The following is a 144,179-nucleotide window of genomic DNA, read 5'->3' as shown; positions in this document are numbered from 1 at the left end:
GTGCCAAAGGAGAGCTGCACCATATGGTGGAGAAGTGCAGTGGAGAAAAGGTGTCAGCTGATGACTAAGAATTACTTTTTAATTCTGTCTCCAGGCAAAACAGAGGGGAGGGTGCAATCCTCTGTCTTCATTTTTACCCATTCTGCAATTGGGATCTCTTGTTTCCATCCTTCAAAAGCATCCAGGGAGGTGGAGGACAGATTAGCACGTGCAGCTGCTGGCTGCTTGAGTTCATTAGAAAATGCATGTGCCGTAACCCACAGCGATTTGCCCATGGAATGGCATCGCTTAAAATGTTGCAGAGTTGATAGAAATCAAAATGATGTTGACTCCGAGTTTGTTTTTAACACTGATACCTAATTTAAATAAATACCAGATGGGACAGAGGCAGTTTGTCTAGGCAATTACATGATCCCCACTTGCACAATGCTGTACTGAGGCTTCAGTAAAGATATGCATGGAAGCATCCAACAGCTGGGATGCTTCTATAGCAAGGAGAAGCAAGGCAATACAGCCAGAGTGGGAACAAGGAGAGAAAGGTGGTTCACCCCATGCCTGGGATTTTGGTACAGCCTGGAGAAGCTTTTGAATATCTAGGAATAATTAAAATGAATGCAAGGAATATGTATGTAAAATTAATGCTTGGCTGAAAGTTACACTTAAATGTGAAATTGAAAGTAGTTTTGCAAACAGCCCAGGAAGTGGCTGGGAACTTCTGATGTCTTTATTTTATAGCAGTAGAAATGGAAAAGGGAGTTCAACATAAATTGAGAAAGGACATTTAATTAGTAAAAATTCGACTAGTAACAAATCAGTTCAACTAATGTCTTTTAGATTTCTTACTTGGAGACATCAACTATCACAGAAATTTCATTAAACATGATTAGTTGAATTATTTTGTCCTTAGTGAAGAGTGATAGTTGAATTATTTTGTCTTTAGTGAAGAGTGCTAATTAACTTGGCTATGCTAAATATGCATCTGACTATCATTCTGAAATCCCTACAGATCCCAATTATTCTTAAAGTCTAAGGTGTAGAACTTGCTGTTACAATCCTTTTTTTAGAGCAAAGATTTTTTTCAGGGGTACCATTGATTTCAAAGGTGAGTAATTTTTTTTCTTCTGAAAAAAGGGAGGCAATTTTTGATCAAAATCTAAGGTGAGATTATGAGGGCTCTGAAAATAACCTTGATGTGTGTATCTTGTTCCTAGCCATGGATTCTGCCTATGAATTGAAGCCAAATGAAAATCTGCAAAGGGGAATGGTTAACTGCTTACCCATTGTAGCAGCTTCAAATATGTAATCAGTTTGCATATAAGAATAGTATTAGTTACACTTGAAGGTAAAAAGGAACGATATATATCAGACCCTCTTAAGCGTACATCAGGCCTTAATTTGGGGCCATTGTCTTGTAATCACAATGGAGTGAAGATGATCCTCCAAAATCATTTTAAAACCCTGCATGCATGCCCTTTCTGCAACCTGGAGCTCATGATCTCCCTGACTATTGACTGGATCTATGACTCTTGAAGACTGAGCCGAGAGAGAGGAAAAAGAAAGAGCTTTCTCTGAAAAGTTTTTATTTTAAGCATCTCTTTGGTTTTACTGCCTAGAAAACTTTTACTAGAACAAGCCTTTTTGCATTCACATGAATGGGCTAATGATGCTATTGGGTTATCTGTTGTACAGTTCCTTTTCTTGGCTTTTTGCCAGGTATAATTATAAAGTAGATTCAATTCCTTGATGTAAGAATGAAGTTAAGGTAAGCTAATTAAAAATGAAGTCACTATAGGTGTCCAAAGGTGCTTCATAGTTTTGCTTGGGTTTTTATTATTCAAATCTCCCCATGTCAGGATATGTTTCTTTCTAATCCTTGACCCTGTCAGCTAATCAAACAAAAGCATGCCTGTCTTCTAATTAACAAAATAATTTCCCTTGTGGATACAGATGTTCCTGTAAATCTAAGATAAACATCAGTGCAATTAAAGTGCAGTTCAAGTTTCTGAAATTTACTTTGGAACACCAAAATGCCATAGTATTAAGTGTTTGAGGAACTGTTACTCCATCAAATGATTCATGGGTGGGTTTTTTTTTGTAGCAATAAAAAGGAGCATTTTAAACAAATTTTAGTATCAATAATCAAGATAGTGCTTTGGCCACATTGTGGCCAGGAAATACTCTCTGTCCTCAAAATGAGATAATTATAAGCTGAAAAATACAGGATGAGTCTGATTTTTGTCAATGATCTATCACTAGAGCCTCTTAAAGTTGCAATAATACAAGGGACATGAAAAGCAAAAAGGATATAAGTGCCTTGACTTACAACAGTAATGAGTACAACAGTTTGCTGGAGTAGCTGTAAATCAAATGTACTGTAGCTATAAAAAGCCCATAAGACATTTGGATGTGATCCTGGGCTGCTTCCGCGATATAAAAGCTGTGCATACAAATGAGAAGTCATCCATATTGCATTGTGGGGAGGACTGCATTATTGAAACTGGAAAGATGCTAATAGAAAGTTGGTTTTGGAAAACTACTGAAGCTGAGCTTCATTGTGTTGGTGCCAATATAGGGCAATTACATTTGGGACAACATCAATATCAGTTAGATAAAGGAAATGTAATAAGGAAGGAATATGTGATCATTAGGAATATAAATTAAATTCAGTTCTGCAGATTAGAGGACTGTATATTTTAATTTCATTTTAGCCTAATTTCTTCCCCCCAGCCCTCACCATCACCACAACACATACCCCCCTCCTCTTCCCCTTTATTTATTTCACTTTATGCCTTATTACTTTTAAGCTTTTTTTTCTTGGTGTAGACGTTCAAAAATCAGTGCACCATGTATAACATAGGGCTGAAAATGAAAGAAGAGGGACAGGATGGCTGGAAGCTCATCTTAAAAATTGTCTTAGGAAAGATATTCCTATAGATTAAGGTCATGTATGGGGACCTGTAGGACATGCATTCAGTTCTGATCCTGTTGTGTCTTGTTCTCCACCTGTAAAAGCAAAAAACCTTTCCTCTTCCCTGATTCCTACATGTGCCTTTGAAGTCTTTAATAATTTTTAAATGGGGTCTGGTTTTCACAGTACAGTTCACTTAATCAGCATTCTGATTGCATTTGGAGTCTAGGTGTTAGTTCCAGTGTTTGTCTTATTGTGACAGCATTTAGTATTACCACTTGTTAAGGTAACATTAATGGATTTCCTCAACCGAGCGTTACACTGGGTTAAGGCTGGTACTGCATGTGCGCGGTCTTGTCTCAGGTAATCTGTTCCATAGTGGCTGTAGGCTAAATCTAGTGGGAAAAACCTGTGAATAGGAGCATGGTGACTTGGATTCTACCCTTGGGTGTGACCCGGCAGGCTGGCTCCCTGGTGATGTGCCTCAGTTTCTCAGTGTATGTGTGCAGAGCTCTTGTGAGACCATGACATTTATGACACATCTTCAGACCTGGAAGAAGATTTCTTATGAGCATGATGAATTGATAGGAGCTGCCTTATTTCCAAGAGACCAGTTAACTGTCATAGGTGTTCAAGTAAGTTTTTATTTTCTTTTTGTTCTTTAACAAAACCCGAACAAATCCATGAAGAAAAGGAGGCACTAAGCAAAAGTGGAAGTTTGAATGTAGGTGTCAGGAGTTTGACTTAAATGTGCTATACATCACAAATCCATAAATCTCAAGAGACTGTTGCCATTGTATTAAACTGCACAAGTACACATAACCAACCACTTATGGACTTTGGAAATTTAGAGAATGGGTGGTAGTACTGCATCACTATCAACACAAGACTGAATGTTGGATTGCATGTAGCAATGTGCTGCTCTGGAGTACATCTGTGTTTGTGAATAGCTTGGGCAGTGGGCCATAGAGTAGATTTCTAACACAAATATGTAGGCACTTTACTGTAAACCAGCATAGCTGAAAGGGGTTAATTGTGAGGGGACAATGGTAGTCTTTCACCTTATGCACTGGGTTTATCTTCACTGCACCTTTGTACTGCTGAGGCAAACGTTTGGAGGCTGCAGTCTTGTTCTTTTCCTCTCTGTGCTTCTTCCCATAGCAGGCAATATTCATGCAGAGTTTTGGTGTGTCTTGTCATATAACGGCCATTTTTCTTACCTCAGGGACTGGAGGGGAATTTGCCTTTAGATCCATCTGTTCATAAACCAGTGGGGATCTATTGGTCATTCAAGATTTGTGTGAGTAAATGAGTTCACACAAATGCAGTATTTCCTGCAGCACCTGTTTGCTGTTGGTACCTGTTGGCCAGAGTGGGGATCACTTCTTTGTACTGTTTCTACTATCCTTGCAGTACTCCAAGGCAGGTTAGGTTATTTTTGACTCTGTTTTATTCCGATCTGATTTTAGAAGTTGACTTGAAGCTGGAAATTCACACTATCCATCCCACCCCTAGCTGATTATTTTTTTCAATGCAGACAACTAAAACAGCCATTTAAAATTGCTGTGATTGAATGTTCAATTCAGTGATTAGTATGTTAAAAAGTAATTGTTGGAACACATTCCTGTTATTTCAGGTAATGTGAGTCTAATTTGATTTAACCATTAAGCCTTCCTTTTCCTGATGTGCTGGCTTCTGAATCTTTTTCTCACATTTGGAAAATGCCAATAGACAGAAGCTTGCACTTTAGAGTGGGACATGTGAAAATATCAGGTGTAGCATGTAGGTGATAAATCCTTTGGGTTCCTTAACAGCTTTATTGATTTTTGTCTGGTGATATTTCTGTCAGGAGAGAGATCTAATCCAATCTTAAGTACTGTTACATATAGCCCTAGCAAAAATAATCAGAAACTCCTTATCTGTATTAAGTGTATTTATGTACTCTGCTATGCAGTTTGGGTACTGTTCTCTTCATAATGTTTGAGTGCTGAAATACCACTCTGTTCCCCAGAAGCTGAGAGAACGTTATTGGTGTGTTTATTTGTTCTTTCCACATACATGGCATTTAGAGTGATTAATGGGAGCCATGTGCGTTAACCCCCTGAAAACACTAATTCCCAGATGACTGGAACATCCCAGAACTGACATCAGAGGGCCAAGCCTCTCCCATAAGCTTATTTAATAGACATTCCCATTGATCTCCTCTATTTGGTGGAGGCAAAAAAGAGCTGAGATCAGGCCATCACAAAAGTGCATAGAAGCATCCCAGGGTAGGTAAACTCCCCGAATTGTGTCATAAAGTTTCAGGAGCCCTCATCAGACTTTAACTTTCTAATACTGGCTCCAGCTTGTCTGGGCTGGCAGGTAGCAGCAGGGGTTTCTTCTACTTCTTGTTCTCCTCTAACATTGGTGGTTTTATTCCTCCATCGTATGTTGTTTGATCCTGATGGATGCAGAGCAAATCCCATCAGTGTGATTTGCTCCCACAGCATGGAGCAGTTTATCTTTTCCTTGTGAACCCAGTCAGTGATGGCAGGTATGCAGGGCACAACAGAGGGCCTGTGGGGCAACACTGTAGTATGGGTAAGGAGCTTACCATGCTTGATGCTGAGTAAAAGCTGGCAGAGCTGAGTTCTGGAAGGCAATGCAATGCTAATATCAAGTTCATAAATCCCATTCTATCTACCATACATTTTTTTGCTCATTATTAGTTGAGAGTAGCTGATTGGTTCTTAGACTGAATCAGAGCTTGTCTAATTCTATGTTGTATCTCACAGAATGCTTTCTTCCATCTGGGTATTCTTTAACAGAAAGTACAGGCTTATCTTTTTCTCTCAAATTTCATTTGTATTATTTACTACTTGAAATAGCGCTAGTCTCCTGGGCCTCCTTATTTTCATGCTAGAGCTTGTTGGCAAGGATGGGTACCTGTCATGACTTAACACACACATCAAAATGAAATGCAATGGGAACTTTGCCATTTGTCAGTACCAGAAACTATTGAACACGGAGTCATTCTCCTGTGCAGTTAAAAGGAAGGGAAAGCTCTCATCTGCTAGAGTACCTAAAAGAAAGTATTATTAAAAATGTTGAAGCTTCATCCTTCTTGCTGTGGCTTCTGAAGCTGGCTGGAATGCAAGCTGGCCCAGTCTCAGCAGTGCTATCGGATACTCGCAGAGGGATCATGGCATGTGCTTGATGTGCACCCACAACACGTTAGCTTGTGCAGTAGAGCTGTTCTTGTGTGCGCTTTGGTTGGGATTCTGCTCAATGAGTCTGACTCCTCCAGACTGAACCTTCAGTGTATGCAAGCAAAAATACCCCAAGAAAATAAGGCAGCAGCAGTAGAGCTGCTTTAGAGGGCATTACACGGCCTTTCCAATAAAACACCAGGCATAACTGGGGGGAATCTTTTGAGCTGTTACATATAAACTCTTTTATAAGGGTTCTGTTTGAAATGGTGATTGTAAGGAGGAGAAACAAAAATGGTATTGGGATTAAGTGAGTACTGTATAACCTGCAGAAACTGCAGTCTTGTGAGCAAGTACAAGTAATGTGTCCAAATCCTGAATAATGGAGCAACTGTACTACAAAGAGGAAAATCTACAATCTCAGCAGGGAAAATTGAGAAAGGAGGGAGAGAAGGGTACTGTTTATCCTAGATAATAAGCCATTTAGGGGAATAAACATAGAATTGGTCTTCAGAGAGGCCTGTTACATAAAGAAACAGTAGAAAAGTACAAAAATAAGCATTAATATAACTGATATGCATACACAGTGAGCAAATATCCATGCCAAGAAAATGTTAATCTGCTATCTGAATGTCCATTTTTGCAGTGAGCTGAATGTTGATGATATCAACATTAAATCTAGGGAAGCATGTTAGATGAATTGCATTGTTTTCTTCTTTAACCAATTTATGTGAAACCTGCTAATGACAGGGGATGGTTCTCCCTGAGATGCTGTTGGTAAAGCAAAAGAAGTACCATAATTATTCTGTGTAAGTGGCTTGAAGCTTTGGATTCGCAGCCCTTATCCTTCTCTCTGATGTGCGCAGGATACAATGAGCTGTTTGTCACTTAAACCTTGGATAGCAAGGCTGAGGGCATTTGAGGCAGGCACATTCAGTCAGAACTTCCTATGCTTTACATAAAATCCCTGGGTGAATTTCTGGACATCACACTGAATGTTTGTCAAAGATGATCTGTCACTATGGTACTTGTGTGGCCCCTGGTACTGTAAAAGTGGCTCCTGTTGTGTTTAATCTTCCCAAGGCTGTAAAGAAGTGTTATGTTAGTGATGGTCTGCAATGTCCCTTGAGCTTCCCATTCTACAAATGAACCTGGTTATCGCAATTCTAAGCAGTGCAGTGCCTGATGTCGGGCACAGCTCTAGACCCTTTGACACCCGGTTTGCCTGAGCAGGATGGAGGGAGCTGCCCTGGGGTGATGCACAGCATGTCGAAAGAACTCGGCATTTTTGGTGCCGAACCACTGAGCAGTGTGCCCAAAGTGTGACCCGGAGGTGGAATACTGATACACTGGTCATGATAGAGAAAGGCAGAGTATTTCTGAGAGGAAGGGAGCCTTGATTTTACCCAATACCTGGGTAAGCACCCAGTTTCAAGCCTACTGGAGAATGAAGCAAGGTTGTTGGTGTGCTAGCTGTTTGCAGAGCTGAGGTTGTTTTTGCTGAAATACAGAGCCCTCTTCTGTTAGCTGGCACTAATACAAGAGATTATACCATTGCATCAACAGCTGGATGGAATCACATTCACAAACACTGAGAAGTCATCTGTTATCAGGCAATGATGCACGTAGACCCTCATGCATGGCACTAACAGTTCTATTACTTACCCATTAGTTCCTCCAGGAATCTAACCCTTTTCCTCAGTATTCAATTCTAATGTTTTTGGTGTTAGTGTTTGTTTTGCAAGAAGCTCAAACTGTGCCTATACCTTTTATGATTTGAATTGTTAATGTGAACATTTGAGCTCATTATAACTCTGAAATGTTTCCTTTGTTACCAGTAACTGACAAACCTGCACACACTGCTCAAAAAGCAGTAAGTGCTATTTCTAGGATTGTATTTTGTTCACTGCTGTGCACAACAATATGCTCTTGGCTTCGCTAATGAAGTTTTTCTTTAATGAACACAATTAGAGCTAGGCAAACAATGCAAAAATATTTTTCCATGAATATTCATCCAGAGTCTTAAATTAATTCCCTTCAATTGTGTTTGCACCCATTCATTGTCCTTTTTTAGTGGCATTTTCCAAGATTCAATCTTTGTTGCTCACGTAATGAGGGTGCAAATTAAGTTTCAGCTCAGGGGTTACCTTTCTAATGTTGTCTGACTTGTTATTTCCTACTGGTACTTGCATTTCTGCAAGAACACCTGGGTAGGGAGGTAGTGTTGGACAAGAAATGTGCATCTGGTCACTGTAACAATGACTTTAGAGCTGAGACCTAGGCAACATGGAGACAAAACCAGGATCGTGTGGAGGAGAAGAGCTGTTGAAGGCAGAGTTTCTGTGAAGGTGCTGGGGTTTTATTTGTTTCCTTTCTTATTCTGGTCTTTTAACAGCCAGTTCAGGAACTTCAGGCACTGTTGCTCCTAACAGAACCCTTATCAATGTACATATACACACAGTACATTGAGATACAGTACTTCAGATTTAAGTAGCAAAATGGGATTTTAAACTTATGGGAAATGCCGCTGAATAATGCTAGACAGCAAAGAAAGCACAGGGTGAATGATCTGGTTTTAGATGTTTTCCTGAAAAGCAGCAGCAATTAAATCAATTATAAACTCTTTGCTAAATTCTAATTACATTTAGCAGTGCGGAAGAGCACAGAGCCTCTGCTGAGAATTGCGTGGGGCTTATGGAACCTTTCATGCGCACAAGCACTGGTGCAGACATCTCCTCCGGGAGCATCTGAAGTCTCAAATCATGTCAAGGCTGCTTGGTGGTCCATGTGAAGCCTCCATTCAGCCTGTGCTGGGTGAGGATCTGTCTGCATCAGGGAAGAGCCAGCTGCTATAGCTGTTGTTACTGCTCAGATTCTAAAGGAATCTCCGGATGAGGTAGGTATTACCCAGAAGCTCTAGGAGTGCTTCTTTTTTGCCCCTTCACTCCCCTCCTCAAAGCACAAATCACAACTTCAGTGTTAAATTTCCGTGAAATTTTGGGGGAGAAATTATTTGCTTTTAAATTCTTCCTCCCTAATTTCCCGAGACTTTCCTGTACCTGAAGTTGATCATAGGCTGCTCAGAGGCTTCCTGATGAGGAGGAGTCTAAACTCACTTCATGCCCATAAAAAAATCAGTGGTTATGTAGGAAAATGAATGGATAGAGTAATCAAGTTAGGGAAGGAAGTTTCCTGGCCAGTTTTGCCAGCATGTTTCATAAAGGCAGTTTAAAAAAGCAAAACTTATCAAATATGTCCAAGGCAAGTGGTCACTGGTTAATGCCCAAATCAGTTCCATTTTTGGAGTTTGAGGGGTTGGGATAGAGAGGAATAATGAAAGATAAATATGAAGACCAAAGCCATAAATAGAGCTGTTATCTTGAGGGCTTTAGGAATTAAAGCTTAAAGCCAACCAGCTGATGTATAAGCCAGGTGTGTGAAAGCAGATTATTATGCATTTCATAGAGAAATCTCCTACAAGGTCACTTCAAGTTCTAAACCATTTGGGTTTATTCATTCCTGTGTAGCTTCTTCCAGTCCCCATGTCTGGAAACAGTAAGTGTGACATGTGATGAGCATCTTTTGTTTGCCCAGTGTGGTAACTGGACAGTAATAGAAGAGCCTCTGTGGAGCAAAGCTTGAGAGAGTTTCAGTTTTCAAGGTAAACAGCTGCAGCAATCCTCTTACTGCAGAGAAATTATTAAAATGGAAAAGCCCTGAAGTCTTCCAAGGGCACCGCTTAATGTCCTCGTATTTGGTTGTGGTTAAAGTAGCCACATTGCTGTTGTTCATTATCTATCTATGTGGAAGCCCTGTACCTAAATCAAAAGGGCTGTTGTAATCACTTTGAAACGTTACTTAGATTGCAACCTTGGCACAAGCCCATGTAATATTAAAAGCTGCCACACTGTGCTCTCTGCTCCATGAACTGATTGCTGAGCAGCACCTGAAATCTGCTCAAGGTATAACAATTATGGGGGTGTACATTGTGTGTGATGTCAGGGTGGGAAAGGTGGCACAGGCAAGTGTGGCTAATTTCCTATTTGCTCATACAGAGCAAGTATTTTTGCTACGGTCTCCAGGAGAGGAGGCGGTGTCAATGCAGCTGGAGAGGGCCTGTTGGAGATGGCAAGAGGGGTGATGTGGAAGAGGGAGAAGTGCTGTCTACACCTGTGGGCCTGAATGTAACTGAGCACTTAAGCATGTGTTTTGGTTCATTCCTATTCAAGAGATGGTTTTAAGAATGCAAATGATGCCACCTTGAAATGCAATGGATATGCAGTTAAAGCTGCTCCCTAGGAAAGGCCAGCTGGCAGCACTGCCAGGGTGCTGTCTCCTGTCCCTCCTGAGAGACCCCCTGTCTGTGACTCCTCTTTAGGCTGCTAGAAACCATTGAGGAGCTCAAATCTCCCTTGTTCCTTCTTCGTCTCACTGCCTCAGAACTGGTTGCTAAAATCCTTCCAGTTTTGCCTAGTTAATGTTGCAAAGCTGGTATCTGCAGACATAAGAACAGTCATTACCTTCAGTAGTGCTTGTAGAGATCTATTTTTTTAGTGGGCAGGGTGGTGTGTACTTTTGTGCAAGGATAAGGCATGAGGGTTCCCCTTTGACAAAAGCCTGCAACTTTGTGCATCAAAAAGTCTCTGGGGTTGATAAAAAATGCTTTCTTTAAAAGTTTTCCAGCTTCCTCTGTGTTAATTCTGACTGTTTCTCACTGGCTCTTTGTATGTCAGTGTCAACAGTATATGCTTTACAAGGGCCTTTTCCTCATGCGTTTCCAAGGTCCAGGTTGAAGACTTAGAATTAGAGTCACTTGATGTAAAATACTGAGTATTTACATCATGTGTATCTTTATTGCACTTTGATTCCTATGTAAGAACTTTTGTACTAGGCAGCCTCTCTACGTAGTGTCAGCTCATTGTCAGAGAGCTAATATTGAAGCCTCTTGTTGAGGCAGTTCAGTAATAAAAGAGGGGAAAAACAGAAGTGGTTGACAAAATGCACTCAAGTAGAAAGGGGTTTCCTTGAGCTTTTCTCTTAAAGAGAAACTCCAGCAAGCTCCCTGCTAATCAGCAGCAGCTTGGAATTATGTTCCAGGAAGAAAATTACTTTTTAGAGGGTCCTTGTTGCCATAATGGAAAAATTTTTTAAGAAACAGACACGCGTAGGCTTGTTTTCATAAGGGAAATATGTATTCGTCTTTGGTAAACTGCAAGGGTTTGTATTACGTTAATTATAAAAACAATAGGATGAGATTGTTGGTGCTGTAATTCTCTGCTCCTTGAAGAAGGACTTCCAAGATTCATGCTTGTTCATATGCTTTGCTGTAGCAGGATCTGAGGCTGATGATGATGGGGCACTATTGAAAAGCTCCTCTTAACCCTTTCCAGCTTTTAAACTATTGTCTAAATCTCGGAAGGATGTAGTCAGGGTGATAGGTAACTTGTCTGTCTAGACCAAACAGTGTCCATTTCTATGTCTGCCAAAGACCAGAACCGAAGCCAGGAATTAATTGGTGAACAATTCCAGTAAGCAGCCAAGCTGGGAAGTCTGTAACCTGTTCCTGGATGGAGTGCAAGACCCAGCTGCAGCTGCAGACGGTTCTCCTTCTTTCCCATCTGCCTTCTGATGGGTTCATGCAGTCACTAGCATGGATTTATCCAAATACTGTTAGCACACTCCCCCCCCCCCCCCATTATGTACTGTTCTTTATTCATCATTGTAGGTCTGCAGATGTGTATCAGTGTTGCAGAGGTGCACTGGTAGCTGCCTAATTAGCCATTAGTGTTCACAGGTTTTAGTTTTTGTAGTTTTACCTCATGTCAGAAACCACAGGCAAGGTTCTTCAGGATGAACTGGTTCAGAGCCTTCACTAAGGGTCACATTCTGCTGTTCTGTTCCCAGAGTGAAACTGGTTTTAGTCTCTAATTAACGTACAAGGATTTACTGGAAAGCTGGTTTTGTAACATTCATATGAAGTCACTGGAAGATGCCGCAGACAGGTTCTGCCACCAAAAAGCATTCTTATTCCAGCTAATTATTTTTTAATGATACTATTAGTAATTGGAACTCACTGTACACAGCATACTTCAGATAAAGATCTCATCAAGTTTTACATAATACAAATGTGAAGCCTCATAGCACATTTAAGTTAGGGTGAGTGGATTTCTTTCATAGCTGTTTTATACGCAAGTCACACCCAGGCTAATGCATTAGTTCCAAATCAAACTCCATCAGAGCCACAAGTTTGATCTTAAAGGTCACTTGGCTCCTTGTCCTGATGGCTGTTTGCTGATTTACTTCATCATTTAGTTCCATTCCCTCAAAGTGGTGTTCATCATCATCTCACAAGCACTTTGAGGCACCAGTTTAGCTCTGTGTGAGAAGTCACTGCTTGATATCTCCCTGCTCTAGCACCAGCCAATTTGACCCTGATTAAGCAACCCCAGACAGGGAAGGAATGCTTTGCATGTAGTCTGCCAATGATTAATATATACAACTTCACTCAGAAGCAAACAAGAAGCAAATGAATCATGATCTTGCAAGTTGTTAAGCTGCTGGAAGAATAGAAGGAAGCAGAGGCAGTGTAATGTGTCTTTAAACTTCACGTCTCTGCTCTGAGAGTCAAGTGGCTCAGACCAGCAAAGGGTGGGAGTGCCTTCTCCCACAAATGCCTGCAATTGTTCATAAATATCTCTGCCCCAGCAATAAATCATCCCTGCATGCTCCAGAGCAGCAGCCTTTATCCTGGCAGCTAGGAAAACCTGTCCCACATACATTCATTCAAAACACACTCATTCAACACACTCATTCAAAAGGGGTTTGGGCTGCAGCTCTGGAAGTCTTTTGCCTGTGTTTCAAATTAGCCTTTGCATTTTTTAAGAAGGAAAAGCACGAGCATTAAAGGCTCTGTGTCACCCCGTGCTCATGGCATTCATGATGAGAGTTTGTTAGAAAAGCTGAGTTTTGTGGGGTTTGGAGGAGATAAGACTTGATTCGGATTGAGGACAGGAGACGTGACTCCTGAAAAGCTTTCTGGCTTTTCTACAGGATAAGAAACTCAACCTGAGCACAGGAGGAGGACTTGTGCAAAGGCTTATTTATAAATCTGTGGACAAGAAGATCCTTCATTTATTACAGCAGGGTTAGTCTGGAAAGCAAGGAGCTGCCATGTGCTGCTCTGTGCTTCCTTTGGGAGGGGAAAGGCCCACAGCTCTGCTCCTTTCTTCAGAAATACTCTGACCTTCTCTTCCACATCATCTTCTTATGCACATCTATGCCAAGATAGAAGTTGCAATGCATGACATTGCTATTGCCCCTTCCATTTAAATGAGCTGTGCTTAGGATCCTGTCCAATTCTTGGAATTTAACTTTCTACTTCTATTTTGTGGTCAGATTGGCCACAAAGCAAGTGGTTCTCTAGCAATATTTTATTTAGGTGAAGGCATATTCTTCACTGCCATTTTTAGGATATTTTCAGTGTTAGTGCATGCAGGAGCAAATGTCTTAATCACTGTACAGGTGCTTCAGCTTCAGTGCTTTTTTTTATCCTTCAGTCATGCACAGGCACTTGTGTATACTCAAAGGGAAGATATGTAAGCTTTGGGGGTTTTGCTTTTGTGCTCACAGGAAAATGAGATTCATTGGTCATTAATTAGTTAATTGGATTAATTAGTCATTCAGAAAAGTGAATCAATCCATTGTAAAGCTATAGCTGCAGTAGGTGGTTTTCCTTGGTTGTTTTGTACCTCTCTGCGCTTGAAAGGCAGGGGATTTCTGCAGTATGTCGTTTTACTTCTTTTCAACTTTGATATTAACAAGAACAAAGCAAAACACAGTAAGGAAGCATATCAGTGAGTCCCAAACCAGCCTGGTGCTGGTCAGAAAGTGTGCTGAAAGGCAAACATGAACTCTGCTCCTTAGGAGAGGGGTAAATTCTGCTCCTTCAGCTTAGTAACTGAAATGAGAAGTGTTTTATGGTTGGCAAGAATTAGTTTTTTCCTCTTCCCCTTTTCAAGCTGGAAACAAGGGTTTAGAGCTCGTTGCTGCTTAGCCAGAAAAATAAACCCAGTGGAACAACCGGTGCAAATGATCATGGTCCCTCTGTATGTCTGACTGGTGAAGGGACTGGATGCAGTGTGGCTAGCATGTGACAGATAGCCTCTCAGAAACTGTTTGTGTTGGGGTTCTTGCTGCTTTACTGTATATTGTCAGGTGAGTAGGTGGCAAGGCATGGTACCCATCATTGATTCTTTAGTGGTTACTAAGTCACTTAAGTGTGGTTTCTGTTCCGTAGCATTAGTCTGCGATGGTCATTTTTTAAGTGCTCTTCTAATTGCGTGGCCTGCTGTACAAGCCTGTTATCTACCGGGTACCAGACCTGAGATGCTCTTGTCTGTGTTGTCTGTTGAGCAGTCATGCTAGGTGCCAGGTCAGATAATGGGAGGAGATCAGAGTTATTCACAGTTCTGAAGTGATACAAGATGACTTCATGGTGCTGCTAACTGATCTATGCTGCTGGAGTCTTTTGCCAGTCAGACATCTCAAAGCATTTTCTGTGTTGTCTGATTTGATTTCTTCCTAAGGTAACTGGATTTTTTACATTTGTCCTTACCGCTTGCTTAGTATGGATCAAGAGAAAACCTCTTAAGAAATAACGTATTTCATAACTTCTTATGTTCTCTTTGTATTTCTTGTTTTAACTCTTTGCTGCCCATTCCTTGAGGACTGAGCTGACAGATGCTCTGCCTTTTGTGGCTATAGCTGGATCTTACACTGAGTTTGAGCCAGCAGTTTTTGGAAGTCAGTGGTGCTTTAGCAGTCTTAATGGCTGTGTGCCCTTTTGGGGCACTGTTCTCTGCTTCCAGCTCACATAGGAGGCTCAGCTGCCCTTTTTGTGTGAGCAACCCTTCCCTCACCCTTGGTATGCTGATGTGTTCACAGCCTTAATTTGGCTGTTTGGGGTCCTTTTTATAGTGATGAAAATCCTCCCCTGGCGGAAGGGGAAACCCAAACCAAATGCACACAAATCAACCACAAAATCCTACATAGCAATCTAAACTATTCGCTTCAGTCTTCACTGGAGCTGCTTTGGTGACCCTGGCAAGTTCATTCCTGTTTGCTTTCTCTATATGTTCAAGCAGTCAGGCTTTATTTGCATGAGCACCCATCAGAAGAGCTTTTGCAGTTGTGTAACCGACATAACTGTTGTAGAACACAGGACAGGGACGTTTTCCGAGACAGTAACATCTCTCTTCTCTGTTCATGCTCAGGTTCTTTCTTCTTGGCCGCATCCCATCTCTTCATATTTTAGTGACCCCATATCACACAATTTTTGCTCAGGAAATAACTTCTGCTGAAGGTATAAGAGAGTCTTGCTGCTGTGGATTGCCCTTTCCCCTCCTATAGCATGTGAATAACACCCCTAGAATAGAAGCTGCTCATAAGCTGTGGCGGCAGAATGGGGTCCCAGGGTTTAATCCAGGGACTCAGTGCACTTTTAAATAAAAGGCTTCTCTGTAGAAGGAAAAATGTTTCAAAAGTTTAATGCTTTGTAGAGATAAACTGTTCCTTTTGAAGTCATTGTTGTGTTGTTCAGGTACATCATCTCTGAAGAAATAATGCAGAATGCTTTTATGAGCATCCTGGTGCTGCCTGCAAGGGGAATATCTAATGCAGGCTGCATGTGATAATACTGAATTCAGAGTAGGGGCTTCCGTGAGGTTAGGGCTCACATCTGACTCTTTTTCCCCCACTGATTTTGTCCTCTGTGCACCTTTTTTCCCTCAGATTATCTTTATTTTATAGGAGGTCAGAGCAAACACAAAGCACCCTTTTGAGAGAAACGAGATACTCATCAAGGAATGATTTAAAGTAACAGCAGTAGTTCTGTGGGGAACTTGCAGCTGTGTGGGGTGCTGCTGGTCCTCCAGCATGTTAGAAAGGGTCCAGCACCTCCATTGCCTGGGATGTTGTGATGAAAAGAAAACAAATAGAAAAGCATTCCAAAGCATGAGAATGATAGCAAAGAACCTCCAATCACCTACAAGATGAAGTTATTTTAGGTCCGGTGCAATATTTACCATGAGCAACGCAGCTGTGCCACTTAAGAAATGTCTAAATAGAGGTATTTGAAGCAAAAGATAAATTACTTGCTCAGAAGAGAACAAATGGAGACATTTAAAGCTTATTCAAATGTTGTTATTTGTGCCCTGACATTTCCTTGAAATGCTCACCTGTATTTCTATATGTGTATATATATGTGTTCATGTACATATATGTTCTACCAAAGCTGCTGGCCTTGGCTCTGAGGTGTTTGTGCCACCCTGTGCAATGCTGAGTCCTCCTTCCCCTGAACTAACCTGAAAAGTATTGGGTACCATCGAGTCCTATCATTAGCTTTACTGTTTATTATTGTTGTCATTTGTATCCATCTGGGCCACAGTTTTGAATGTTGATAAGAAATCACTTTCATGCTTGTCAAACGACCAGATTGCTAATGCCGCAGATATGGCTGCACACCGGGAACTGGCCTGAATTCTGAGTCTCAGCTTGAGGCAAAATAAACTGGGAAGAGTTTTGGTTTTCTCTGTGCGTGGCTGTGGTCAGATGTTGCTGTTAGTGGTCTGCAGGCAAATGAGCAGCTTTCCAGTGGGGAAAACAAGCAGAGGATGGAATCAGACCAAGCCAGAGGAGTAAAACCTTTACTGAGGAGGTGCATCTTAAAGGTCTTATTTAAGACTGGGCAAGTTTCCCATGAATAATGGATGCTTTGTCTCGTTTTTCAAAGGCACCAATTCCTGGCAACCACAGAAATAAAGGAAAACATAATTTCATTTTCAAGCTGTGTTTTTCAGACTTTCAGGAAATTGAGAGCTTTTATATTTGATTGGGACTTAAGAACCGAAGATGATACAGGGTTTTTTTCTGGCCTATTTTGCCCTAAAAGTTCCCACAGACGTTAAACTTTGAAGGCTGTAGAGTTTCACTTTAAAAGCTAAATCAGTTTTAAGTTGTGGGGCATATAATAGCCCATGAAAATGCTAATGCTGTTTTTCTGCTGTTTAAATGCCAGCCAGCAAAAACTGAGCCAGAGACTTGTGGATCCCCACTGAGCAGCCCAGCTTTTTATTCCTTTTTTTTTTTTCCCTTGCTTTTGGCAAAGTACAACTTTCTCACTCGTTTGCTAAGGAGAAAATTGCTTTGAGGCATAAGCCCTAAGCAGAGGTCTTAATCTCATCCAAAGTAACAGCACAGTTTTAATTGCACATACTCTATAGTTTGCAAACACCTGTATCACGGCTGCCTTTTTGGGTTTCATCAATGAAAATGAATCCTTTTTTGCATTAGAAAAATGTACTGCGCTAGGAGATAATTGCAGAGCATTCCATATCTTCACATATGGGTGAATATAAATGGATCAGGTTCACAGAAGACTCTGAATTCCTAGTGTGGGGCTGCTAAACTGAAATTCACCGAGATGCACTCAACAATATTAGTTGGAAGTTTTGCCATACAAACTTCTGCACGTTGTTCTTTCATAAGGGTATGGCTTCCCTGTCAAGCACAGAATACAAGTAGAAACCTCAATATCAGATACAGCAGTAGGTAACTTAAATGTTTAATGTGCCCTTTGCATTTCTTCCAGTTGCCTGTCGGCAGCTGCAGGTGGCCATTCAGAGAGAGATCAGGACATGGTATAACAGGTTTGATCTGCTCTGAGGATCTGTGTGTGTGTGTGGTTTGAGCAGATAGGTCATAGCCAACCCACGTCATTGAAGAATGAGCCTGGGCTTCCTTTTTATCTCCATATAGATATATTCTTTTAAACTGTAACTTAAAAAGCAAATGTGATGGGACTTGACTACATTTTAGGCTGGTTTTGTTTTATTTTTTTCAAGGTACTCTAGGAAGGAATGTAAATAAAGCTACCTGAAGAAAAATGCAGGTATAAAAGGTACTAGGCTCATAATGACACTGTAAGATTCCAATGGTTCAAATTCCGTGTTCCCATTTCTTCTTTTATACCAATATTTTCTTTGATAGTTGTTTCCTGAAGCCTTGCAGCCAATGGAATCAGTTGATAGCTATTAGCAAGAAGGGAATAGAAGAGTGAGGCTTGGGAGAGCATCTGATTTTGTGTTATTAAAAGAGTCTTTTAAAAAGTAATAAGTAGGAGAGAGTGTTGCAACACTTCTACATACTTCTATATTTTTATACATCCTTAAGTCTGGCTTAATAATTCTTTGTTAGATATGTCAAATAAATGCAGTTCACAGAGACCCTCCATGTGATACCTGTATTTCCTTATCCTTCCTTGCCTCTCCTAATGGGTATCTTTTTAAGGCTTTAGAGCCTTTTCGTGTAGGAGACTGAGGCAGCACTGATGAATTGGGTCAATGTTTCTGTTGTATATTTGAAAGCCATACATGTATATTTAATATGTTCTAATATTTGATCTTTTTCATATATGGCTTAGCTGGATTACGTGATATAACTCTTATTTGATGCATGGCTCCACTAGAGCTCACACTAGATGCTAATCTGGGTTGAGATCCAGTTAATAATGCATACAGCTCTTTCTGTGAGTCATTTCTAAGAGTAACTTGGGGTGTTGAAAGGATCAGCCTACCTTCCTCTCTGAAGTAGGTTTTCTCTGAAATAACAAGTTGACACCATTTGAGACTCATTCCAAAAGCAGCCTCAGATTAGGTGCTCAGATCCAGCAACATGTTGGGGTAAACAACTGCCCTGAGAAAGCAGGGTAGATGTGAGAGTGTTGTAAAAGAGCAGTAGATTTAGTGGTGATTCCTGTTGCATCTTTATTACAGAAGTCCAGGTGCTGCTGGGACTCCGTTAGCCACTCACCATGGGGTGAGCTTGCTCTCTCTGACCCATGGGACACCCCCTTTGCTCTGGAGTTTAGATGCACAGTACAATAGCCACCACATCCCCCAGAAGAGGTTGAGAAGATCATGTTCCTTGTTCTTCTTCTGGCAGCTCAGGTGTGGCCCTGAAATGGCTTCTGCTTTTCTGCTGCCTAGGTGAGTGTGACAAGGAAAGGGTATTTTTCCACTCAAATACACAGGGTCTGCTCCCCATTCTGTTGCGGTGTTCTGCTCCTGGCATGACAGTGCTAATGAGAACAGCAGTTGACAATTAAACATTCAGGTACAAGCGATGTAATGAGGAGTATGGGTCAGCATTGCCTATTGTCATTTCCATCAGGTTAAATTGTGAGCCTCTCATCTAGTGCTGATCCTGAGTGTTAAGGGTGAGGCTGATGAGACCTCCTGAAGCAGCTGTTTGGTGATTCTGGCTGGGAGCACTCTCCCCACAAATAGCATCACGGTCAGTTTGTTAAATACATAGTGAGGGATTTAGAGGCTCAGGCTTGGGTATACATTTGCTGTTAAGAGGTTGTATCTAGTAGCTTCTCTTTTCTCAGAAAAGTAGTTCAGACAAGCCTTGGACCGTATGTAAGCACCTACCCTTCCCCTTTGATTTGGGAACACTCCGAGGAGTGGCACTGGTCAATAAGAATGCATTAAGTTCAGTTCCTCATGTAACACTTACTACTCCCCAAGCATTATTACAGCACCAGGGTGCTGGACAGGCTGTTGAATTGAATGTTGTCCTTTAGCTGTTCTCACTCAAGTAATCAAGCCTTAAGTGAGTATGTGCATCTGCCGGTATACATGCTGCAAAAAAACACCCATAAAACTGCGTTAAGAGGAGCACTCCCCTTCATTACAGGCTACAGTTTTTCATGGTTGCTATCAGGTTTTTGCTAAAACTTGAAAATTGATGTCTTGGAAATTGCCAGAAGTGGGCCTTGCTGCTCTGCCTTTTTCTCTTTCCAGATCATTCCTCGAATATTAGCCAAGTATTAAGTTGTTTAACAAGGTTGGCAATATAAATATATCCTTTATTCCCATGCAAACAGCCTTGAAAGAAAAAGGATGAGGCAGTGAGAGTTTATAGGAAGGCAGTGTCTCGTGTGTTAATCCCACTTTACTTCAAACTGCTTTATTGAAAAAGCAGTGAGCTTTTTATTTTATGACAAAGGCTGTGACTCGACAGTGTAATTGGTGCAAACCAGGCTGCCTGGACAAGCTTGATTTAGGTAAGGTCTAACTCTGGGAGGTAGATATGTTGCACTGTGCAGAAGCTGGTTTTTAAGAGGTTTTGGAAAAGTCTGGAAGTGAAAACTTTCTAAAAGCTATTGGTGAAGCTCTGGGTAATGCCAAGCATTCAAGACACAGAAACAACAGAAACCTCATCCTTTTCCTCTGGGTCTGATTTCCACATTTGAGACTTCCCAGCTGCCCTGGCTGCTCTAATACCTTTTGAGCCCTACTTCACTCTGAACTTCAATCTTGAATTGAATCTGTGTCACTCCTCATAGGAAGGGAAGAAAAAAATGCATAAGCATTAGCCACAGCCTTAGGAAATGCCACCTGGGGATGAAGCTTAAGTATTAATCTTTCAACAATTAAGTGGTGCTCATTCTCAGAACATACAGGTAGCCTTCCTGCAATCACTCTACCCAGTAGGCAATCTCTCTGCTTAATGTCTCTGCTTAATCATCTCTTGCTTCTATCTTTGCATTTTCCCAGCCACCTCCACAGTAACAAATCTGGTTCACCCCTAAAGCTATTCGTACAGCGGATTGAACAGATAATGCGCTAAACACTCCCTTTCCCTGCTCAAGGTGGAGGTACAGGAAGGCTGTTTGAACCACTGAATGCTTTTCCTCCTTTCCCTTCATGTGCATTTCTTCCTTTTGAGTGTCCTGTCATGTCCATCCCCCCCTCCCCCCCCCCCCAGTAGATTACTCCTGACTCCCTCTTCCCACTGCCTGCTATTTCTCTGAGGGGCAGTGAAATGCCTTTGCCCCCCTTTTGCAAAACCCCAGTTGCAATAAACAGCCAGCTCCATCCATCAGTGCTGCTGCTCCAAGAGCTAGTCCTGGCCTCCAAGGGGTCAGCATCATGACCTCTGTGCAGCAGCTGGTTCTGAGGCAGGGAAGGGCTGAGGAGCATGCAGGCAGAGGAAGGCGAGAGGAAAGGGCTGCTCCACAAAGCAGAAGCTTAGTACCTCCATCAGCTTACTCTGAGAGTGTAGCTGCACTTTTAACATATGTTTAACTACACGATCCACTGTGGTGTACAGATACCTGAGCTGGCTCTGATCGAGCTGCCTTCCTCATTTCATAAGTCCCAGATGCCATATAGCTCCATTAGCATGGCAATACACCCAAACTAATGAGTTTGGGTAAAGCTGATGCTGCTGTATTACCTTCCCTTCTGGTGATAGCTCATTTCCAGCTAGCTCAGATGTCTCTTAAGTGCTGTTTTGCATGATACAGATAAACCCTAAATAACCTGTGCAAGGCAAGCACAGAGTCCAGTAGCACACAGATAAATCTCTGTTTCCTGAGCTGTTCCTGATCACCAGACCAAGCCTGTTAATACAGCATTTTGTATAAAAGGTAGGTATATTGCTGTGCACAGCCATTGTACTACTTACTGTCCTGCCAAAGGTTTTGGAGGTTACTGATCTGAGCAGAAGGGAAACATCTCAGGAAATTCTGAAGTTGAAAGGAGATATTTATCTTGGTGTGCAGTCTGTCCATTTTAGTTGGAGGTTTTTTCTCCCCCCACTTACCAGATGTTGAGAGCATTCACTGTTGTTCCTTAACCAACTTGAAAGCCTCAGGTATTCAGTGCTTCTCTGAGCTGTAGATCTTGGAAGCCCCTTTGGAAATAGCAGCTACAATATGCTAACAATGACTGCATCACACAATACATTGAGATGAAAAGGAGATTGTTTCCTTGATCTCACTTCAGAAGACTGGCGTGTCTCTTGGCAGAACTCATTTGGATGTTGCTTTCTGTAATTAAAGAGTGTATCATCATGCATACAGGGCATGGTTGAAAGAAGGTCTCTGAGAGGCTCAATTAGAGCTGCATGGACAACCTTAGTTTTGGCATTTCCTAGTGTTCAAATGCTTGACTTGCAACTTCAATAGTGTTGACTCTTTAAAATTATTTACAAGCAGTCTCCTAAGGGAATTGATTTGCTTGTTTAACTTTGAGCTGCCATCCAGTAGCATGTAATTCTTGGTCACATGAAACATCACCAGGGTTGGACCCACTTGTCACTTGGATTGCTAACAGAGTAACAGTGGCTGTAGGTTGCCATTCTATGACTGGACCAGTGCTAATTTGAGATGGGCACTTAGTTGCTGGGTTTAACAGATGTTGACCATCAGGAACTTTGGCTTCCACTTTTGATGCTGGTTTACTCAAATTCCCTTCCCCTCCCTCCACCCCACCCCCACCCCCTTTTTTTTTTTGTGTTGCTTTGATTTTTGTATTATGAAAATGTCCATTATTCTAAGAACATTTTAATAGCAGGAGTTCTAGGAGTTACCAGATTCTGTCATTACGATACACTCTTCCTTTCAATGCTGGAAGAGCTATTTTCATCTATTCCCTAGTACCAGGCTTCACATTTAATTGTCTACCTGATCTGTTTGTGATTATTACTGCAATCAGCCCCCTTCCTTCTTGGACTAATTAATTAGAAGAGTCCTAATGATTTTCTTCTGGAAGCACAAAAATAACTTTGGGCAGGTAGAAAACCAGGGAAAAAGAGATTCCAGATCAAGATGTTTTCTATGCTCCCTTCATACTTTGTTCACACATCTACAACTTATATAGCAATTCTTTCTGTGAGTAATGCAGCATAACAGTTCAATGTGTAAGCACCTGTGTTTCCTCAGTAACAATATATATGTCTCAAAGCTGAAAATAGTCTGCAGCATTGTCTCTCTATTGCCTTAAATCAGAGATATTTGTCTATGCTGTGAAGATCCTGTTTCCTGTAATTTGGTGCTTGGTTAGCACAGTCCTATCTTGATGTCTCATGGTGACTGCTGCAAATATCATAGAATCATAGAATAGTTAGGGCTGGAAAGGACCTTAAGATCATCTAGTTCCAACCCCCTTGCCGTGGGCAGGGACACCTCACACTAAACCATGTCATCCAAGGCTTTGTCCAACCTCACCAATGCTTCCTAGATAAATGTGAACACGCAGCGTGATTGCAGGAAAAATACTATCATGGAAAGGGATTTAATAGCTTTATGCTGCACTGTTTCATCTAAATTCCTGAGTGGAGGGTAAAGAGGAAGGGTTGAGCTTGATCAGGACAACAAGCAAAAGACAGTAGAGGGGTCCAGGAGGTGCCCAGCTCCTCAGATAACTGAAGTCTGGAGTTTTGCTTATCTTTTCAGTTAGGGCTTTTTAGATTCCAGTGTAAGAACAATACAGAAAATAGCCTAAAACACACAGACCATCCTGTTCTCTTAATAGTTCAGTGTAAGGCAACATCTTGTATGTCATTCCCTTTTATCATGTGTAATCAATGTTACATTTAATGCAGCATGACTTTTGAAGTGATTAAGGACCTGGTGGGGACATTAACAATGTAAAACTTTATTTGCATTTACACTAATGATTTTATAATGAGAGTTTTACTATATTAATGAGGACTGCTGAGAGAAGAAGGGAAAAACAAATCTGAAACTCCCCTAATGTCTTGCTTTAATAGAGTACCCTCTGCTAGCACTTTTTTGGCATAGGTGCTTATTTGCATGTAGGAAAATATGGGCATTTGGAACTATTAATTACTGAGTGCTCAATGTATTTTGTGGTAATTATGATAATTAAATATTTTAGAAGGGTTTTATAGAAAATTATTTATTTATACAATTCAGAGGGAAAAGTTTTTCAATAGCTGCATTTGTATCATCACGGTACCACATCTCAGTAATAAAATATGGGATAAAAATGCCTGTGAGAGCAGCTTACCTTTAGGCAAATGTATCCAGAAATGCCATGAACTGCTTTTCCTGCTCCATGTTGTTTCAGTGAGTTACAGACCTTTTTAACTGGAACAGGATACTTGCAAAAGGAGAGCTGTTGAGTCCAAATACTGGCAGGACCTCCCAAGAACACGAATTAGCCTTGGATCTGAGTTCTGAAAAGCAACATCAGCTGCTTATTACTACTTCCAGATGTTGCCTGAAGGAGAAATTAAAAAGCAAACCAGAAAACCCCTTAGAAAATCAAATTGAATTGTTGGAACAGACTGCACTTGAAGCAAGTTTTGTCCTATACTCGGCAGTAATAACGTAAGAAATGAAGTAGCTCCACTCAACACTTTGATTTTTGCAGTGCAGCTCTGAGGCTGCCCTCATGTAAGTACTTATGCCAGCAGTTTGCTATATTTTCACACGGTAGTTTTTCCTAAGCTCTTCTCTAAAGTAGAGATCAAAATATGTCATCTTTCTTGTTGGTGCATCAAGTATAACCTTGGCATGAAAAGTGAAGATGTTGGTAAAACAGACAAGCCCACTGAGAATGTAGTAATAGACTTGATTATTTAAGGCAAAAGCATTGCTAAACCTATCCATATTGTTTTCATTCTATTTAATGGCTTCACCTAAACTCTCTTGCTTTGATTTCCCTCCAATGGACTAGCACAGGTACTACCAGCGAGTTGGTTTTCCTGTAATTTCTGCAAATGCTCTCTTATAGTAATTAGATTTCTTGGCAGTCAGCCCTTAAAGTCAGCTTGCTGTCAAGAGATTGAATTTCATTGCATCTTACTTTAACACAGGTGATGTGACCTGTATTAATTAGGATTGCTATGAATAGAGTTTGGGAAATTAAGGATGCAGTTAGGCATTGTGGGACCGTAAGGCTCCCTGAATAAGCAGAGGTTTGCAGCATGAATGTCTGGGACAGGAGCAGGTGAAAATACCGGATTCTTCCAGAACCCCTCAATCTTAAACAGCCAGAGCTCTACATTAAATAACTCTGGTGATGCTGCTGGAAAAGATGTTTCAGTGAGGGAGGCAAGTGACTTTGTAGGTGGAATTGTAGAAATGGACAAGCTGTTGACTGGGATCTGCAGTGGCAGAAAGCAGGAGCTGGAGGGGAGCCCGAAGACCAAATTCTTTTGAGGTCTTTTCCTAGCAGCATAAATCCTGATTAAAGTACAGTGGACTCTGAAAACTGTAGCACTGCTACAGCTATGACATATATGATTTATACCTCTGAATCAAGTATTCCTTAGGTATATCTTCCAAGGACTACTGAAGTGAAGTCAGAGATAACAGTTGAATTCAGAGGTGGTTTTATCAGGCTTTAGAGGACAAAAGAGACCCTCACAATCCAGCTGAATCTAAAGAAAATAATCCTGTTGGCTTCAGTGGGTGAGAATCCTCAGTTCTAGAGTTTTTTTTAGTTTGCCACATACAAAGCAATGATTTTAGGCAATTATCTATAGTTGCAGAAGTTACCTACAGCATGGTATCGCTATTGGACTGAATGAGTGGATCTCTGGAAAGGGTTCTGTTGTAATCAGTAGTTCCTTCTTATAGTATCATAGGATAGTTAGGCTGGAAAGGACCTTAAGATTAGTTGCAACCCCCCTGCCATGGTGAAGGCTGATTTTAATATGGGTACTGTAACGATACAGCAGCACGAAACAATTCCCTAAAAATGGGTTTAAGTAGTCTATTTCAAACTACGCTGATGCTGAACTTGCAGTACCCTCTAATTAAACTTTGTTTCAGACTGTTTCTCCAGTAATTTACTTCTTTACAAAAACCCTAAGTAGGAATCTTCTTGCACAAGTTACCAGAAATAGGTCACAATCTAAAATTTTAACTTTTCAGTTTAGTGAATGTAAACATTTATGGCCTTGGAAAATAAACGTTGTCATTTCCCATCTACAGCTCTGTATAAACAGAGCATTTAAGTGGAAATGCAAATGTTCTTTCTTCTGCGCTTCTGTGAACACCTGAAAGATATATAACAGTAAAGTGCATGTTTTTCAAAGGATTTCTTGAAATCAGTTTAAACTTCTCTGAAGATTCTAGCAGGAGGCAGCTGAAAAGAAATGAAGAAGAGTCGTGCCAAGGAAATTACATTACTGTCATTGTTAATTTGCTTTAAATGACTGTGAAAAGAAGTAGTCTATCCGCTGTTAAAATTTCCCATTGGCTTACAACCAAGTGGTGAATATTATGTTTTATAGACTCTGACATGAAGTCTGTGTTTAAATATTTATCTTTTGAACAGCTATGTTTACAGGTAAAACCTTCCTCCAACTTAAACTTTAGCAATAACGTGATCTATTCCTCTTCTGAAGCTGTCTCAGGTGAAAATACATTAGCAGGTCAGGTTTTATGCAGTTCTTCAGATCTCTCGCGTTATTTGTTCAAATGGAGGTCAGTACTTTAAAGATCAGGGTGAAAATGTCTGCAGTATACTACATTCACCCTTGCTTGCAAATCTGTTGGAGCAATTTGGACTTTACCATAGAACATCGCTCAGTATTGACAGTATTGCATATTAGCTTCACTGCTGGGTTTTGAATGAATAGAAGTCGTCGAGGTCTTATTGATGTCATGTGAATCTGCCAGCTTTCAAAGCCTTTTTCTAGTCCTCCCCATTGCTGCTGTTATGGTGTTCAGGCTGCCACTTCAAAGCTATCACTTTAAGTCTGCTGACAGCATGGATGGAGGGCAGGCCACAGCTGAAATGATCAAAATACATGGCTGTGCTTCTGGCTAAGAGATAATTAAGTCAATAAATTGAGCTTGGTTTTCTTCTCCATAATGCTTTTATTTTCTAAACTGCAAAATATGTGTGAGTTCCAAAATGAGCAACCAGAATGCCCTGTGGATCTTTGCTGAATAAGAGAGGAGTGCTTTCCCCCTTGTGCCATGTAAAGGAAACGTTGAAAAGTGTCTACTGTCATATAAAGGAGCCTTTAAATTTATTGTGTCTGTGATTGTGGTTCAGGGAACATGTTTGAGCAGGTATAAATTTTGTTGGAGAGTCAGTTGGGCCTCATAAAGATGCCACTAGGAAGCCTGCAACTCTTGAGTACTAAACTTGTTAGTGTTATAATATCAGGGGAAGATATAAATCTGTTTTATGCGGTGCATCTATCCCATGCACGAGTTTGTTTGCCACTGGATGCTGTTGTTACAATGTCAGTTGTAATGAAATCAGGAAAGATTAAGCAGGATAATGCCTGTTTTAAAAAGAGAATTCCTTACAACCACGTTCAAGAGAAGGACCAAAGTAGAGCCCTGTCAGTCTTGGGAGGTCTGGCAGGATGCAGGGTGGCAGCAGGGATGGTTTGAGCCAGACCTCTGCCAGTTGTGGCAGAGGATGGTGTAGGAAGATAGACTGAAGTCCTTCACATTTCCATGTCTGAGTCTTCAAGCGGCATTTACCATCTGGGTGTGAGCTACAATCACAGATCCTTAGCAGCAGCTGGGGGGCTATATTTAATATGCTCACCTGCATCAATGAAATCAAAATGCCTTTTTTGAATTAAGCTTCAAATACTGCTTTTGCATTCAAAGGCACTTTTCCTAATTGTGAATGTCTAAGGGCAAATACCCACAAGATTTCTTTTTGCATATTTTTTTGTTAAAGTGATTCATCCTTTCGGAACTGCAAAGTGATTTACAGTATCAGCATGTACCAATGAACCACTCTGAATGGCAAGCCCTTACTTTGCTCCAGGTTTTTCATCTCCACTGCTAGTGAAACAAATTGATCGATAGCAATTAGTCTTCTTAATGGCACAAATGGTAGCCTTATGCTGAATAGGTTCTGCAGGCTTTGTCTGATTGAATTTATTTGTGTCTTCCTAGGTTAATCAAGTATTTCAAAGAAAGGTGCTCAGAGAATACTAAATTCTTTTTGCCTATCAATATTCTGAACAGCCTTTTCTAGCTATCCAAATCCACTTGAGCTGATATACATGTATTATACAAGATATTTATTGCCCATTTTTTGTAAATGCAGTCTTCTTGCAATTAATAAAGCTCTTAGGAGATGCTTTTGCAGGGGGCAGTGTCCTTCCTAGAGATACCAAAGTCATTCCACAAAGGAATTTAACACTTTGGGAAAATACGGAAGAAAAAAACCTGAACTCCCTGGTGCTCAAAATTGCAATAAGTAGTGTTTCCTTTCATGTATTTTTAACTTTGGTACTTCTGAATTTCAGCCCAGTAATTACAAAGAGATCTCTCTAAATACATCATGTGTCTTGCTCCAATCTTGAACGTGTTATTTAACAATATCTTTGAATTGCAGAAGTATGCTAATATATGTTTCAAAATAAACAGTTTATTCAGTAACTTCCAAGGGGAGGGAAAAAAACCTCAAACCACAAACACTTGCTAGACAAGAGTTGTATGGAAGTGTTCCCTTGCTGACATCTTAGAAGTGTGACATTTTAAGGATTGCAAAGGTGAAATCTAAATGAAAGTCACTTTTGATTAGCGGTACATTTGCTGTGGTGGTGCAGGTAATTTCATAGAGGAAAAGCTGCACCTGTTTTATCCAGTGCAGAGGCTGGGAGAGGATTTCATACCACTAATAAGTTGTGAGGTGTGTGGTGAAGTTTGTCCTAATTGCAAGTGGCGCTTCTGCTCTTAATGGTCAGCTTCCTCAAATAAATTGCTGCCATGTAGAGATGTTCAGATTGTATTTTACATCCCAGGTGCTCTGGCCAGGTTTTACCAGAGCTGTAACCTGAAAAACACAGCTGCAATTTAAAACTCAATCCTGTGCTTAGCCCTTTTAGTTGTGCACAGAGAGTGTGAATGGGAACATGGCTGCAGGATGCTTAGGAGGATGCAGACAGAGGATGTTCCTGTTGTATCCTAGTGAACACAACCTAGCCTCCAGCTTGTACCGGACCCCCTTTATGGTGGGGGAGTCCTGCCTTCAGGGATGCATGTGGGATTGGTGATGACCTTGTATCGGTTTAAATTCTTAGTTGAGCATTAGCAGTTGAGTACCTCTCCCTGTGCCCTGTCATGGTAGTGACAGGAATTGACTCCAATCCCTCCAGCAGTGAGAGGTTAACTGCACCCACCCTCCCCTGAAAACATCCCTCCAGCACTTAATTACATAGGGAAATGTTCCAGCCAGGCAGGCCAGAGAGCTAAAGGTTTGCTTCCCATTTATCAGGGAGGGCACTGACACTCCATTCTTTACTCCTAATAAGTAAAAGTTAAGTAAGAAAATAATTTTATTAATCTCATTAAGGTTGCTTTGTTTTAACAAGCAATAAAAATTATAAATAATTAAACAACCAAGGAAGCCATGTGCTAGCGGGTTATTAATGCAGGCCTAGGGCACGTTGTAAGTCATGGAGGTGAAGGCAAATTGACTTTAATCAAAAGGCCTGCATAAATTACTTAGTCATTCCAAGCCCTTTTCTTTTTCTTGCTGTGATAATATCAACGGTTTTTGTTTAGCTTTGCTTCACCCCAGCAAACACAGATATTTTGGGGACAGAAAAAAAAGACCTAGAAAATCTGCAGCATAGATTTCAATTTAATCACATTTGCCGAGATTGAGGCTGTTGTAGTCCCCAGCCACAGCACGTGGCTTTCCAGCTTCAGTGTACAGAGAGTCAGGTTTTTGGAGCCCTCCCCAGTTCAGTCCCTGATTATGACTGACAAAGTTTTCATGATCAGTTAATGAAAATCACTTTGGATGAAGTGTGATGGGAGACTTCTGCCTGAATTTGTACAAACCGAAGAGCCAGGTTGCCTTGAAATTTGTGCCTTAAGGATTCATTTTCATTGCTTTACTGTTACTTCTTGGTGTTGGTCCTTCCTGAAGGTCTTCAGAACAGCTGAAATGCAGCCCTCGGAAGGTCAGTGGAAGGCTGGTGCAAAGCAAAAACCTCATTTAAACTCAGCATTGCAAGCTTAAACATTGCAAAGGCCTTGTCCTGTCATTGCACTGAGGGCTGAATTCCCTTCAGGATGAGAAATCCAGACTGTTAAACCAAAATGCTGACTTGGCCATGTGAAAATGTGTTCTTTCAAGCCTTGCATTAAGATACATAAATAGATTTTTATATTTTTTTAGGTAGCAGTATAGCATCAGCACTCAGGAACTGGGACCTTATTAGCACACGTGACTGAGTGCATATGAGTTGTGTGTTTGTGCAACAAATGTGTGGCTTTTGTGGAAAACTGTTCCTCCTTGTATGTGATGTGGTAATTCCTGTACATTCTGATGACTTGGATGGAATCAATCCAGAAATCTTTGAAGAATGGAATTTGCAGAGTAGTGATTTTTATTTTTTAAACATAGAACATGTTTATACAGCAGGTTAGTTGCTACTACTTTTCCTACACTATTTGAGATATATGTATTTAATATGCATCCTTCATATATATTTGGTGTCCTCAACATAAAAAGGACATGGAACTGTTGGAACAAGTCCAGAGGAGGGCCATGAAGATGATCAGGGGACTGGAGCACCTCCCATATGAAGATCGGCTGAAAAAGTTGAGACTGTCCAGCCTGGAGAAGAGAAGGCTGCGTGGAGACCTCATAGCAGCCTTGAGTATCTGAAGGGGGCGTATAGGGATGCTGGGGATGGACTCTTCATTAGGGACTGTAGTGATAGGACAAGGGGTAATGGGTTAAAACTTAAACAGGGGAAGTTTAGATTGGATATAAGGAGGAAATTTTTTACTGTGAGGGTGGTGAGGCACTGGAATGGGTTGCCCAGGGAGGTTGTGAATGCTCCATCCCTGGCAGTGTTCAAGACCAGGTTGGACGAGGCCTTGGGTGAGATGGTTTAGTGTGAGGTGTCGCTGCCCATGGCAGGGGGGTTGGAACTTGATGATCTTAAGGTCCTTTCCAACCCTGACTATTCTATGATTCTATGATTCTGATCCACTTGAAGAGCACAACAGGGAACTGGACAGGTTAGCTTTTGGTGCTGCAACCGTAATTCATTTGGAAAGAAAAGAAACATATGAAGACTTCAAACTCCTTAAAACTCAACTCCCATTGCAACAACCAGACTTGAAATTGTTGCCATAGCTTTTAAAGGGGAAGGCATACATCTTTCCAGATTATCTGTAGTCACTATGCCAGTGCTGTCACTACAGCTTGTAGGTACCAGTGGTGCCACCAGTGTTGTTCTCTGTACAGTGTTTGTCAGTGGATGGTGTATTTCCAAAAAGGTGCTGCTGCTTTGTTTTTTCCTCATAAAGCTGTTGCAGTGTTCATGAATCTGACAGCTAGATTTATTTTTAAATATCAGTTTAATTACATCTGAGAAACTTGAGGGAACCAAGGGGGAATGGCTTTCAGGAAATCATGTTTAGGTGAGCTTAGTATTCATAACTGAGGTCTCAGTACCTGCAGAGAAACATCTGGTCACTTCATTAAGGCACTTACACAATAAATTAGGTCTTTTGAATATCTAAATTCACTTACTGTCCTGGTCTTGTTAATTTTAACTTAGAAGACAAATTTGTGAGACCTTCCACTTCCTCTCTTCCTCCTTGCTCTCTTATAGCTGTCCCTGTCTTTTGGAGGCAGTGAAGCTCTCCAAGTTTCATTGTACCCAAGACTAAGTGGGAAGACTGTGGGGCTAAGGGAAGGTTACCTGTCTGAAACAGATACCTGCTACTGGCTGAGGGGGATGGAATAAGCAGAGACTGAGTACAACTAAAAAGAAGGGTAAAATAAAGAAGTGCAGTTGTAGCTAAAACAAAGTCCTATGAAATCAGCTACGAAGTTGTGGTGCATACACAGAAAACCTTTCCTTCCTGCAAGCATCACAATTACTTCTCTTTAGCTGGCTCCAGAAAGAATTGGTAAGGGCAGAAATGATGGAACACCCTTCAGGCTAAAATGTCTAGTTCAGATTTCTTACCAACTTTCATACCCTGATCTCTTACCAGCTGCATCCAGGTTCAGGTCAGAGATAGTGCAGAGGAGAACAATAATTTATCTGTCATCAAGACAGATGGAAACTCAGTGAAGCTGCTTAGAGAGAGCCAGAACAGCAGGTAATTATTCTGGAGCAAAGGTATAAATGTAGGAATGTTGAGAAAAGTTACCATGAATTATGATGCCCATAAAGAATTAAAGTATTTAAGCAATATATGATGATAGGCGGTGCATATCTGGATAAGTATAGATTGCCTCAGGTAATGCTGTAAAGTGTCTTGACAGCAGGTTCACATTTAGATTCTCCCAGGTCTTATACCTTTATCTATCAATCTCAAATGAGCCTTCCCAAAAAAGCATTGGCCAGAGTATCCTGGGAAGGAGCTTGAGACAACTGATGAGATCAGGGAATCTGCCACTCAGAACCTTCAGTGTTCTGCTTCTCTTATCAGCCTCAAATGTGATATACCCTTACACATAAAAAATGGATGTCATAATGTGCAGCTCTTGGACTACTTCAACCAGCCAAGCAAAAGTGCCAGTTCATTTTTGGTTAAGATGCTGCGTAATAGCTGAATGTATGTCATGGTTGCATCTTAAGGCTGTGTCTTGACCAAAAGTAAGCAGCAGGTTCCCATAGGCTGGGAATATGTGTGTTGGAGCTGCACTGCAGTTTCTAAGTACAGAATTAGGGAGGGGAAAGGGAGATACTATTTCTCTTGAATGTATTAGGTTAAATAAAGTGAGATTCCTTATGAGAAAGTGTCTTGAAGATGTATTTATCCAAAAGGAAGGACATGGAAGAGCATCTGCAAATACTACAGAAACGTGTTTAGGATCAAGGTTCTCTGCAAAAAGGAGTTTACTCAGCCTGTGCCTGATCCCTGACACTGGTTGCTCAGCCAGCAGTACTGACACGCATGCAGAATAGCAAGCAGGTGTCCATTTCCCATTGCAATTCCATGGGAACAAGAACCTGCTTGGGCTCTGAGCTTTCTTTGAAGACCCATATACCAAAACCTCACTCTGTTCATTTTCCTATTCTGAAATCTTACACTGTGCTACTGCTTCTAGACAAATTGCAGTTAACCGCAATGCAAATGAAAAAGCCTCCTCTCAGTGCTGTGCTAGTTTAATTGCTAAATGAAGACAAGCACCTGACAGAAATGTTAGCAACATGACTTGTACCAGATGCAGAGATGCTTATTCATTCAGATGAGGCGAGATTCGTGATTAACAGGAGCAGATTTGATGGTGTAGGCTGCTCAGGGTAACGTCTGTCTCAAAACATCTTTGCTGGAAAAACAAACCCTGCCCTTGACTGCTGCAGATCTTTAATGCAATCCAGTGAATTTACACAGAGAAGAGTCTGGATGCTTTGTCAGCTGGGTGAGTGTCACTTGACTCTCATATTCTGTGGCTGATTTGGGGTAGCTGTAGGACCATGTGGATAAGCAGGGCTTTTTCAGTAAGTATACGGTCATCAGGACTGAGCACTGTGGGTAAAAATCATTTCTTATTGATGGCTGCAAGTTATACACCAAGACAGGGACCTGTAGTCAGGACTCTGCACTTCAAAAGTGATACTGACATTGAACAGAGTGGTGCTTAAGCCAAAGTTTAGGCAGAAGTTAAGCAAAGCATAAATGTTAGTTTTTAGCTGGATATCAGTTCATGGTTCCAACATGTAAAGTACAATATTCTGGGAAAAACATTCATGGTTTTCCGAGTTTGACCTTTTCCATGCAACAACATTCTAAAGACAACAATGAATCACTTCACCCACTGGGGGAAAGCTCTTAGATCTGCTTTAGGAGGAGAACAAAATATAAGCATTAATACAGAAGTGTCACATGGCTCTTCTAGAGTTCCCTCCACATCACTGTAGTTGTCACAGCCTGATAATTTTGTTACCAGACAAGTTGGGAAGTGAATTGCATAAAGGTCCTCTTACTGACATTCTACAAAGCTTTTAAAACCCTCCCTACTTTAGACTGTAATAAAAACATCAATGATGATAGTTTTTGCAATGTCTGTGTATCTAAAATGGGGTGGACTGGACTATCCCATTTTCCTGAGTTTCTAAGAAATCTACATTCTCGTATGCATATTTTACAGCTATTTTGACAGCCAGTGCATAAACATACAGAATAAATACATCTATCAGCTAAAACTATCTCTAGACATTGTCATTTTCATTTAAGCTTGCTGATGATATACGCAATAATCACAGGAATGTATTTACTGAAAGCAATACAGGCTGCTGTGGTATATTACAATATTAAAAGCATAAATTCCTTCATGTGGGGAAAGGAGTGTAATATGCAAAAAAACATCAGGCAAGTGGGAAAAACTGTCACTAAATTTGGCAGTGAAAATGCTTCATGAGAAAGGTGGAGTATTCAGATTGATTTCCTGTATAGAGGGAACTCCAGGGGCAGTGTCATCTCTAGAACTGAGTCTTAGACAGTTTGTGCTCATTGCCTCTTTCTGAAGTTGTTATCTTATTAATTACTTCTTGTTGTATCAAGACTGCTTGGAAATGCTCACACCTACGGCTAACCTGTTACTAATGAACTAGTCAGTGCTACTACAGAAGATTCTGATATTCCCAATCTTGAGTATAAACAATTACTCTCTGAAAGGGTGTGATCGTATTTAATGCTGAGATTTCCTCTGAAGTTGAGGCTTTTAAGGAGCACAGTCGTGGCAGCAACATGGCAGAGCAGAAAACAGCTTTGTGCCAAGCACAGCAAGAACTCAGCTGGGGGAATAGCAAAGAAGTATAAATACAGTTTTCATCTTTTCAAGCTTAAGGAAGCAAATTGTTTGAGAAGACTTCCCAAAACAGAGTAAAGTAAGGAAAGCTGCATGGGATTCAAAGATCCTACGTTTGTTCTGACCAGATAGAGACTGGTTTAAATGTTGGCACATAAAAGCATAAATTAGTGTATAACACCCAGGAGACCAAGAAGTATTTTTCTGCCTCCAAACCATAGTTGTATTAACTCACTATAGTAAGTACAGCTGCTTTGTCAGTTATAAGGAATGTCTGTTATAAAAACCAGGAGTAATTTGCAGCAGTATCCCAGAGTATCCATCGGGTTCTTGTGCTCCCTTGTGTGCATGGGCCACTTTTAAAAAGGAGTGTGAACTCGTGAAGCAATTGCTGCTAAAAATCCCTTCCATCCTCAATGAAATATATTTTAATTCCCATCTTTTTAATGTTTATTCCTGTGCTATTTATAAGAACTTGTTTTGCAATCCCAGTGCTTTATTAACCATAATTACTCTGAAATGTGCATCATTGCCCTTTACGTGGGCTATATAATACACACAACAGAACATTGTGAGCTGTTTCTGCAGTGAAGCTGCATCAGGGAAGACTGGTGTGCTGTATGCAAACCAGAGAGCACAATGTTCCAATGGCTTTTTGTTCCCCTTGGTCTTGTTCCCAGCAGGATGGCCTAGATTTGGAGTATACATATTAACATTACCTACCAGACACAACACGATGAGTAAGAAATCCAGTGGTGTGTTTTAAATTGCTGCATACTAATAATGATTCCTTTAAAGACAAAATTGCAATCTTCCCTCTTTATTCTGGGAGAGGAGCACATGGCTGTGGCTTAATTATATTTATTTTTCAGAGTAGTTCATGTTCTCTACCCTTACAAGGCACTTATGCTCCCTTCAGATGAAAATATCTGTATATGAGAAATAGATTTTTAAAGCTGAAGAACTTTTGTTGCACGTAAAATAAGAATATTGTTTTAAGCTTCATCTATGGCTTTGGAGCTCTAGGCTGCACAGGGAGAGGTCAGCAAGTGCTTGTGTATCCTTTGCATCTGCCCTGCCACACCTCCTCCATCTCTATGGCCCTTTCCATGTATTCCAACCTTTACTATCTTAGTATCTGCTCTTTGGAGCCAAGAAAGAGAAATTAATTGTTGTAGCCAACAATTTACTTATAGCAACAGACTGGGATTTCTTTTTACTGCAGTAAATTATTGTTCTTTAAACCGATTAAGGTAAAAGGCTGGAAGTCCAGTGAAGACTAAGGTGAAAAAAGTATAAAGTTGTAGAATAATGCAGGTCAAATGGGGAAGAGAATAGTCAACAAGATTTGATTTGTGTATTTTAATATGCAAGACATTCCTGGAAGCATTCTGTGTGCATTGGAAGTGATCAGAATGACATTCAAACTGGCCAGTAACTGTGATAATGCAAGATATGAAAAAGGCATTTGATGTGAGGTAACCTTATGTCTGGCAGAACACCAGTATATTCCCTGGAACATCTGTCTATGACAAGAAGCTGCACACAAAACTGTGTGGCACTTTGTATGACAGAGTTGCATCTGAGGATTTTCCACCTCTCATATATTCAGCAGTTGACACACATGTAAAATCATCTTCAATGTGATTTTTAGATCTTAAGCATCTTAATGTAATTACTGTACCAGCTTCTGACACAATGATTTCTATAAAAGAATAAATCTCCTGCGTGCATGGGGGGGCACTAATATAATAGTTGATATTAAATGCAAAAACATATCAGTAAACTGAAAGCTTTAATTCTTCAATTGGATAGCACAATCTGTTATCCTAAATTAAATTTCCAAAGGAGTATTTTCTCAGATATTACATACTTCATAGGTGACAGGGACACCACCTAATTAGCTATTTATATGCAAGGCATAGCAGGAGATAATTAGAAACATGGATTATGCAAAGGCAATCAGACTGACAGAGGCCAAAAGAAGCTAACGTATTATATCAAATTTGTATATAAGCTTATACAGTTTATCATGTGTCATTTGGGTTGTATTACAGTAATACTTCATTTAATGTGTTGGTACACATATTACTGTAATTCGCTAATTTGTAAATTAAACATGTGCTCTCCTAAAAACAATATCTATTGGACCAATGAATCAGGCTGAAGGAAGAGGCTTAATTAAGTTACATATGTATTCTGCCCCACGGGAAATGCCCTACACATCTCTGATTGCATTTGTCTGTGTTCAAATATGGGCTTTATGGGTTACTGCTGTCCTCAGCACATCTTAACACATACTCAATATTTGTATTGCCAAAGCAATGGTGAATGCAGTGTGAAGTGCAAGGGTGGTTGTTGCTGAGCCAAGGAAAAAGAGGGTGACACTGGTTAATGTTCTTTCCTAGAGTGAGGTAGAGCATTCACATCATGTGTCTAAATTCAAGCATGTGGGAAGAGAAGGTCATTTGTTGTGTAAAGTACATAACTTTGATGTGTAGCATAGCTAGTCTGTGTAGCTTATGGGAGAAGTAGGCTCCTAAATTAGCTGCTCTGAATCCCTCCATGAAGGTGTTTAATTTTTTACCACTGACTGTATAGAAAGTCTAAGGGACTTGCTCAGCCAGGTAGTGTCGAAATGAATGACAGATTGACTGTCCTTCTCAGGTATGCAGATAGAGAAGTTTTCCCCAGTTTATGACCATCTCAGTCAAACAGATTTTATAATTTGAGAATTAAATATGTCAGGCCTGCACATATCCACATGTACCTATGCAATCACTACAAGTCTTTCTAAGCTTTTAAACAGTTGGCAGATTTGTTTCATGGGCAATTGACCAGTCAACAGTAGATCCCGGTACAGCTGCTGAAATCTAGATGATTCCCCTAGACCCTACAAGGTCTAAAAACTTTGTGTAGTCTGTTTTTACCACCTCTTGTTAAACATTCAGAAGAAATTATCTTTTTAGGGTGAAAGGAGGGTCAATTCTTTGAAAATGTAGGAGAATCATGTAACAAAAGCAAAGGATGCATGAAAGCAAGAGATGTGAGTAACTGTGTCACCCAGGAGACTGGTGGCTTTTCATCTGGGAGGAAAGAAGAATCTGTATTACGTTTTGTCCAAATGACACTTAAGGTAAGCAGTGAAGAACAGTGCATTTTGGGTTGATTCATATCCATTCCTGTTGTTCCTTTTCGTTTTCTTCTGGTACTGTAGTAAAGCATTTCGGGATTATTAGCACTAGATCTTGGGTAGCCATCAACAGCTGGTTTCTCCAAGAGAGCTGATGTGACCACGGAGGAGTCTAGATATGGCTGACATTGAAACTGCATTCGACAAGTTACTCAAATAAGGTTTCTTTCTCTTTATATCTGAATAGTTCTAATCTATAGTGACTCTGCATGCTATTTGTGAACTTGAGTGGGGTGCAGCAGAGGTTCTCCTTTATAGCTTGAAATTCCTCTGATAGCTCATACAGTGAAACAGCAGCAACACTCCAGCTGATGTCTCATGGGAGCTGGCAGTATGCAGCTTCTGACAGTGTGCTTCCAAAATATCATGGACTCCCCTTTTATTCATACTGTAAGCCCTGCCTTAAATAATTTTACTGACATATGCACCTTGGCATAACTGAATGCAGAATTTACCTCCTGGAACTTTAAATGCTTTCAATATTTATTCTTTGGTCTTTAATAGGAGGATATTTGTCATCTTAACTGGATTTCTGGATGAGAATCAATGGAACATTAGTTTTAATTACAATATATCAATGTCATACTGATACAATTTATATGTAATGAAATTAGTGTCGGTGATGTAGTGTACTGTCATCAGTAAATTCTTCATGATAACTATGAATATCAAAACCTGTTTTCTTTACATTATTTGCAGATTGATTCATCCAGTACAGTCTAATTAAACAGACACCATTTTAAAAGTGATTGCATATTAATGTTGGATGAGGTACGAATAGATTAGCCCACCCAGCTCTGAGAAAGGAACATCTATTGTAGCAAGTAATAGAGAGATCATGTGGTGTGGGAAAAGGATTAGATAGGGAAGCAAAATAGAGTTTTGGTTTTGCTACAAATACTACATTGTAGGTTATCTTTTTCAGAATCATTTGCATCTCAGCATCTTTATTTCTCAAGTTGTTTTATTCTTTGTGAAATTATATAAATAAAAGCTGCTATATAATAGATATTTGTTGCGTGTTTCACATCAGGTATGTTTTACTGGCTCAGGCCTACAGTCTTCAATAACTTCCAAGGTAAAGCTTGAGACATCAAGCTACCTGAATGTCTATGATTGCCCTCAGCTTATGTATCCTGAAATAAAACTATCTCAACTGATTTCACATCTCCAGATGATAGCAGAACTAAATGTCAGACAAATAGACTATTGGTAGCCACTGACAGACCGATAAAATAAAACTAATTAAAGGTCCAATAAGGCATTTATTTTTCTGTCTCACAGATGAGTGGCAATTATTTAATTGGCTAATGAAAAAAAAAATCAAGATTAATTGCTTGTATGAAATTAAGCAAACTGGTATTTGACTATGTTAAGAAAGTGTTTCTGAAGCCCATTCAGTGCTCACCTACAGCATCCCTTAAACTGACATCAGAGTCTAATTCTTATGCAGCAACAAAACTTAGGATTCACAGTAAAGGGTTCTTAAGAAGGTTACATACATGAAGCATCCCTCTGAACAAATATCAAATGACAACTGGGGTGTTTTGCTCTCAACCTGGAGCTACTGTGTGAAAACACTTCTTCTAATGAGATGAAGTCAGCATTTGTGTTATAGGATCAGGGCCTTACTTCATAAACATACCTGATTTTTTCTATCATTTCTTCAGTTGGTTTTCATTTTCTGTCCCTTACCTATCTTTAAAAGGAGGCAAAATAATTAAGGTGTGCACATGAATGTGAAGTAGTGCTTCAGTATTTGCAGTTGGGCATAAGTTACTGTCCATGACCTGCAGGAGGGTTTTCAAAGTTCTACCACACTCTCTGCACCCCAAATCCCCGTAGCCTATTTTCAGTGAGATCTGTTGTTAATTTATTTGCCTCTGAATCTTTTGTTCCAGTTTTCTGCTCTTGAAGGATAATTAATTTTGGTATGCTCTGTAAGAATACTTCTCTCTCCTCCATTAATAACATCCTCACTTGGATAGCTCAGAACATCCAAATCACTTTGGCAACAACAGATATGGAACAAGGCATTAGGATAGTCCATGTTTACTTCCTGACTCTTCCTGAGAGAAGTTTGCAGTTGTTCTTTGATGAAGAGTAGTGAACAGTAAACACTACTGAAATGAACTGTCTACATGAGAGCATCACCTTTCCCTTTATTTGATATGTTTTTATGATGTTTGGTTGAATATAATTATAGGGTTTCCTAAGAGAATCCTTACCTGCTTCTAAATGGAGCTGGAGAAATAGTCCTGTAGACAAAGATATCAGTGTGTGTCTGGAAGGGGAAGAGAACTGGGAAACAGAAAAATGCAAATGCTGTCACTAGGGATACTATGAGTAAGCGCGTGAGATTGCTGGCAGAGCTAGCTTTATGTGCGTTTTGTGGTAACTGAAAAACAGTTTTATAGTTTCTGACTTTGGTTCCTCAAAAAATGGAGACTGAGGAAGGTGTGTGTTAAGTTCCTCGAAGACAACTTCCTGCTGCAAGTAATAGAGGAACCGACAAGGAGAGGTGTCATGCTTGACCTCGTGCTCACCAACAGGGAAGGGTTCATTGGAAATGTCGTGCTCCAGGGCAGCCTTGGATGCAGCAACCACGAGATGGTCGAATTCGAGATCCTTAGGACAGTGAGAATAGCGTGCAGCAAGGTCAGTGCCCTGGACTTCAAGAGAGCAGACTTTGGCCTCTTCAGGAACCTGATTAGTAAGGTTCCATGGGATATAGCCCTAGAGGGCAGGGGGGCCCAAGACTCTTGGTTGATCTTAAGGTCCTATCCAACCCTAACTATTCTATGATTCTATAAATTCATGTTTGGAAAAGCTTGGTAACTGCAAGAAAGTCTGCAAAGTTTTCCAAGGAAAGTGGAAAAGGTGGCTCCTCCAAGTAGAAGCATGAAATCAGAATAGTTTGGATTGGCAGGGACCTTTAAAAGTCATCCAGGCCAACTTCTTCAGAGTTACAGCTTGAGGAGATTGAATAAAATGTTTTTGGGAAATGTAGCTCAACCACTCAAGGTTGTAAACAACATGAACCCATTTGATAAATGCTGCAATGAATATTTTCTGGTTTTTTTGCAGCACATGAAGCCCTCAGAAACAGCTCCAGCTTTGCCTTCTAAAGTCGTAAAAGAGAATCATAAAGAGCAACCATGAAAAATACTGATGTATGAATGATCTGTGGCCCTGCTTGCTCCTTGCTGCACGGTGTGAGAAATCCCATACAGAATGCTCCCTTGCTCCTGGTCCAGGACTGGTTCTAAGTCTGCTGATGCTGGAAATAAGTCTTGCTCGGAACTTTCTATTGCTTGGAATGGGCACTTGTCTGGCAATGGTGTTACTACTGCTGTCATCCAGACCAAATGAGGAAAAAGAGGTAAGAATTATGATGCTCACGCTTGTTACAAGCATTATTCTTTCACTTGTATATACAAAATGTCCTTTCTATTCCATTACATTCATCATGTTTAGATGTACTTTGTTATGGTCAATAATCTATTACTTTAGACGCCTGATTATTGAGAGCAAGGAGTGTTGGCATTTCTCATAGGCAAAAGGAATTTCCTGCTGTTTTTTTCCTTTTCTGCTTAGGTGAAATATTACAGCTTCATAGATGGTAAATTAAATGTCAAATGTAATTTGGCATCTAAACCATGAAGTCTATTTCTGTCCTAAGAGCAAACCTGACAGATGCTTTCATGTACTGGCTGTATAGGGAGCTATACAGGATAATAAATCACTTTTTAGTATGTCATCACAAATGGTTCAGCATAACTTCTTCATGAAAGCTGAGGATATCTATAAGTGCTTTAAAAATCTTTTCACACAGCTGGTAAACTCAAGTTCTGGAGTTCCTTCAATCAGCTTCAACATTTGGGGTTTTATTATTACTATTTTCTTATTTTTTTTCCCCTAAATCATGTAAACATGCCTGTAGTTGAGATGATTAAAGTGTGAGATGCTTGGTTCCTAAGGTGTTTGATCACAACATAATCATGAGAAACCCCCATAATTCCTATTTAAAAATAGAGCACCAGTAAGATTAGGTCCAATAGGAGAGCGAGAACTTATTTAAAAGGACCCCAGAAATCTCCACCTGAATCTGTAGGAAGAATAAAGCCTACCCAGAGGTTATTTTTAATCCACATCACAAAGTGCTGTGGATCTTTTTTATTAACATGGTTTCCATAAGGCTGTCATTGATGCATCTTCAGGTGCTGCATCACATCCTTGTGTGCATATGCACCTTAAAATGCCAAAAAAATGGTTATCAAATTAAGGGAAAAGCTCCAAAACACCCATAAACTGAAACCTTGGTGTTGTAAAACCAGTGCTGAAACAGAACCAGTATTCCTAATGAATAATGAGTCCTTCTTGAGGCAGATACACATTGGGATATAATTGACATATGGTTGGACTCTATAATCTGAAGTCTTTTCCAACCTAAATGGTCCTATGGTTCTATGACATAATGGTAGAAAATCAGGCACATGGTCATCTGGTGAATAGCTTGCTCACAAATACCTTAGCCATAACAACAAAGCAGCTCTTAAAGTGGTGTCTGTCAATGCAGAAGAATGTCAGTGGGTGTCCGAAAGATTGACATTCAGAATTGCAATAAAATCCACAGCCAACCAAAGTCATCATATCTGGGTAGATCATAACAGACTTCACTCATAGCAGCCTGGGTAATGTGCAGAGATCCTGAGCTATCGAATCGTCAGCAGAAATGATTTTTCTTTAGCTGGTGTTTATTTTGTCATTGTTTTCTCAGCCTCCTTAAATACATGTCAGCATTGACCATTAGAGAGATGAAAGAGCCTGAGATCAGTATCTGGCTGGAATGCTGCCTTCAGTCTTTCAGAAGAGATTAAATTTGTACGCCGGGGCGTTCATGCGGTAAATACGATGAAGGAGGAAAGCACAAAGTTTTATATAAAATTGATAGTATTTTCAGAACAGAAACATGGGAGTTAATGTATTGGATCAGTGCAGTGTCTATGTAGCACGTAGCTGTCACTGACAGGGCTTAAACCGCGGGCTTCAGAGGCAGCCCAAACAAAAGGCTCATGTAGTCTAAGGAACTCTAGGGGCAAATTTTCTCCCATCTTCAAAGATACAAAAAGCTCTAGAAACCTTCCCTGCAGCACAGGGGTTTATCTGCCTTCTAAAGCACTTTGAGATTTTTGTTTTGAACTCATAATTACAACCCAAATGATATATGTCTAATCTCTCTGTAACTCCTTGTAAGCTCTCAGACTCACAGATACACTGAGTCAAGAAATCCCACAGCCTGATTGTTCGGTTTTGCTATCAGTTTTGACAATGACATCTAGTGTTGCTGGGAAGAGGAATGTGAGCTCATTAGCTTTGTTCCCCCTCTGCAAAATGGTAGTAGTAGCACAGTTACCATAATAGTGTTCAGCAGAATATCCACATCCTCGATACATCAGCCACATCGATTCCTAAGCTGTGGATCCACCCAGAGGCTGAGGGAAGCAATGTGTCATTCCTGAATTTATGCATCAGGTCAATGGCAGCACTAGGAATACAGCCCTGCTCACCGAGGCTAATACGCTACCCATTAGACCTAATTCTCCGCCAGCCACTGCTAAGTGATAAACACCACAAAGTATGTAACTTATCCAGTAATATGCAGTAAAGCACTGTACTTTGTGGTTCTTTAATCTCTGTTTTTTATATTGCCTATGAAATCAGCAGAGGAGGAGTAAAAGGAGTGAACACAGTGCAGACATCTTGCTGATAGATTGCTAATAATCAAAATGTAACCTGTCAAACAAGGGACAGACAAGTCAGTATCTTTTTATTCTTGTTTCTTTCTAGCTGCCTAAAGGAGGCTGCGAGACTGAATTGCATAAAACACGTGCAGATTGATATTTCCTCTCAGCATATTTATATAAAAGGATGTTAAAACAAAAACCATCCCTGGGAAAACACTCTGTGTCCAAGACTATATTCACTTTCACTTTAACACATTCATTGTGACTCAGTGGATTACTCCAGCCTTGGCTACTGTAGTTGATTGATGACTCTCCTTATCCACCCAACAAGGATGTTGCATAAGAAGCAGTGTAAAATGGGAGAAGTTTTTGAAACATCAAAGTGGCATGAGAGAAAAATGTAGTCCGTGATTTGAAGACTGCTGCATCTGTTTAACTATCTGTATCTCTTCAAGAAGTGAAGGTTGCTAAGTGACCAGTATTACTTGTCCACTACCGAATCAAGTGAACTGTTTATCCCTACCTCTTTCTGCTACTGAGACCAGTTGGGTGTTGCATAAGTGGGTCCTGAATATGCTCATGTCTGCTAGTCACAATGTGCAGCCAAAAGTATGCTGTGCACATAACTTCAGCCAATAGTTTCCCCATAAATTTTCTTGGAGGTTGCTGTGAAATTCATGGCAAGTGGAGCTGGGTCTCATTATGCTAAACAGCCCTTCAACAAACACCTGAAGGCAAGCAAATAGCTCAGTGTGAGATATCAGTGTGGGGGCTAGAAAGTTCTGCATTTCCTTAATAGATGATCTGAGAAGTGGTATGATAATGTACTGTTACTAACCAGCAAAGGTTGTTTCCTAAAGTAATATTGAGATAAAATTCCATCCTATTCACGATAAACTCCATCCATATTATAAGCAGTAAGGAAAATGGCTACATTGAGAACTTTATATCTATATTCCAGTGTCACGGTATGCACTATAGGACTGCTTTGCATTGGCAGTCAAGTGCAGTAGCTAAATAAAGAAGGAATGAGGATAAAACTCTGCTCCTATCTGTGCCATGTGCAAATGACCTTGGAAATAGGAATACAACAGTGCTCGCCTTGGTAAAGTGCTTTGAAGAGTCTTGTAAAAGAGTGGAGAATTAATACTCCTATCCAGTTACATGCAAACACAGTTTTGCTTTATAAAACAGTAATAGAAGAGAATTATGTGCATATATTTTGATGGGGTGATAAGACATGGCTTCTTCTCACTAAAATATTCATGGTGAGGTGTACCTTTCCCATCAAGTGACTGTAAAAGCTGATGTAATGGAGTTCAAGATTTACTCTCTTCCTGAATAGTTTTGTACGAGGTTTTGCAGCTCATCAGGGGATTGTTTTTAAACTGCAGGTGCAGGTGTTTGCAATGCAAACCAGATCCTCGGCTGTTCAGAGATAGTATAAAGGTGGCTGTACGTGGAAGATCTTGTAGCAGTGGATCTGGGGAGAGAGTAAGGGTTGGGGTGAGCTGGGGATTCTGGAGAGGGATTAAGATTGGGTTGAATTTAGAGTTTGGAGTTGAAGGTAGCCCTAGGAGCAAGCAGATATTTTGACTGGTTCTGAGCTGGAATGAGCTTAGATATCGATTGCAAAATGTGGACTCTGGGCTAAAATTGAAGAAGTCACTAGAGGTAGGTCCTTGCGCAAGGATTGCTCAATGGTGATTTCCAGTTTCTTAATTAGCATTCTCCAAGATGTTTTCAAACACTTGGTAATCCTAAAGCATTTCAATCCTGGTTTGTTGAGGCATATGTAGGGTTATGCTGGAGTGCTTTAAATTAACAATTTCTCATAAGAAACTCCTGAATCTTCTTGAAGCTGTAGCCATGGCTCTGTTCTTGATTTTGGCCAACTGTTTCCATGCATGTTCTCTACCTTTAATGTTTTCTTCTAGTGTTTGTCTTACTCATTAACAGACTGCTTACCATTCACTTGAAGTGCTTATAAGGATGCTGGTATACGTGAATACCTTGTAATAAGATGTACAGCACAGTGAAATCTTTTGGCAAGGGTTTAAAGCAAGAATGGTGGGTTTATAATCTCTAATTCTGAAAAACAGTAGCAGAATCTGCTATATTCACCACAATAGGGGTTAAGCCCCTCTTCAGCATTAGAACAGCATTTGCTCCCCAAACTCACTCTGCTGCTGTGTGCCCAACGAAGTACCACACAGGGTGGATATATGTGGTTGAGAGTGCAATGTGATGAATAAAGAGAGCAAATCACAAGACTGCTTTTTTACCCTCCAGTTAATGAGCAGATAGGCCAACGTCTCTTCCAAAGGCACATTCATTATAATTCTAATTAGTAATATGTATAAAATTGATTTGCATACCTAAAGGAAGAAAAACTCCCTCTGAGAAATGCTAGAATTACCAGCTTAGGAAAAATAAAAGATGATTCTCTGAAGCAAATCTCATATTTTTCTGCTGCAATTAGCTGGGATTTTTTTAAGTTGTTTATTCTAAGCCTTTAAACATCTTTCAGCCAGCAGAAAGAGTCAACCATCTTTCAAAGTATGAATTGGCTGACTCTGTACCTGGAATCAAAACACAGCTGATTCCAAATCAGAAGGGTTTTAAGCTGCTTCTTAGATCCACCAAGTTGTTCTGAGGATGCAAATCCTTGAGCTGATATTATGTCAAGATAAACTGACAAAAAGCAAACCAATACACTTGTTCTGATCTTGTTTTACATCATGAAGCGTACAAGGACAGAAAATCTGTCATTTGGTGTGTCTGTGAAGTATCAAACATCTTTTCATGATTCATAAATAATGAATAGTAAAAGTATTTGTTAGAATTACATTGCAGGGAAAATCTCTGGCATTCACCTAATGTCTTGCATAATCAAGTGCTTTACGGACATTAATTAATTTCAATCAGTAGAACAGTGTTGAGATAAGTCTATTAAACAGCCTAGAGTGAATAGTTATAATATTGAAATCGTCAATACCAGTGTTTCAAATTGTGTTACAGGAATGATATACAAAATCAATGGCTATTAATAGCATTTACTGGACTGAGCAATGCTCTGAGTTCCAGTTCTATGTAAGTAAAACGTAGCACATAAAACAAGAGTGTTGTTATAGCTGTAGCTGTTTGTTTTGTGTTCAGTGAGATACGGAATGTTTAACATATGTTGAAACAAGTCATGTTTGTAATCCAACATGTATTCAGTGTTTTAAAGCAAATGTGTGTCAGAAATATGTCTAATTTAATTGCAAGTAGCTCAAAATTCAGCGGGAAAGCTCCAGATTCAAGCAGTAGCTCTGGAAAGACGCTTAGAAAACCGCTTGAAATGATCTTTTCCTTTTAAGCTTTCGGGTGTAGCAGTTTAACCTATGTTTGACAGCCTTGAAAAACAGGGTCCTATATTTGCATACACATGCACTGTTTAGGCATATGATTTCATTCAAGTGATTTAGGTATTAAATTCTTTCCTGAATTTAGGGCTTCTTTTAAAACTTTATTCAAAACTCACAATTGAAATGCACACAACCGTGTCCATCAAAATTCCCAGTGACCAAGGTATTCCAAAACATGAGTGGACTTCTGATAAAATGTTGTGTTTTCAGAGAGAAAACAATAATTTAGCTGATAGTTCAAGAGACAAAGTGTGTTTTATTTAGAAATTAATGTGTGTGTATATGCATGTATATGTACACGTGTGTATAATAATCCTTCAAATGTAAATGAAAACATGTTCTATTCACATGCTGTAATTGGTCATGTTTTACCATGCAAAATACTAATCCTTGTTCTAATAGTTTCATATACCCAATAGTTACATACACATTTCAACCACTGGTCTGTGATATACACTATATAGCTTCTAATTTTAATGTAATACTTGACATCTGAAAATTCAGGCAAATAATTTCCATTACTTCTTATCAAAATGTGCATGCATTGTTGTAAGAAATGGAGATGGTTGTCTTCATCCCTATTGCTGGCATGGAATATGATTTCTAGCACTGCTAGAAAGTATATTGCTAGGTTATTTGGTTGTTTTATTTAAGGAAATCCCTTGATGATAATTCTATCTGATAACATGTATGAGAAGAGTATTACTTTAAAAACAAACAAACAGTACAAATACCAAACCCATCCGCAGCCCATCCATATTTATTGTCATAGAGATGCTAAAACCAGGAAGCAGCCAGTGACTGAGCCATCCATCAGTTGGACACATGGCATATTTATTGTTATTATGAAATTGTGGATTGATGGCTAGTGAGTACACTTCCAAGTTATCAAGTCGTCCTCTGTACATATCTTTGTAAAAGGAAAGCACTAGTTTCTTGAAGTTGTTTAAACAGGTGGCCAGCACCATGGTCTGAGTTTTGAAGTGGCAGAGAAAGTAGTAAGGTGTTGACACTGGGTACAAGTTTGGGAGCGATCACACATGCTGTACAGGGGGAGAAGGAATGAAGGATTAAACTAGGTTGCTGTTATTCTGAGTGTCTTCCATTGTCTCGTCCTCCATGAATAGCTTTTATTTTTATTAGCAAGTTTACTTAAAAATAAAAACATAGGATGTGACTTTTGTCCTTATGCAGAAAGAGACAGTGCCAGGTCAGAGTCCACACAGCAATATGATTGAGCAAAGACACTTCTGAAGTACAGTTCTCCACTTATAAGCTTCTCATGTGCCATCCACTCATTTCTCTTAGTTTTTATTAATTTAGGGAAAAAGAGTAGGAGTATTTTTAAAACCTTTTTTTTTTTCTCCCCTATACCTGAGTACCTAAAATACATATTGTGATGAGAATAAAACTAAGAGGCCAGGGACTATCTAAGACCATAGGAACAGGAATCCGTAAACAAGCTCATCCAATATATTGTCAACAGGAGACATATTTATGGTGAAATGGTTTTCAGAGTCGAAACTATTGGGTCCTCTTTTTTTATCTGTTCTCTGGCAGAGGAATGATTTAAAGTGAACCTCAACTCACATTTCAAATAATAGATGACAGGAGCTCATCCATTCCAATATAATTCACTGCACTGCATATGTATGGGGGAGATTTTAAAGGAAAACCAGGGAGTTATATTTCTAAGTGAGACACCAATTTTTTAAATGTGGTATTTCCTCCTCACTTTCCTTCTGTTAAACTTATTGGCTTCCCTGAATGGAAGACTGCATTTTTGTGTTAGGTATTGCTCTTTGTCTCGTGACAGCTCTAGAGCTAGGGGTGCAGGGTAGGGTGCTTATCGATATTCTGACTGGGTTCTGGTAGCTTGTTTGTTTGTTTGTTTCTTGTTTAATTCTTGTTATTTCTCAGGTATTAGTTTCCTATTCACATATAGTACAATTCACTTTCCTGAAAAACGGTTAGTGCTCAGAGCTCGCTCCTTGCATGTGTCTGAAATACGTGAACCCCAGTTCTCTTCAATATCATAAACCTGAAAGTGAAGTAATTTCATTAATCTCTTAAGATTTCTGGATTGGGTATTTGGGGGATGAGAGGGTGGGGAATGTTGTTATCGATTTATTCAATTTGAATCCTGGGTAATGACGTTCCCTATTGAAAATCTCCCTTTGTCTGAGAATCACAGATCAGAGACAGGGTATAGCTGAATGCTGAGGGTGCTGGGTGCTTTCACAGCCTGGTACTGTGCTTGGGAGTAGAATCTGGAGCCTTAAATATTTTTTTGGAGTCAGATGTCCAGACTAAAATCCTAGAAATGGTAGAGGATGACTACCTTGGTTTAAGTGAATCAAAGGCTATTCACAGGTTTTTGTCCTAGTTTTTAATGGGTGAGGTTCCCATTCATTGCTTCAGAAATGCTTTGACATGATTTGGACATTGCATACCAAGTCCTTACTGCATATGCTGCATGTAAACTAAAGCAGATGCTAACATAAAATGTGTCAGAGTTGTTCTAGGAGAAAAATCAGTCTTTTGTGGTTCCAGGCAGTTTTCCTACATGAACAGAATGTTTTATATTTGGAGGCAACTACTTTATGGCAGGAGTGACAGATATGGCTTCTCTTTGAAGGAAACAAAGTGCATAGTCAGTGTTTTACTTTCCGTTGAGCTGCAAACTTCTGGTAAACTTTGGCTGATGAAAGCAAAATTAAGTTGTTTTAAAATTATAGGGCCAGGGCATTATGGCACAGTAGATTTGGATGCTGTCATCAATTGCTGCACGTTAATGTTGGCTGGAAAGGCGTTCATCAAGGCATTCACTAAACCAAAAGACAGAGTAAACAGCAACGTGGGACCTGACAGTGAGTGAATCTTGGGCAAGAAGGGGATATGTGTGCCAAAGCAGCTGAAGTGACAGGTTTCTCTTCATATCCATTTGTTTATCACCTGTTCTTAATTCCCCTTTCATTCAATTCATTTCCCTGCTCTTGGGAAAAGTCAAATTTAATAATGCCAACCTGTACAGAAAAGTATATGCATATTCATGAATAGGAATTATTGTTAAGTTCCAGTTGAGTTAACATTGATCATGGCAAAAGGCAATTAAATACACTTATCTTGTGGAGGAGAAAAAAAATCTCAAATGACTTTTTTTGTCTTGATCACATTTGAAATGCATTTTGACAAAAAATAAACCATTGAAAGGTATCAACTGAGAATCCTGTATTTCCTGTCTATAAAGTTCTATCCTGTTCATCAAAATAGTGTATTTTATAGCTCTAGATAGAAATACAAGAGGTTTTAAAGGTCCCTTTGGGGTTAAAAATTAAAATTCAGATATCCCAGAAAGTTTGCAGTTCATTCAACTTGTCTCATTCTAGTGAAAACGTCTCCTGCTCCTTTTTGTCATTCTGAGGGAACTCACTCGCTGGCTGTAGGGAACATTTCCATGACTGTCACAACATATCCAAAATGCGATGAGTAGCACAGGTAAAAATGCTTGACACAAGTGTCCTGTCAGGAAACGCAAACCAATCAAAATTTAAGTGTTTCTCAGGGATACATAAACTTCTTACAAATCATAGGTGGAAAAATGTGGAAGTTAGTAGATTTAAGTTTGTTGTTGCATCTTGCCTTATTCCACTTGGACTTTTATATATAGTCCCTTGTGATTATCCTTTCAATGCAAGGTTTCCACACTGTCAGCACTGTATCACTGTGAATTTCTGCTCAGCTGAAAATTTTGTGACTTTTGTGTTCTGTTCTGATCTGAGACACAAAATGTTTCTTTCAATTTCCACTGGAATGGAAATTCTAATTTTCAGTTGTGGGCTGGATTTCCAGAGCTATCCTCAGTTTTTGTGTGATGAAACCTAACCCTATGGTTTGAGAAATCAACCAACCAATGTAAACCCATTAAGATGTTGCAAAGATTTTCTGCAGTAATCGTATGAGGAATTTGTCTTAAAAGGTGCTATTTCTTGAGCTGAGTCCTATATTGCGATGGTCCTTATATCAGATTCCTATAGGTAAAGTTGAGCTTAGAGAAATGAGAGAATTATTTTAGTGCTGTCAAAGGAAGAATATGGTGAGTCTTGAGGTTTTGGAAATTTCCTGAGCAGATGTAAAGCCATATTTTGTATTCATATTATCTGGATGTTTGACAGAAAGATAATTTTAATTATGCAGGTTAGCATTTGTTAGCCTTTTGTTAGTGTTCCTCGAGTGTCAAGCCCCATTGTTTTTCCTGCTGCTGTTTTCTTTGACGGAAAAAGTCAAGGAGTGCATGCCGAAAGACATATTGTCTGCAGTGATAGTAGTCACATCTCTCCCATATATCAGAAGATACAATCCTGTGGAATTGCTCTTATTCTAGATGAAGAGCATCACAAAATGAGAGGAAAACTATTTTTTTATTACTATTTTTTTTTTTACCAAAAGATCATGAGATAAGCCGGGTTCTTACCATCATGCGTTCAAAGGTATTGTTTGGACTTGGGTAAAATGCCTGGAACCTACTGTCTAATGAGAAAAATTGATATGCATCTAATTTGAAGAGTCATTGACCATCACATGAGATAAATGTAACGTGTATATCCTTCTGCAATACCTTCCGTTGCAGTCAGGGCAAAGTGGCTGCTTGTCTCTGTAACTGAGGCAAATCCTTGGTTATTTCAACGTGTAACATAGTGAAAACAATGATTGTTAATCAGCTGCAGTTATTTTTCTAAACCAGATTTTGATCATTTTCTGACTTGTTATAGAAAAGAATAACTTTCCTGAGAAACAACTGGTCAGGCAGTCCAGTGATAGATTTTCTTCCTCTTTTATTGTCATTTCTCCACTTAACCTTGCCCAAATGTTTTATACAATTTTAGTAGTGTTTTTTGGTAAAGTAGAGCAGTGTGCTGGGTCTCTTTGTTCCTCACCATTCCTGCTTTTACGAGCACCCCACCATAGGAGCTGGTGCCCCTCCATAGTGCAGAGGGACCAGCTCTGTGAGGGCTGGCATGATTTCTGCATTGACTTGAAGGTTTCTAAGGACAGAAGAACTTTCACTGTGGCAAGGATCTCTGAAGCTGTGTTACAATCAAACATACAAGCCCATCTACCTGAGTAATACTGCATCTAGGCTATCTACAAGAAACAAGAGGCTTGATCCGCCTGGTAGCTGTCTTTACAGTGGTGTTTCCCATTTCTGATAGCCCCAAGAAGATAACCGGGGGAAAGCATCTTTGTGGACTGTGCTAGATAGTGCATTAGTAGGGAAAAGCAAGCAGAGCCCTGCACAGAAAAGGAGGGCAAAAGGGACTAAGAGGAAATTTAGAAGCTAAAGAGCACTGTAAATATCAGCAACACATTAAATATCAGGTCAGGAAAACAGTAGCCTCACTGTTTTGAAGCTTGCCCTTTCTGTACCAGGAGGGATGAACCAAGCTTCCATGTAAAATGCTGAGCTGTCTTCTTTAGCAAAACTTTAGCAATACATAGGTCATTGACAAAGACATGAGACCTGGTTTAATGGTTGTTGAGTCTGTCTTTCATACACATGTAGCTAAGCCATTTTCATCAGGCTGCAGTCAGTTTCTGACTCTTGTCTGGCAGACTAAACCAAGTGAAACAAGAACATGAGCTGGGAATGAGAATGTAAATGTGATTTCATGGCACTGTGATCAAGAAGATGCAGTTCTTTATTCATGCAGGCTTGAGAAGACAATGTCAGATAAATGAAAACAAAAATAACCTTAATTTGTTTGCTTAGTAATTGTTTCACCTCCATCCAACATTTGGAATTACTGTTCCATATGCCAAACCATGCCTTTTGATTACTGCACATAGGCTCTGTCCATGGAAACCCATCCATGTTCTCCAGTTTTATTCTTTCTTCCAAAAATAGAAAACACATTTTTTTTATTTTCACTATAGAGAATACTCTTAGATTTTAAAAGTTCCTCAATGAGAAAAAATGGTGCCCTCACGATTTAATAGTATTGTGTCTGTTTTTTTCAAATGTATGATTTAAGCACTCATTAAAGTATTTAGAAGTCTGTTTGGGCTATTATGGGATCCTTTAAAAATCTTTTTGGAACACAAGCTAGTTTTTAAAATATCACTTTATTGATGGGAATTGACATTTTTTTAGGGATGTTGAAACTCTTGGCTGTCTGAACTCACTGTTGGGTTCAAGGGCAGCAAAGGTCAGTAGACATTGCTACATTCTCAATTGCTGAATATTTGAATAACACAGGCCTCCTTGATATAGGGAGAAAGGCAAGAGCCACAGACTGCAGAGGCAGTGAGTGCTGGTGTTGGTTTGAGCCTGCCTTGCTGGAGCAGATTTCTAGCACACAGAGGTCCTGTGCATTGGCTAGGGTTGTGGCAGGGCTTTTCTTGCCAGTAAGTGGATTAGCTGGATCAGGGCTCAATGGCATTTGTTTTGGTCATGTTCTCTGCAAAGAGCATATTGGAGGATCCAAACCTCAGGGGTTGTCATGCTGCTGCTTTTCAGTCATCCTAGAGTCAAATAAATGGTTCTTTTTCAGGCCTGAGCAATCAGGACTCCAGAGTGTAGCAGCTTTCTAATGTGGAGATGGAACAAGCACTCCGGAATGTTCAGAAACAATAGACATTCTGATTGTTTAATACACTGATAAGAATGTGTTTAAAAAATAAATTAGCTACTAGCTGCTGGGACTGCTTGAAATGCCATTAAACACTAATGAGAGAAGGCATCGCAGACAAATTAATAAACACCCTACGCACTAACCTAGAAAGTACCAGCCTAAAACCTTTGATGCTAAACTGATTAAAATGAGAAGCATATTTCATGTGAAACCGCTTGGCATATTTCAGTGTATTAATTGAAGCATAATGAAAACGGAAGATAGAGCATAGAAAAGGGAGAATATACATGATAAAGTAGACTCTTTCTGCAAAACAGTCATAGGCAACTGCAGCCTTAGTTTCATGCATATGAGCAATTCTATAGCAATAGAGAGAGCATAGGAGAAAGTTAAATATATTCAGATTTCAGATTTTAGTGCATTTTGGTTGGTGAAATCAGAGAGGGATTTTTTGCATGTTATAAGCTGGCAGGCAGGGAGGGGTTATCTTCTTCTGTCTGGAGCAAACAAGCCTATGGCTCCAAAATAAGTATTTTCTGCTTCCATGAAATCTTTAGTGCAGCTGTGGCTGGAAAATAAGCTAGTCTGCCCCAGCTAAATAGCTGGAAGTGAGAAGGGAAGTGCCCAAACTAACTTGGAGTCAGAGCTCCCTCCCAGACACTTCTAACACCAGGTACACTTCTGCACATCCCCTTCATTTCTCTTTGGCCATCTCAGCTCTTTCAGTAGGGAGCTCCCTGCCTCCCTCTGAGCCCCTGTATAAAACCTTATCCAGGCAAGAGCCCTCCATGAGACTTCATGTGTGTGTGCAATGATACAAAGCTCAGGTTCTTTTGCAGTAGCAGCACTGTACGCTTTAGAAGCGGTCTTTGGTGTTTATGTGTCTGTTCATCAAATGTGTCTCCTGAAAAAAAGTAGTTTTGTGTTAGACTTCATCCAGTGAGATATGTGTGCAGAGACAGTGTATGATTTAGCATGGTCATGCTCTAAAGTAAAAGTGTCATCAGGTCATGATACATGAAGTCTGATTGAAAAATCTTCCATTCCTACAGTTGTCACTGTCTGGAGTGACAGTCCCGCTGGCATAGTGAGCAGGTAAGCTTTATGGGGAGACTATTCAGGCACTGTATGTGCTGCATGAATCATGCCCTTTTCTCTTAAGTATGTATTTGTGATCTACATATAAAAATGGGGCCCTAAACACTGGTAGCTATGAACTGAGACCTTACAAATTAGTATTAAAACCAAGCAAAACCAACCCAACCGATGTTTTGTGTGTGTCTGTGTATATATGCATTCCTCTATTTGTATTGTTTCTAACTTTTTAAGTAGTGTTTCAGCATCTCTTTCTGTAGGAACAATTGGAACTAAATGATGTGTGTTTTTAAACAAAATTGGGCAATCTCAGTTATCTGTTTAGTGTCAGGAATAGGGGGATGCAAAGCATTGGTCACGATGAGGCAATAAAATCACAATCCTTATCTCAGCCATGTCCAGATCCTAAGCCACTCAAAACCACCAGTGATCTGTGGGTGAATTTCAGTCAACTTTACAGCAAACTAAATATCTGTTCCTCTTCATCTTGTAATTCCTTTTTACCATTGTTACAAGTTTAAATATATTCTTTCACAAATGAGAAATCATTTTTTTCAGCTTCTGGAAAACATATGATGTGTCTATTGTTACCTTTATTAATCAAACCTGTGTCAGTGAGGTGTAACACAAGCCATAGACTTCTATCACTGAAATTGGTAGGAGCAGGAATGGCCCATTATTCATTTTTGATGGAAAGAGAAAAGGGATAAACACTCCACAATAAAAAAATAAAGCAGCAGAAATGAATAACCTGCACTCCAGACAACAAGTGGATACTTGTTCTTCTGGTATTCATGGTTCTTCTGTTTTTCCTGGTGATGGAAGATGGTAGTGGTGCTAGAAGTTCTATTTTTGGTTAACTAATAGACTTTAGATTTAGCTATTTTAGATGAAGTATATTATTTATATTAATAGGTGTGAGGTGTAAATTTGTTGAAATATTAAGGAAAATCCCAGGATATATTAAAAATTAATCCTCTTGATTTCAGACTCATGGCTTTGAAGGAACTGAAAGCATAGTGAAGTGTGGCAGAGAGTGTACTGACCAAAACTCATTACCACCTATGTCTGTTTCAATAATAGTTTTTATTTGGGTTGACTGAATCTACAGAAAATAAAGACTTTTTTCATTACGACTGGCTTGTTTCAGAGGCACAGGTAGTTTCTGAGTACAAGCACACTGATTTAGACAAATTAACTGTTTCCCAGTTTTACACCCTCACCCAGTTCTGTAGGGACAGGTTTTTTTGGAAGGCTGTTACATCTTTGGTTATCATTTCATTATCATTTTTAATGTTTCTTTGGCCCTGTTTTTGATTTGATGGAGCCAGAAAAGTATCAAAAAGCCATGAGACCAGTATTTCTGCAATATGCAAAGCTTTATTTGGTACTCAAACTGTATTAGTAACTTTTGGGTTAGATTCATCCCAGTTTCTGCTGGAAAACTGAAACTAGAGCCCAGCCTGAACCCCTTATTCAGATATCACTATTGTCAAAAGCAGCGCTAAGTAAGAACACGAAGATTTGGTTATTAATATTATGTTGGTTTGCTGCTAGAGTAATACAATAAAACCCCATGGTGCAGAGCTGACATTTGTGTCTCAGTTTATAACCACCAATGTTGCAGGACTCCCTGAAACAAACATTAATACATTTTTCTTACATCTTTCTTATTAACTTTTTAAAGCCTCTCCTGGCTTTGCAGGCTTATTGCAGTGAATTTGAAATGATGGATGAAATAAGAAAGGAAAAGGCAGGTTCTGCTCCGCAGTCACTACTGTGTGGTGTTGGGTGATGTTATACTGAGCTCATAAAAAGCCAGGACAGGTCTGAGCTTTAAGAAAAAAAAAGAAAACTTCACTGCAGACGTATTATTGGTACTCCTTCATACAGCAAAACTGGCCCTGATGAGTGATTGCCCTAATGCTGTGTCTTTGCTATGTATTTCCTGCTTCTTTCAGCTGGTAAATTCTGCAAGGTGAACTTTCCAAAGCTTGTACCTACCCCAGGCAGTTACATCCATACTGAATGGATACCCCACAGGGCAAAACCTATACTGTGACTCTGCCTATATTATTTAGGGAAAGAGTGAAACTTGCATGGTGGGAGTAGCCCTGTTCCAAGGATGGCTTTTGGCTTTATCCAGTGTATCAAGCACAAGCTCTACTTGAGTTCATACTTTATTTTTAGTTGCTTTACTTGTTTCAAGACTGCTTTTTCTTTTGTTTTGACTCCTATTGCTCTTCCATCTATTTCTTACACACAAAGGAGAGTAAGAGGAAAAGAACACTGACTGTTCTTTTCTGCTGCATTGAAAGACCTTTGAGACACAAAGTATGTTTTTTCCTACCATTAGTGTCCTTCATTTTGATTTGCACTGTAATACAAATAATAGTATTATTTGTAGAGGGTTTTTACATAGGAGTGTGGATCTTTTTAGGTGTCATTTTAAAGAGATAGGCGCAGCCAGAATCAGCAAGAAAGATACAGATACAACAGAACAATAGAAAATGAATAGAGGGAATAAATATGTATGTATCAGTTTGTCTGTAATTCATTTCTATCTGGATTTTATTGATCTATGATGTTAATATCATGGTTCAGGTGCTGTCTGAATTGTAATCAGGTTCATTCATGTGGTTTTGTCATGTTCTTTGAGAGATGTTGATTAAATGTTAATTCAGTTCAATGGGGGAGATGGGAATGTAGAACACTGGTAACAAAATGCATTTACTTCCAGAATGATAGACAAGCTTCAGCCTCACAACTGTGCAAGTGCAAGTAGCTTTGATGGATGTTACAACAGTAATTCTACTCTCAAGCTTCATTTGCAGCAAAATAACCCAAACAAATTAATAATAGGCTATGGTGGATAACTCACGCCTGTGTGGAAGCCATGCTCCTTGTGACCATTCTGTTGACCACCATGTACAAGAGGCTAAAGAGTAGTCAGTAACACCACATAGGAGATATACTGCTGCACTTAGCACAGAAGATGCTTGGTCCAGCATGACCCAGGTGGTCTGCAAACTTGGGAAGTGGAATGGAAATTGTAAAGTTTGAGTTAGAAATGTAGTAGCACAGCATGAGAGGAGCCTATCAAGCTGTGCAGAACAGGAGCTCTTGTCATTTCATATTAAATGCATCCTAGAAGTCAGTATGAATCATCAAACAGGGTGATTTCTTTTATTCTGGTTTCAGATATCTGAATCAAAATTTACATTTTAAATGAAGGAAAATAACTGTAGATAATACCTTCTAATTCAATTTAAGTTCTAAGTCATTTTTTCTCTAATGGTACTGGCTTTATAATGAAGTATGATTGAAGCTTAAAGCGAAGATGAAGTGAATATAAGCTCCAAAGAAGCCTGATCTCCAAATAATTTTTCATAATAATCTGAAATAGTTAGATGTGCAGGGTTTTATGCCATTTACACAAATTAAGTCTACAATTCATGTGCGGTCACAAGCAGGCTCCAAGCATCTTACAGAGACCAACATGATTGCCTTCTCATTCCATTAGCTATCAGAAGGTTGTTACAGGTAGCTTAGGAAAAAATGAAGACCTCATTCTTCTTTCCAATCTATAATAATTTTTTCTACTGCATCTGCCCAGTCTCAATCCACAGTACAGGGTTTTCCTTTTACCATTATCACCTGCTCTTCTGTACTGTGCTTGTTGGCACAGTGAGCAGCACCATCTGCTTCTCAGAAAATGTCTAGACATCCTTGAGTACCATGCAAGAGGTCATCAGAAGGGTTGTTGAGTACAGGTCCCTGTTTAGCTGCATTGTGGGGAAGAGGCAAAGTGAAGCGACTTGGACAAGCTGCTCCCAAACTCATCAGACCACTGTGGCAACACGTCTTGTGCAGGTTTCCTGGGAGCAGGCTGCCTGCTGTCCTGTACAAATGGTGCACAGCACGAGATGGTGCTGCTGGGCATGGACAGTGCCTTCCTGATGGACCACAGCAGAACAGATTTTCTTGTCAAATTCATAGCAGCTTAAGCAGCTTTTAGTTACAGAGTTCATTTCTCTTCCTACTTGCTTCAAACAGAAAAGACTTTTGTTTTGCTAATTACAGAAGAACAGTAAGTCAGGAGATGCTCCTGATTTGAGGTGGTACCATTAACTGGGTATGGAGAAAGGTACTGAACCTCCTTTACTCAAAGGAATATGGACATGCAAGTTTCCTCTTAATAGGTAATATGGTTAGATATATAATTCTATGATGTGGAGGCTTTCATTTGTATATTAATAGAGGCTCTATTCAATATATTCAGTAAATTTGAGGTGTAGCAATGACTTTTTAGAAAAGCTTTGCTGCTTTTTAATGTGGTATCTGTACAGACCTGGTTTTCTGTTTAATCTCTCTGGCAATAATATTGCCATCTTTCCATTTATGTCTAGCCTATATTGCTGAATCCACACACCTTCCAGTTGCTCTCTTGTGAATCCAAAGTAAGTTAGGGACATGATCCAAGGCCCTGGAAAGTCGGAAAGAGGGTTTTTTCCTAGTTAGTAGGCTTTGGAGTAAGCCTCTAGTGGGCAATTGAGTTGGTTGCTTGTTGAGAGATGCTTCATACCCTGGACACTTTACACTATTGCACTGTTGTCTGTCCTCAGGCTGCCTATTAATTTTTAGAAACACTTTAAGTTGTTGGTTACTGGCCTATAAAGCTCTTAGAGATTTGGGAGCTGTCTGAGACTCTGAAGTGAATCTGCTGGACCGGTGATCAGCAGAGGCATGAGAATGAGTGGCATTTTCCAGGCAAGATACCCAAGATTGAATGTCCCTATAGAGTCCACATGTTAGGGCTTCAACTGGGCCAAAATAACCTGATCTTTCTGAATGTGTCAGGAGTGCAGTTGAAGGACAATGGCTGAGAAGTGTTTATTATAGAGTGGTAGGAATCTTTGCTGTTTGAGTGTTATTTCCAGTTTATCATGCTGAACTGTTCTGTATACTGGTGTAATGTTTTGATGCATCCTATGTTTAAGTAGACACGCATACGAGTGCTTAGAGGTTGACAGTCACAGCTTAATAACAAGTAGCTCTCTTAGCAGTGTATGTTTGTCTAGGCAGAGATTCTCTTCTAATGGTTTCTTGCAGACAGAACCATGAATTTCTCTTCTTCATCAAGGTATGAAAATCTGCATTGATTCCCTTGATAAATGTAGGCTGATTTCCTAGCAATTCACAGTCATGATAATTTCTAATGTATTGCCATGCCTGTACACTTAAGTTGTGAACCTGTATAATAAAATATAGTTTGAACCTCGGTGTTCCTGCCGAACCTGGTTAAGAATGTGGGTGATTTGCTGACACATTTCAACAGCAGGGTCTCAGGAATGTGTCCTTGTAAATCCTCCTCTGTTGTTTGTTTGGCCAGTGATGCTGTTTGTAAATGGAATGCTACTTCGTGCTGTCTTGTGATTGCTCTTCAAACTATGATACGTTTGCTCAGCCTTCAGCTGAAGGAAACAAGCAGCCTGGGGAGTATTTTATAAGGCAAGATGTATCTCTTCAATATTAAAGTCACAAATCTCTAAGGAGTGCAAATATTCTGTCGCTAGGATGCCAATTCCCTTTTATGACTCCCTCAGTAATTACTGAGTAATATTTATTCTGGAGCAGTGTACTAGGGAATAAGTGGGGTTTTGTAGATGAGGACCAAAGTGAAGCTAAGGTGTTTGATAACTAATGTCTGCCTAGTGAGGTCATGAATGTTCCTGATGTGGGACAAATTAAGCAGAGGTGGATTTTAAAAGCCATCTTGTGGGGGAAAAAAGTGCATATTCAAAAGTGTTTGTAACTGATGCTTATTTGGGATGCAGAGCACAACTTGTTCCCCATTGCAAAATGGCCTCTGCTTCCCCACTGTCCCACATGCATTTCCCCTGGCTTGAGGAAATTGCATTAAATAGGCTGGGTTTCCACCACACTGCTTTGACCTGATATTGAAAACATGTACATAGGTATTAAATTCCTCAGAGTTGGGATGCAATGTCTTTGTGTAGGTCGATCCTGGTGGGGTGGGACTCTCATCTCTGACTCAGGCTTCTTCCAACACAACCAGCAATAATGCCTTCTGTTTTACCAGCAGAGGAAGTTTTTAAGGCAGGAGAGACATTAAGTTATCCAGTGGATGCACTGGGCTGTTACTGTCCTCCAGAGACTCACATAGACAAGGACAATAGTGCTGATGATAGTGGGGACAAGAGAATCAAACTAAGGTCATGCTAGTACAGGCCTAGGTACAATAAACACCTTTTCTGAGGGATAAAATCCCTTTTGTGTGGTTATATTTGCCCACTGCTGCTGACCTTGGCTCAGATTTCTAGGTCTTGTGATAATCCTGATGTTATTGAAGCTGGCTACCGTCTTTAAATACGTGCTGTGAAAACAAGCAAAAACTAATTGCATCTACCTATCATTCACAGCTTTCTTTTCCAAGGAAACTGTAAGATGAAAACTAAGAGTGCACATACATGAAAGGTGGATATCCATCCTCTCTATAAAGTCATACGATTTTTATAGATATATATGTATTTTACATTTTTATTCCATGCATATGTGAATAAGTGAGTGATACGTGCATGTGCATCCTATATGGTATGGTAAGCTTTTAAAATTTACTGATTCTATCTTATTTTAGTAAATGCAGGGGTGGAATGAATAAGGTCCTAATCTTCAGCCAGTGTACTAGCACTTCACTCTGAATATCCGTATCTACAAAGACAGCAGCCTCATTCCTCTTCTTCTATAATACATTAATATTTTATGGAGCAGAACAACACGGAGTCAACAATTTCATATTATGATCATGGTGACATAAAGCCCAATACTCAGCATGTGTTTAATCTCCAAAACCTTAAAAGCTTCCTGCCTGCACATGATGCAGGCTACATCCTTATTGTCTCTGGACATTTGTCTGTCTTGCAGAGTGACTTTCTGCAGAGAGGTGATGGAAGCCTGTCTGGCTGCCAACAAGCCCACCTCTGTGCTCAGGAACACATGGTCCCACATGCTGTGGCAGATATTTTGCAGCCAGGCACGCATGGTCTGTGCCAACAGCCACCAGCAGTGCTTTCTGTAGTGGAATGACAGCTAAGACAAAAGGGAAGAAGTTGCTTATCTGGGCTACTGATATCAACGTAATGTGAAACGCATAGGGCTACATAGCTGCATTTATGAACTAATTAACAGCATTTAATTAAGGACACTTAAGGAGAGGAGGAATTGCTCTGAGCAATTCTGAGTGCCAGGTAGTTTGCAGAATGAAGTTGAGAATTTGGATCAACGGAGCTGGAAATGAATTGGGCTCTGAATTATATGCTATATTATTGCTACAGATGTCAGGGTGAGCTGACAAGCTGCTCATTCCTTCTTCTTAGTTGCCTCTGACGATTCTGCAAGGGGCAGTGGTGAGAGAAGTAGGTTTTTCCCTTTCTTGGCTTGAAATGAGAAGGATGTACAAGTAGAAGAGTGATGTGGTGCCACTGCCCTGCTTAACCTCCAGTTAATGCCTGTTTTGAGGTATTGAGCAGGGCATAGGCTGTCTGCTAGTTCTTTCCACCAGGATGAAATTTCAGCCAGTGTGTTTAACTTCAATCCCTATTTATCTGATTGACGACATGGAAGAACACAAGAGCTGTGCTTGGGTCAGAGTAGAGGTTTCAGTATCAGCTCTTCAGCCTTTCAGACCAGTAGCACACTCCATAAAGAAATACAGGATTTGGGTCACTGGGGAGGGAGCCCTGCATGGCGTACACCCTTACAGCTTTCTCCCATGGCACAGTGTTCTCTTTAGATGAATTCTGATATTTCATTAATAGATTTTTAGCTATTGAACGTGAAAATGACATGGAAAAATGAAAGGTGTTTCCTGTGCTCAGAGAAGGATGCTTACTGCAGGCAGCATTAGAGAGCTCAATTTCCCTGCTCCCACTTTCATGCTGGCTTTCTGCCTAAAGCACATGGCTCAGTAAGCTGTCACAAAGACAGCAGCACTTTTATTTTGCAAAACAGTCCACAGTTGTTGGTTTCAATTTGATATTTGTTTTGCTTTGGTGTTTTCTTCCTATATTTCTGTTCTGACACTGTCAGAGGCTTCTTTTTCTGCAGGGCTGTAGAATGTCTTAACATTTTGGCCTTGGTGGTGGTGTGTGTGTACTGTGATTGATTGTGTTCATTAGGAAAGTTGACTGTTGTTTATTTCACTATCAATAGATACGTTAGCAAACAAGATAAGTCAAGACCAGCAGTCTTGCTCTAGTAATTACTGTAGGCTCAGATAAAGCATGTAGCATTGGAGCCCCACCGTAATGAATCCTTGCTGATCTGAAACAGGAGTTGTGTTATATTTTAGAGGGTGAAAACTTTCCACAGCCAAATGGGAAGAATCACAAAAGAAGAAAACAGCTAATTCCTTAGGGCAGTATGTGTAGCACCTCAAATAATGAGAGCATAGTTAGTGCATGGCACCAGCTTTTAGCTGTAGCACCTCTGTTGTGGATCCGGGGACATCAAAGTGTCTGATAAAACTGGATCAATTTTGATGAAACCTTCTTATTGGAAAACACAGAGACAGCAAAACTCAATTCATTCCAGCACAAAATCGTTGCACAGCGTTTCTTACACCTTCCCATTTTGAAGTGTGCTTCTCCTCTTTTACTTAGAAAGCAGTTAGCTCCTTGAAATTAAAACTAGATGTTTTCCAGGCACCTCTAATGTTCTTCACTATCCCTCCCATGCTCTGCGTTTCATTTTTTCCCCTCTAAGCTCAGCATCCCTCATGCCTATTTCTCCATCTCAAGTTGTTTCTTGTGCTCTCCTGCTGGACTGGCAAGTGCCATTGCAGAGGGAGTGTTGCTGATTCTGGCATGCTCAGGATCACCTCTCATCTTTGCTGAGCTGTGGACTTGTCCGTGCTAACCAAGCATTCTCATAGGCTTAGGTCAGCCAAATGGGAGCAAGGCTTTTGTTTAGTATTAAAGAACAGCAGAGGGCTCATCCTGCCAAGAGCCTGACTTCTCATAGCAATTGCAAAGCCCTTTTCTCAAACACAGAAGCTACTTTTTTTACTTATTTATGTATTTTTCAGAATAGCCAAAATCAGGATCTTGCCTCCTTCCTGAACCATTTTGTGGAAAATCCAAATATTTAAATCTTGACCTTAGAACATACTCTGTTCAGTGGAGATGCACTTCTGTAGAGATATGATTTTGGTAGGCTCTGGCTTTAAAGACAAAGGAGTAAAGAAAGGAGGGGCGTACAGGCAGAAACACAATGACCCTGCAGCTGAGGTTCCTTGAGCAGGAGAATTTGTATGGGAATGTAAAGCCAACACGGCAGTTTGACCACAAGAAGAAAAAGCCAAGAATTCTTTGTGTCATAAACAGGGTAGCTGTTCAGATTTAAGGTGAACCTCCCATTCTGAATCATTTTCTCCCTTTAGTCTCTCATCTGTACTATCCAAAAGCTCTAAGAGATGATTAGGACCTTTCCAGGGGATGTGAGGAAACTGGGGATTCCCCTGTCCTATACTGTGAGGATCAGAACCTTTTGGATGTGATGAATTAACTTCTAGTTATTGCAGTGAAAGCCTCTTATATCAAATACTGTCTGCTTATAGGTTGTGGGTCTGTATTGTTTCAAGCAGTCAGATTCCCAAAGACTTTTTATACCCCAAAAGGAAACAAGCAGTAAGTTGCTGCAAGATGTAATTTTAAGAAGCATAAAACACTTGCAATTTTAATTAAGTAACAGTTACTCAGTATCTGCCAAACCTACCCCCTAGTCACTGTTTAACTAGTAGTACAGGGGATGCTTATACCTGCAGCAGGTCATGGAGCTGTCTGTTCCTGCATCACTTTCACAATTCCTAATGTACTCGATAATGTACTTGATTAGATTTAAGGCACTGATGCCTTAAAAAGCTGTTCTGGAAACTATGCAACAAGAATTTGCAGTCCTACGTGTAATGTGTGCCATGGGAAGTTTTTAAACCCAGCAGGCAGAAGAGAAAGTACCTTAAAATAAGTTATTTTAACACCAAATAGGCTCTTGGAAGCTATTTGTGATCATTACGCAGCTATGTTATCTCAAGCATCAATTTCTACAACAAGATGCAAAGCCCAGATGAACAAGATGGATCTTAGTTACCTTCACAGGGTGGGGGAAAGCCTCACAAAGAGGATTAAAGGTAAGAGATATGAGAGAGCCCACTGAGAAGGGATTTACAAGCATTCAATACCCACATCAGAGGTGATAGGTGAAGTGGCAGAAGTTATTTTGCCATAATTGAGACCCCCTGATGCCCCTGCAGACTCATTTAGATCACTCACAGTCTCATACTCCCTGTGTAGGAGTGATTCTGAAGGACTGTAGGTTGGTACAATGGATATACTGAAAAGACAGAATGAAAGATCTATTTGAGGCACGTTATAATTTCAAAGGCAGTCAACTTTAACGCAGTCACACCTTATTCAGGGCATTATTTGCATCCATTCTAACTTTAAGCCCCAGGCATTCAAGTGACATCAGCTTTGTCTTAGAAGTGTTGCAGAAACATGTGGCATGAGCCCGTGAGTTAAAATGAATGGGTCTTAATGAGCCCAAAATGATTGCTTGTACCTACATGCATTTGGTGTAAGAGCATATAAATCAGAGTTGTCATTCTGTATTTCCTTGAGCTACAAATCAGATCAGTATGTCCTGAAACAGAGGTAAGAATTATGCTGTGGTGGAAGATGGAGCAGGGCAACTTAAACAGCATTGATTGAAGGGGTAGATGTGCAATAGTTTATAAAAATCAGTAGTTATATAGTAACCTGGTCTTAAACTTGGAAGTTTAGTGGGACAGTCGTGCTCCTGTGATTTATTTGGAATCAGGTACATAGAGGAGTGTGGGTAAAGTTTCAAACTCTATTTTTGTGGATCACTGTGACACACTGAAGCTCTGAATACCTGTGTGTAGAGACTGTGCTTGAATTACATCTTTTATACAGGAGAGAGTTTTATCTCCTGTCATGCTTCATTTAGTTTTATTTAATATTTATCTAAACATCATTTTTTCAGCACAAAATAATAGTCAATATAAACCTAAAAATTGGTGACACTTTTAACATCAGCTCTAAGAATTTAAATAAATTAACAGGATAATATTGTAAAAACCTCTTGTCCTTCCTTTATTCAGTGGTTTAACATGGGTAAACCATTTGTTATGACTACAAAGGAAGTACTCTGAAACCTTCAGCAGCATAAAAGGTTGACGCAGGAGAATAAGTGGCTCAGAAAAGCAATTACATGGCAAGTCACCCATCACTGTAAGTTTGCAAAGAGAATATGGTCAACCTCACATTCATAGTGACATAGGTTCCTTACGAGGGAGAAAGAAGCAGTATTCCAGCTCTCTGAATGTGAGCCACTGCACTGAAAAGTCAGCACACAATTCAGTAGTGAATGAGAGCTGCTTTGATGGTGGAAGCACCTCTAGAAAAGGTGTGTCTGGATGGAGAGAATTCCTTCTCTATAGAAAACCTTTCTGTGATAGTAATTCAGTGAAACGCCTTTAGTATTCACACTGGGTCTCCCATGATGAGGCTGTAGCTGGGAAATCCCAGCGTTGCAGCGGCCTCCAAATTAACAGGATGGCATTCTTCAGTTTCATGTGTGTGTCTGGTATTTGAATGACTGATGGCCCAGAAAGGGCACAGCACTGACTCAATGTACCTGTGCCTTCAGATGTCTTTTCCTTTCACTGATTTTCTGAAGTTAGTCTAACAGGATTTGAGCTGTGTAGGACTAGACAACTGCAATTATCTTCAGCTTTGGCTTGAGGGAAGGAGGCTCTGAAGAAATAGCTCTGTGTCATAAAAAGATTAGCATCTTAAACTGTAGTACATGGCATAATTCCTGCAGCAATTTCAAAGTTATGTACCATCAAATGCCATGTCACGTCCCTCATAATAGTCATTAGCAATTATGTCACATTGAATCACAGAAAACATGGTGAATTTGGTACTAATAGAGCAGAACAAAGTCTTTTCTGGCTTATGAGTGTTGTGCTTTAATCTCTACAACTGGACACTGCAGTTCAGTACTGGCAGGGAGCCCTGTTTCTCTGTAGCTGTGTGCTTGCTTTTAGTTTTAAGATTATATCAATTCTAGAGAAAATTCTGCCACTATTAGGCATGCAAGTGTGGTAATTTATGCAGGACAAGAATGTTATCTATTGAAACCAGCACTTGTCTGCCTTGTGTTCATAGTGCTTGTAAATCTGGACAGCAAAAGCCCAATGTGCAGCCTCACGTAACTATTGACCAGTTCAGCTTGGCTTTGCTGCTGCAGGGAAAACTGCTTTACCATAAAGTAGAGGAAGAGGTGCCAAATCTCACAGGTTTGAGATTTTTCTAGAGCAATGATTATGTACTTGTACTGGCAAGAACTAACTTGGCGAACAGATGCGTTTGTCGTATCAGTGCTCCTTTATTGCCAACTCATGGAATACTTTTGCAGACACCAGGAAAGTGAGTATAAGCTAACTTTTGGAGTATTCAGTTAAGAGATAGCAGACTGTCTGTGCTGCAGTGACGTTGTTAACGAAGGAAAAGTTGTGTTTAATAGGAATCCTGAGAATGGCTCAGAAATGGGAATGGGAAGGAGAGTGAAGCATCAGCATGGAGGGGTCATTTCTCAGGAAAAGAAAGGACACTGAATGGAATGGGCAATAGAATAACTCTAAAAAAAGATTCCCACACCTGTGTGCATCATAGCATAGTCATGGGAAAACAATAAGCTCTTGTTAAAGTCCCACCAGGATGAATAAGGACACAACAGACAAATAGCAACTTAATGTAAATACTACCCCAGAGAGAGGGGAACATTTCTTTTTAAGTTTCCAGTGATCTTACCAGATGTTAGCATGAACTCTTCTGTTCTCAGTTTTCAAAGCTATCCTCATACCCAGACCAAATCAAAGCTTTAAGGTTTGTGGGAACCTTTAAATGTGTGGTTTTTAAACACTATGTGCCCAAGAAGTTTGACCTGTTCAGTGATGGTTTTGTGTACATGTTCTGCCTACAGGCCAGGGCTCTAATGATTTTTAATTGTATATAGGGAAAATAAATGTAAGCTGTTCTACTAACAGTTTGTTACCACCCAGCTCTAACTGGTTGACACTGGATATCAATCTGGCTGCATGGGAGTTCGCCTCCTCCTAAAACAAACCTCATTTATGTTGTTAAGTGGATGATGCATTAAGCAACAAACATTGTCCTACAAGTCTGTTAAGTATCACAAAACAATGGTCAGCTGAGCTGGTCACAGTGATTTCTCTTGAGGATCACGTAAGGCAAATCTAACTGAAATTGGGATGAGCCATCTCTCCCTTTATTATGTTTGGATTGTCTAAGAACTTTCTCTTACATTGAACTACTGTGAAGTTAGCGGTGTTGTAGAACTACTGTTGTCTCTACTGTTGCAAACAGTGATGTGTCCAGCTTTTAGCCAACGTTGTTTATTATGAACTTGGCTTCCTCTTTCTGAGACTTAAGAGCACCTCTGGATCCCATAGAGCATTCATTTTGAAAACCCAGCATGACAAAAAGGACTTCTAATTTTGGACCTTCCAAATTGATAACATGCTCTCAAAACAGAAGTAATTGATGGGCATGTATCTTTAATGTACTATAATACACATTATGTTCTTCAAAGAGCTTCTTAGCCTACTTTCTGGCAATGTTGCTGCTGTGTTTTTTCTATAGCTATTTTTCTTTCTTTGTGTTACTTCTGATGACCTCATGTAAAGCTGGTCATTTTACTTTGCCTTGAATATCAATTATTTTAAAATGGCGATGATTCTGAATAAGAGTCATACTGAGCTCCATAAAGTATCTTTTTTTCCATTAAACCCCAGTCTGCAGCTATTCTTTGGTATAGGCTTCATGGAGGTAAAAGATGTGAAATTTTGTCAAATTACTTGGGGAAAAAAGAAAAGAGGGGGATAATCCATTGCATTGTTAGAATGACTAATATCTTTACAAATTCAAGACACTGTTATGTTGTGACCTTTCTCATCTTGTTAACTTGTTTCCCCAAAGTGTTCTGACCTTAATATAATGTATTTGCTAAAATGTTTTCTCTAAATTGTCAAACTACTGCTGTACTCAATTCTGTCTTAATGGCTCCCTACAACATCAGCCAGCACTTTTTTTAATACCATCATTACGGTGTTAGCACAAAAGCATCCTCAGTTTTTTTAGTAAAGCTCTGTCGTGTGCTGTTTTCTTTCAGCACTGTCTCTTTATTATATTGTTCACTGTTAAGATCCTGTGCTACTTCTGGAAGAACTCATTTTTTCTCTCCAGTTTTATGGAAGTGGCTCATAAATGTAGCATTCCTCTTTGAGCAAACCATATCTGCGCTCATATCTGCCTTTTTCCTCCTTTTCTGGAATGCAAGAAGTTGTGAAATTGTTACATATTTTTAATTTCCAAATTCCTTCTAATTAAAAATTAAATAAGGAAACAAAAATCAGAATCTACCTTGAGATTAATTCTGAGCTTCTTATGTTGGTTTTATTGTGGTGTCATTCAGCTGAAGTTGGAAGAGTTATTTCTGATTCATACAAGTAAATTTGAAATCAGAACCACACTTTGAGGCTTCAATCCAACTAAGCGTTTAATTCCCTTATTCTCTGTAACAGGTTTATGCAAATGCTGTCTTGGTTGGCTGCTTGTTTTTGTTAATGAATATGATGCAGGTTCTGTATGTTAACAGGCAGCTGTTTGTTGTAGGGCAGCTTCAAAACACACTGTTAGGGGATCCGGGCTGAAGCAGTATTCTAGGAGAGCATCATTCAACAGGCACAAACAGAGTAGGCACAAGCCATGGTACCTTGTTAGCTGTCATGAAGCTAATAAGTTTTTCCAAAACTGAAAAGATGGAAAGACACACACTTATTAAAGCATGTGATTGCTGTACTGCAGGTCAGTCTCATGAGAGCAGAGGGGGAGAATCCCCTCCCTTGACCTGCTGGTCACACTTCTTTTGATGCAGCCCAGCACACGGTTTGTTTCTGGGCTGCAAGTGCGTACTCCTGGGTCATGTTAAGACAGGTCATCAACCAACACCCTCAAGTCCTTCTCCTCAGAGCTACTCTCAACCCGTTCTCCACCCAGCCTGTAGTTGCGCATGTGCCCCCATGCAGGACCTTGCACTTAGCTTTGTTGAACCTCGTGAGGTTTGCACATGAGAGTCTGTCTGGTTCCCATTGCTTCCCTCCAGTGTGTTGACCACACCACACAGCTTGGTGTCATCAGCAATCTTGCTGAGGGTGCCTGTGCTGAATCCCACTGTCCATGTCTCCTGCAAACAAGCTAAACAGTGCCAGTCCACTGTTTGATGTGGTTACTGGTATGGTCTTATTCCTTAGCCAAGGCTTGTTTCTGTTAGTTGCTGACTTGGCTCACTGTTCTTTTAAATCCACTGTGGGATGAGCTGAAAGAATATTATAAACATGCACCTTAAACTGATGCTGTAATTAAGCTCCAGAACAACAGCCAAATAAACTATTCATGGAGGGCACAGATGTTCTAGTTTCAAAGTAATTTTTGAGGGTAACTATTTCCTTCTCTGCATCCTGAAGCAATGGGTAAAGAAAGATTACAGCTATGAACAGCATGCGGTTCTCTCTTAAAATGCTTTAGACGTGGATTGCACTGCATGGTTGATTTTTGCATAGAGGTCGCTTACATGTATAAAAATTACTTCCCAACTCATAATAAGCTGCCCTAGGTGACCATGAACTAAATTATTCAGTGTAAAAATTAACAAATAAGGAAGGGCTTTGATGACATTGTCAGAAGATCAGTATTTGTTACCAGTGAGCCCTCCCAAGCTCTGTGTGCTTCAGATAAAAGCATAGGAACACTGCATTCTTCTGGGAATGAGTGAGGAAGGAGCTGTGTTGCCACTGTCAAAATGCCTTTGTGGCTGACAGGTTCTGGAATCTAAAGAGGATGTCATATTTGGGGGGACTTTGTGGTATCTAGTTGTTATTTAAATATTTGGATATGAAACTAAAGCCTGACAGTGAGCCACAAATTAGCAATTCTGGTCATGGTTCTATCTTCCTTTTCTCTTCTGCATTGATTTTTTGTATAAATTAGAAGAGCATTTGATCCAAGCTGCACTTATTATTCATCTGCTTCTCACAGGCTTCTCTTTTTAGTGACGTCCTCTTGGGCTTTAAGTTAAATGTGTAGAAGAGCAGGGACCTGTTTTATTTGAAGGTCTAAGACTTTTGAAACTCATTCCCAAATTAGTAGAGCCTGAGGAAATTCTAAAAAGTTGCCCAGTTTAGGGGTCTTTTTCTCCTCTTGAATTTGTGTTGCTTTTTCTTGATGATTGAGTGCTATGAAGGTGCTGTCAAGCCTTGGATGAAGGAGGGATTCTTCAGGGGGCAGCTTACAAATCTGGCCAGCGACTAGGTACTGCTGCCATTCGGAGGCTGCTGGCATAGGGTAACCCGGTGAGCGGCTTCTGAGAAGCAGAGATTTTGAAGTGATCTCTGAGGACTCAATGAATTTCAGAGCAGAGTTTGAAAATCCCTTTAGAAGAATTTCACTTCTGTCCATACTCTATCAGAAGGAAAACTTAAGCTTGCCAGAAAAGTGAACTTGAAATCAGGTTGGACTTAAAGCACCACCTGAGGTGGGAAGACAGGGCAGGATCTGACTGTCATGATGCTTCCCAGCTACTGCACTGAATTCCCCTAGTTTTTTGTACGTAGGGAGTTCTGTTGCACAGGCAGCTTTCTTCATTCAGACCTTTTGTTGGTGCCACTGTAGGAGGTAGTCCAAGTGGAGAAGGGGTAGAATAAGCCCTAACCATAACGGTTGTGGGTGCACTGATTGATGTCATTGCTTCCATTAATGATGTATATCTCATGCCAGAACTAAGGAAAGGTTTTCACAATCTATTTACATTTAAATATATGGAAATACGTATTTACCTGTTTACCATACATTTCTGCTGCCAAGACCAAAGCCAAACACTGTGTTCATTTCCTTGGTTCATCAAATGCTCTGATCTGCTTTTTGTCAGAACGTGTTATTAAATGATGTACGTATTCACGCGTTACCTGACTTCCTGACTAGCTACAACAGGAGCTTTAACAATGTTGGCAGCACGAAGCTAAGGCTAAAACTAATGCCATGTGACATGAATATGTATAAAGATATTAAATTCAGTCCTGGTAGGGATTCTTTTTCTGTGCTTTGAAGACTCCGGTGTTGTGGAATAAAGATTTTTCTTGCAGCAACTTTTCAATTTATATTTAATTGACTTTCTGTAAAATCATCTGCATTTTTATATGTTTTTTCCCTTAAAAAGCAATATGAACATTTTCTGCATTTTCCTAATAATACAATAAACAGTGTTTGTAAAATGAGCAAATATAAAAATGAGACAGATAGGAACAACTATTCTTAGAAATGAGCTACTTGCTTATTCATTTTGTTGGGTTTTAGCAGGTCTGGTTCTTCAAGTCTGTTTAAAAACTGGCAGAGGGTAGAAATAGGTTGACAGCATGAGAACAGCTGTTTCCCATTTGTTAAATATCAAATTAAACAACTATAATATGAAAAGTTAATAATAAGGAATCTGCTTTAGCTTCGGCCAGTCAGACTGCAGCAAATAGAGGCTTGATTTCTGTTCAAAAGGGATAAAACTGAAGTTAATTTTAGCACCAAAGATGAATGGATAAATTACTGTGCTGCTAGGACAAAGGGAACATCCCCAATGGCATTGTCCATGCATGTGGACATGTGGTTGCACACCTGAGTCATCCAACCTCATGTGCATAGCAGCACATCTACATGTGTGCTTAGGCAGCCTGAGCAGATGAATGCAGCTTCCCCACTCCATACATTCCTCGCCTTTGCATCAGTTTAGTCCTAAAAGATCCTTTTGTTTCTGGAAGCCTTGTAAATAAACAGAAGTCTCTGGTTTGTTTATTCAGGAAAGCTTTAGCTTGAGCTCAGGGAGTCAGCAGTGGAGAAAATTTAGCTGGAATAATAATAAATATCTCTTCTGAATTCATGAAACCTTCCCTTAATGAAATTTGTTCCAGCTTCCTGCAAGTCATAGGCTGTTGTTTTTTACTGGTAGAACAGGCGGCTGCCCTTAGGAAGTTCTTATTTTCACGATCCATTGCAGTGAGCTGTAAGGTTTTTTGTCTCTGCACTCACGCTGGAAGCAGGATGGTTAGAAAGCATGGCAGCGAGCTGGTGAGATCCTTCAAGCATTCCTGCTCCTGGCCAGCCCTGCAGAGCTTCACCTTCCTCAGCAACATCTGAGCACAGTGGAAACTAGGGGCAGGATTCTGAAGGAAAGCAATAGCTCATTCCTGTTTAGGAGAAGACAGTTCCTTCCTGTAGTCCTGTATTGAGGTACCACTGTGGGAGGGCAAGAGCGACCCTCAGTAACTTGTTGTTCTTGCCTCAGCTTCACCACCAATGAATCCTGAGCTACTTTTCTATCAAGAGCTTCCCTATGCTCCCTTCTGAGTGCTTCCTGTTCCATGAGGCACACACGTTCTGTCTCCCACTGCCTCCTTTAACTTTCCCCCAGCACAAACACAGAGCATCTAGTATCCTATTGGTGAGTAAAAATATGAATATTGCACTTGATGCCTACAAGATGAGTAAGTAATAAAAGGGTCTGTGTATGCACACTGAGAGCTCATCTGGTGTTTACCAGGAACTGTTTAGAGATACTGCAGTTGCTTCATAAGCATCTGTAGTAGTAAGAGGGGAGAAAGGAGCAGGGACAGAGGTGAAGACTCAAAATAGGTTTCAGTTCAGATTGACAGTACGAGGAATCAGGTCAGTGAGATGGAACTCCAGCCTGAAGTCAACACCTGAGTGATACCAAACCCTCAATTTTCCTACTGTGAATGAATTTTTCCAGTATGATCTGTGAAATCTTCCTGTTTGCTGTGGATAACATCGCTTACTGAGATGCTAAACAAAAGACATTTTACTAAAACTGAGCTTTCTGAAGTGTTCACTTTTGTTATGTATTCTGCTTTATTAAGTAACCAAAGTGAAAACAGGGGAAGCATGTCACCCTGCAGGGTCATATATATATTATGTTATAAAAAGGTTTATTATTAAAAGGTTAGAAACCTTTTGTTTCTGATTGTCAGTTATTTGGAAACTATATGTAGTACATCTAGAAATAAAGGGGATGATTACTTTTTATAGGCAAGAAGGGATTAATAAAACTCGTAATGCTCAAAGAAACAGCTGCTTCTCTGTTCTGTATTGCTTCTAAACCCTCATCTAATGTTGAGTGAGTCAGCTGGGAGATGCCACTAGTGTTAAAAAAGAATTAAATGGAAAAGTAGCGGTTATTATTTGAAAACAATTATTCTCTAATTGTGCTTGGGGGGTGGGGGGAAAAGAAAGAAAACTGCTGTTAAAATAATTTATAATTGGAACAAAGTATATAGTAGGAATAAAATATCTTTTAAAATAAAGACTTCCTAATCCATAAGCAGAGATGATGTGACAGCAATTGTGGTTTTATTAGTCTGCTTTGAAAAGGCTGCATTATTTGATGCAAGTGAGTGGAGTCAGGCTTCCTGCTGGAGCTGCCAGCATGGGCTGGGAAGGCAGGAAACTCCAGCTGCATTCCCAGCTCTGCTGGGAATAACCTTGGAGCAAGGCACTGCATCTCCTCAAGCCTTCTTCTCACCCTTTTAGCCCTTTTTTGTGTGGTGGGGTGGTTTGAACTGTCGAGGGTTCAAAGCAGAGGCTCTTTTGATACGTACAAGTATAATGTGTGGCTTGAACTTCAGTTGTTGAATATGGTAGAAAATAGTTGCTGGTATTTCTGTGCCTTTTTTTGCCTCAAACTTTCATATGGGTTTATGATTTGCTGTCTGATTGGCAGAGGGAGGAAAAAAGTTTGTGTCTCCATTATGCACTTTCCATTAGAAGTGCATATATTTAATAGTCCAGTTTCAGTGACCTTAAGCCACATGATGTAATCCTTATTCAATTTTTAATAAAGGCAGAATTCCCATCAAGTTTTGAGGGTTGTCGATGTGAAAGACATGTCAAGATTTACCACATTAGGTTATAAAATATTCTGCCCCGGTGCCTTATGTTCTTTCAGTAATGTATTTTAATGGTGTATCTGGAAATGCAGGAATACTCTTTGATTATTTGATAGATAAATGGACTTTACTATTAGCCTTTGAAAAGAACTGTGATCCCATAAATGCCTCTAGGTTTATAAATGGTATCTTCATAACATGTATGCAGCCTTCATAACTTGTGTTTAGCGTGACTATTTTTACCTCTAGTCCTTAAGTCTTGGTTCAGTTCATTTTTCTTTTCCAACATATCTGGGTTTTGTTCAACCTAAACAACCAAATCTAACACATGTCACTGAAGGTGAATAAATCGCTATTCCTAACTTTTCTAGGAATTTGGCATTTAGAAATTCACAGGTTGCTTTTAGAAGAAACAGCAGGGAGAAAGAAAACCAATAAAAGACCCAAACAGCAGTTTCATCAGTAACTTGAGAGCCAGAGAAAGCACTGGTAAAGAAATGACTGCTTCATTCTTCCCATTTTCCAGCCTTCTTCCCTTTTCAGTTGCCTGTAAAAACTTGCCAGAAACTGTAATACCTTTATGGATGAAGAACCTGACATGTTTTGTGTAATTGCAGATTGTGTTAAATGGGTGATAAGGATATAAAACAGTGGTATATTCAGAAAGACACTGGGTTTCCCTCTTTTCCCTGGTGGTCACTGTCTCCATCTATTTATCCCTATTTTCTAGACAGTGCTGCAAGGTGGTACACTTGAAGTTCACTCTTAGGAACATTGAAAATAAATGAAGAAGACCTTCTTGAGGCTGAAGAAAAGAATTTATTAGTCCTTAGGGCTGAAGTGTATAAATTTGGAAGGCCTTTATGAGGCTAAAGGAAATAAATTAAACCTAAAATGATGCTATTTCAGGGACAAAGATTTATCATTTGGAGGCATGCGAGAGCTATCCTCGTATTCCAGAGTTTCATAAAGGAGGCTTTGTTTCTTCTTTGTAAAATCCATTAGGTTCAAAAATATCGAGCCCACTCTGAATTTCAAAGTACCTGCTGTTTCCTCACTGTGTCTCGCTCCTGGAATAAATTACTGTTCCCTGTCTCTGTGAAATTAGGCTGCTATGCCATTTCCTTTGCAGGATACTTTGCATAGAAAAAGTAAATTGTGCTATTCCTGCTCTATGGCTGCACGGCAGGCAGGCGTTCTGATTTATCATTCGCTCTCTCTAGCACGCTATAGGGACATTCTGGTGCATCTGATTCAGATTTTCCTGTGTCACCAGAGAAACAGAGAGTTCGTTTAATTTTGTAGGCTCCTTGTCACTCCAATGCACGTGCTTTGTCCTGGAGCCAGAATATCCTGGAAACTAGTCCTTGTAGCAGGGAGCTCTGCTTGTGCTGCCGAGCTGGGCAGGCTGGCAGCAGAGAAAGCAGCGATCTGGAAGGGTGCAAGAACTTTGTGTCTGACCTCTCCTGGTTTTCTTCTTTCAAACCCAGTATGGAGTCAGGGGCTGGAGGGATTATGCAGAACACAGAGGTTTTTGTGTTACATCTGTCCATAGCTTTTACATTCCCTGATACTGCTGGGGTAGTAGCAATAGGTGTGCTGCTTCTAGCAGAGAGCTTTATTGGATTCATTTGGTTAGTCCATCACTGATATCATTCCCATGGTTTGATAGGAGAAAACTTTCTCTAAAATTTTCTGTTTTCCTAAAGAAAGTTTAATTTTGACAGGTTTGGAGGTTATTTTTGTTGGTGGATGCATTTCAGCATTGCTAACTTTTCCCTTTTTTTAACCTATTTTCTGGCAAAAATAGAGCATTCCCCACCAACCTACCAAATTCCAGAAAATTCTGTAATTCACAGGGTATTTCACCTTGTGTGAAGGAGAGAGAAGGTCATCATGATCATGCTGGATTTGAAGCATCCCCTGTTCCTTCCTATCACCCTGGGAAGCTGTGTTCCTTCTGTCTAATGTATACAGGTTGTTGAATGTATAGGCTCTAAGAGGCTGGCCTAACCACACTAGTATTTCTAATAGCTGTTCCAAAGGAGAGGCAAAAGCGAGTGGTAGCACACAAGCCCTGGATCAAACAGTTCACTATTTACTGTATTTGACCTTCCAGAGTGAGTTGTGTGGAATCAGCTCTGCGAGATACAGCAACCTCAAGAACATGCCTGGAGGGAAGTCAGAACTCTGGTTTGCAGTTTTGCCTCTGGCAGAGGGCTCTAAGTTTCAACTAATGAACTATTCTAAATGGGTAAGGAAGAAAGAGAAGCCAGAAAGCTTATAGAAAGATGCACATTAAGCACAAACTGAATTAAAGCTTTCTAACTGCAAAACTCAGTTTCTTTTCCTATTTTGGGATTGGTTCTCTGGTCAGCATGTAAACCAGCCTGTGAGCCCAGAGCAGCAGGCAGCAAAATCCTCATTAAGAACCCCATGTGTCTGTTGGTTTTCTTCTCATCTGAAGCTTCTCTCCCACATCTACGTGTGCTGTCAATATCAGGAGGGTACTGAATTTAAGATGCTGTATTCAAAGTTTAACCTTCGCTAATGTACAGATCATGGCTTCCCGATGAAAAATAGAGAGAGAAGCCATAGCCATGGCACTAACCCTGGCTGGTTACTGTGTAGAGTGAATCTGTAGTCTAGATAGTAGTTCTCCAAGAAGTGACCTCCTCCAGAGCCCAGTTTGCTCTCTCAGCCAGCTCCAGAGACCAGAGCCAAAGCTCCTGTTGGGTTTGTGTCCAGTTACTGGGGGGCTCCACCAGTCTGCTTCTCTTCGAGCAGCCTGCAGAGGCTCAGTGAGCCTCATGCCTTCAGAACTCTGGGTGTCTTCGCTACTGCCTCACTGAGGGCTTGCCCCTGTCCCTTTCCACCTGAGAAGGTTATCACCCCAGCTACCCATCACCATCCCACTGCAGGAGGTGACCACCTCTCCCAGGTCAATGGCTCACCTATGCTCTTTCTTAGACAGTAGAAAAAGCTAGAGAAGTGCGATTTTTCCCTCACAATAGCATCCAGAGCAATTGTGCTGCCATAGCCATGAATAATGAAGCAAAGCTGCCTCCCTCAAATGTGTCACTTTCTTGCCCGAAGGATTTTTCTGTTATTTTTCAGGTTATATCAATTAGACTCAGCTTGTGTTATGAAATGTTATGCAACGGAGATGTCTGTGCTTCCTACTCCTGTGACACACCAGAGTTTGGTTTCTTTAAGTGTTTAATGTAAATTGACCTTTGGGGCAATTCGGGAATACTGCAGGCCAGGTTGTGGTTTGGTTTTATGAGTTATTAGCAAGAGAAAACATGTTTACAGTCAAAGAAATCTTGTCACTTAAGAGTGAGATTTTACTCTGCTCCTCATATATATATATATATATATATATATATACAGAAATGTGATGGGTGAAGGACTCCTAGATAATATTTTGCATGCACTCACAGAAGGGGAAGAAGTCTCTCTCCATGCAGTCATTCCTCTTCCCATTAGTAGGTATGGAAGGTACAGCTGGAGTTTTAACTCTGTATTTGATTAAAAAGCCAGCATTGAGTAACCCACACAGTGGAGAAGCGGAATGCACCAGAGCATGGCTGGCATAGCTCTTCCAAGCAGCCCTTTAACCAGCCGGAGCCATCATCTGTGTCTTGGCTTGCTCCTTGGGAAGAGATTTGGTACTCATGAAGAACCATGACAAGTTGCTCGAACTGGATGCCATGTCCATTTCTGATAGTTGCTGGAATAAGAAAATAGGTTTCTATTCTGGTTCTGTTACTGAAAGCATGTACAGTGTGAGATAGATATCTTTTGCTGTAAAAAACAGGAATTCCTCATTCAGTTTATGGAATACAGTCGCACTGAAGAGAAGCAATTCAGTAACAGCATTTGACTCATTAATAAGTGATGACCAGCGCAGGCAGTTGAAGCTTGACTCCTGTGACCTGTTTTGACTGTGCAGAGTCCCACTGGAATCAGTTTCTGTGCACACTGGTACAGTCCACTGCAATGACACACAGCTTTGGATTTCCAGAAAGAGCAAAGGATGTTGCAGCGATAGAATTATTAATAGTCCAAATGAAAGCTGGCCAGAACAGCAGGTTGTTCCTGTTGCGAAGAGTGCCCAGAGCTTTCCACTGCATCTCCTTATAGTGGCAACAGCTATTAAACATTCAGTGCCACATTTCAACATTCAGCAATAACACTTCCATCTGAAATCCACAAATACTGACTGGGTGATTTAAAACCCAGTGTTTTTCTCTGTCTTGCAAACTCTTGCTAATGCTGACTTTCTCCTGCATGCACAGCTGATTTATATGCACTGGCACAGGCAGATACGTAGAAAGGGAACTGTTTTCAAATGGAAAATAAGACTAAAGTCATTCTGGTTTTCTAATATGACCATTAGTAGAAGTTGCAGCTCTGGAAGAAGAATTTCCCAGGTTTTCTTCCACGGATCATGCCACTTGTCAGATCTGCATGCAGATTTAAGCATTAGGACACCTGTACTCAGGCCCCATGGATTTACTGTTTTAAGCAGTAAGCGGGTTTTTTGCTGTATTTCTCTGCCTGAAAAAAATAGTGCAGCTATCTTCATCTGCTGCTGTTTGTGTATCGAACACAAACAGTTTGGCTTCCCCCAGCCTTGTATATATTACAAAACGTATTTAGCCAGGAGTCACAAAAATGCATTTAAAATTCATTTGCTCCCTAAAAAAAGCAGATGTACAGTTATGAACCAGTAACCTGTAGGGCAAAATGAACTTTTGCCTTGTGAGATAAGATTCCTGCTGTCATTCCTCCCTCTTTATGTGTTCAATATTTTCCAGGGATACACATCGTAAAATCTACAGAAGATCAAATCTCTCCTGGATTTGGTTTCATTATATAAAGGCAGTGCGTTCAAATAATTTGTGTCATGCTGCTACCCTGCACTGGCTTGGCATAATCTGCTCCAGAAGACATTAACAAAAGCACAAGTGTGACATCTATTGACAGCACAAAACTCAAACCCAGCTGGCAGGCAGATCAGGCAGCCTGTTTGCCTACCGCTTGCTGCAGCAGGAGCCGTGGAAGGGCAGTCAGATGCTGCAGGGCTAATCTCAGAGCGATCTTAGAGCAGAGGTTTACAGCAAAAGGCTAATCTTGGCTCTGAGCTGCATGTGGTTTTCATGGTTTTAACCCAGGTCATTACACAGATTCCTAGAAGAAAAATCCATCTGGGACTACGAGACACAACAGATACCAGCCCTGTCTCAGACAGATCTTGTGCTGCAGCTTCTGCTGCAGGAGTGCAGAAGGGAAGTGATGGGTTTCATGCTTCTGATGCCCATATGCTCTTCCCCAGGCATTTGCTATTCGCTAATGATTAGTGTATCTATCCCTGGAGGTCAGTGCTGATCAGTGTGTATTAGCCATAGCAATACCATGGTTATCCAAGTTGGAGCAACCTGAGGAACCATAACTGCTGTAATGAGCCATCTGCAGTTTTGCTGTGTGTTGGCCACTGGCCGAATGAGGATGCTGGGCAAGGCAGACCTTCTAACCTGGTACAGCTGGTCTCATGTGTAAGCTGAGCTGTAGGAATGAACATTATTTACAGTGTTACAGCACTGCTGTGTTACAGACTCAGTATAACTGGTATTTTGTCCTTTGATGTGGGTAGCAGAGGCTGGTTAGAAGTGTCAAAAGTGCCTGACTGCAGGGCCTTCATTGCCTGTACTGTGCACAGGGAACTTCTTGAATCATGCTTTGAACCTTTCCGAAGCCATATTGCCCTGTTTCTAGTAGGAAAAGGTTTTCTGGCAGTTCTCTTAATTTCTGACAAAGTAAAAAAAGGTATTTGCCTTACCAGTAGCTGAGGTGTCCCTGCTCATGGCAAGGGGGTTGGAACTAGATGATCTTAAGGCCCTTTCCAACACTAACTATTCTATGATTCTATGAAGAGTTATCCTTAGACAGAGTCTTTATCACAGGCAGAGAGGTGGTCTCCTCATGGTGATCTCAAGCATCAGACTTGGACTTAAAGTTTTCTATATGTCACCTAAGTTCAGCTCTTATAATTCCACTTTCACCACTGACAGCCTACTGTTATTATAAGCAGCCCTTGCTCATGGCCTGACATAGCTTCTAGACAACAGTAATGTGAGTCTGCACAAGGAAGGGTTTTGTCTAAAGTGTTTAAAGGACTATAAGCAGTCAACTAGGAATTAATAGCCAAAGGCTCCTTACTAAGATCACTGACACATCTTTTGGACCCTTTAAAGGTGCTTGTATGCCTTTAACCATCTGAGTATTTCTAAAAGTAAACCACCTTTTTAATTGTATTCTGATCAAGTTTTATAATTCACTTTGGAATGTTGTCTGATGCTTTGTGTTGATATAAGAAAGATTGCAATCAGTCTTATTTCCAACACAACCTATTTCTGCTGAACCTTTGGAAGGGATTCTTAAGATGGATTCCCAGTGTTTTTACTGGAGATAGCTTTAAGATGGATTTATAAATCTGATTAGATCTAGAGATATTATACTTCATTCTCCATTAGATTGCTGTCATCAGACAGGTTTGGATCTGAGCTTAAACTTTAGATCCTAATGTAACTAAATGGAACTGTTGTCATTAAATATTATATTACACTTTAAAATTTGATACATTTAGACTTATTAAATAATAAAAAGGAAAATGAGCTCATCCTGGTGATCGGGTTCTTTGTAAGTTTGAGTAAAGATGAAGAAGGTAACAACATATATGTGTGATTTACCTTCACGCACTCATCATCTGAGTGCCAAAAAGCTTCTGTGCTGGAACAGTGGGCTGTTATCTTTCCCTTGAATATCTATGGACAAAATTGCATCCCTGTCCATTCTGAGGTCTCCCTTTGCACTGGGGCTATGTGAGGAAGTATTTTAGTGCATTCTGAAAGAAAAAAAAGCTTCATTTTGATCTCTCTGAGCAAGGAGTGCCATTTTCTTTGAAAAATCTTCTTTAATATTAGATGATTTCACCTGGGCACCCCTGGCAAGAGCTTTCCCAGGTTCCCTTTTACCCATGTGCTCCTGAAAGGAGGTAGACTGTACACATGGGAGCTTTCTTGTATATCCTCCACTTTCAGCCATTGCAGTAACTCAGCTGGGATTGCTGCCTCTTACACACTTATGTGAAGAAGCTGTTTCTCCTTCTTTAAATCAATGCATGTCTGAAGTATAGGAATTAACACGGAGTCAGAAGGACAAGCAAAATGTCTTCTCTTTTCCTTCTCTGTTGCTGATTCTTAAGAAAACGAACACACTCCTTCAGTAAAGCAACACGCAATGAAAATTTATGCGAGGGAACGTGGATAAAATACGTGTAATTTCTGAGTTTGCCAGTTTCCTGAGCCCATATGTTTAGCACCAAAATAAAACTACAACACAGGGGAAATTGGATGATAGATCCAGGACATGAGGGGAAAATATATGGCTATTAATTTGTAATTTTGTTTTGCTAACTGTGAGACAAGAAGGCTTTCAGCACACTAAATAATGACGGTGTTTGGAGTGATAAATCTGAGCATCCTTGTGCTGTCTCCTGCTGCTGAATAAATCTGTTGGTCTGTTACAGGTTAACAGTTCTGCTGATGACTTTAACTAGGCTGTTTCACAGAAAACCAGCCTCTTTCCCCTTGGCTTCACTGAGATCCTTGACAAAGCATGAAGAGATGCCCTTCTGTACAGCAGGAGCAGAGTTAGGCTGTCAGGATGGTTCTGCCTAACACATCCTCGGTTCTCTGCTTCGGGATTGTTTTTTAAGCTCCCTGCTCTGCACTACAGCTGAGAGGAATGAGCTCCTGCTTGTCATGTTATGTCTAGTTAGATGTACCCTTCTTTCACATGAGAAAACTCAGAGCAGTAGCGCTCATTAACTGCTTGCATTAAAGCCTTGACAAAAGCTGGGTTGGAGTGGGAAAACTCATTTACACCTGATATAAGGGGATCATTAGGTAGCTGAATGATTACAAGAAACCCAAGGCCACAGCACACCAGAGAAGATACTACAGGCTGGCAGGAGGATTCCTGTGAGTCTGGGAACTGTTAACTCTTTACACTGCTGTATGCACAAAGGAGATTTCTTGTTTCTTTCTTTGTTGTGGGGTTTTGGCTGATTTTCTTCTCTTCAGCTCCATTTTGTCCTTCCTGGCAACTGTTGTAATATGCAAGTGTGGGAGTTACAAGACTGACACCAAGGTTGCACAGTCACATAAACTAGATTATAGCAAAGTAATCTTACGCTGTCTTTGTTGCCGACTTCATTGCAGCATAAAGTGAGACTTTCTACAAAAGTAATTGAGGAACAAAGAGGGGCCATGTGTTACATTCCTTCAGGAAGAAGCAGGAGTAGCTGTAGCTGGTGTTAGCATGCTCAGGTAGGCAATGTAGGAAATGGTAGACCTTGCATTAAAATAGCGCATTTTAACGATGCGCTCACACATACTATCTGCCAGTAAACCATTTGTTCAGGGGGGTTAGTTACGGTTTTCAGGGAGAAAATCTGTTCAAATTGCTCACAGATAGGTAAATAGGATTTCACAGCTGTTATTTTGGCAAACTGAGAGTTGGTGGCATTTGGTTTATTTGTTGTCAGATGTAACTTGTGGGAAGGTGAGATGGTGGCGGCAGATTAAAGATCATTATGAATCTTTCCAGGCTTGACCCTTGCTGCATGATCAGCTATAATGGCAGGGACTGGGCTTAACCTTCCAATGCTTCTCTTCTTGTTTCTTTTGTATAATTGCTCCTTTGTGGGCAAACACTTGAAGTATCATGTAATATATTGTTGTGTGCCCTTATACATAGTGTTGGTCGTGACAGCCTCATTCACAGGATAAATGTCCTGATCTTCACACTATTAAAAGTGCCTGATTAAAAACACAAGGTCAATCCATTCCCAGCTCAGTAGAGGAGTGGGTGCAGAACTGTAGATGCAGATCCCAAGGGAAACAGACATCTCTTTAACACGACTGGAAGTACCAAAATCTGTAGGGAAGGAGCAGGACTTATGTCTGTCACTCACCTTTGACTTGTTATAGCTTCTTTCAGAGAAAGTTAATCAGGTACATATTGAATTTGAGCACCCACCTACATTTGCTGACCCAGATGGTCATCCAGGGTGACTATATGTCTCCTAAGACAAGTCATATGGAGACAAATGGAAGTGCTCAGTTGTATACAGATATTCTGGTGGTGGCAGCCTCATGCCTCTGACCTTGAATTCTTGGTTCTTTTAGTTTTGCTGTCAAATGTTTGAACCCAGTTGAAAGTGAAGGCCATAAATTTCAACCATGCAAAAGAAGCGAATAGTTGTAATAAAAACGAGCTGATAATTTGAAACCATGCCAGAAATACACTCTATTGTCTGGAATTCATTTACTAAGATTTTACCATAATTAGAGCTTGAACATTCATTAATTATACTGAGTTTATTCAGAGTAAGTCAGGTAATTGCTGCTTTTCACAATTACTCATGAAGGATTGTAATTAAAGAGCCCTTGCCATTCTCAGTCAGACTCCATTGAAGTGACTTGCCCTGCCTTGTGAATCCCCTGCTTCATTTCGCTTCCACCTCCTTGTGGCAGGGCTGCTCAGAGCTGCTAAAAAGTTCCTGTGGCAGTGCTTGGGGGAAGATTTGTTCTGGTATTTTGTCCTGTTTGTGGTGGTTTTACCTTGTTTTGAGATCTTTACTGTGCAAGAGTTACCTAAATGTGAGCTGCTCCAGAGTGAGTATGTTGGGGGTGGACGGGAGGGAGAACAAGCCTAGAAGTGTGGTTTTATTCTCTGAATCCCCTACACTTAGAATTTAATGCATTTTATAAAATGTATATCTGTTCTATGGATTTGGGGGAACTCAACAGTGCTATGAAAGATGAGGAGAATCAGACAGCTGGAACGCAGTTCAAACTTTAGTTGTGATGGCAGATTCATCCCAAATGGAGGAAATTTGGAAGAAGTCATGTGGGGAAATTATTATAGAATTCCACTCTGATGAGTTTACTTGTGTCTTCCTCTGCAGCATCTGGATGCTGTCAAAAACACTATGTTGGACCATGGTTTTTATCTCTGTGACAGCTCTGTCTTCACTCAAGTTACTGGCTTAAAATGTAATTGATAATTTTGAACTGAAAAGATGTCTGGGGTCTGTTTCGAGCATGCTGCTAATTTTCAAAGTGATTTCTATGGTCTTTATATGGTGTTACTGAAGAGCACTTCAGTGTTATTACCTACTGGAAAATGAGGCATAGGCTCTGAGTTTGTTCCATTGGTGCTCTCTCTTGTCAGCAAAGAGAGGCAGGCAGCTCCAAAAGAACTGGTGGAATTCCTTTATTACTTATTTTTTCTTTAAGAGCACTGGAAAGAGCAGAGAAAATGAAAAAGAATCCAGAGCACTATTCCTGTTGTTGAATTAACTCTGACACACCAGTGATACAGCATGCTCTCTTCTTAAGTTCATGCTCCTGTTGAACTTCTCACTTACCATGCTACTTTAAAGAAGACATTACAGCCTGTCATACCAATAACTCACTGGCTGGAGCCCATGAAGTACATATTTGCATTGTTCTTATTGTAATGAGTTCTAAAGGAGATGTTATAGTTCAGTGTGCCTGCTAACATTTAATCAACAAGCCATAGATAAAAATCTCTGAGCGCTGTGAAACTGGATAAAAGATCATAATCATTGCAGGGGTTTTCTTTATTAAATTATTCTTAAAATAAGAGGTCTCCTAGGCTCAAACCTAGGCACAGAGGATCAGGACAGTGCTGAGAACTGCTGAGGATGATATAATTCAGTTCTTTTAGGAAAACTGAGTGGTAAATGAGCAAGACGGCAATGTCATAATGTGCTCTGCAACAGAAACAACTGGATGCAAGATATTTTCAAGTAGTGTTGGAAGTGGTTCTACATTGATTCTGTGTTGCTCACATCCTCATTCAAATATAGATCTTTCTGAAGTCACAGTACTTCTGCTAGGAACCAAATATGCTGGGACAATCAGTGGAGATTGATGCTACTAAGTATAGTGCAGTGGCCAGATCCAGCTCTGTCTTGCTACCTATTTGCTGGTTTGGAGTAATGGTTTTTTATATTGCTTTCTCTGCACTTGTAAGGTACAACACCGTGTGTGGTTAGTTATACAGGCTTTGAATGGCATGCTGCATAAGTTAGACTTGATAGTATTACCTGAATAAAAAGTTGATATGTGTCTATTAAGGTGATGGTTAAAACCTGCAGCCGCCTAAGATTCTGGTTGTTTTCATTTGTCTTTGTGGACTCAAACAGAGCTTTGAAATGTGAACAGGAGAAGATGATGAGTCAGCTCAAGAAAGGTCCCTTGGTACTACCAGATCAATTGGACAAATCCCAGAGCTTATTATATCATTTGGACAAGTGTTGTCTGAATATTTGAATGCTTTTTGGAGACAAATCCCTTGGGCAGATGAATGAGATTCAGCCATTGCTACCACTGAGTCTGATTTGCTGTCCTTCTGGCTAGAAGGAATAGAAAGCTCACTAGAAATAACAGCCATGGCGTTACAGGACCAGGGCTAGATTAGAAAGGAGTTATGCTGGCACTTTCTAGTCTCTCTTGGCCCACACAGCTATTTCTTACTCACTTTCCTGTGTGTCTGGATTTATGTGATGACTGACATTCCAATACAAATTGAAATTTAAGCTTTAGATATATGTACATAGTTGCTTCTTCAGGCTGAGGCAGTGTGAGCTAACGGTTAGTCCTTCAATGTCAAACAAAAGAGGAGCCAGACTGTGAGGGGAAGAAAGTGGTATTATATTTGGCAGATGTTCTCAGTCTTCCCAGCAAAGACATGACACTTACAGTAAGTGGAATTTCCCACAAATTAATGAAATGTTCTGCAAACTTGCCTGTCTGTCCTTTTAAGTCCTTGAGGTTTTTACACTCTGAAAATGATAACAAGCTCTGGAAAGTTGGAGGCCAGTTAATGTTCTCACAGGAGAATAATATGCAATGAATTCTGTCTAAATGAGCACCTGATATAAAAGACGTACGGTGATAAGACTAAGTAATCCATATTCGCTGTCTACCATGCTGCTATCCAGTGGTAATGTTTATATGCAGATAGCCACATAAATGAATAACTCAAAGTCAGAGAAAAAAATCCAAATCCTTCTGTAAATAGATAAAACAAATTATGAGATATCTATTAGGATGAACTTCTTTGCATTTGCCTTGAGCTCAGCGTTTTGAAACTGTTCTAGAAATGAATGGAGAGAGACCTTCCCCTTTCCCATTCTCATCTTGAATTTCTTGTTTCATGTGACACAGAAAGGGATTGGTTACAACTTTAATGGGCATAATATTTAACCTGCTGTGCCATCCCCATACACAATCCTAACGAGCATGAAATAAACCCTGCTTGTCCTCATTGTGGCTATGGAAATCAGAGGTTCTATGGCAGCTGTTAGGTTTTCTCTCAGTTTATAGAGTAAGGAGAGAAAAGCACTTGCTCCAATAGGCCAGATAGGGAATTTAATGAAGACCTTTCCTGTGGTCCTGTGAAAAACATAGGGCTAAATTCTTTGGTATACAAAGGTTAATTAAGGGAGTACCAAGTTTAAATTGGCTTATTGCACAGAATGTACTGTCAGCTTTCATACTTCTGTTTAGTTACTGGTACCAGTTTCATGGAGGATTTTGTTTTAAATAGAAGAAGTTTGCAACAGTTGTTTAAGTTGCAAAGTCAAGTGCATCATATTTAAGTTTCTATATGCAACTCGAGTTGTGCCTACTGGGTACTCCCTTCTCTTCCCTGAATGAAGAAGGCTCCTGGAGAGGGTGAGGGTTGTTGCAAGCGGGAAAACGAAGGTTTTCTCACGGATTTACTTGTCATTTGGTCTGAGAATCATGTAAAAAACAATTGTACTGCATCAGCAGGTAAAAATTTCCCTGCTATGTCCTTGCCACAAGTCAGTGCTTAGATGAAAATGTCCTTGTCATGAAACCATCACTCTTCTCGGCCTTCTCTTAATGAGTGGTCAGAGAGCAGTGCTGAGACATGCTAGCTGTAAAAGTGGAGCTAACACTTTTATACAGATCAGTTAATTATTTGAGCCATTTCTCCCATCTTCTCTTACCTGATTCCCCTTAGTTCAGTAAAACCCAAGCAAGGCATCCAATACACACTTTCCCTGTCGGGTTCAGATCCAGGGACCGTGTTTACCTTTTGATCTTCACCAAAGAAACATTTATCTAAATTTAAAATTAATTAATATCACACAGCTAAACCTGAACCCTGTGGATTAGATTAAAGTTTATCCAATAAGAGCAGAAAGCCTGATCCTCTGAATATAAATGACTGCATCATCTGCATGAGATTTAATTGAGAAAACTGCATCGAAAAGGCAAATTAAATAGCAAGAACACAACAGATTTTCCACAGCGAAACACCGTGGGAAGTGAAAAACCATCTGTACAGAGAAGAACAGAATGGCATTTTTGCATCATGTCAGCCAGATAATGTTTTCTCCTTCTTGCATTATCTGTTAAACACTTTGATAAGACATAAATTAATGTACTTTTGCCTATCACCTGACATTAGTTAAGATGATGAAAAGATTATTGCAAACTCAAAATGACACAGGAATCTTAAATGCTTTCAAATTTACATTATTTCTCTAATCTTGTTTGAGGCAGACAAAAAGGCAGATTGGTAGGAGTGCTATGTAGAATTCCTATCAAACTTTTAGTCTGGGAAAATGATTCTGGAGCCCTGGTTTTGCACAAGTACAAGCTTTCATGATACATGTTTCCTAAAAAACGTACCAATATAGCCTTATTGGGAGATTTCCAGCAAAATTAACCCCACTGTTAATAAATATGTTTAAAAATTATGTTTCACAGCATATGTTTCAAAACCTCAGAAATGCTGCCATCTGGTTTTGCCTGAATTCTGAAATAGCCACTCAAGCGATACTGTCAAAGCCCAGTAGCATCCATATGCCTTTAAACCAACAGACAAGTTGGATGCAGGATTTCCAGTGCCATATGGGCTAATGTCATTTTCTCATTACTTCAGATAAAACCAGCATTTTGTGTTTGTGTGTCCTGGTTCCAGATTCACAGGTAGTCCAACAGAAAAAACACCTCCCTCAAGTCACTGCTCCTCAGACCTAAGGATTTTTAAGGTTGAAGACCAATTGCAGCAGCAAAGATGTGATATCCACTGACATACAGGAGCTCAAGAGGTTCTGAGCGTGTTGGTAGAGTTGAAGAACCTTTCCTCTAAAAATATGTGGTATTTAGTGTGTTTTCCTCCAACAGTAGCTACGTCTTTGGAATCCACGTTCCCAAGATTAACTAGGCTCCATTTAAAAGGACCTAGACAAGGTGCTGCCGTTTCTAAACAGCCATTAATTTCTATGTAACACAGTATAATACACACCACCCGGGGAGACTGGGTGGTGAAAATAGCTCTGTTTCTCTAAGCTGTCAGCATGCTCCTGGAGTCTGCAAAGACTCTGCAGAGTTAAAAATAATGAACTGAGGTATCCACACAATTACTTATTTTCCAATTGGTGAAGTGCCATTTTCTTCTCGGTTCAGGAAATTAACCTCCCCGAAAGCCAGCTTGCTCTACACAAAATTAATAAAGCAGAGCGTGCTGGCAATAACTTGCACATGTTTATTTATGTGTCATGTCTCCAGCTAGAAAGGCTAAGATGAAAAATTGACTCAAAAGGCCGCACTCTGAGGGGATTTACTCCTGGGTTGGGCCCATTTTCATGTTGTTTAAACTTAGAATTGATGGAACATGAATCCTATAAAAATTAAGCCCTTTTATTATCACCTTTCCTTTTTCATCCCATGGCACACACCTAACACTTTCTTTTAGAAAATAAGGTGAAGAGATTGCCTGTACAGTTCTAAGGGAGAAGCAAGGGGAAAAGGTGATGCAAGAGATCTATTGGTACTGAGCACAGGAAATAATTTTATCCATGTCTTTGCATTGAAGCTTTACATGTGTCATGGTTTGAACCCAGGACAGCATGGTTTGAACTGAAGTTGTATCCATGTTAAGTGCCTGTGAAATTTAGTCCCAGCATATGTACTTGCACTTGCTCATCTGAGCTTTGTAAGACACCTCTAGAGCTTGGAGCACTGCATTGTCTAATTAAACTCCCCCCAGGATGGGTCTCACCACAAAGTTAAGCCCCAGCCTGTGGAGCTTGGTGGACACAAGTGGTGCAACAGGGCTGAGGTGCTCCAAAATCAACTCCCTTCATCAGCCTGATTCAAATTTGATGTGAAGATGGGGGGTGATAGAATGATTTCCCTGGGGTACTTTTTCTGCTTTGTTGTGTTTACCGTTACCGTTTTTCTCCTCAGGGAGCACACGTTAACAACAGTTCCAGTTTGTATTTATAACAGGTCTGTTATCCTTGTTCTTCACTGACGGCTTTGCATTGTTGGCACCATTCAGAGTATAGGATTTAGCAAAACTTTAGCTTCAAACTTGGCTGTGAAGAAGATATTTCTTCGCAGTCTTGACATGCCTGTGCTGGGTGCTGCATGCACGGAGCCATCTGGGGTGCTGCCCAGGCTGTGCAAGCAAAGGCAGTCTTCTCAAGGGAGCTGTGGGGATTTCAGGTGGTAGAGAAACCTCTTCAAAGTGAAGGGATAATGTTTGATTGTATCTTCCAGGTAGGAAGATAGTGATCATTCTGGAGTCCTTCCTGTCCTGGGCAGGTGTGGTCTTGAAGGTGAGATAGGTTCATAAGGACCGATGTCCTGGGCACCAGCAGCTCTCTGCTTTTTGATGGTGGGGAGGGAGAAACTGGAAACAGGTGAATGTGAGCAGTGCAAAAGTCATAATGGTATTAATTTGAGGCCACACTGGACACTTCTTAGGACTTTTGCAGTCCTATTCAAAATGGGGTGTTCAAGTGCTATCACATATGTTACTTCTCAGCTTCTTCCTTGAATGGTATCATTTATCATCAGGCATCAACAGGAATGTCAGTCTACAGAAAGTGTTGTCAAGACAGGCAGCATTTCATAAACCTTCAGAGTGCCACCCTCTTCTACTTGTCCCTTCCTTAAATACTTGAGGCTTTTATCCAAAATAACCCCAGTCGACTGCTCACTCAAAATGAATCCAGCCCATCCAAAATTGCCACCCCACCAAAGTTTAAAAGTGTCATTAAATTCTAGGGATTTCATAACCTTGGGGAGAGGTAGGGCTGCATGTATCAGGGCTGACACATTTTGGCTTTCAAATGTGTCCTTTGGAAAATCTAAGAGATGCTGCCGTAATCATGTCAGAAGTATAGTTTGTGTGCAACAGAAACCTCTGTGTTTTCCCTCTGGCTGCAGGGTGGCTTCAAGCCTCTGACCAATTCTGTTCTTTTATTTGAGGGTACCTTGGGAAGCCTTTTGTTCTGTTCCATCAAACCAGGGTTGCACAAACATTACTCCTAGTAACTCTTCTCTGCCTGGAAGATTTTATCTTTGTGCCAAAGGTGCCTACAAAAGCCTTAACAGATGTTGATATCTTGTTATGCTGCGTAATGCAGCAAATAATAATGCTTTCATCTGGTCTCATACAACCTAAACAGGAAAGATCCCCTTCTGCGTCTTATCTGAAACAGGGACTGGGCACAGGGAGTGTGAGATTAGCCCGAGGCTATGAAAAAACCAAGAGCCCAGTGCAGATAAATAAGACCAATGCCTTGGCACATCTCATAGCTAACTGAGGACAAAAAGACTGTAAATTCCTAATCATCGAATGGTGGTGTTTCCTGTGCCTGCCTGAAACCAGAATATGCAAAGAACACATGCATATATCAGGATTTTCTTTTAATCAGTTTTACTTCAGAAATTTGGACTAGCTTTTGGGCAGAGGCTTTGATTTCTTTTTGAACTCAATTCCTGTGATTGCCAGGAAAGGCAGTTCAGTTTCATTTTCCTTGAAGTCAACAGAACTACTATCTTCAAAAGCAGAAACAGGCCCCAGATTAACAGCAGTTGTGCAGCTCATTTGCTACATTCCCTAACTGAAATCCTGATTGTTAATGCACTTCCATTGAGGGCTTGGACCGCCATTACTACTTAATTTCCAGTGTTCAGTCCAGTTGGGAGGATAACTTAACACCAGTTATTAGACAGCAAATGAAATGAAAGTCTGATTTTCAAAAATCATGACTAATTTCTGACATAGTTTTCAACTCTTCCCTTATAAGAGATGCTGTCTTTCATGTAGTTGCCTTTATAATGATTTAATCTGCAGAGATATTTAATGTATTCTCTTTGATGCCCTGTCTGTAAGTCTCGGTTAGAATGCTCTCACAAGCAACCTTCGACTTCAGCCTTTAAAAGTCTTTCAAGTCTTTAACACTGTTAGAGTGTTAAAGATGTGTTTCTTGGTTTGATACAGGTAATGCACCACTCAATTGTGAGCTTTATGGGTGCATTTTATTTACTATTTTCAAAGGGAAGCAATTCCTGTTCTTGCAATACTAGGTCCAGATTTCAAACATTGTGAAACCTGGAGGCACCAAGACTTAAAGGAGTTAATAGAGCCTTTTGTTTTAAGACAAGTGAATGGAAAATTGGGCTGAAATCAGAGGGGACAGCCCCATCCTGAAGTATGGTAGGGAAAACCATACCTGGTTTAGAGTGTGTCCAGGTACTACCTAATTGAGCAGCACAGTTCAGTCCTGTGATAGGTGCAAGAATTTCAAGTGTGGGGAAGATGCTGATTCTCCCTTGCCTTCCTTAATGTGGCATGATTCAGAGCCACCCTGACCTTCTGCAGTTCTTCAGAGATAATTGAATCATGAATATTTTGGTCCTGTGCTATTTGAGCCTAACAAATGAGCTGCTTCAAAATCCTGTGTTGTTAATGGATGAAGGGAACAGATTCAGCATACTATCTATAATTCTCTTATGTTACCAAGTGCAGAAGTACTGCCTAACCTACCCCTCACTTTGCAAGCCTTTGTAATGATACTGATTGCCTCTTTTTAACCTGGAAACCTGGGCAACTCCTGGATGAAAAGCAGATTGATTTGTATTTTAGTTGGTCAAAACATTGATTGCATAGTTCACTGTGCATGTTTCCCTGTTTTTCTAAATAGATACTGAATTAGTGCCAGATTTCTTTATGTTGATACAAGATAATTACAGCGATGTTCCAAAGTTGTTTCTTTTTGTACAATTTGGTCTCTTTAACTAGTTTCCCCATCTGACTTTCCTCCTTCAGTCTTCAGGATCAGCTATGGGGATGCTGGGGATGGACTGCATTAGGGACTGTAGTGACAGGACAAGGGGTAACGGGTTCAAACTTCAACAGGGGAAGTTTAGATTGGATATAAGGAGGAAGTTCTTTCCTGTGAGGGTGGTGAGGCACTGGAATGGGTTGCCCAGGGAAGCTGTGAATGATCCATCCCTGGCGGTGTTCAAGGCCAGGCTGGACAGAGCCTTGGGTGAGATGTTTTAGTGTGAGGTGTCCCTGCCCATGGCAGGCAGTTGGAACTGGATGGTCTTAAGGTCCTTTCCAACCCTAACTGTTCTATGATTCTATGGGTAAACCTTTTCATTATGTTGGGCATGATTCTCCAACTTTCTGTTCCTGGGAGTTTGGGATGAGATTCATTTATCCTAACATTTGCACATAAAAATGAGATAGCTGCATTTTAGAGAGCCAGACTAGACCAGATTCTTTTTTATAGTCAGTGGAGAGAAATACATATGTAAAATTTTGCACAGTCCCACTGTGTCCAGGAGTGTGCTTCAGACTGTAATGTAGACATTCAGGAAGATTTAATTGCCAATCCTGGACTTTGGCCAGGGTGAGGAATTGATGGCTATACTTACATTAAATGTGCTATGGAGCATTAAAGATAACGTGTAGTGGCTTTCCCTTTTCACTCAACTGTTCCTTTTGTAGGACCCTGACTTCCCCAAGCAGATGTCAGGGCACGCTTTGTTTCAGAGGTGGGAGCGTTGCCTCCTGTAAAACTAATATCAAACACCTCTCAGAGGCAGGAGATTGAACTGGAACAAGTTTTCCAGTATCATGGACCAACTAAGTGGTAGATTAAATTGCTTCTCTGTTTTAACAAATACAGCAGAATCAGATTACCCAGTCTGTTTTATACTTCACTGTTGTATATTTGTGCAGTTCTTATCAAGACTGCACAGTTATGTGGCACAGTGGTTGGCATGGACCCTTTGAATGTAAGTACTTGCAGGAGAAATCAATATTTGATCAGTTCAACCCCATTCACTGGAACTCTGTCCAAGATATTAAATTCTGTCCAAGATATTAAAATGTCACCACATGGGTGGTTCTTCTGACAGCCTTAAAGAGGATTGTGCACAACTGCTTTGAAGAAAACGGATTAAGAACTTAGACGATAAACTCACTTTTTATTTTTAGCAGAAACCCTTCTGAAAATGAAATGTTGAGTACAGTAAGAAGTTGCTACTCGTTGTGTTCATGCTGGTATTTTCAGATGTATTTGCAGAATTACAATGATATTGAGCACAAGGGGGCAGATGTGCTGTTATTCCTGTGATTCATTGACTGTTTCATTCTCCCTGAATGCACTCTGATTTGTAGTACCTGGCTTCCACCTGACATCTCTGAGTCAGAACAGAAAAAGGAGATCCTTGCCAATAGATGCAATTATAGTTAACTCTTTTTAAAAGCAATTAAAATACATCAAGATCTGTCGTTTTAGTGGGCTCATAGCAGCCTTCCAGTATCTGAAGGGGATCTATAGGGATGCTGGAGAGGGACTCTTCATTAGCGGCTGTAGTGACACGACAAGGGGTAACGGGTTCAAACTTAAACAGGGGAAGTTGAGATTGGATATAAGGAAGAAATTCTTTCCTGTTAGGGTGGTGAGGCACTGGAATGGGTTGCCCAGGGAGGCTGTGAATGCTCCATCCCTGGCAGTGTTCAAGGCCAGGTTGGACAGAGCCTTGAGTGAGATGGTTTAGTGTGAGGTGTCCCTGCCCATGGCAGGGGGGTTAGAACTGGATGTCCCTTCCAACCCAAGCCATTCTATGATTCTGTATGTGTGTTATGGAGAGTTCTTCTGGTTTTCAATTCAATAGCCAGCTAGTTTTTTTAAAAAAGACTTTTTAGTATTAGTAGAGTAAGATATTGTCTAATGGGTATCAATGCACGTGGAAAATCAAGTCATCTAAGACTTTATCTTGTCACTTCCATTTGTATGCTTTAAAAGTTTTGAAAATGAACACTCTCTTAACTTGTAGTTACAGCAAAAAAAAAAAAACAAAACATTTTCTGCCTCTCTGTAGATGAGATTTTGATTTAGTCATTCAAAAAGTCGGGATGAGGAGTTTGTTTCATGTTCATCTGTTTAAAGCAGTCTTAATATACTACACTTTGATGTTATTCCTATATAATATGTTCATGTTCCTTTGCTGTAGTTAAAATAAATGCAGAGGCCAAATTTCTTCAGGAACACCACCCCTTTATTTTTCATGTTGGTCTGAGTTGCCCGAAAGAAGCATATTTTGGCATCTCATATAGGAAAATTCTTAACACCTTAGAACACATAAATCCTGAGACCTGTATGGCTCCACTGGAATCATCAGAAAAGGACTTGTTCCTCAGTCTTTCAACTGTATAGATTTTAACAGGTTTGTAGGTCATTATTCTAGTAACACTTCCCAAAGGAGACTTCTTTAACACAGCTTTATGTTGCTCTACATTCCTCATGCCAGTCTTGAGTATGAAACTTCCAACTACATGTCAAGAAAAATGAGTAAAACGGGTGGTGGAAAAGCATCCAAGAAAGACTCTGGTTGAAAATCTCAGTGGAAACACTGGAAACCCAAATCCAGATTTGGCAGCTGTTCCTTGTTTGCATGTCCAGATGCAGGATGAATAATTCCTCCAAGACAAGGAGATAGCATCTGATCATTCCATGTATATGAAGCCTTTAGAAATGCTTCTGTCATTCACATTTTCACAAAGGAAATATAATTTGTGGTTATTCGTGCACTGCATAGACAGATGGAAGCACAGCAGGTAGATAAATACTGACATTCTCTTCTATGAATCCCTTCAAAAGAAAGGTCAAAGGTAAGACAGTCAGTAAAGTGAATGTAGATTAGGCAAAACATCTGTTGAAGTGAAATAGTAGGGAAAATATTCATTGCTTTTCAAATAGAGGTTCTGCTTTAAAAAGTATTGATGGGCATCTGCTTAATTATAAATTCTTTGCCATCCGTAACATTAGTCTTTCAATCAAATACAGAAAATAGAGAAGAAAAAGCACGATTAACCCCAAGAGAGAATTTACTCCTGCTTCCATAATATATTACGAGAACTTGCTTGGACTAGATAAATGAGAGGGTAGCTTAGCAAGTATCTAGAGTACAAGAGGTGGGGATGAAGGGCGCTTTGGGCAGTGTCACCACCTTCCTCACTGTCCCATTTAGTAAAATGACAGAATGGAATAAAATCCTGAACCTGGGTAGCTCTGGCTGTTGGCAGTTGACCTGGTATGATGCTCTCAGCAGGGCATCACCCTTCTGTAGCAGCAGGACAGACCTGGCTCTATTAATTTCACACCAAAATCAGTCACATGAAATGAGCATGGCTTTCATCCCTCCTATAAGTGCCCTGATCTCAGTGAGCTTCAGAGGAGTGAAGGTAGGCTATTTTCCATAAGTTTATGTGAACAGAAAATCCCACTAACCAGACTGAGTGTGTGCATGAAATCTGTCTCTGCCTCCTCTTGAACTCTTCATTGATACTCTACCTCTTAGGATTAATTAAATACGGTCAAAATAATCATTTCACTTTCATCATTTTGATGTTCTATTTTTCACCAGTCTCTGCTATTGATCTAGCATGATCCCATTCTGGGTTTTCATGGGACCAATTGTTTGTAATGGGTGAGTAAACAGATGTCAACCCAATTTAAAGACAGTGGGAAGAGGCAACCCCTTTCCTCTGACCTTTCTGCCAGAAAAATCCCATTTGATAGCAGTAAGAAAATGACTGCTATTATTATAATGACATACACTAATCAGGTACCTGTCAACCCAGAGCACCCTTTACATCATTCCATGTACGACTGCAGCTGTCTGAAGAATTAAACAGCAGTAAAGAGACTGTTGGATATAAATATGCAGGTGACATTCTGTAACACTGATGTGCTGCATTTTTCTCTCTGCTCCTTTTGCAAAGCACCAAATGGTTCTTGTACACTGAGAATTAAACAGAAAGGTTTTTTCCATGCATACATGTGTGCTTGTGCACATCCCCACAAACACAGGCAAAGCCATCATTTTCAGTTTGATACTGAACTATGACCATTGCTTTCAGTTCATGCTATTGTTAATACCTTTATATTTCTAACCATGAATTCCTCCATACACATATATATGTAATACTACCTTTGGGGGACTGAAGGAGGACATGCTTGCATCTCTCTGTATCCTGTAATTGGCCATTTCCACTTGGGACCTAAGAGCACCTTGTCCAATAGCCAGGGATTATGTATGTGATGGGAAGGTTGTCTGATGGTGCAGGTTGTCCCCCAGGAGGAGGGAGACACTTTTCATGGAGCCAGTCAGAATGGGAGTGTTGATTGCACAGTATCAATAACATCCTGCTGCTTGTAAGAATAACTGATGTTTCCACAGGGTTCAGTCACTGGACCTTCCCTGCTTTATTTCCTATCTGATGTTAGTTTCAGAAACATTCCCATTTTTTTCCCCAAAGATAGAACATCTGAGCATTCTCCAAATTAAAGAGTTCTTACTCTCTCATATCAAAGGCCTGATGTCCTGGGGGATCAGCTGGGGGAAAAGCTTTGCTCTTAAACACTTCACATACCTGGAGTTTTCCGTGTTCAAAGACTTTCCAATTGCCTTCCCTTCCAAAGGACTTGGCTTCTCTGGAGGTTGTGTCCAGCTTCAAAGTCTCTTGAGTTCATGTCCCAGGCAGGGACCCTGCCTTCAAAGGACTGGGCTTGTTACGGCCAAAGGAGTTTAATGCAATGACTGGGGAAAAGTGCTAAAACACAGCTTTAAGATTGGATGATGGTCTCAGGGATTTAATTTCCTTTCTTAAACAAACCTTCTCTCAGATGAGCATGTCTTAAGGAAATCTCTTTCTAGACTGTGCTAAAGAAGGGACACAGCATGGGTTTTTTTTTCCTCTCTTTCTCTCTAAATATCTGATTTAAAACTCATGAGACATCTCTATTTGCTATATCATGTATACAAACATTTAACACTAACCATATGTTTCCGTGTTTTCTTGAAGACCTAAAATAATTTCTTAAATCTTCCTTCCTTTTCAACTTCTATGTTCAAGTGCCTTTTTGGCAGCCTAAATTGCTCAGTGTTTAAGTGAAATTTATTTCATAAGAGAGACTTTGTGTCTATTTGCTGTTTATGCCTCATTTACGGTTCATTAGAAAATACCGTAGTGTGCAATGTAGAGTCTGGGACTTTCTGTATAGTCCAGAAATCTGATCTGATCATAGAGCCAAGCATGCTGTGATATGTCTCAACAACTTCAAAGCAGGAGTATAGGAGGATGAGCATTAAAAATCAAGGGAAGTTAGAAAGGACACCAGATTCTGTAGGGAAAATGGCAGAGGGAACAGCCTACTCGATGAAAAGGCAGGTTCATTTTATAGTTGTTGTAAAAGTTGCATGTAAAGAACCCCTCAGGGTGAAGTTGGACAATAACCCATTTTGGAATGAGTGGGGCCAGGGCCTCACCTTTTAACAATTACCTGCAAAGAGCAAAGCCTTCTTGCATTGAATAACAATCATCATTTTCACCACTGTTGAGCTATGCTGGGAAATTGCCTGGAGCTGTAGGGCTGAACCTGTTTTATATAAACACTTGGCATTCTGAGATGAATGTGCCCATGGAAAGGTGAACAGCCTTGTTTTGATGCAATTATAAAGTTCTGTTTCTAGCTGCTGAGAGAAAACTGCAAAAGGTGAAATGAAGTAAAAAAGGACCCCGGCAAACAAAAACTAGAAGTGGGATGTAAAAGAAATGCAAATAGAAGATGGATGGAGAGCTTTCAAAAAACTCTTAACTTCTTTCTTCTAAACACAATTAGCCTCTAATCCTGAAGTACTGTAACAACCATTCAGCTCTGAGGAAGGACTCTGTAACAGACCCTGGATATGGCCCATGATCCATAACTTAGACGTGGAGCCATTCCAATACCTTCATGTTCTCAAGCCACTCTTTAACTGGAAAGGAAGTCTTCTTATTTTCTCATAGCAGTATGACACAGCATGAGCTTGGAATAAGTTGCAGGCTTGCATGTGGAAAGAATATCCTTGTCTGATGATGTCAAATTTTGATATAGCCTTGTCAACATTATCAGCTCATGGGAGAATCCAAATTCTAAGCTTGTATGAGTGCTGGGAGCACCTTGCAGTATTTTCTCTTAGGCAATCACATTAGGATGCATAATGGAAACCATAATGATATAGTAATTTAATTCATATTACTAGGTTCCAAACAGTATAGAAATGTTGTCATAATTAATTTTCAACCACTATCTTTTTTCTTCCCCTTTCTAATTAGTAGAGTACAGATGAGATGATACTGCATAATTGATAAAAACTCCGGTTTAAACTGTATATGTATGATCATTCTTACATAGTTACATCAAATGAATTGTCATTGCCTTTAACACAGCTCAAGGGCTAGAGAGGATATACCAGTCATTTTATGCTTGCAATGGAATCATATTAATGCTCATTGCTCTTTATCTGAAGACATCAAAGACTTTTGCATTGCTGCATGGATTTTTCTGCTTCCATATATGGGGAAATGGAGGTTCAGAAAGATTAGAACACACATGTTTTAAATCAGGAGATCATTCAGTCATGAGATCAGAGTAAGTGAATGGTGCTAAAATCCTTAGTCTGAAAGATTTACACATACAGGCATCAAGCACAAAGCTCTGAACCATGCCTTACCCCTTATAAATTAAAATGTGTCTTATTCATTGGTCATGGCAGTTAATATAACTGATAGACAGGATGTTGTCAGAGATACGAATAATAGCTTTGCTCTCTAGAAGAGCCACTTGCATTAGTATCCAGGCCTAACCAGCAATCCAGAGCTAAAAAACACACTTGGAGAATGAGCAAACATCAATGTTGGTCTTTCCAAGTGAAGGATTTCCGAATCCACACCAGCTTTTTTTGATGTGGCTTTGAACATGAAAATAATGATTTCTAAATTCATCCACCAAGTTGAAAAATCAATTACTGCACTCCTCAGCTCTAGTGAACTGTTTGTTCCTTAACGTAATGACAATTGTCTTCCAAGCAAATTAAGTCCAGCACTACAGAAAATAAAATATTCATTAGAAAAGTTATTAGAAAAATAGATCAAATTATATTGAGGCAGTTCATTTTCCATGTTCCTACAAAGGGGCTTGTAATACTGTGTTGCCTGATTTTAGGTAACTTTGGGACAGTCTTTTGCTTGTTCTAGCATAGAAGGTTTTCTAATTCTTAGAAAGTCCCATACTGAAGGTAAAAGCATAGACGGTGGAATTATCCTCAATTACCTTTTGCTTCTATAGAGTACAAGAATTTAAGTGGAACTGGTTGTAGCAGCTGTGTCTTGGGAAAGAAGGGCTGTAGTGTCTTAGCAGATGTGTAGAGGACTGAAAGTTGGATTTTAGTCTTACAGTGTATCCTGACCAAAAAACAGCACAGAAATTCTCAGCCTCTTTAAGAAGCTATGGTGCTGCATTATCATTCTGGAGGATGGAGGAATTGCTTAATACAAAAGAGAATGTAATCAAATTTCTTGCTCTTCTCTTCTGCACAAGCTTGTGCTGCTTTGGGTGCTTTTTCCCCAGTTGGATGAAAAAAACCCTCAAGGATCCATAATACAACAACGAGCAGCATCTTCCACCCTGCCTGCACTACCAGCTGGCACAAAGAACTTCAGGCTCTTAAACTTTAGTTCACACTTAATAGCCTAGAGACGTCAGTGGAAAGTCAGGGATGTAAGTGCAGCTTAGGTGCCTATATCCCTTTGGGGAACTCTTGGATGAGAATATGCATGTGCTAAGCTTCTGGGATCCATTCCCCTTTCTTTCTGAAGATGCGATTGCCTTTAACCTACATGGAAATCAAACTAGATTCATCATCCAACAGTCAAAGTCACAGTGACTCTCGACCATAAGCTCTTCTATTCAGAAGTCAGCTCCCTATTCAGAGCACAGTTGCCCTGACACTCCAAGACAATTTTCACCCATGCAAATAATCCTTCAGATTAGTGTTAAAGCAGCAGCAGCAGCACAGGGTTGATTCTTGGAAGCAAAACTGGGTTCATTTGACAGAATTAAAAAATAGTTATAATTATTCTCTGTGATCTCTCTACAGTGCAGGGAGAAAGAAAAGGGAGAAAAGCAATTACCTTATTTGTGAGTATGGTCATATATTATGACTTTTCCTGTTTCTTTACATGTGGGAATCTGTAACGTAGCTGACAGTGATGTGGGGCTTTTTAAGGATCTCTGCTTTCCTGGGAATTTTAAGTGTTCACTGACCTAGCTAGATAATGGTGAAGAAAAAAATATTTTCTTTCTTATTTGGAGTAATAACGGGAGCATCTGAATAACTGTTAATTACTGCAGCCAAGCTGAGCTCTCGTGATCAATGTAAGCATTGTCTTTGCATTTATCACAAAGCAGAGAGTAATACAGACCTGACCTGAGCATAAAAACTTGGGGATTAATTAATGACCTACTTGCAGATACACGGAGCGGTCAGCCAAGTTTTGGTTTCCTATAAGAAGTATTTTGAGTGTGTAGCCGTTCAGCACCACATCATAGAATCATGGAATAGTTACAGTTGGAAAGGACCTTAAGATCATCAGGTTGCAACGCCCCTGCCATGGGCAGGGACACCTCACACTAAACCATATCACCCAAGGCCTCGTCCAACCTGGCCTTGAACACTGCCAGGGATGGAGCATTCGCAACCTCCCTGGGCAACCCATTCCAGTGCCTCACCACCCTCACAGGAAAGAATTTCCTCTTTATAGCTAATCTAAACTTCCCCTGTTTAAGTTTTAACCCATTACCCCTTGTCTTGTCACTACAGTCCCTAATGAAGAGTCCATCCCCAGCATCCCTGTAGGCCCCCTTCAGATACTGGGAGGCTGCTCTAAGGTCTCCACGCAGCCTTCTCTTCTCCAGGCTGAACAGTCCCAACTTTCTCAGCCTATCTTCATATGGGAGGTGCTCCAGTCCCCTGATCATTCTCATGGCCCTCCTCTGGACTTGTTCCAACAGTTCCATGTCCTTTTTATGTTGAGGGCACCAGAACTGCGCACAATACTCCAAGTGAGGTCTCACAAGAGTATCACGAGATCTCGGTGCCTTCTGCAGGATTGCTTGTGCGTAGAAGAAAAAGATACTAATTTGGTCTTTCGATAAATAAAACAGGTGGAGGAAGCTCTTTCTAGAGATGAGACAGCCCTCGATGTTAACAAAGTAGGCAGTATCATTATGTGTTTTTGCAAGATGGGACATATTGACAGCCCCTCTCTGAGCAGTGTGGTTTTAACAAGAGGGTTATCCCCTTCTGTCACCACTGGCAATAACAATCTTCTCTTATTAGCTCCTTTTAAATGTGCTGAAGAAAGATGGAAGGGGATAGCTCAACACTCCAGTTCGAGGAAGCATCCCTGTTAAGAAGGGTTCTTGAATGCCTGCTAGATTTTAAACACGTATTTAAATGCTTTTCAGGGTGGTTTATAGTACACAGTAACTGTTTTCCTGCCTTAGGGTTTTAATTAGGAAATGATAGTGAGCATCTGTGCTTGCTGGCTGGTGTAGGAGACTGAAGAGAGTAGGAAAGCATCGTGCAATAACTAGAGAAACATTTGGTGGTTTGGTGTCTGTTAATTTTAAAAGGTTGGAGATTTCACCCTCCAAAGATATGTCTGGCTCTCTGTCTTCTTTCTCTAATTATGGCAAAAAATACTAAAATTTTGTAAAATATATTTGGTCAAAAAGAAGTTTTACTTTAAGCCTGGTTTGAGCCTGTATTTTTAGAAAGGAGAGTGCTGCTAAAGTCCTGTTGCTTTAATTGTAAGACATGGCAAAGCCTAATTTGTGTGTCTGTAGGAAGTTTAGGCCAAACAGCTCAGTTCACACATGATGGAGACAGGTCTGGCACGTAGGAAAGCAAAACTGCTCTTTCCTAGTTTATTGATAAGAAAACCCTTAAGTGTTGTAAGGGCAAGGCAGAGCACTACAGTCTGAGAGCTGATATCTGTGCTAAATCCCTGCACCCTTTTTGGGCACCAACATTTGGCCTCAGTTTGATCATTGAAACATTCCACTTCACTAAGGTGTCATTGCTGAAACTCTAGAAACGGGAGAGAAGCACCCCCCATTTTCCTGCCATAAGCCCCTTAAGATCACTGGCAAAGGACCCTTGTGTTTCCTGATGAAGTATTGCACATATATTTTGCTATGCTTTTGTTCTCCTATTTAAAAACAGGTAACAGTGGCATCTGTCAGCATGGGATTCCCTTTTGTCTCCTATAGCTGAGATTGCACCCATACACGGTAAAATGTTTTGCATGTTTCTGCTTGAATTTGCACGGCACCTCTCTTCATGTAATTGATAGACACAGGTATTGCCGAGATTGGTTGTACACCAGTGGTAAATGATATCAGTGAAATTCTAATAGATCTTTCCACAGCTCTGAGCCAGTTAACAAGAAGCTCTGCTAGCAGAGAGGTGAAAAGAGGTGCAATGCACGCCTTTTGATAAAAGAGCTTCATCATCTCCAGAATTTCAAAGAAAGCCATTTCACTACTTACATAGTATGCCAAGAGTTGTATCTCTCACTAGAACATAAAAACCAAAGGGGGGGATCTCTCCAAAACAAATGGTACAATATTGTCTTTTTGACCAGAAATGCTGGTTTGTGCCTCTCTTCATCAATGGAGTACAATGACAATTCATTATTCTTTCTTCCTTCTGGTTAATAAGGAGGGAAAGAAATTCAATAAGGGTAGCATTATAAAAGTCAGCAAAATCCAGATGTTGATTGTTCTACCCCCTGCCCCAGTGTTGAATTGCTTCTGGTCACTGCTGAGGATTTAAACAGTGTTATTTGCGCTCATGGAGTTCTCATTGGTACCCGCAGCTTGAGGAGCAAGGCAGAGAGAAAATGCGGAGGAAATTCCCTTCTCTCCTTTCCATTTGGTTCTTGAGCTTCGAGCTGAAGACTGTCTGGGCACAAACTCCATGTTCTTCTATTATTAATAAGATTTAATGTTCATATTACGAAGATTAAACTTGCAGAGCTCAGCTAGGTTGTCACCATTGCTTGATGTGTTAAAAGGCAGCCCCTGTCCTAGGGAGTTTACAAGACTAAACGTCGTGTGAAGTTTGAAACAGATGATTCTGTGGTTCTGTGTAGATGCAATATTTAGGAAGAAAAAGGAATTTGGTAACTAAAAGAAATTGTTTACACCCAAACCTGTTTGACAGAGAGGTATAAGGCCTGATAAAAGCGTCAGCAGAAAGTGGCAGGTACTGCCAGGGTGAGAAGACACAGGCTGCACCTCGCACCCATAGTGGAGCGGAGCGGAGCAGAGCACCCAGCCTGCAAGAGTTCTGGGTCGCCACACTGCCCAGCCGGGCACTGTGGCCATGACAGGGACCTGGGGCAATGGAGGGAGGGGAGGACAGGGGCCACAAAACACGGAACCACTGGAAAATGGACTTCCATGAATTGCATTGCTCATGAAAAAAACTTATTTTATGGTGTTTTTACAGTTCTGGCAGCCTCATCCTAAGATCCTGTTCACTGTTACTTTCATTTGTGCATCTGTTTACAATTTTCAGCTGACCAGATGATATATGACCTTAGAGTTCCCTCTCTCCTCCTGTCTAATATGAAGCATTTGGCCTTTTGTTCTGGACTGTTTCTTGCCTTCATTATTTTCTTCCATTAATCTATTTCGGTACTGGGTTTTCCTCCCTTAAGTGCAACATTTTCACTTTCTTGAGCAATGGACTGAACCTTTGCGTTTAACAGATTGGTTTTTAGAACTTTGTGACTTTTTAGTTTTTAGGGAACTCTCAGGTAAAAAAAAAAAAAACAGAATTTGGAGGAGATCAAGGGAGAGTTTCAGCCTCTTTAGGTTAGATGTGACAAGGGATAAAGGAAATACTTGACAGAGCTGTTGCAGTAACAACTGCAACCTGCAACCTAATTCTCTTTTCGAAGGCAAAATTGATCCTAAAGGGTTATTATTGTACTGACTCTGGTAGGAAATGTAACAGCAGATCTGTGTTTTAATTTAGTTGTCTCCTCAAGCAAACTTTCAGCTTTTCCAGCTATGTTTTTATGAGTTAATTGTCTGTTCTCATTAGTACCAATGCCCTTTTGTCTTGTGAAAGCTTCTGTAAGGTGCTTTGGTTTCAGCAGGATGGTAACAGCTTCCTGGTAATAAACTTGCACATGAAGCTGCATTTTAGTCAGCTTCGCCTCCATTTCCAGCCCTCATAAGACAAATTAGTGCAGGGACAAAGTTATCCACTGGCCAGGTAGGAGGTATCTGCAGCCCCAGAAATCTAGTTTGGTTTATCTGTAGTAGCTTCTCCTGCAACACTTGGGTTATTGACCAAGGCTGTCACCTCTTCCTTGCATTTGCCAGTGTTGGCTGTAGCTTGAATGCATTTAAACCTTTTTGTGGTTTATGTGTTAAACTTTTGATCTCCTCTGAAATGTTTGATCCAGGTCGTGCTGGCTGTAGTAGACCTGTCAGATTTGTCTCGTTTCCTGAGCAGTTGTGTTATATCCTTTGCAGCCTTCTTTTGAAATTTGTTGGTCACAAAGGTGCAGGCTCAGAAAGGAATAACTTCCATTTTGACATATTTAAAGACTAGTTTATAAGGAACTTCCAAATCCATCAGGAAATGATACCAAATGAACAAACTGAAGTAAACCCAAGCCTAGGTATAGTCAGTAATCAGCATTCTGAAATCTTTATTAATGAGGTAAGTAAAGGATGCCTTACACAGAAAAAATATACTGATACAGAATAATAGAATTAACAGCAAATAGCTAGTATAGAATTCATTGGAGTCTTCCTTCCTCCCTAGGATTTCAATTTCTATATTTGAGTCATTCCTTTCATCCTTCCTAAGGAGCTGCTTGATTGGCAGTACAGAAAGTTATATTCTAAATAGTTAAAAGCCATTGTCATTGGATGTATCTGCAATGCCCCAACAATGAATATCCAGACCTGTATTAGGCAGGGTGGCAGGTTTCCATGTTTCAGCTGCTTTTTGAAGGCTGTGATAATAAAAGAGGATAATTAAGACTGAAGTCTACTGGCTGCTGCTATAGCCCAGCCCTGCGTGTCACATACATGAGAGGTGGAACATTAATGGCTCAAAACTATACATCACTGCAGGTATTGCATCAATAAGGGGTAAGGCACAAGATCACCTAGAGGGAAGGAAGAGGTCTGGAATAAACAAGCAAAGACTTGAAGGTTTAGAAGCCCCTTGAGGAAATGAATCGCCTTTCTGAAGTGTGATTAGCAATCACAAGCAGACAAACCAGAGCAGCAGAATTGCTGTCCCTATCCAAATGGACTGTCATATCACTTAACTTGCTTCTTGCTGGCAGCAGGCACTCTGTCAGAGACTGCAGCCCAAAAAAAAACAAGAAAAGGAAGGGAAATAGCAGACATTTGACAACTGAAGCGATGCTTTGCTGTATTGCCATTGTCCCTGAATTTTGAAAGGCCAACATCAAAATATTGTGACTCCCAAAATGTCATAATTGCAGTATCTCAGCTCACGCTTGTCTTCACTCTGTGCCTCAGACCTTATGTTTAATCTCTTTAACGTACTATTATTATGCCTTCAGTGTGGCTCAATTATCTCAGAATAGGGAAACAAATTACCATCATTATCTCCAATTATTCTTTACATTTTCTTTTACCCTTTTTCCTTTTCTGGGTTCCTTTACTGGTGACAAAAATGTAGTTCACATTTGTGCTCCTTTGTTCTTCTCTGCCTGAATATATATTTGGCAGTAAATCATCTGCCAAGCAACGGATTGTCCTTCCCTGTGCTGTTATTCCCCAGTTCTCCTTGTTGGGCAACTCATTACCTTCTGCATATTCAAGTAGGTTTATTAGAAATACAGCTCTCAAATAAAACCAAAGATCGGGAGCAGATAGACTCTTTTTAATTCCTCAGGTTGCTCACTAAAGTACTTACCTCAAATTAACATCCACTATATCCGCAAGAATAACATTGGTATCTGCAGGAGTTGAGTTTATTGTGACAGTAATTCACAAGTCAAAGCTCACTCATCTGCACTGATGTGACAGCTAATGGTTCCTATTATGTTAGTGATCCATGAATTATGGAGTAACTTGTCACCATTCCATTACAACTATAAATAAATCTAATGAAGTTGGTGCTTTGAAAAAAAAAATGCATTAAGCTACAGTTAGACTGCAATCCGGTAAAGCAGAGGAACGAAATCTGTGAATTTCAGCTGCATCTTGTGATCTGACCATTGGAGAAAAGTCACTATAACACCATGTACAGAGGTTCTGTGTTCTGCACCCCCAAAAAGAAAGTCGGTTCTTAAAACTCAGTCTGAGTAACCCTTCTCACCTAAATTATTATCTTTGGACTCCAGGGCAATTTATCTGTATAAGGTAAAGTACATTATGTATGTTGCTTGGAATAATGGTGTGATACTGCTAACTTACCTGTTTGGGTCTCAGCTGGAGTCTGTGAATGACACCAAGGTATCCAAGTTAGGATGTTTTTTGAAGGTGATGAATTTGCTGTAGCTATTATGTCTTATTTCTTCTGAATTGGCCAAGCTTACCTCTGAAATGTTGCTCTGAAAACCAAGTTTCATACAATAGGAATTTCTACTAAGTAAAGCTTATAGTGGTAACTCTCTTGTAAAAGAAATCATATCTCCCTGCCCTCCTCTCTCCATTTTATGAGGTACCTTTCCCCTTCTTATTGCTTTTTCTTCCATTTCTCACTGTCTCTGCTGCACACCAAGGCAATAAAACTGAGGTGCATAAGAAAAAGGCAAGTATGTACTCAGTTCAGAATTGCACCCGAACCTGGCTGCCACTGGAAAATAGCAATTTCTATCAACTGTATTTCAAATTAAAATGCTAAAGTGCTGGAGAAATGGGGTGTGGAAATACTTAATTTGATAGCAAATTACATTTATGGGTCAAGAAAATGATGTCTTTTAAAAATGGGTCCCAATGTTCAGTGCATACCTGTTTTAATTACCCAGGTGTTACAAATAAAGACAGAGATACTTTGCTGGGAACAGTTCAAGGACTGCTGACGTCAGCAAATGGCAAGGCAGCAGCATAGACCCAGATGGTTAGCTGTAGGCTTTTCTTAACTGTCCAAACAGATTCACTCAAACCTCCTACAAATCCAGAATCCAATTCCTGCCCCTTTACTCTGCTCTCGTGAGACCTCACCTGGAGTATTGTGTGCAGTTCTGGTGTCCTCAACCATGTCCAAAAAGGACATGGAACTGTTGGAACAAGTCCAGAGGAGGGCCATGAGAATGATCAGGGGGCTGGAGCACCTCCCATATGAAGATCGGCTGAGAAAGTTGGGGCTGTCCAGCCTGGAGAAGAGAAGGCTGCGTGGAGACCTCATAGCAGCCTTGAGTATCTGAAGGGGGCGTATAGGGATGCTGGGGATGGACTCTTATTTAGGGACTGTAGTGAAAGGACAAGGGGGAATGGGTTCAAACTTAAACAGGGGAAGTTTAGATTGGATATAAGGAGGGAATTCTTTCCTGTAAGGTTGCTGAGGCACTGGAATGGGTTGCCCAGGGAGGTTGTGAATGCTCCATCCCTGGCAGTGTTCAAGACCAGGTTGGACGAGGCCTTGGGTGATATGGTTTAGTGTGAGGTGTCCCTGCCCATGGCAGGGTGGTTGGAACTTGATGATCTTAAGGTCCTTTCCAACCCTAACTATTCTATGATTCTATGATAGAAGCTATGCTTCCTTGTGCAGGGCTTTATTAGCTCCTGTTACAAGGCATGTCTTTAAAACCGAGGCAGAGTGGAAGAGTTGGGGCAATGATTAACAGTGTTTCTGTTCTTCGCTGTTTCTCTGCTGATCTGTAGTCCTCTGGGTGACTCGCAGGAGAATTTGATGCGCAAAATGACAACAAAGTTAGCAATGAGCATGCTGCCTGGGTTTAGACTGTAATGCAGGCATCAAAGGCTGTAGTGATGTGTCAGCTCTTTAGTTCCAAAGGTTAGCTTCTTACCAGTACTGGTCTGAGCCACAGCAGAGCTCATGAAGTCTCAGCGGAACCAGGACCACTCTGCAATGGTGCCTGTGCAGGAGAAAAAGGGTGGGAGTTCTCCCTTGTGTAAAGCTTGTAACTTCTGGTCTAGGATGTTCTTTACTGATGTATTTGTGTTAGGTAGAGACCTGGTTAATCAATGGTGCCTGTAATGTCTTCTTGTGTGCAGTTTCTTGGCATGGCGTTTGGCCATGCCCACAGGGAGGCATGGCTGCTCTGCGGTAGGGACCCTCTGTACCTGTGTCACACAGGCAGACAGTTGACTTTAGGGAACAATTTTAATTTGATGATTACTTGAGAATAATGGAAAATCGGTATCCAGTAGGCTCAGGATCTCCAGTGTCTTACTCCCACCACAGGAGTGATTCTCTAGGGTCAAGAGCATCTTCCCCTGTAACAGTGCAGGGGGATGGAGTTCACCCTGCACCACCAGACCCTGCACCTGCATACAGAAGAGGGCATCAAGTGCTACTTTCCATTGCTTTCTCTTTCTGTATGGGAACTCTGCTCTACAACAAGTGAGCATTCTATTATGGGGTGGATTTTGGCCTATGTCATCCTAAGTATAGTATTATCATGTCTTTATAAATCACCATCCACTTGCTGCAATTACTTCCTTGCTGCTAGTCTAAGCTCATGAACACAACAGTGTACTTAGAGCACTTTGTATGACAGCTAACAGCTGACAGCTAACAGAGATGAGATTCTAAAGCTTCTCCAGCATTTCTAAAGAGTGTTTTGCCCTCAGACCTGCAGTTGAACTGGCAGAAGTTTCAGGGTTGTTTTGAGATCAGTAAATAGCATCTGCAATAACCCGTTATGGGAATGGGCAGTGCCAAAGGGACTGTATCAGATCTCTGTGATGAACAGTGCACCAAAAGGAAATTGCTGGAATTGGCTTTTAAAGAACATGAACAGTTTCATGGCTCCAGAATCAGGGCTGGCTGGTGATGTCTTAAAGTGTCTTTGGCATTCATTAACTTCTCCAGTCAAAAGGGTAGTTACCAGCATTAAAATGACTGTCATATATTAGGGTCATTGAGAACAGTCACATTAGAGAAGTTAGAGAGAAAAGCCAGCAAAATCCAACCTTCATCTGACAAATCTCTCTGTAATGAGCTCCTGTTACTTCAGGGGTGAATCCAGGTGAAGGCACTGATGTTAATGCAAGTCTTCACTAATAGCTAGCACAATATTATTATTAATAATCATATCTGTTAATGTACGTGAGCTGCCTTTGTTTTCTAGTGCTTGGTAATAAGGACTGCCAGCCTTTCCGAGGAGGCTGAGGGTTGTGTTTGTCTTGGGGAAGTTTCCTGAGAGTAGTTGTCTAATAAACACTCTGTGCTGGAGGGGAAAACAAGTGATACACATTGCAGTACAGCAATATAATGAATTAGTTAAAAGCAAGCAACCCCCAAAACAGGAGATTGCCAGGACAGGTCTGTGTCTGCCAACCAATATTTCTGTGCCAACTTTCCAAATGGAGCACAGCCAAAAATAGGAGTGCAATAACTCATCGTGAAGGAAGGAAGCTATTACAAGGGGGGTGAAACAGCAGCAGTCTCTCAGCAGTGACCCTAGATTACAGGTCTGATTCTCAGACCTTTAGCTTCTGCAGTAACTTACACCACTGCTGCAAACTGTGCAAGATGCTAATGAGTCAAAACAGTCTCATGCCTCTCTGTGTAAGGCATAGTTGGGACAAGTGGTCAAGAAAAAGCTGAACTCTGTGCTTGTTTGGCTGACGAGAATGCTGTACTCAGTGGAGCTAGCATAAGTAATGGGAATATCTTCCGTGTGCTTACAGGTTTAGTGCCTTTGCTTAGTGGGTCATACAGCATTGGCACCATCCAAGTGACATAAGGAATACCTGAGGCATTTTATGCCATGGGAAATAAAGTTGTCTAAGGCAAAATAGGGCAGGTGTTAAAGGGTGACCTCTGCAGCCTGCTTGCCTGTTCTGAGTCTGCAAGCGTTGCTGGATCTAGTGTCAGCAAATTAAGGTGAAACAGGAGAGATGCTTGCCAAATGCAGCTCATTTTAGTCACCCTGCCACAGCCAGATGTCTCCATTCACTCTGGGACAAAGAATTGCTCTCTCATGCCAAACAACTGAAATAAGATTCATCAGCAAGATGGAATTCAACTTATTACACACTATTAGGAGAGAAGGTGATGCACAATTGCTGCCTGCAGCATGTGGTTAGTGAGGAAGAAATGCTTGTATTTTGGAAGTGGGCAATGATGGTGAACATCTACTTCATTTGCAGTTTCACAGATATGGAGGAATATCCTCCAACACCCACACTTCGAGCCAGGGTGTTCTTCTCATCAGGCTCCTTTGTACCATTTGGATTTGCTGAGAAATTATTTAGCAAGGAAAAAAATAGGGGGGAGGATGATCACCATTCAGTTCTCCCTGCTGCATAATACCCATCGATACACATGCTGGAAGGGTCACAGATATTGAGGGTCTACTACTAAGGGTCTGCTACAATGTGATGCATCCAGCCAGGCTCCTTGGTGCTCATCTGAAGTTTACAGTCCTTGCTGGACCTACTGAAATTGAAAACTATTACATCTGTGTGGAAATAGAGGTTACCTTGGGAATTTTAACTGATGATAATATACTGAAGTTACAATGCATTTGCATTGCATTTCTTTCTCCTTCCATTAGTTTCTTCTTTTTTTTCCCAGAGCATTATTCTCCATTAAGTCACAAAGTCACTACTGCTAAGCATTGCACTGCTTCAGGAGTGAACTGAGAAGACTTATCAGAGAGACAGAGGCATACCTTCTCTTGGGGAGACACTTGAAATAGTCCCTTGAGTATGGTTTGTGACCACAGAGTGCCAAATTTCAGATGTTTCCTTTAAGTTTAGATTTTTCAGACCAACATACCCAACTCTGAGGCACTGAACGTTGTGTTCCACTTCTTCCACTGCTTTAAGTAGAAGGGTTATTAGCAGCATATAGAATTGTTGGTTTTATGACCCTGCAGTGAATAGAGGTCCTCAAAATCCAATCCTTTCTGCAGAGAAAATATAGAAATCCTACTCCACATGATGCCCTTTCCAAAGGTATTTCCCAGGTGATGCTACTGCAGGTCTAAACAGGTACCTGGTTCCTTCTGTGCAGAGTAGGCACTGTACTTTTCACAGTAGCAAACTGGGATCTGTCCTGCTTCTGTTCAGAAAAGACTGTGCCAGCACATCCCAATCCAGCCCCTGGGAATCCATTCCATTGCACTTAACTGAAATGCAAAACCACACGATAGGGTGTTTTAATTTTGTTTCATATCGGAGAACAATAGGGGGGGAGCAGGAATGATGACCTATAAATAGCCAGTAAAGTATTAATAGCTCTGAAGGAATTTATTAAGAACTATCCACAAGGGTATTGTGGCATTTACCTCCATCAGGGAGTGGAACAGAGCATCAAAGGGCAGGACACTGCCATCCCTCCTCAGCTCTGCCACTGACTCCTTGCAGAGCTGTGGGCCACTCACTGCAATGTTTCTGTGCTGTAAAGATCATTCCCACCCCGGACAGAGGTGATTACAGCTGTAAATCTAAATGCAACCATTTCATAGTGATGCTGGAGCTCTTCGCATGGTTGTAAAGTGATCCAGGACATTTAAATGTGCTGTGATGCATTTTTACACGATTTGCCTGGGAAGCAGCGAGTCCTAAATAAATGGGAGAAACATAACCAGAAATAGAAATTACATTAGAGATCACACAAAACTTGGGCTAAAACCATGAGATGTCTCAAGCTGGAAGTACCCTGAAGGAGAGGGGGTGTGTAATATTGCCATCCAAGGGATGTCACTTAAAGATGTATATATGATGGAACTAAGGTTAACCACACTCCTACACTGACTAGTTAGATACCTTATGTGTTTATCCAGATAAGTACTTTCTTCAGGATCATGGTTAATTGACATGCTTGTATTTAGATCTGTGACAACATCCTTTACATCTTCTATGGTTCTGTCATCTTTTACAGAGCCTTTGCAAGGTTTTCATGCAGACAGATACACCCAGTGTGAGTTTATGCAGCATCTTCTGCAATCCAGAACTGAGATTTTCAATTTTCATTATTTTTTCTTTCTTTTTTCCCAACCTGCATCACTGCTGTTTAGCAAGAAATGTTAGTGTTAGTCACATAAAATTAAACCTTTTTCTCATCAGTCACTAACACGCAAAGGTATTCTTAGCTGTCTTTGGAAATGCACCGAAAATATTAGGCAAACACTACAAATTAGATGTAAATGGAATGAGAGAAACAGCTGTCACCTCTTTTGCAAGCTGATTAATTTCTTCCTGAGTCATAACAATTACATTTCAGCATGTTCCAACCATCAGACTGCCCCTGCTGCTGCTCCTGCTCACCCAGAGGCTGGGGGGGGGGGGGGCAGTTCCTTGGTGGGGGATCTTGATTAATCTCCACACCATTTAGCATAACTTCACCTTAGCAACACTTCGCACTCTCCTCCAGTCAATTCCACTTGCAGCACACAGAACTCACGATGCTTTGAAACGTGTGTGGCAGTTACTGATTGACGGAATTCCCTGGAGCGAATCCCTCCAGACCCCCAGTCTGTTCCGAAGCACCATGGGAATGCCAGGGATTTCTTATCTTCCACTGTCCTCTAGTGGTGCTTCATTTCCAAACCCTTCTGTTGACTGCCCATGGAGCTGTTGACTGTGCGTGGGGCTTCCCCATAGCCTGGAGAGAGCCAGGATGCAGCCTGGCACATGGGATGGGTTTCTCCCATGAGAAATGCTGGTTTAAAGGAACTGCTTTCCTCCACTTCCCACTCACCAGGCTCTGCCGTTGAGAGCCCAGGCGTTGCAGTACAGCAAACGGAAAGCTTCAGCGTGTGCTTTCTGAGTTAGCACGGATGTCAGCAGTAGGATTTAGATGGAATTTAATGGGTTTATTTTGTGCCCTATGCAGGGGTTGACAGTGCTGCTGCTGATGTGTGGCATGGAGCTGGGTATCGGCTGAGAGCTCTGCAGCTGGGGCTCTCAGGGGGAGGCACTGCACTTAGGATGTTGTCAGCATGTAGGCTTGCAAAATGCTTTAGGGCGTTAGTGGGAAAAGGTGCTGGCAAATATAAAATATTAACCAGCCTTTGTTTTTAATAAACCCGATTACTCTAAGGAAATGAATGTTTGCTATAATGTCACTGAGTTTGTTATCTTTCCTGAATTCATTTTATGAGTATCTGTTTTATCCCTCACTTGCATTAGGAGACCAGCTGAGTATTATATAAAATCAGTATTTCTGTAATATTCAAATTACCGTATCAGTATTCCTACAGATGGTGCAATATATAACAAAATGAATAATTCTCAGAAAGCTATTTATTCAACAAATCTAAACCCAAATTCCACAGAGACTTATGTGTACACTTAACATTTCTCAGGAGAGTAATCCTATTGGATTTGCTGTCAATATTTGCATGAGTGGATGTTAACATGTTTAGGGCCTTCTCTTTTTCCGATCTCTTATCTATTTACATAATACTACAACCTTGACTTGATTAGGCAACTGATTCCCTGAAAATTGCCTTTATGTCCTCCTGTGGCCAGCTGCGCTGTGGTCTGGGTTGGTTGGCTGTGATAGCTTAGCTGTGATCTGGCTTGTTTGTATTGGGATATACATACAAACACTTCCAGCAGAAACGCTTGCATGACGGGGTGTTTTGCTTGTTTCTGGTTGGGTGGGATTTGTAAATCTCACATGGAAAGGAAGGTAAGCCCTCGGTTTGCTTTTTGTTGAGCAAAGGATAAGGTGTTCTTCTCCCTGCCTTTATCTGGCTTTCCTAGCACAGGGGCTCTGCAGTGGAGATGTTCGCTTCCCATGCAGGTTTTGTATCCTACCTTGAGCCTCTGTTATAGATTTTCTCCTATAGTAGTCACAAAGCTTTGATATTGGTTGTTTTTCTCTAAAATTCCTTTTCTTGAGTACTGGCAAGAAGTGAGGTACAGCAAAAGGTGACTGGTGGAGACTGGTTAAAGATACAGTGATCCAAATGGTGATGGCAGTAAAAAAGCAGGATATTGATACCATCTGACTTCCAGTACCTGAGACTGCAGTTTCATAAGTGCTTTAGGGTAATTTAAACACAAGCTGCTACTCAGCTGTTGCCTCCGTTGTGCCAGGGTTGGCACTTGGATGCTTGTGTGGGCAATTTAACCCAGGAGCCACCCTGGATGAAAAGCCATTTAAAATAAATAAATAAATGAATAAGAAACACTGGGGTTGGCTTATACCAGCCATGAAAATACCCCAGTTCTGGTGGCCTGAAGCATTGTCTGAAGTGGCCTGAAGGCCACAGCCAGTGTAGGACCCAGCCTCCCAACTTTGCATGCTCTGGATCGTATCTTGGTGTCAGCTTGAAGTAGGTGGTGTGAGATCCCTGTTCGCTGCAGCTAATGTACCTAGGCTCCCATTATAGTTAATGAAGACAGGATCCTGCACCTCAGAGGCTACTGTGACAAAGAGCTTAATTCATCTGCTCAGACTTACCATCTGGGAGGGCCTATCTCTCTTTATGAACTGTAAAGAGGAGCCTGGGGGTTTAACCTCACCAGGCTGGCAGTAGCCTTTATGAATCCACACTATCAGTGCATCGCCTCAACCCATGCATATTTTTTTCCCTTTTCCTTCTGCGTCTTACTACAGTGCAGTCACGATTTGTTATGGAAATAATGCCCTTGGGAACTACAACAAGTTCTTGTAAGACTGAATACCAGGGATGTAATGAAGATGCACAACCACAGCACAAGAACAGGTACAAGAAAGGAAAAAAATGAGCTGTGCTATTATGACCGTGCTATTTACTCTCCTGCGTTGTTATTTGGATGTGAATATGAAATATATTTGGTATGCCCGTCAGCAAATATTGTTCTCGTCAATATTTACAAGTGTATCAGCTATGCATTAGCCGTACTCATTCTCTCTGGAGTAATGCTTTCTGTTTTCACTGGAGAGCCTTCAGAAAGATCTTTAACCTTTGCGAGCAGCTTTTTCTACCCTTTTGCCTCCCATGAGAGAAAAATGAGCATCTGAGATTTGATTAAATCTGTGCATAGGGAACTCAGGGGATGCCTAAACACCGTGTGGCTGCTAGAACAAATTAATCTTTGCTGTAAATCCACATTTCTGGAAATGACTTGTTACCAGAATCTTGATGTGGAAGTCCTTCACTACCCTGCAGAAGCTGTGAGACACAGCTCCTCTATAGAGCGACAGGTCTTTAAAATGTGCAAAGGAATTGCGCTGTTGGGTATCTAAACCATCCCGTGATATGGTCCTCAGTGATGTGACCTTCATGCACTAAGGAACAGCATCTGTCTGTTGTGTCTATGGTATTCCCAACATCAGCCTCCAGATTTGATACTGTTTTGACACAAGAAGAAAAAATCCAGCGTCTCCAGCGTTAAATGTAGACCAGTGCCCAGTTTTCTTTCTTATTTGTACTTTCAGTGCTGCATTTCAAGGGGAATTAAATACAAAGCTCATTTTGTTATTTAGCCAACACTTTAGTATGCCGCTGTTAACAGCAAAATACTGCTCAGGGAGGTGTTCACCTGGATATGTGTGTGAACTTTTGCCAGTGGAACTGTTGAGATAGTTTAGGAGAAATAACCGTAATTTCCCTCACAGTTTCATCCCAGTGGTTTATTTCTCCAAGCTATGCCATAAGCTTCTTCAGGGGCATCTGAAGAGCCACATTTATAAAAAGAATGGATAATTTCATTGCAAAAAGACAAAACTAGCATTGTGCATGTTAAGTTAGGGGTAAACAAATCTCATGCTTCAGGGCACAAAATGATTTCCTATTGGGCTCAGGAAAGATGTTTTTCTTCATGTAAAGCATTGTACGGTTGGGCAGACATATTACTAAGGGGTTTGTTTATTTTGCTGCCCTCTGAAGCATCAGTTTAGGAAGCTTCGTTTTAGGTTTATGCTAGAGGCAGGGTGCCAAATGTTGTTATGGTTTTACTTAGCATCAAGAATGTGTACTATAAACTTCCTGCTCCAGTGGACCTGTGATGCCTGCAGATGCATAATGGAGTCCCTCAAAGCAGGCCAGACTCTCCAACCATGTAATCCAGCATTGGTGGGTCCATACAAGGATGGAGCTGCTACTTCCTTGTACTAAGAAAGAAAAGGATACCAATATTCATTTAACCCATTTTCCTCCTAAGATGCTACTCATCTCCTGCTTCTAGAGAGCAAGTGGTTACTGTAGATGCATGATACCCAAAATGTGTTATCAGGGCACTGGTATTCAACCGAGCCATGGTGTCTGCCTGCCAGGCATACCTGAATACCCCACAAACCAGCTCCCACAGGTAGAGCAAGCAGAGTTTTGAGTTAATCTTTCAGCTGAGGGCCAGGAGCATCCTGCCTTCTCTATACAGGGAGAGAGCCTGTAGCTGGTCCCCAAAAACGCCTACTCACTCCCTGGATTCACATTCTGGCCATCCTCCTGTGCCAGCAGTAATTCAGCCTGTGACTTTAGTACAGAGATGAGAGGACATAAAAGCAACTTTGAAAGTTCCCACAAGAACTGCCTTTGTATTTGATGCCTGGAGTCAGTTTCCTTTAAGGAAATGGAAAGACAGAGAAATAACTCCAACAGCCTTGGTAGTTTCTATTCTAAGTGGGCAGCCTACATAATTTTGTAGAAACAGGAGGAATCCAAATCTGTGCATGCAGCAGAGCCACAGGAATTTAGATGTATGCAGTCAGGAAATTCACTGAGAGGAAAGGGATGGCTTTCAGTTAAAACATTCCCCATACCATCTGAGCTCAAATTCAGTTCATGTGTTAGGTGCTTTGTAAAAGTCACCTCTTCTCTCTGTTACTGTATTTTGCATCTCAAACAAGGGTGACAACACCACCTTTGTCCAGTCTAGGATTCAGGCTGCTCTGCCCTGGGGCAGTTGCTTTATACAGAACTTAACACAGTATTTTGTATAAGTAACCACAGTGCTTTCTAGACAGAAATGCTTCTGTTGTGAGTAAGGCTGAAACATTTTTTTCCCCATTCAGAATGTCTGGGGTTTTGTTGTTGTCTCTCATTTCCTATTCTCTACAGCCTGACTTGTGTTCTCAAAACCTCTGGTGGTTCCATCAGTTAATCACAGCCAGCAGACTGGGTACAGCTATTTTATAATGATCTGAATTAATCTGCTGGGGGAGGAGAGGTCTGCTTGGATATCATTAGTGCTTTGTTTGGGTGATGAATGAGGAGTTTGACAGCTTCATGTCCCAGGGTCTGGCATGGTGAGGATCAATTGCATTGAGCTGTAATTGCAGCCTTTAAGATAAAACCACCTTTCACAATCTCCATTACTGCAGTCTCAACACCACCACCCTGTACCCAGCCAAGGCTGTCTGTTCTCTGCACAAGTTCCTATAGATGGGGTGGCTCAGGCTATGGCTGTGTGACAACCAGAGGAGGGAACACAGCTCCTATAGGCATGGCTGAGCTACTTTAGGTAAAAAGCTGAGTTTATGGCAACTTAAAGTACCCTGTGAGTTTTCTGATCTGTGAAAGAGCTGGGGTAATGATGGACATCAGTCCATGCTGAAACCCATGCTGACTCATTTTTATGCAGACTGCTTAGATTAAAGCAGGCTCATGTGCATCTGGGTGTCCCCCCCTTATAGCCTAAATGTAAAATGTTTTGTTCCCCACATCTTCATTATCCCTACAGTAGTATTCCTAGGGCCATGCAGCCGTAGCTGTGGTTATGCAGGGATTAGGAGGAGAGTCTATTCTGTACCCCCTGGCATAGGAGGAAAGGATGTCCTTTGGCATGAGGATGTTGCAGGATGATGAGAAGATGTTTCCTCATGCAGATGATGTCTGGGGGATTTAATACAGTTTCCAAATGTCTGTCTCATAGGTATCCCCACATTCCACTTGCTGCACAGCAGAACTGGGATGATCTGGAACTGGGAAGGATTTGGCTTGAGAATAGGAAATACAGCTGCATGTAAAAGGATTTGTATGCTACAAAGGGAGGTGGCCATGAAATAGGATCAACAGCTGCTTTATTGTGAACCTGCTGGTGGACGGAGTAGACGCCTTGTTTGAAGGTTAAATAGGTTACCTTTCTTATTTGAAATACATGTATATTCTGCTTAAGGCACTTTCGCTATCATAAAACTACACAGATTTTTTTGTGGAGAAGGTAGAAAGCTATAATTTCCTGAAATTTAAAACTTCTGAAGAGCAGGAGATTGCAATTTCAGGGGCACTTTGTCCTTAATAGATACAAATATTTCATCTCCATTGAGACTTGCTCTTCAAATTAGAAATTCAGCTCTTAATCTTTCAATCAAACAGCACTAAATAAAAACAGCATTTAACTTTTGCTGTCACTCTTCCTTGAAATAGAAGATAAAAAAGAGAAACTGTTGCTGGAGCCTACTCCAGAAACTCCACGTTACTTTGTCAAAGCCTTTTAATGTTGTAACGTGAGCTTCTGAATTGCAAATAGCTGGGCTTAGAAGTAATTAAAGAATCCCTACAACACTTCAAGCAAGGACCTCAACACCCTGCACAAATGTTACTGTAAGACAGGCTGCTGAGATAAGGAGGAGATTAGGGAATAGGAGACAAGGTCATCCTTGGAGATGTATTACCATCGGAGGTGCAGCTGAGGCCACAGACCCCACGGAGGCTGGAACATCCTAGAGCACACTGCGATACAAGCACCAACTAAAAAGCAGTTCCTGCCTTGAGGACTTTGCAGTCAACACTGGCAGCAGGACATGGGCAAATTCCAGTTGCCAGCTTGTAGGTGGGAAAGAAAGGCACATAGCATGAATCTGTAGCAGGAGTTGTGCTTTCCTCATGGTGTTACTGACATGTTAATCATGTTTGTTCTCTCTGCTTGTGATGTAGCTCTTCTGTATGAAGGGGCGAACTTGCAGCCTCCAGAAAGTCAGTTCCTTGTATATGATTAAAGGCATCCATCAGATGTCCATACATCACTTAGCTGGCTAGGGAAACTTCATAATCATTTGTGGGAACTGGGGACTTGTCTATTTATCTCATCTTACTGTTTGCTACTAGGCTGGACTCCATAGCAAAAACTGCAAAGCAAAGTTCCCTTCACTGCTGCTGCAAGCTGACTCAGAGGTCAGGTTTCCCAGGAGCCATTCATTTCGGCGCAAGGCCCCTCTCATTTTGAGGCCGTGCATTTTGCCTTTCCTAGCAGCAAGATCCTCACAGTTCTTGGCATGAACCAGGAGGCTTTCATCCCTTCCCTTAGTAGTTCCTGTTCAGGAATACAAGGTAATGTCTTCTCCACGGTTGTAGAATGAGGCCATAAATGCAACAGATGTGCCCACCATGAAATAACGTCCGTGCATGATAAAGATGTGTAACAGCAGTTATGGTTTGAGCTCTGCAACTCCAGCTGCTGCAATAGTTCCTGCAGTTTTGCCACAGCAGAGTAAGTTAAATCAGCTCTGACTTGGAGCTGCTTTCTGACACAGATCAGGGAGGAACCTGGAGAGGTGCAGAGGACAGAGTTGCTGTAAACTTGTCTGCTTCCAGCATAGCTAGGGCAGAGGAGAAAGCTGACATTTTATCCTCTATCATTATATATATCTATTTTATTTTATTATATATTTCATTCTATTATCTATTATAATATTTTATTATATTATCTATTTTATCCTTTATCTAACCCTGCTAGGCTGGAATTTTTGCATGGAGCTAGTTCAGTAGATAAGAAAAATAAGCTCTGAGATGCAAATGGCTCCCAGTGTAAAAATTTACCTAAAGGGGGTGGGAAACCATTTGGTCAGAAACAACTGTCTTTTCCTTCTGCCAGATTTTGATGATGAAGGATCCTTGCAGGAGACATCAAACCAGATCTGAATTTGACTTTGTTTTGCAAACATACAGAGAATCCTCTGTGTACGGTAGGAGTTGTCTGGAAAATGCTGTTCCAGGAGGATTAGGAAGTGATGAGCAGTGGTGCCAAGCAGCATGTTCAGAGGATGTTTACTACCTTCTGATGTGCATTGCTTGAGGAGTCCATCCTGGGAGGGCAGGCGGGTTTGTAGCCGGCACTGGGCTCTGTGATAGTGTAGAAAGCTTTGTTTCTTGGTTGTTCTTTTCATGTTTCCACACAGTTGAAATAACAATGAGCAGAGCAAGTGGGTTTGAAATACTTATCACAGGACCAGCACTGCAAGAAGCAGTAATGCTATTAACAAAGGGAAGGCTGTCGCAAGTAAGGTGTGAGTGATGCAGGGCAAAGACCTGCTCCCCAGCTTTCCCATCAAGGACAGTGCGAGCTCTCAAAACCCGTATGTGCAGTCACAGGGAGTGCTCAGATGTGATTTATTTGTTTGGATGACTTCACAGGTGAGAAACAAAACTGCCATTAGAGAAAACGGGTCAGCATCTGCCATGGGGCCTCCCTGGGTACACGAGAACTCTCCAGGGAAGGTCAGGCACAGACGCACCCTGCTTCCTACAAACCTCACTGTATTTCTGCAGTCTGAGTCCATAGGCCTTACTGTGGGTTCATCTTTAAACAACCTGGGGCAGGAGTGGCCTCAGCAGGGCCATAGCTTCTGACTTCTTCTAACAACTGTATTTATTGGTTTCCCCTTTCCTTAACATGCTCTGAAAAGGTTAAGACCCTCCGGGGAAGCAGCTGTTCAGTTCTTTCCCCTGAATGATCCCTTTCTTATGGTGTATAAGTACCCACGGTAATAGTCGTGCCTTATTAGCACTGAGATCTTAAATTAGCATCGTCTGGATCCTTTTGGGACTCAAACATCATCAAAAGCATTTCTTCTGTGCTCTTGTTTTTCCTTCTTCAGTACTAGTACCAAGAAGAGACGGTGTAACTGCGGGCCATGTAGCATGCTCTGCGGGCAGCCAGATATAGCCTCTTTTGTTTTGTTATTGGCAAGGAGAATGAAGTTGAGATTTGATTTCCAAAATGGAAAAGTTGTTGCCTTGTCTGAAGATTTATGAAACAAAATACCCAAGAGGAAAATTAGATGGTTCCTTTGCTCATCTCTTCCCAACTGCTCATCCAGTTCATTCTTGCTGTTGTAATCTCCCTTCAAAGTGCTCTGTTATCTCCACTGGTGTCTGCAGAAAGTCCCAGTTCTGCTCACAAGAGCCCTGAGGGTGTTGGTGGGGAATGGGGTAGTTACCCCTGCTTCCCCCCTGTGCCAGCAGATGCCAGACAGACTTCCCACAAAGAGTTTTTGCAAAATCAGGAGGAATTCGTTGTCAGTGGCAATGAACTGAAGAAAAACAGCCCCAAAAAGAACCTTTTATCTGAACTCTCTCCTTCCTACTCTGCTGGTCTGGGACAAAGAAACAGAGCTTGGATGTTCTGGCTAGAGGCACGGAAATTTATCACATCTGCTGTGTACTGTGAGTGCAATTTTCAGGGAGTCTGCTGTGTGCTGGAAACAGCTCCATCTTGGTTTTGCTCCAAATGTATTGAGAGAAACCCACTGTGCTTTGTCACTGCACTTACTTCTGCATCTCACCATCTAAAAATAATTTAAGTTGAAAGGATATGAATTTTGTTTGTGCATGGAAAAAAACCATAATGGTTTCAACTACTGCAGTTTGGGGGAAACAAAGATGACAATAACTTACAAAGTCAGCCTGCTGGTGTTATCTATAGGTTCAAGAAATGTTTAAAGCAGTGAAATTTAGACCACTTTTCCCATCACTTATACCTAAACAAGTGAAGTGAAATGCAAGTATAAATCAGTGCAGAAATGTACTAAAGCAAGTAAAGAAAACAGGAGAGACTGGCAATTGTCTCAGAGAGCATATAGCTTTAGATTTAAATTCAGTAACAGAAGTTGGTGGAAGCTTGTAGTTTTGTTTTAAACCTCTATTCTTTTTTACTATCTTCAGCACTGTAGCAACTGTTTAGGAAGCAATATATACTGTAGATGAAGCTTGCTGAACTGGAGGATGGAGTATTTCCCTGGTGTCTCTGAAAAGCTGTGGAACAAATTGGACTGGGTATGACAAGCTGCACAGTGTTATTTTAGTTGCTGTGGATAACAGAATTTCTCCTTCTAGGCATTAAGTGTCACTAGTTCATGTAGTACGAGTCAGATCCTGCTGCCGGCCACAGAAGTGCAAGTGCAGAGGTTCTCCAGTGGAGACTCAGCAGTGGCTGGGGAGCCTTGGGATTTATCACTGTGCCATCCCAAGCCAGGGCTGCCTCTCCGGGCCCTTCCATGAGCAAATGTGGCAGTCTGTAGCCAGGTAAAAACTCCATTTACTCGTCAAGGCTGTGTGAATTCTCAGCTGTTTAATACAGGTGTAATTCACTTGTACAGGTCCATCATGGTGATGGAGGCAAAGGGACAGTTTCCATTGTCCTGGACCACACAGTCTCTTGGTAAGCGGTACTCTTGTGATTTAGCTCTGAGTGTGCTGCTTTTTCTCTACATGTGTTACGAGTTGTGCAGCTTTTCCAGCACTTGTTTGTGTACTAGAAAAGGAGGGTTATTGCACTTGACAAGGAGAGAACCTAGTGACTTTGAGCCAGGGCTGACATTAAAGACATTTGGGCTCCATTCCTGCTGCTGTCATTGACTTCTGGTGTGACCTGGAGCAGGTAATTCTGCACACTGGTCTGAGCAAGCCTATGGAGGTGCTGCAAGCCAGCTCCAAAACCAGGAGCAAAATGGCAATGCAAGGGTAATGGGGCAAATTAGCCCTGTTTTTTTGGACCTGAGTAGTGCCTTAACATAGTACCATATGTTGGGCAGAACTGCTTGTGGCAGCTATTAAACACAAGCACATATTCCCTAAAACTGTTTTCGCAGTGCTCCATTGCACAGTGCAGACATGTTGTATAGCTCAATCCCAGGTTATTCTGCTCATCTTCTGGTTTGTTAGGAGGGGGAAATAAAAGGGTAGTTAAGTGTCTTGCAAATGAGGTGAGGGGGAGTTAACAGGAATACAAAGCAAGGATAACTCTGCTCCACTGGGCTCTCTAAAGACAAAAGGCTCAGGGACCATAGAGGAAGCAAGACAGGACATCTGTGAGCATTACTTTGGAAATGAATTAAAATAATTCACAGAAAGCCCCTTGGCCATATTTATAAACATACCATTGGTCTGTTACAGCAGTGACAGCATTTAAAAAGCAACACATGTTTACTTGTACTTAACAGTTGCCTCCAGCAATTTACATCTGCTAATGCAAAAATGGATAAACTTGTGTCACAGATAGTGGGGACATCAGCTTCTTCTTTAGTGCCTAAACACATGCAAGATGTTATCAGTCAAGAGCAGTGTATGCTATTTCCAGACACAGACTGCAGTAAGGGTGTAGCCAAATCTTTTCTTTATTGCACCTTGAAGTACTATTTCATTAGTGAAGGAAAGAACAAATTTGCCTTTTATCTCTTCCTTTACATTGAATTAAATCAGGTACTTTTAAATTATGGACCTGAAATTACCAACACTTTGGACTCCTGCAGTTTCCCATTAAATGTGATAATACGGAATTATCTAATGTGTATTATTTCAGGTAGATTAATACATCAAATCTGTCTGCGTTCATTTCGTATCTCCTTAACAGGGTAAATGTATTTGATCTGGGAGAGGATTCATACGTTTTATGTGCAATGGTGAGAGGGCAAAATTTCTTGGGTCTTTCACATACATTTGTACATCTCAGAACAATTGAGGTCAAACAGAAGTTACTGCCACATCTCTCACCAAGTAACATTTGAGTGCAAAATTACATATTTGCTACCAGAACCTACCCCAGAAGTTAGCTCTGTGCACAGTGCTCAGGTATGACTGTTTGCTCTGCCCTTGAATTTGTTCTAAGGGTGGGTTTGAATTCTTTTATCTACCGGACTCCGAGAATTTCAGTTCATAGTTAATAGTTGTTCTCTAATTAGTAATAATTTTTGTGATGATCTGTATTAGTCTAAAAATAGCTTCTAATTTAAAATTCAAAGAAGGCCTTAATAATATATCAAGTGCAGTCATGACTAATTTGATCTGTAAATAATACAAAGGGCTCACGTGCAAGCAAAGACCTCACCTTCTGGATGTACGCTGACTCAAGCACAACCGTGGGCTCATGTCAGTCCATTCTCTTTTGGGGTGACCACCCAATTTTCCTGAGCTACCTCCAAATGTGAGTGTCTGCTTTTGTACAAGACCACAACAAATGTGGCCGATGGGTATTAAAGCACATGTGGGATCTGTGCATTGTGTTGTGCCCGTAAATGCACACTCAGTGGGGAAAGTGGAGGAGCTTGCATGTTCCCTGAGCTTAGACACCATCAGTTTTACATGATGGTTCAAGGTAATGACAGAAACCAGGGGAGCAGCAAAACAGGAATGAGTTTCACAAAGGTTTATACTTTGCTTGTCTTTATTAACTGCTGCTGTTGAAACTCTTTAACAGCCGCTGTGGAAATTGGGCGGACAACAGGGAAAAGCAGCAAGGATCATAATCTTCTGAAGGACGCCATAAAGATGAAACTAAAACTCCCACTGAATTACCTTTCTCATACACTCACACATTATAATAGAATTAGTAATTCTCATGATTCACCAAACTGACAGTTTCTTGCCCAGTGTGATTTAATGGGGTGGTGGTTCTCTGCCAAGGGCTGCCACCTAAAATACTGAATTTATGAGCTAGTTCACTAAGTGAAATGCTGTAAGACCCCATATTTTAAAACAAAGATCCTTGAATAATCTAGGCTGCTTCTCTCACCTTTTATGTGAGAGTGGTGGAGAGGTAAAATGAGTTGCATAGAGTAGACCTGCAGAAATGTTTCTGACATGAATATCCATCTAATAACTAGTAAAGCCATCACTACGATACCAAGGCATCAGGGAACTGTATTATGTTTCATTTCTGTCTGTAAGAATTCAATCAAAAAGCCACTGGAACTCATTTCTTTCCTCTGAAGGACTTCTACCAGGTGCTGTTAGTACAGCTTTATCTCCAGAAGGTCTCTTACAGCGTTATAAAAGACTTAATGAGAAGAGGGAATTTTCCTACTAAAATGAGAATAAATCATAATTTTCCATTCTGTAAGACCTGCTCATACAAATGGGATACTGCTACAATACAATGAAAAATTGCTTCTTGTTATTGCTTTAGTCACCGAGTCCAAATTACCTCTGGAAGCTGCAGGTTGAGGCCTGTCCTCCAGCTACTTTCCTTGGTGAACTCAATGTGCCAGACAGAGAACAAAGTCATTTACTTTTGCAGTTGCAGGGCTCTAATGGTTTTTAATGGAATAAGCAGCATAATGGCCAGGGTTGTAAAACCCAACATAGCTTCAATTTTAGCACAGGTCCCTTACACTGTGTATTGCATTTGGAATTGTACGTGGGACTTGACTGAACTGAAGGTTTAGTGAAATCATTAACCATGAAAGAAAGGGAATGTAAGGCATGGATTGTCCTTCTCACCTGCCAGAGGATGGTCACTCCACTACTCTGTACCATGGTATCCCCTTCAGGAAAATGGTACAAGCTATCTCATCTCATATGAGTATGTGCTACAACTACAAAATATTGACATAAAAGTACTACCTATCAGCAGTGTTGTACCTAAGAGGGACTGTGAATTCATCATGATTTATGTGTTGTATTTTGTGGTTTGCCATGTCGCAGGGACACTTGGCTGTTGGTGATGAGTAGCCTGAGACTGCAATGTATGAGAAAGCTGTAACTGAACATCTTTTGTACATTAAGTGGAAGGCAAAAATAACATGTCCCAGTGCTTATTTTTTTCAAATACCAGATCTCTTCTTATTCCAGAGTAGCAAAGACAGCTTTGGAACGTCCTCCAGCTGAACCTGGTACACAGGGCAAGACCCATTCTGTCAGTAGGATGCAGTATATCGAATTCCCCCTTGTGTCCTCCAAAGACATACAGGCTCCATTTATGTCCCTTGGAAAGCCCCAGTGAGAGACTGCAGGGTTTGAGAACCTGGCACAAAGCTCCTTTGCTGCATTGCTATTGCTGAGCTGTAGCATTAAATCTGGCATTGAATAATCTTTCTATAATCACCTTAGCTGCAGTAAATGTTGGGGAAGGTTACACTGGTGCGCTGAACTAATACAGAGTCAAGAGGCAAATGACATTGGCACCGACTCTTGCCATCATTATTTAAAAACAATTGAAGCAGGAACATTCTGCTCTTTTATCTGGTTATACAGCAAATGTATGAGGGAGACAAAGGAATTCCTCCAGTTGTTCAGTAAAACACTCTCATGTGTACTCAGTGGTGATGGCTCTGGACAAGGCTGCCCAGCTGGGTTGCAGTGAGATGGATAAACTCCCTCTCTCAAAGCAAATACTTGCTGCAAGTGTGCTGAGAAGCTCACAGGTATAAAGCTGCTGTTGTCAGCTTTATGTTGTCTCATGTGAAGCCTCTTATTCTGGAAATGTGACGTGAAGAGGCCAGAGCGTAAATTTATAGGTGCCCAAAAGCCACTCTGCCCAGGGAATAGCCATACCCAAGAGATTTTATGTTCAGTCTAAGAGATGAAAACCACTTACCATAGCAACCCTGGCATCAGTGATAGCTCTCAGGTGGGGAATGCTTCTTCAAAGGAAGAAATGGGCTTTAAAATACTTGTTATGTATCCACATGTTGGCTTCAGTTCTACAAACTGGTTTGGAAAGACCTTTGAAGTCTGTGAATATGAGACTCGGTCTCTTGGCCTCCATCTCCTACTTCCAGACAGCAGAGCTGTGGGCAGGATGTTTTGGTCTGTCTCACTCTTTAGCACCCTGTGCATTTTGGGGACAGTTATCAGCAGCATCTGACACAAGCCAGGCAGAGAACTGGCACCATGCTGAGCTGAGACACGCTTGTCAAGTGAGGTCTCTGCTCTCAAGAACTCAGAAAGTACCAATGTGAGTTCGGACTGGAATCTCAGACATCACTGCAGACTTCCTTCTCTCTCTGAAAGTACTGAATTATTTTATAGCATAATGTATCCAGGTACAGGAATGATGAAATACCTCTTGCAGACTTTTGCCCTCATTCCTGGTTACTGTTCGTGCTGTTTCAAGGATGACATTAACGTGCAGCTTATTTCACTACGGAGCTGCCTGCAAGTGTTTTCAGATGGGCACAGTTGTAAGTTATTCAGCTCAAAATTGCGTGGTTTTCAGGTCTCATTATATGTTTTGGTTTGTTTTGTGTTGTGTTTTTTTTCCCCTGAGGTGAAGCAACAATATTTCCTGTTTGGATTTCTCCCATTCCTTTTGTTGAAGATACAAACCAGGGAAGGGAAAGAAGTGGCATCAATCCAAGACTGGTCCCTGGTGATATAAAAACTCATTCCTTTCTCTGGTCATTTTCCAGCCAGCTGCTGTCTAAAATGCTCAAAGAAGGGTCTTTAAAATAGGTAACAAGAGCTGCCGGCTGGTTATGCTCCTCAGTTCACAGGGGCTGTTGGTGGAAAGACACCCCAGGCACTGAGCAATGGGGAAGGAATGGAGGATCATTATTTTGCTGTCTGCTCTCTGTCTGGCCTTACTTGTTCAGTGGTGGCCTGATGGTGTTGGCATCGGTGTCCCCCACACCAATGGCACCAGCAAAAGCAATAGTGGAGAATCCTTGGCATTACAGAAACAGGAAAGGGGCTGGTAGGCTCTCCATAAATAAGAGAAAGGGACTTGTGGCGTCTGACTCCTCTTCCTCATGCTCCTTCAGCCTCTCTGCACCCCTGAAAGGACACTTCATCCCCCATGCCTCCTTCCAGGGGCTAATGGTGTTTGCTTCCTTTGTCGAAACAAATAGGTGGTGGGGGCTGCAGCAGCTGATGACATTGCTGGAGTCTTCTTTTTCAGTCTGCTTGACTTCAGTGAGTGAGTCCAAGTGAAAGCAGCCCAGGATGAGGCACGGAATGGCCCCAAGTGACAGGGAGGTTCCCACTTCCCTTAGAATAACATAGAAATCTAGATGGGCAGGGAGTTAAGGGTTGCAGTGCCTTGGCTCTCCCACGACATGCTGTGTAGCCCTGGATAGATGCTGCCCTACAAAGTGGCAGCTCTCTTACTTCTTATTCTTCCCTGTAATGTGCAGCCTTTTGCTTAACCTTCAGGTGTTGCAAATTGTTATTCATAGTTATAAACCTGTTGTTTACTGATAGACCAAATCCCAGTGCAGCATTCACCCGCAACTGTCTTCCAGTTGCACGTTCCAAACTCAGTGTTGCTGTTCTGTTCCTTAGTCCTACCCGATACCATGGCAACATTAGTTAATTGCAGAGTCAGCTGGCCCACTCGTGAAGATAACTGTCATGTGGTTTAGCGTGGCTTGACTCCTGTGTTGATTCTGGTCTCGGTGTTACCAGGGGTAATTTCATGTTTTCTTCTAAACCTGTAATAATTATAATTTCAAATTATTAAGCAAAAAATACTGAAAAAGAAAAAATAATAACTTCTCATCAGTGTCAGGGCTAAAAACTAGGCTTTCAAATAGTAAATAGCATAAGTGGGTTGTAATTCATGGTGCCTTAAGAGATGTCATGGAGGACACAGTTGTATAGAAACATACAAACAAGTGGCTTTAAGGCTCCATCAATTTAATGGAAAAGTCACTTTAATTTCAACAGGAGAAAGAAAATGATTGTGTGTCAGAATATTAGTAAATTAAAATGAAGTGGGGTTAGAACATTACCCATGTATATTGCTGACACTGGCTGGAGATAAGCAGGTTTGCATTAGCATCAGAGAATGTTTTCAGTAGCATCTGCCCTGCACATAGCAAGTTTTCCTCCTCTTCTGGCAGGAAGGATGTCACAGTAATTATTTTAATGCTATTTATCCTTTCTGGGGCTATGAAGTTGTTGAAGCAATTATTTTATAGGTTGTTTTTTCTTACTCCAGGACAGAATCAGCCATTCCAATTTAAGTATAAATGCACACACACAGAAACATTGCAGGTAACCTCAGCCTAAGACAGAAAGTGAGCAAGAAGAATTTCAGCCCAAATGGTTTAAGTCTGGCAAAGTTACTAATAACAGAGAACAGGGCCTTGTAATGAAAGTGTCAGGCAGTTGTACTCATAGATATTGCTACCTGGCCTGCCTAAGGTGGGTATTTTATGTAATTAACAAGATAGGCCTTATTTTTCTTTTACTCCTGTTACTTGCTGTGCTGTTGCATCCATGTAATGAGAATTGACAAGAAGGGGGTTTTCCAACCCCTGTTGGAAATCTGAAATGTCATTGATTCTGGGAAGGGGGAAAAGGAGAAAAGTCTTTTCCCTGCTCCCCATCCCCAGTATTTGTGGTATATTTGAAGGGTTATTTTCCTTTTTTCATGCCTATCTCAGGGCTGTCTTGTATTCAGACAATGCCAGCTCTTCTGTCTTTCCTGATCGTCTGCCCAGAACATGGTATTATTTCAGGCAGCCTGGGAGTTCTCCTAATTAAAGTAGCTGCTTTATTGGAGCTCACATCCAGTTGGATCCCACGTAACTTGGTCAGAGAAACTGGAATTGCAGGAAAACACTGAGTTTATCCCCACTTTTCATTTGTGGTTGTCCCTGCCTTCCTTTGTGTAATACTTTCACTTGACCCCAATCTGACCCAGTATAATTCAGCAGGAACATATGTAGCACCTTGTTCTGCAGTTCCCCATATGGCACAGTGAGGGAAGGAAAGCTGGTGCCAATTGCAGATCCAATTATATCCAAGCAAGGTTGCTCCATTATTGCATTTGAAGCCATAATTAAATTTGCTAACCGTGAAGAGGTGCCAAACCTGCCATTTCTTTGGAATATGGGACATCTGTTTAGTGCTAATGCTAACATGGGATTTGAGAGGTAACATCAAAACCTCCATCAGTTTCTCCTGTTTTATTTCTTCATTAAAAAACCTCAAACCTTCCAGTTAGTAGCCCCTTGGTTTCAGTTTTACATTTCTTCAGGCATTTCTAAACCAATGGTTGCAAAAGCCCTGATTCCTGTGCAATCCATATGCTTCTGGAAGCAAACAGAGGTGCATTGAGGCAGTGCTGCTCCAGAGTGGATAGACCCCATAGTGTCTTGTGTGTGCACATGAGCTCATGCAGATGAATGGGTGCTATTGAACTGCCTGTGCACAGAAGCTAGTGTGCTGTGCCTTCATCCATACACCCAGTCCTTCCTAGCCATGGTTCCTTAGCAGATCTCTGATACATGGTGGTGTTGATCTGTTTTGGTTTGTATTTTTTATATATGACAGCATCTTTAAGCATGAGCAAGTTTCGCAGCCAAAGCAGCCTCACACCATTTGCTTTCCCCTGCTCTACAGTGTTCCATGGCCTTGAGTTTCTCTGCTTTCACCCTGCCCAAAGCTGCCTCTTTTGCCTTTCCCTGAAGGCAAAACCATTCCTAAAAGCTTGGTTATGATTGCATGCTTTTGGGATGAATTCAGAAGCTCCTTGCTGTTTGTTGCTGGTACCACCTCACACAGGTTCAGCATGGGACGGAGTTTCTGATGGGACATTAAACTTTTAGGCTGTGTAGACCTGTGACACCTTTTGCTCCAGGTACACACTCCACCAAATTGCTGTGCAAAAAAAGAACCCACATTTTTCTTGCATTTGGCAGCATTAGAGAAACACATGTACTTCAGAGCACCTCAAGTAGTGCTTTCTCTGCCATTGATTTCAGTGCAACGTGAGACAGGTTTTGTGACCACTGGCCCTTTACAGCCTTGAGTTTCTGCTGATCATGTAAGTATAAGGCTGACAGAGTTGGGGTAAGGGTGCCAAGTCACTGGTCCAATCTGAGAGGAGTAGGAAACAGGATGAACAGTGGCAGATGCAGAGTAATGTCAACATGTGCAAGCTGTAAGTGTATTTTAGTGATTGAGAGAAACACGAGCAGCACTTACTGTTGTTATCAACCAGGCACAGCAATATTTGCCCCTTAGCATTTCAGTGTCCAGGTCTTTTGTGTGAGACTGCACTTTGACTCTTGGTTCTGACATTGTTTAAAACAGACTTCATCCGTGTCTCTGCCTTTGTATTTTTCTTCTTCACATGCCTTCTATTTCCCTTGCAGTTGTTCAGAGCTGAGATTACTCGCTCTTAAAATGGTAACGCAATTTGCTAAATGGAATGTCAAAATACACGGGGGAGTTGGATGCTCTCTCTTGGTATATTTTCACCCCAATGAGTTCATGTTTTCATGAGTTTATGTCCTTATTGTTAATATACAGCCTGGTTGTAAAAAATGAAAATATAGCAGGTCTGTGTAGGAGGGAGAAAAAGCAGGTTCAGGTAAAATGCCCCCAGAGACTCAATTGGAGACAGGATGATGGATTCAGCTGCTCATTCCCAAAATATATAATGGCTGTAAGAACAGGCACTGAAAGCATTAAAAATTAAAACATGTATTTCCGTTACCACCTTCAAATGGCAGTTGAGAAATTCATGAGGTGTAGAGTTGAGAGTGCATATGTTATGAGGTGCTCTACAAGAACGTATTTGCTGTTGACAGATATCAAAATGCAATGTAATTGCACCTCTAATCAGACATGCAGGTTTCATAATCATATCACACTTCCAAGTGCATTTTTCCTCTTAGAGTTTTAGCAAGAGAGAGATACAACCCAAGAGACTGCAGTACAGATATATTTATGAGTACTTCTAAGCATGCATTTGGCTGGCAGCCTCAGAAGTGAAAAAGCAGCGTCTGGTGGGGGTTTGGAGCACCTGCCTGGAAAGCAAGATTTCACGAGTCTCTTCTCATCTTTCTCACTAGTAAGTCCACAGACAAACCAGGTAACACTTTGGTTCTTTATACCGGCCAGCTAGAAATTCTACTTACCCACCGGAGTGTGAGTAGTTAAATAGCACGTTCTAAAATCACAGTGTACTCTTCATGAGGTTTTCAGTATCAGAAAGTATGTAAAGACTACCATGAGCAAATGGGGCATCACTGGTAAATTACTGACTGATGTTACAAATAAGGTCTGTGCATGTGTTCATTGGTTTAGAGTGGGACTTCTGCTCTGTCCTGTTTCAAGAGGCAGCATTACAAATACTCACCTGTATTGGCTGATTCCAGCCAAACCAAAAGTTTTCTGTTTGCTTCTGCAAAAAGCTGGACAAAGCTTCAGAGCCCTTCAAATGGATTGAATGAATAATACTTTAATTGCACTAGCCCTTACATAGACTGCTCTGAAATGCCTATACGATATAATTCTTCTCTTTACATTTAGGTATCTGCATAGAAACAGTTGGATACAGAATTCAGGTCAGTTGTTGGTGGGATGATAGACCAAAGTCCATGCTTCCCTCTGTTCATTTCACAAATTTTGGGTTTTCTTCACTTGTCAAAGCATTAGAAGAACCCTGCTAAGGATTCTTATTGTACAAATGCAGTTGGATTTAAGCTTTGGTATAAGGACATCTCTACCAGTGAAGTGCAGCTGATGCTGTGAGAGCTTGAGAGGGCATTTTCAGGTAAGCAATGTATCTGTGCCAGGCAATATGCTGTTCCTTGAAAGACACTAAGCAGTTCTTGATCCCAAATAGTTTTAAAGCATCTCATATCTTAGGATACCTCAGGGCATTTTCTAATTCAGTTATGTCACTGTAACAGTATCTGTCGTGAATATAAACCCACTTTTCCTTTGCTAGTTGTATAGCCTCAAAGCAGTTAGATTTTGTACTGCCTAGCTCCTGCCTTTAGATATTCCATCCCTGTTCTTTCATACCATCTCTGAAAGACTTCATGGTTTTTTCATGTGGACTAATAAGACTCTAATCAAATACAGTAAAATGTCTATGGCAAATTCATTTACAGAATATCAAAGGAATACAAATAATGCTACAATAATGCTGTTTATATTACAACCCTTTGTAGCTCAGTAAGTTGTTCTTATGGCTTGGCCTGCTGTGAGAATAGGAACTGATGTGGTCATCCATTACTTTTAGGAAGCTCTTTTCACTCCCATGTGTGTCAAATGATGTGTGTGCAGCCCCAGGTGCTTCATGGAGACATGAAGCAACACTTTCAAGTTCATAGTGCATTATACAACAATAGGGAGGGCACTAAGGTCACTGGATGAAAGAGTCTGTGAGGGATTTTCATGTTCTAAATGACCCTGAAGGGAAGGCAACCCACATGGACATTAATGCTTTGTTCTCAAGTCTGGGCTTTTCTACCCACCTCACGTCTGTGATTTGAATATTTGTTTCATGGAGGCACACGAAGTCTGTGCCAGTGCCAGAGCCTGTCAGTGCTTCTGAGCTCTGTTTTCTAGCACAGGTTTACAGCATAGATTAGCTTCTGAGGTTTTTCTTTACCTCTGACAGCTTTCATTTTACTGTGGGATAGTGAGGGGTTTATAAATCCAGGGGTACAAAGCTGAATGGAGTTAAGCTTCCAGGGGTATTTCTAGCTTATATGTCATTTATGTGATTTCCTGCAGTTGCAAGGAAGTGGCTCAGCCACGCAAAGGATCCTTTCCTGTCACTAAGACAAATGCTTCCGTATTGAATCTATAATGTTCCAATTTCATATAATGAATCACTGCTACCAGCTTGGCATAAAACAATATGAAAATATGCAAGAGGAGAAAAGTATAAAATGATATATCAAATAGCAGTTTTCCATATTCAGTTTCCTGTATTTCCAGATTTTGCTTGTGTTTTTGCTTCTACATGGATTGACAGGTGTTTAGAAAGATTTTGTGAAATAGAAGAGCTAACATTGATGAGTTTTCTGAAGTAAGTAAAGGAGGTTTAAAGCATGCATAACTTTGAATGGTAAGACACAACCCAAGCTAGATTTGGTGCATGGTTCTAGCCAGAGATGAGATATTTCAACTCTGATATTGTGCCCCTCAGATCATTTGCTCTAATGTATTTCTTCCTCTGGTGTTGACTAGGTGAAGACAGCGAAGGATTATGCACCCTCTTGGTTAACCTGCTGTTAACTTATGAAAGGATTCTTTAGGACATTCCTCTTGTAACCAGGCTGTAAGCTCATGGCTGCTGTTATTCTGCAACTCACTTGGATGACACAGGTGAGCCCCTGGATCAGCCCTTGTGTTTTAGCTGCTGTGCAGCTTCATTAAAAAATGTAAGGTCAGTGCAGGCAGTAAAATGTCTCATTGCAGGGGATTTATTACGTGGAAAGGAGCGCTGCAAATATGCAGTTTCTTACTGGACCCTCTTGCTGATGGCATTAGTTTTTAAAAGTCATTTCTAGTGGATCCCCAGGGGTGTTAAGGCATTAACCTACAGAATTTATGTACCTCATGCTCCATAGAGGCATTATGGCAAGTTTACCAGGGCAGTCAATGAGGCTGGGTTTTCAGGTGTCTGTTAGGAACAGAGGCCCATTGGGCATTGATAGGATGTGAGTCCCTAAATCACTCATACACATCTGAAACTTCTGCCTTGCAGTCCATGGGTCCAGTCACACAGCACCTTAGAGTTCTGAGCAAGGGAACTTTCAAATGCTAAAAATTCCACAAAATAGCTTCCTTCTCACCTTCTTTTCTTTCCCTTTTTCAAAGAGATTGCCCTTAAAGCAGTATCCGAGTCAGCAGATTAAAAGGAACTGTTTACAACAGAAAGCCTAGCAGGAGGAACTGCCCCAAAATAAGTTATTCTGGGAGGAAGACAAGTCACAGTTTCTTATCAATACTATAACAAGGGGACAGGGGTACTCTAGTTACCGGTGTTTAATGAGCAGCCTGGCACTGTCAGGGAGGAGGATCACGGGCCTGAGTCTTGTGGCCATTAAGGATGAGGATGCTGTTTCTAAAATAATTGTGGGGTTTCAGTCTTTTGGCTTTTTGATGCCTCTTGCTTCCCGCCAAGCCAGCCCTGCCATCCAAACATCACCTTCATTAGCCGCTGCAGGTTCCAAACAGCAGCTAAACTTCAAGGCACAGATGCCTAGAAATGAAACTTCAGTGTTTCAGCTGTTCACAAATCACCTAAATGGTGGCTCAAGAAGAGCACGATTTGAGCAGATCTTCAGCTGGAATAAAAATAAAGAGACCATTGATGTGTGTTATTGAAAACATCATCTGAAGCTTAAGTAGAATGGCAGCCAAAAAAACTTTCAAGTTATCACGCAAGCCTTAAAGAGGAAAAGCAGTAATAACCTTTCTCTTAGGGAGAATCTTTAATTTGCCAATGAGTTTCTCTATATTGGAGTTTTAGCTAATTGCTGAGGTGATGTCAACATTCATTAATAATGAAGCTCTCGATGAGGTAAGAGGTGTGCAGCTCTCATCAGCATTGTTGCTGTCATCCGTGGAAAATGGTCCATCCTTCAGCTGGAAAGCCGTATCTCTGGCACACTAAGTCTTGCAGTTTGCAAGTGAATATTATGGTCACACTCTGAGTGTGGGATGGGTTCAGCAGGGATTTTGTTTGTTTTCACTTGTTAGGCAGGGAATAGACGTACCTTGATTTAATAGAGAGCTGCATGAGGAACAGAGAAACAATTTTTGTGAGCTTATATGTTCTCAACTCCAATAGATATTGGATAATATCATTGTTTCAGCTATGAAAAATTGATTATCTAAGCTTTTGCCTGACTAAAAAGTCCCGAGAACAAGTAATATCTCATTATACCAAGTCAGATGACATTAGAATAAAATTGATGTGATGAAGAATATGAGGAATCGATTTTTATGCCTAGAACTAATTTTCTGACTAGGGAACCACTGAACATTGGCATAATTAGTGCATTCCTCATAAACCTGTTAGCACATCTTTTTCAGGGCTCATTTTACCGTATAGTTACAGCTCCACTTGTAAGTGCTCACCATCATCAGCTGCAGCCAGGATTTCAAGAGCACGGTTCTAGTGTTGACACCAAGAATGTGGCCAATGCATTTCTAGGTCTAAGGAGCTCACTGTATATTTTTAGTTTCAGCTGATCCTCAGTTCATTAAAGAAAAGTGAAATACTGGTGGGTTTTTTTTCTGGACTTACAGATATTCCTAAGACACTAAACTAAGGCCTGAGACACAAAGACTCAGTCCTGACTGTTGAAATAGGAAGGCAAGACAAGTTTTCTCATACAGGTTTTCAGCGAGCTCCTGAAGGTGGAGCATTGATTGTGTATTCTGCCCCCATGCCATCTTTGTCTACAGGAGAGTTAGCATTTGTGGTGTCACTCAAAAAGAACTTTTACTGCCCTTAACAACCTATTTCTGTAGCAAAGGTCAGATTTGTTATCTATCAGGATGTAGCAGCACAGTGGAATAATGAGTTGCCACAATGAACTGGCCTTTTTACCTTCTGAATGGGCTTCTAAATCAAGCAGAGGGAGCATTGACTGAAAATCATTGGGTCTGTCTACTTGAAAGGTCACAGTCTGAAATACTGCAAGATAATTTCACCCTGGTTTATATAGTGAAGCAGCCACTGGTACAGAACCCACCACCTACACCAGTTGTTCAGTTCTCTAGCTGTCTTGGGATTTGAGATGGTAATGGGGGAAAAAAAGACTACTTTGATCTCTCACAGACCTAAATTAGCCAAGGAAAGATAGAAAATAATGATGGGTTGGCTGCTTTTATTATTATTTTTTGCTTTGTGGCAAAAGACACCATAGCTTGCAATGACTTTCCTTAGAGGAGAGTCCTTAAAGTCCAAGTAAAGCTGCCTTTCTTGCCCAACAGTGGAGCCCATGTATGGACAGTACATCTTCCTAGGCCTTGCTTTCACAAGTAGTTTGTCTTGCTCAATACTCAGTTAATTATTATCAATTTCCTTCCAATCTTACTTGCCAGTTCTAAGGCCCTTCTCTTTACAATTGCAGTCAAGACAGTCTATTTCTTAGACACGGAGCTGCAACTTCCAATACAGCAAAAGATATGCAGGTCCCTTATTCTTATGGCCTGTGATAGCAGTCTTTAGTTTTCAGCCAGTCAGACATTCTTCAGCTCTATCAGATGGAGATGCTATGTAAAAGCAATACTCAACATTATACTGGTATAAAATAAATCTCAGTAACTGCTAAATTAAGGTCCTCATAAATAAAACTGCTGCTTGAGCTGTTTTGGAAGGCTGTTAGGGCCTTGGCGTATGGATCATCATCCAATACTAGGCAAAAATTTCTCTGTCTTTCCTCCAACTCCCATTTCTCTTACAGAGAAGCCAAACAAATTTCATTGTCACTGTTTAAGTGAAGAATATCAATCTAGACAAAGGTCCAATTCTGTACTTAAAACTGGCTTTGCACTGCTGAGTTACTTACCTTTATGATGTTGCATCAATACACCCAGCTTTTTCCAGTAGCCATAGATATATTTAGTTTTACTGCTGCAAGATGATGCTGTGACTTGCAAAATATCCTGAGCTTTTGGACCTGAGAATTTCACCTGAGTGGATTTGTCCTCATGACACAAATCTTCTTCTGATACAAGGCAATTTCACCTCTTTGCTGCAGGAGGCAGAGCTTCTTCAACTACCTTCTGCTCTGCTTTATCTACAGAAGAAATACCTAGGACACATTTTATCAACTGCATTCATGATTTCTGCAAAGAAAGGCTTGTGAAAAGGTGAATGCTGGCTGAAGTCTTCATGATTAAGTTGTTTAAGAACCTCCTGACAGGCATCCTGCATCTCCTGCTAGAGCTGCCCATCTGTCTCTGTTGAACAGATTGGACTGCAGGTACCAATTTCACACTTGTTAATACTCCGTAGGCTCCAGTCTAAAACTTCAGCTTCCTAGTACCCTTTTAGTGATTATATGGGCATTATTCCTGTCCATGCTCAGACCGGTTTTCCCTGTAAAGCCAGAAGCATGTGTATATGCAGATAGATCAATGGGTGAATGGAAGGCACACAGGCAAAACAGCAGGGATTTCGAGCTCTCTCCAGAAGCAGCATTAGTATTATGTGAGCATGGCAGCTATGCTTGGCAAGAGCTGAGCTGAAATCCAGATCAGTGGTAGGAAAAACACTGGCTGTGGAAAGCAAGCCATCTGATGGATGTGAGAGAGGTGGATATTTGAGAGGGTTAATCCTAATAGAGAAGAAAGCAAAACATATGAAAGGAGTCTAATGTGAGCCAGTTTCCAGGAAAAAACATTTTTAGCAGCTCTGCTGGTACAGCAGCAAGCTCTAAATAATGGGCAAGGGCTGTGAAAGATTTGGCTGACTACATCTTCTCTGCAGCAATACAAAACATGCTGCTTACTGGGAAAATCTTAGTAAAGCAATCTCATGTTCCAGGTTTTATTACTTTTGGCTGGTTGTAATTGAAGGTGAGACCTTGCAGAAGACCTGGTCTGGGGATCCATGTGAAATTGTCTGAGGTCTAATGAAAACCCCAGGTAGATTACCTAAATATGTACAGAACAAATCAGTAACTTTGGTGTCAGTATTAGCAGTGGATCTTAATGCAGTGTTAACATTTTGCTGTGTGCTTTCCTTAGGACGGTGGAGAGGGAATAACAGGCTTTTAAAAATACATAGTCCCAGTTTGGAATACTGACTTTATCCACTGCATCCATGTCACAAGTTAGATTTCTGAATTGGATTTTGGAGCAAATGAAAGGGTCAGCCTGAGGGTTTGTAGCCCCATCAATAATGGAGCTTGTGTTCTAATACAAAGTTAATTCAGCACATCCTGTTTTACACAGCGGCTTTCAGATTTGCTGAGACTGAAGGCTAAAGTCTCACTAAGTCATTTAGAACATGTTCAAAAATCGAGATGCAGTAATTTTTCAGCTTACCTGACTCCCAAGTAGGTTTTTTGCCAAAACCTTGGAAGAGAATCACTTCTCTCCTTTTTAAGCCCTGCACTCTTTAGAGCCTGTACTGATTTAATGAATTCTTTTTAAGAGCAGCTATAAATCGTTTGTTGTGATTGATGAGCAGGGCAGCAAGAAACACAGCGTGTCTTTGTAGCTTCCAAGTGTGCTTACTACTATAAAAACCAGCTTGATGCAAACTTAAACCCATTCTGCTGATGCAGACTGTTAGGAGGAAAGCCCTCAGAGGAAGGGAGGGGATGTGCATTAGAAGAAAGGCAGAGCTGACTGACACAAGGAGGTCTGAAATGAAATGTGATGTTTCTAGTCTCTTGGTACAAACTCAGATGTGTCTAACCTTATTCTTTTCCTGCTGGTCAGCTGCTTTGATGTATGCTTTTCTGTACAGTCATCTAGAAATCTTTCAGGAAGGTTTTGCTTGTGTTTGTGGGATATTGTAGGTTAGGTAAAAATGCCTGATGTGTTTCAAATATGCTTCAGTTAAATTCAAAACTTGAAACAGTTTGATCTTTCATTACTTTTCTGTGTTAACTCTGTTGCTGCATTCTTCTCGTTGCTCTAGTGGAGCTGAATTTGCCTTTTCAGTACTTTTTCAGAACTAGAATCAGGGGGAAAGCAGAAGCAATATTAATCTTCACATGCCAAGGGGAAAAACGGTGTCTGCCCCTGTCCATTTCTGGGCTAGATCTGGTGCAGTTCCCACTTTGTTTAGTGCAGACCTGCACTGCTCTGTAGGAAGATGCCAGCTCAGGTCCCAAAAGTGACACACGAGCTGCATCTGTGCATCATTTGGCATAGACTTTAGGCTTACTTCTCAGCACGGGCTGTGAACGCAGCAAGGCTCTCTTCAGTTCCAAAGCCAAGCTGGCCCTGGATATGTACAGATCAGACTCCTCATTTTCCAGCAGTTGGTTTGATTCTGAATTGGAGCATTTTCATGTGTCTCATGGAATAGAATCAATTTGAAATGTTACTTTTAATTCTACCATTTCTGATGTTCATAACTAGAAGGTTTTCTAAGTTGATCTTTGTTGACATAAAAAGTTCTGGTTTCAAGCAACATTTAGAGGTCAGAAAAGTGTTGAGCATTTGATAACTTTGGATTGGTTCTTATTCCCTAAAATGTAGGGGCAAAAATCATCATTTTCATAGCACCTAAAAGACATCGACCAGGACTGAAAGCAGGCAGAAAATACTACAAACAGTCCATATACTTGCTTTGTTTTAAAGACAGACAAGTAGGTATAAAGAAAAATCAGAATAAATGGGACAAAATTCATAGCTGTAGCAATGAGTAAAGGTGTCTTTAAAGGTGTTCCCACAACTGAATCCTGTGGAGATGATTTCTTTCCCAAATATATGTTAACCAAAATGGTTCAATCCCCAGTATATTCTACCTAAATTTCTATCCCTGCATACTGGCCAGCTGTGCACAGTAAGTAAATCTTCCACTAGATTTGACTCCCAGCAGGAAACTGTCAAAGGATGTGTCACTGTAACTGTGCACTTATTTTTGCATAGCAGATTTATGCCTTCCTGGAATAGACCTACTACTCAGCAGCAGCATCTGGTATCATCAGAAAGTTCTAAACAAATGTAGTATTAGATCAATCTGTTCACCTTAAAGTAATTTTAGTTCCTTTTGCCATTTCTATTTATGGGGTGGCTGTTCTTTTACCACATACAGCTTACACAGAGGTACAGATAAAGAAGCAGAACAAAAAAGGTGGTGTTTTTTTCATTTAAGAATCTAAGTTACTAAATCATTTAAGCATATGCCTGAACTCAATGGGGTTTAATAAGATTTAGCCACATGCTGAAGGAGGTAGATATTTAATGCCTTTTGAAAAACAATGAATATTTAGGGAAAGCACCTAAAGATATAACAGTGCCTTTTTATGTATTTAAGTTCAAGGCACAAGCAGAGTATTGAACTTCTGAGGTCAGTCTAGTTAATTCTATTGCATTGTGCAGAAAGAGCAGCAAGAGACAGCAGTGATGGTTGTCTGTGCAGTTATCCTTCCGTCTCCTGTCGAGCCTCATGTCTTACCCATCACGACAGAGTGCGTGTATCTGGATAACCACAGCTCTTCCAGTCCCACACTGACCGACCTGCTTCAAAAGGTGATTGTTTTCCTGAGTGTGTGATATGAGTTATGTGGATACTTGAATTTCATGGCCAGTGGTCACCTTTCTGAATACAATTCCATGGCAGTGGCCTGTTCTCTCTCTGCTGAGCTAAGCATGCTGTTAGCCCAGCTCCACTCTGTAAACCTGTAACACCTGCAGTACCATAGGTTAATGACTGCATGAATGAAACTCCTGTTACCTTCCCAGCTGAAGGTTATCAGCTTTGACAGTGTTTGCTGATGCCCAGTGAACCATAAGCCATATTCTAAGAGTACTTCTCACTTTACTGTCTTGCTGCCAAAGCAATTCATAGGCAGTTTGTGAGGGAAATATGTGAGCAGGGCTGAGGGGGACACATGAAATTGGGGGGGGGGAAGAGTACTCGGCAATGTTAACACATCAAAACAGGCCATAAAAGAGATTAACAATAAGAGAGGCATCATGGTGGAAAGAGCTAGAGCACCATCCATGTCAGTCTGGTCCATGCTTTTTGCTCCCTCCCAAACCTGCCTGATTTGAAAGCAATCTTTGACATTTATGCTGTTAGAACATTTCTTGCTGAGAGATCACTGTATAGTTTCACAAATGTTACTGAAGTCTCACACAGTGCCTGTGAGGTAGATCTGTGAAGTTATCTCATTTTTATCAGATGAGTAAGTCACCGCATAGGGAGGTGATTTTTTCTTTCCCTCAGACCACAGCAAGCCAGCTTGGTTTTATAACCTTCACTAACAGAGTCCTGGTAAGTAATTTTTATGCATTAAATACAATGTCTGATTATGAGTCAGATGTATCTATACTCGGGGATAGTCCCTATGCATTGAAAGAGAAGGAGGAGGTGCTGCTCAGTAGGGTTATGGTTGCTGATGTTTTGCCAATCAGCCTAAAACACTCTTTACTAGTCAGCGTCTGTTGTTGTTACTCTGATGCCAACAGTGTAGAGAAATACTTGGAAAGCTACTGGTAATACCAAAAGGTTGAAAAGCTTCCATATTACCAAGCTCACAGATATCCTATGATTTCATGTGATGCCTCATCCTGTGGGAAAGCTGTGACTTCTCATGATAAAGATAGTCCAAAGACTCTTCTATCCATGGAGTAGGAGCTTATGAACATCTGAACTGTAGCTCCTATGAGCTACAGCAGTGCTTCCCACAGCTACAGAACTGTATGCTGACTGGAAATCATACATTTTGTGTTAGGTAATGTAAACTTTATGTAAACATTAAGTAAAACATTTTTAATTGAGATTGTAGAGAGACTACTAAATGACAAGAGGTTTGATGAACAACATCATGGTCCTAATCAAAAAGAAACCCCTAATAAGTTTCCTTTCAAAAAGCAAAGAGCTAAGATTTTCTGGCTAAAAATATGTAATCAGTCATTCTGTGCAATGTAAATTTACAGTCAATCATTAGAACTATAGAAAGAACTGAAAAAAAATACAGGGAAATAAAGATTGACTTAACTGATAGCTAAGTATTAAATATCAACAGTGTTCATAAGAACAAGGGAAATAACTTGCCAAACTGTGAAATGTCCAAAGTGGCTGACTGTATCAAGAAGTTAAACATCCTTGGGCAAAGCAAACTGTAGACCACCAAAGGTCATTACTGTTTCCTCATAGGGTTTAGCTCTTTCACTCTGCAGCTAAGCCAGGGTTTTAAGAACAGCTTCAGTATGCGGACTTAAAGGTCTTTGTCTGTGTTAAACAGAGAGCCTTTGAAACCAATTCCCTCTAACAGATGTTAATTAATACCAGCAGGTGATTAGGATGTTACTTGTAGCAGCTTCACTGTGTGATACTGTGTGAGGGCTACACCAGCCACACAGTGGTTAAGGATCAGAGGTTTAATTGTCCATATTGCACTGAGCTTGCCTTTAGACCTCAGAAATAAAAGGATTGAAAGACAAGCAAAGGAGAGATTATTTT

At 40.7% G+C, this 144,179-nt stretch overlaps 1 long non-coding RNA gene across 1 annotated transcript; it reads left to right on the top strand.

Annotated features, from left to right (window-relative positions):
* Window positions 1-23,304: 23,304 nt before the first annotated feature.
* Window positions 23,305-138,987, top strand: LOC133225224 (uncharacterized). The gene is made up of 3 exons (XR_009729070.1): window positions 23,305-23,484; window positions 133,583-133,826; window positions 138,832-138,987. It is a non-coding gene; the product is annotated as an uncharacterized LOC133225224 (long non-coding RNA).
* Window positions 138,988-144,179: the final 5,192 nt, after the last annotated feature.

Source organism: Neopsephotus bourkii, unplaced genomic scaffold (assembly GCF_033783945.1).
Source record: "Neopsephotus bourkii isolate Nb327-2 ecotype Australia unplaced genomic scaffold, CSIRO-AGI_Nbou_v1 NB_1749, whole genome shotgun sequence".
NCBI lineage: Eukaryota > Metazoa > Chordata > Aves > Psittaciformes > Psittacidae > Neopsephotus > Neopsephotus bourkii.
The sequence above is the reverse complement of the archived record's forward strand: the minus strand, read 5'-3'. Positions and strand labels throughout refer to the sequence as shown.